The following is a 132466-nucleotide window of genomic DNA, read 5'->3' on the forward strand; positions in this document are numbered from 1 at the left end:
GATTGTTGAATAAATGAATGAATGAGCAGATGGCTCACTTTTAGTTCTTTTCATTTCCCCCAGAATGACTGCTGCTTAAACCCTCTGGCCATCTCCTTGGCTCATGGGCTTGCTATGAGTTCTCATGATCTTGTTTCCTGCCATACTTGAGTCCCTGTAACTGTTTCTGTCAGTTTAGGTTTGGGGTCAGAGGTCTCCCTCTGGGAAAAGGCACACTATGCTCCGTAGAGCCCATCTCTCTGACATCACAGGAAGTCCAGCCTCCAAAGCTGCCCACCCACCCCTGGCTCAGAATCAACTCCAGGCCATCCTCAAAGCCCAAGAAGGAAATCAATAAAATAAGGAACCAAGGCCTAGTCTCTGATGGACCACGAGGGACAAAATCTCAGTGCCCATCTGTTCGCGATTGTCCCCCAAACCCTCCTCTAAATTAATGTGCCTAATAAGTAGCTACCTGACCATTGCTTGGATCCTTCCAATGGTCAGGCTTTCTTTCTCTCCTTCCTTCCTCGTCTTCTGAGCTAGTTCATTGTATTTTAGAACAGTTTGGATTAGTAGGAGGGTTTTCCAGAATCCAATCTCAGTCTACCTGCCTGCAAGCTCCCCATTTCTCCTTATTCTGCCCTCTGGGCCTAGCAGAACAAGTCTGATCTCTTTTATATGATGCTAGTGGCCACAACCCCACCGGCCAGATCCCCTCCTTCTCCCACTGTATAAACATGTCCAATCCTCGTCACGTCATATTCCTCTTTACCTGCAGCTTTTCATTGTCTTTTCTCAGTGGACCCAGGACCACACGTGTGGCCCAACAACCGGGCTATCTCTTCTATGATGTACTGATGATTTTTTTGAAGATCCTTTGTTTTTATATTGCCTTCATCTCCGAATATATACCTTCCTGTCTCTCCTATGCAATAATAGCCGTGCCTTGTGATAAAGATTTCAAAAGAAAAAGGAAACAAAAACAACTCAGCCAAAATAATCCACATATCAACTGTCTTACAGTGGATGCAATATTCCAACCCACCCCTTTCCACCCCTTCCTGTGCCTCCCACTGCAGCCTTCGTTCTTGGGGAAAGGAAGAACTTCCAGCTCAAACCTAGTTCCTTACCATTTACTTGGCTCCTCACTTCTCCAGGAAGCCTCCTCTGAACATCTCATCAATTGCCTTCCTCTGTTCTCCCAGAGCCCCAAGTCTTAGCATCATACACTCTGATCCTTAGAAACACACCTATTACATAAAGGTTCTCAGTCTTGCCTCCTCCAAGCAGCCTCTAGGCTTCCTGTGGGCGTAGCTAGGCTGATACTTCTGCCTCTACTAGGCCCAGGAGGATTATTTGGACTCAACTCCCACTGGACTCATTCTTGCCCTCCCTGTTGGGTGGGAAGGCTGTCCAGTCTTCTCTGTGTGACTTGTATCTGGTGGGGGTGATGGAAAAAACATGGCGTCTGAAGTCCGAGAACTGGCTGTATAGTTTTGTGAGTCATTTACCCGTCCATTCCTCATGTGAAAACTGTGGGGTTAAGCTTCAGCCCATTTCTCAGACCTAGAAAGTCCTTTCTTTGCCCCAATCCACTGCCTGCTTCTTCCACCTTTGGAATTTTGCCCCCAGCCCGCCTCCAAGGCTCGCCCGGTCAATGCCAGCCAAGTCTTCATCTGTAGGTGTTCAAAGTTGGTAGAGGAAGTGGTTGTGTGTTTGTTAACCCATTTTGTGAGCCTGTCTCCTCCCCCCAGTTAAACTATAAGCTCACTGAGGGCAGAAAGCCTCCTATTCTGCCCTTCCGGAAAGCCAGCTTGGCTCTGTCCACAGGAGGAGTTATCGGTCTGACCCCGTCCTCTTGAGGAAACTTGTTTTCTCATCTAGAAATCACCCCAAATCCCCAAGTCATGGACCAGAAGATAACAAGTCCAAATCTCCCTCCCTCCAGAGGGGCGGACCAGGGTATGGTGGCTGTTCATTGGCTTAGCCTGTGTATGTTGCCATGGAAACAGGAGGTGGAGAAACCCTCCTGCAGAGAGATGCTGCTGAGCATCTCCCTGCGCCTCGGAAGGCCCTGGCCTGTACATGGTTTGTGAGGGGAGCACTGCATGAGAAGTGAAGGAGAGTAAGTTGTCACATCTGTTTATCTGGCCTTCCCATGGCTGCATCTTTCAGAGAGGTTTCGAGATGCCAGAGGAAGAAATAATTCTTCCTCAACCTGCCCTCAACCAGAGCAAGGAAGCTGAGAGAAAGTATGGCCTGGCAACAGCCAAAGCATCCACCGACAGATAATACCCTTCTATTTGTGGGGACGAGGAAGAGAGGGGAGATGTGATGAATTATACAGGACCACTCACACAACTTTCACACAGGAAAAGTCCTTAGAACTTAAAACATAAAATGCCAGAGTGGAAGGGACTTTACAAGACATAATGTAAAGTGGTAGAGCTGGGAAGGACCTCTAAACATAAAGTGTCGGACCCTAAGAACATTTTGTGTAGACTTTCAGATCTTAGAACATAGAACATAGGATGTTTGGGTAGGGACACACAATACAGAATGCTACAGAGCTGTGGGAGGGTCTTTATATCATAGAAGAGCAGAGCTGGAAGGAGCCTTAAAGGACAAAGTATGAGGCACCCTGGAACAAATAGCATAGAGCTGAAGGGATCTTGGAAATGATGTAGCCTAACATCCGTCATTTACAGAACAGGAAGTTGAAGACCCCAAGATCCATAACTCCTTCTTAAGGAACCATGGTAAGTTAATGGCTGGTAGGACCAAAATCCAGGTCTCCAGTACATCACTCTTTCCATTATTCTACAATTTCACTAAAAGGCAGCTGACCCATATCACCCCGGTGGCACCCTCTAGGCAGAGATGGCTAATCCCTTGGGTCATTGTATTTCCCTAGCTATCTTCATCTCTGTAGTTGGGTCAAATGGTCTTGAAAGCTACCCAGCCTCAGGAGCTCGCTCTCCCCCAGCACATCCTGGAGCGATGGAGCTGTCCAGTTGGCTATTTGTGGCCAGAGCTACAATATGACTCTCTGGGTTCCAGTCCAGGGTGATCCCATTTCTGTAGTGAGCCAAGACCAGGAGCAAAGCAGGGATTTCGAGCCATCAAAGCATTTGGCAGGAAAAGCTGAGCTCACACTTGAAAGTGATGTGGATTCAGTGGCTCCCTGCCAGCTTTGGTCTAGAGCTTTCTGGGTATTAGGGTTAGCTTTGGCCCTCTCTAGAGTTGTCACCTACATTCAGAGCTTCCCCGGGTCTTGAGGTGAGCCACTCGACCAGTAGTGGACTGACCTTCTAGCTCTGGCCCGGCCTCATTTGCAGTGAGTTCAAGGTATGGTGGCTCTTTCTGGAGCCTTCCAGTCTGCCATCTGACCCATCTCAAATCTCAGTCTGAGCTGGGCTTCTTGGACTTCTGTTCAATTTCTCTTGGATGCCAAAAGATGCCAGGAGGTTAACCCCCCCCCAGGATGGGCACAGCTAGCCAGGCTGACAGCTGAAGTATTCTAATACCTCCGCAGAGATGTTTTGACTCCTCAAGACTCTAGGAAACTTTAAGATTTCCATAGAGAGATCATCGCTCTCTGGAGAAGAAGACTACCGCCCTATCTCCATTTCTCTCTGGCAAGGGTCTGCCTAGCCAATGCCCCTGAGAGTGATTGGCCCCCATTCTTCCTCCCTTCCTGATAAGGTGGTCAGGGAGAAATGGGGAGGTCTTCCCCCAGGAACCTTCTAAAACCATTCAAGGCAGGAGCCAGGGACTGCATGGCCTGTTCTGGCTATAAAAAGCCCTTTTTGGGGAAAAAAATCATAAAGGAAGAAACCAGCCAATCCCTCCCCGATGCCATCACCTCTTCTTGGTGAATTTTCGGGGAAGGAGTGGGCGGGTTGCCATGGCAACAGATGCGAGCTCGGCTCCGTAAAGAAGGAACCTTGATTTTTTTTTTTTCTTTCTCTCTCTTGGTTTTGTGTATGTATGTGTGTGTATGTGTGTGCACACTCCGCGGATTTTTTTTAGATCTAAAGAAACCCCTCCTCTCCCTGCAGCACCCCAAATATGGAGTGGTGGAAAACCACTCACTCCTGCAGGCTCCAGGAGGGAGGGAAGCCCCCTTCCCTAGCATGGGGGACCCTCCCTCCCCCCAAAGGGGTACATGCACTGGGGAATGGGCGCTTCCCAGAGGCCTGAGTGTAGAAATGGGATGGGGGGGAGTGGAGCTGGGGAAGGGGCTGAAGGAAAGGCCTGGTGTGCAGGGGGGCAATCAAAGAACCCAGAAGACTGAGCCAGAGGGGGCGAGAGAAACCCGACCTGGAACTGCAAGGGCGCTTTACATAAACAGAGTCAGACCCACGGGCAGAGCCAGACAGACAGACAGACAGGCAGATCCATATGCAGATGCGGATAAGCACACACAGAGATTCCCAGACAGCTCCCCACACAGCTAGCTGCAGGTCTGCGGAGACAGGCCAGACCCCGGAAAAGAAATACAGAAGCACAGATAAGCCCACGGAAAATTACAGAGCCATGGACGTGGCAATATACACAGCCCCCCACAAAGAGAGACAGGCAGACCTGCACACAGAGATGGACACACATGGAGGCCCCAAAGTGAATGCAAGGAGACACATGTAAACAAACGCAGGAGCCCAAAATGGCTCCGTGCACGGCCAAGCACACATTCACATGGGTGCCCCCATAGCCCAGCTCCCACATCTCCATGGCATATATATGTTCCCCTATGTCAGCACTAAGAGGCCTCGGGGATACGTGCAAATGTGTTTGTTTGTTTTTGCTGTTTGTGTCCGCAGCTCAAGCACTGAGCCTTCCTTCCTTCTGGATCTTGTTTTTCCTGTCTCTTGTTCCCTTCTCCTAAGAGCTTCCTTTCCTATTGCTCTCCTAACCCCTCTTTTCCCAGAAAACCTGGGGTCCCTGCTTCTCCAGCTCGCCTAGACCCAAGGCTTCCATCCCTCAGTCCATCCAGTGCTCTCCCTCCCAGCCCAGGAGCGGGGGTGACTCAGCTGGGGCCAGGATGACTCACTGCGACAGTATTTTTAGCCCCGGCCAGGAGCTCTCTAGCAGTGCCAGCCGCCCCCCTCCTCCTGCTTGCTATTTCTGAACCGTCACTGGTGATATAAATAGCTCCTCTCCCACGGCCTGAAGCTGCTTCCAGGTTATTTTTGGTTCTCAGAAGTTAAAAATAACTCGATGAAGGTGGGAGGCCGAGGGGCTGGGGGGGCCAGGCTGGGAAGGAGGGAGCTTGGGGTAACTAGATCTTCTTGCCTTGAACTAAAGTTGACTAGGTTGATTCTACCTCTCCCCCCAACACACACACACACACACACACACACACACACACACACACACACACACACGGCTCTTTCAGGACCTCTTGCCCTCCCAGACTCGGACATCCCACTCTCCCAATCCCACTTCCTTACTTCCCTTCCAGAGTCTAAATATCCTGCCCCCCCCCCCAGTCCCCAAGTTTGACACGCTGCAGAGGGAGATTCCCTGAAGGTGGTGGATTTCCTAGTGTTTACAAGGTGCTGTGGGGGAAGGAGGCAGAGGCAGGAGACTTGGATGGGGGCAGCCAGGAGGGGGAGCTGCACAGACAGAAAGGCAAGTACCTAAATACAGAGAAATAGGTAGAAATGAGCAGGAAAGGTTAGCAGGTCCTGGAGCTGACTGGCTATTTAGGCTGGGTTCCTCAGAGAGAGCTAAGGGATCTTCAGCACCATGGAGAGTGGCAGTGAGTCTCCTTCAATGATCCTGCCAAATAACACTGATTGGGAATCTGGGGGTTGAGGAACATTTCCTTCCGCCATAAAACAAGTCCTAGACTGTCCCCCCACTTCTCCCATCGTGCTTCTATGCACATCTGGAAGGGAAAGTAGGACAAAAAGTTGAGAGGAGAGGCTGAAGCTGGCAGAGGTCATGCAGAAAGATGGAGATAAAGAGGGGGCAAAATTAGGTTGGGGTCACAGGGAGAGAGGTATAAAGACACCAAATTTGCAGCGAACTTCCCATCTTCCATCCAAACACCGAGATGTAAAGACAGAGACAAAAAGAAGTATCAACTCCCCCCCCCCCCATGGCCTTCCACCACTGACAGCCCCTGACAGCACCACTGGAGAAGAAAGAGGGACTGAGGGACCGATGCAGGCCCCAGAGAAAATGTAGACAAGGATAAGAAACTTTCATCTGAAGCTAGGATTCCTGAGGTGCACCCATAGATGGTCCCTGCTTCTTTGTACAGCCCCTTCCCCCCTCTCCCCGCATATACTCTCCCCCCAGGGCAGTACTGAGCAGGACTCTTGCCTCACTCCACTCCCCAAGTTCCTGTTTTCAGAATCGGTGTCCAGTTCACAGACTATTGGGTTTGCTCTTCATCAAACATCAGAGTTTACATCCCACCGTCCCCCCCCCCCCAGAGATCTGAAAGAGACCTGTCTCTAGACTCTTCCCCCACTTCCCAGGAAGAGGGTCCAGCATTCAGCATCCTGACCTCCTCTTCCTTTCCAGACCTAGGGGCCCAACACCTTCACCCTCCCAGGCCCCTGGGGACAGGACCAGTTTCACCTGGAGTGGGAGATACTGTGGTCTTCCTCATTCACCTCCACCTGGGACAGGGTCTTGCAGGGAGGGACAGAGATGGAGACAAAGCAAAGCTAAGACAGAGAGGTAGAAGAAGGGAGCCAGCCAAGAAAAGACAAGTACAATGTGACAGAGATACCAACTGACACAGAGAAACTGAGTGAGAAAGGCCAAAAGGAGAGACAGAATGATCTCTCCAGAAAGACAGAGACATTACTGGGTGGGGGGGTGGGTGGCTTGAGAAAGAGATGGAAGACAAGACAGAGCCAGGACTCAGGCCAAGGGGACGAGATCCGACGAGATTGGGAGGCTGAGAGAGCAGTGAGCTGGGAAAGGTTGAGGGTTGGGGGGGGCTCTCTGGAAGAGAGTCAGACAGACAGGCCGGGGAGTGGGACAAGCTGCGAGCAGGGAGAGCTCCCAGCGAGAACGGGGGCTCTTTTCTTTGCGCCTCGCCCCCAGAGGCCCAGCCGCCTGGGAAAGGGGGCGGGGGAGCCTTTAAAAGCAGAGAGCTGAAGCACCGAGGCCCCGCCCCGCCTGCCGCGCCAGGAGGTTTCCTGCCCTAATATGGAGTTGGGATTCCCCCAGCCCCGCCCCCGCCCCCCGCCCCCGGCCCAGAGAAGCAAGGGGAGGGTGAGGGAGGGGAGGAGAAGGGCGCAAAGACGCCAGGCTTGAAGCTGGGGGAAGGGGGGGATTCCTCGGGGGTGGGGAGGAGGGGCCGGCACGGACTGGGGGCAGAGATGCTTGGGTTCTAGTTCTGAACCTCGAGGGTTTCTTTCTTGTGCCTCAGTTCCCCTTTTTCCTCCATACCCCGGGAGCTTGTTTCACTCCGTCCACGGTCTGGGGACCCTCTGTATCCAGGGGGCCGGGGGAAAACGGGGGGAAGGGAAGTGCTAAAAGGAGCCGTCCCACCCGTCAATCAGCCCCTGGGCCCCTTGGGGCGGGGCCTAGGGAAGAGGGACAGGGGCTCAGAAAGCCGGCCTCCAGGGGGCACCAGAGAGCGGGAGGGAATTCCCTCTCTGGGCAACCGAGACCCCTGCATCCCCCCATCCCCTTCCCCTCCCGCGAGACTGCTTGAGGCTGGGCAGGGGCTTCGGGGCCGCGGCGCAGACTCTGGGATTTGGGAGACCCACAAGGCCGAGATCAGCCGAACCCTGCACCGGAGCACGGGGTCAGAATCGGCCTTGGTGTGTTTGGGGGGAGCAGGGGGCCGAGGGGGGCTCGCGCCACTGCCAGAATGGCCTTCTTCGGTTTCCCGCAGGCCCCTGCACCCCAGAGCCCCCAGTCTGGCTCCTGCACGGCGGCGCTGCGCCTTGGCTCGGTCCCCTCCAGGCTCGGCCCCCTCCTTTGCTTCTCTTCTCCCCCTGCGCCACCCCCCCGCAATCCCCCCTCCCTCTCTCGTTCTACGTCATGCGGATGACGTCGGAGGCCGGGGAGGGAGGAGGAGCGGGGGCCCCCCCAGCCGGCAGCTCCCCGTGCAGCCTGCTTGGCCCGGCCCCCCGCTCCTCCCGCCCCCCTCCCCGTCCCTGAATCGAGCCCCCCACGCCCGGCTGGGGCTATATAAAGCGAAGCGAGACGGGCGAGGGGGGCAGAGCTGCCAATCGGAGCGCGAGAGAGGGAGAGAGACAGACCGAGAGAGACGGGGGAGAGAGAGGAGCAAGAAGCCGAAGCAGGCGCGTCGGGGCGGGTACCCAGGTGGCCGAGGCGCCCGGGCGCGAGCTCCGCCGCCACCAGCCATGTACCGCTCCACCAAGGGCGCTTCCAAGGCGCGGCGGGACCAGATCAACGCCGAGATCCGGAGCCTCAAGGAGCTGCTGCCGCTGGCCGAGGCGGACAAGGTGCGGCTCTCCTACCTGCACATCATGTCGCTGGCCTGCATCTACACCCGCAAGGGAGTCTTCTTCGCCGGAGGTGAGCGAGCCCGGGCTTGCGGAGACGGGGGGAGTCGGGGCTAGAACTCCAGGGACCCCGGCTGGGAGACGAGGAGACCGAGCGGGAGGAAGCCGAACAGGGCAGGGACCCAGGGGCGCCGGACTTCTCTCCTTTGCTCCCCGAGACCTTCCGGAGCCTTCCTCGGAGTCAGCACCCTGGACAGGGAAGCGCCGCCGGGCGAACTCCCGGCACCGGGCGCATCCCTCAGGAGCTCCCTTTGACCGGGAAGCCCCAGCAGATAGAGCCGCTTGGGAGCCGGGGCTCTGTCCGAGGTCCTGACGCCGCGGACCGCGCTCCGGTCTTCGGGTCTGCGGAACCCGGAAGCCTGGCTGCGGGTGGCTGTCCGCGGTCCTTAAGCTCTCCCGGGCTGGGGCATCCCCGAATCCAGTCAACAGGTCCCTCGGCCAAGGGATCGGGGAGTGGGGTCAACAGGTGGGCGCGACTCCCGGTGCTGAACCCCTGGGATCCCCAAGGATTCCCGGAGCGCAGCAGCTCTCTATCCCTCCATCTCCCGGGTTCTCACCCTCTTTCTCTCTCCCACCAGGCGCCCCTCTGACCGGCCCAGCCGGGCTGCTCTCGGCGCAGGAGCTGGAAGACATCGTGGCGGCGCTGCCCGGGTTCCTGCTCATGTTTACTGCCGAGGGAAAGCTCCTCTATCTGTCCGACAGCGTGAGCGAGCACTTGGGCCATTCCATGGTGAGAGCCTCCCCGGACCGGGCGCAGGGGGGTCCCACGGGGATCCCGGGCCAGGGCAAGCTGAGGACAGCCGGGGCGGGGAAGCGAGGGAGCGTCCATTCGCCACGTTCAGAGACTGGGAAGTGGGATAATGTAGCTGAGAGAAGGGGCGCTTGAGTCAGACACCAGGCACTAGTGTGCGTGACTTCGGTAAATGCAGAACTCCCCCTCCCGGGGCCAGGGTATCCACGCCTTTGCCTGGAAGGAACCGGGCCTGCGGGTCCTTTTCAGGGGTGCGCTCCCGCTCCATTCGGAGTGGTGCCCGTGGTAATTACGTGCATCCATGGGACACGGGGTCGAGTGCCGGGGCTTGAGGAACTGGGAAGCCACAGCCGGCCCCTGGTCATCACTGAGGAGCTGAGGCACCGAGTGGCTGGGGGCCGTGCTTGGACTCTTTCTCCATTCGCTGATGGGCTTTCCTTCCCCTTCTCCCCTTCTCCACAGGTGGATCTGGTCGCCCAGGGGGACAGCATCTACGATATCATTGATCCCGCTGACCACCTCACTGTGCGCCAGCAGCTGACTCTGCCCTCCCTGCCTGACACCGGTGAGGACTTTGCTTCCTTCTTTTTCTTTGCCTTCTCTTTCTTTGGCTAAGACTTCTTCCTTGAGCTTTTCCTCTACAACATCACCCACTCACCCCTGCACGACTCCCTTCTCTCTCCACTCAGATCGCCTTTTCCGATGCCGATTCAATACTTCCAAGTCCCTGAGGCGTCAGAGCGCGGGCAACAAGCTCGTGCTCATCCGGGGCCGTTTCCATCCTCACCCCCCTGGAGCCTACTGGGCGGGGAACCCCGTCTTCACGGCCTTCTGTGCCCCTCTCGATCCCCGAGCCCGGCCCGGACCAGGGTGTGGCCCCGGGCTGGCCTCCATCTTCTTGGCCGTGTTTCAGAGCCGCCACGCCAAGGACCTTGCCCTGCTGGATGTCTCCGAGAGGTGAGTTTGCCTTGTCTGGGGCAGAAGTAAAACAGAGCTTCTGCTCTTGGGGATGGCCTTCCAAGGATCATGGGAGAAGCAGGGGCTCCAAGGAGTAGAAGGCTGGGCTGTAGCAAAAGGAGTTGGCGCCCGGGAGGGAGCAAGCCGGGGTTCAAGGGCTCAGGACGCTTGGGTGTCAGGATGGGGGAGCAGAAAGCTGACCTCCTGCCTTTGCCCTTCCTAGTGTCCTAGTCTACCTGGGCTTTGAGCGCAGCGAGCTGGTCTGTAAATCATGGTATGGACTTCTGCACCCCGAGGACCTGGCCCACGCTTCAGCCCAGCACTACCGCCTGTGTGAGTGTCCCAGTGCATCGTGGGGCAGGAGCAGACCCGAGGGAGGCAGGGCCAGGACCAATCAGGGGCGAGATAAGCGAGAGGGGGGAGGACCAGGTCAAGGTCCCAGAGAGCCTTGGCACAGGAGCCCTTGAGGAAAGGCAGTGAGGTGCAGCACAGGGATGGTTGGATTTGGAGTCAGAGGCTGGGACTTGAGGTCCACGGCCTACCACTTGTACCCACGTGACCTCGGCTTCCCTGCCTACAAAATGAGGCCTCTTTGGTGATTGCGAAGATCTCTTCTGACTCCAAATCTGTCATCCCGGGACCTCGTGTGGCAGGTCCCGGCAGCCCTGGGAGTGAGAATTCCAGGGATAGGGTGTGTATAGGGGAGAGAGTTGAGCACAACCCCCCGGAGAGGTAGGCGAGCACTAGGGTTAGAGCGGGCCCTTAGGGTGCTGGGCGGGCAGTGGCCAGCGGGCACTGGGCTAACCCTCGGGCTCCTCTTCCCCCAGTGGCCGATGGTGGTGATGTTCAGGCAGAAATGGTAGTGAGGCTGCAGGCCAAGGCCGGAGGCTGGGTATGGATCTACTCCCTGATGCACCCCGAGGGTTCCGATGGCCCCATCACTGCCAACAACTACCCCATCAGGTGAGCTGGAGTCCCAGATCCGGGGAGGGGGGGAGGAGAGTACCTGTTGTCAGCCCGGGCTCCTCACCCTGCTCCTCTCTGCCCCTGCAGTGACTCGGAAGCCTGGAGTCTTCGCCAGCAGCTCAGCTCCGAAGACGCCCATTTGGCGTACGTCCTGGGCACCACGGCTGCGCCGGCTGCGTTCTCGGGAAGCCTCCTTTCCCCGGCCCAGTGTGCGAGCCCCAACCTGACCTTCTCCCCGGCCTTTGGGGGTCCCCGAAGCACCATGTTCCCTGCTGGCTCAGAACTGGCGTCCATTCCTTCTGGAGAGCAGCTGTCGCAGCCCCCCAAGGAGATGGACTTCAATTACCTGGCCTTCCCCCCGCGCCCTGAGTCCACCTTCCAAGGGGACCTGTGCAAAGATTTTGTGTGCACCCCGCCGTACACACCTCACCAGCCCGGGGGCTGCGCCTTCCTCTTCGGCCTCCAGGAGCCCTTCCAGCCCCACCTCCCCACCCCTTCCAGCTCCGTCCCGGAGCAGCTGCCCCCCGGCACCGGCATCTTCCCTGAGCAGCTGACCCCCAGCAGCGCCACGTTCCCCGAGCTGGCCGGCCCCATTCAAGGCCCGTTGACGGATGCCCCGGCCCAGACCTACGAAGACCAGCTGCCTCCCTGTGCCCCGGCTTTCCAAGAGCAGTTGCTGCCCAGTGCCGCCACCTTCCAGGAGCAGCTGGCCAGCCCCATCCAAGCACAACTGACCCCGCCCAGCACGGCTTTCCCGGCTCACGCGGGCAGCCCCAGCCGGACCTTCCCGGACCAGCTGAGCCCGACCCCCACCAAGCCCTACTTCCCCCAAGAAGGCTGCAGTTTTCTCTATGAGAAGTTGCCTCCCAGTCCTAACAGTCCTGGTAATGGGGACTGCACTCTCCTGGCTCTGGCCCAGCTCCGGGGGCCGCTTTCCGTGGACGTGCCCCTGGTGCCTGACGGCCTGCTCACCCCAGAGGCCTCCCCGGTCAAACAGAGTTTCTTCCATTACTCAGAAAAGGAGAGGAATGAGCTCGACCGACTCATCCGGCAGATCAGCCAGCTGGCCCAGGGCCTGGACTGCCCCTTCCCGGCGGAGCCTGGGGCGGAGGGGCTCGAGCCACTGGGCCAGGGTCTCTCCTTCCCGGGGGCTGGTCCCCCTCTATTCGGCCTGGACCTGAAGTCCTGGAAGAGCCAGGACTTGGCTTTCCTGGATGCCCCCGAGGCCCAGTTCCTGGAAGAGAAGTCCCCGGAAGACATCTTCATGGGCCTCTCCGCCCCGACACCCCAGGAGGACTGGGGCCCTGGGGCTCCTGAGACCTCGGGCCCAGGGGGGGCTCCGTCGCCCTGCACCGACCTGTCCCCGGAAGACCACAGCTTCCTGGAGGACCTGGCCGCCTACGAACCCGACTTTGAGACAGGTGTCTCAGCGTTCCCCTGTGATGGATGTACCGATGAGTTGTATCAACTCCAGAGTCAAGTTCAAGACAGCTTCCATGATGGTGAGTGTGAGCGAGAGACCCCCAAACCTGGGCCCTGGGAATGGGAGGGGAGGGAAGATGGGAAGAAGATGGGGAAACCGAGGCTGGCGGCCCCATCCCAAACTAACAGGACCCTCTGTATGGGCCCTGGCAGGGGAACCTGGTGGGGAGGGATCTCCTGCCTTTCTCTGCCAGAGTTGTAACTTGCAGGCAGGATGGGGGAGCCCATCTCCCCCCAAGCCAGGCTCCAGGAGTCCTTTTCAGCTTCTCGGGGGCCCCCGCGTTCCCAGTGCGGCACTTGCAAGGGTGGGAGGGTACAGGCCGCAGCCTGAGCCCGAGCTCTCTGACCCCGTGTCTCATTTTCTCTTTCCCCAGATGGAAGTGGAGGGGAACCAACGTTCTGAATAAGTCTGTGACTTAACGTCGTCGAGTATGGCATATTGTCATCATGGAGTGGAGATGTTCTCCACCACCCCGGAACTTCCGTGCGCTCCTTGGGGGCTTGGAGGGGATGCGTCCGATCCCTCCCACCCTGAAGGCTGGGAAGGGGGGAGGAGGGGTGGTGGGAAGAAGGGGAAGGGGATTTATTTTTAGAATCAAGAGACTTTGAGCAATCCTAGTTTCCATCTCAATCTGTATTCACTCGTAGTGAGTTTCCTTGAATGGGATTCCATACAGAGAAAGGGGGAGTCACAGCTTCCCTTCCATGCTGCCCAAGGGGCCTGGGGGGACTTCTCCACCCCCGGGGCCATCGGCCCCGGCTTCCGTGGGGGAAAAGGCCGGCCCGGGCTAGCCAGCGCCCCGTGGGGGCTCTTGACACTCACGTAGAATTGTCTACACTCCAGTAACAGGATTTCAATTCCTCTGCACTCGGCCGCCTGCCGCGGCCTCTCCTGTGACTTTTGCGCCCTGCGCCTGGGGTGGGGGGCGTGAAGCGACTCTATCGTTTCTTTCCGATGCAGGAAGACAGATCTGCCATCACGCCGTGTGTGAATGCGTGTGCACGCGAGCATGCGTGTGTGTGTGCGCCCGAGCGCGCGTACCTGTGCGTACGGGCAGGCAGGGACCCCCTGGCTGCCGTGCCGGCCCCTGGGGCCTCCATGCAGTGAAACTCGTGGTGCTGTGTCGACTTTGTAACCAACTTTATAATAAAGTCCGGTTCGCCTTTTTTGTAGCCCAGTGTTGTTTGCTGATGGAGAAGAGGGCCGGGGGCCGGGGGGGGGGAGGCAGCAAGCTGACCGATCGGGCTCAGATCCGGGGCCCAGGGGTCCTTCCCCCAGGCTGTGGGGATGCTGGGCCGCTCTGCATCCAGCAGCCACGGATGATGAGAGCTAAAAAGCTGGGGGTGGCTTTTTCTCCCGGCTCACCAGGCTCGCTCCCCTGACCTCGAGGCCCCAAAGCCCCCCATTGGGGTCCCCAAATTGCCTCAGACACGTCCCCACCCTGAAGGACAGTCTAGGACGCACCAATGAGCTTTGAGGGGAGATCTAGCCGTGCCCTGGTCAAGAGCACTGAGCCCAGCACCGAGCCCACGAGGGGCAAAGGGCCGGAGGTGGGCCCTCTCTTGGGACCTTCAAGCAACCAAAGGCCGTTCGATGTCCACGGTCCAGGAGCTGAAACCTGGGGACCTTCCTCGTTCCGAGAACACTCAGGTTCTAACGCCCCTGGCCTTGGAGCAGGGGCCTTAATTCTCTGAGCACCGGGGGAGGAGGGGGGGCTGAGACTGTCCCAAAGGGAGGCTCTGGCGGCTCCAGTTATGACCCCAGGAGTACAAGGCCTCCCTCGGGCCCTGCCCAGAAGCCCATGTCCAAGCCCAAATGGACGGAGAGGACCCAGGGTCGCCCGCTGGCAACCCCGTCCTTTTTTCTACCTTCGGGAGGGGGAAGAACAATCACCGACTGAGCAGCAGGGAGAGACCCCAGGAGGGGAGGGGAGCAGGCCGCTCACCTTCCAGCACGAGGCAGTGCAGCTTGGCCCCCCCCTTCCTGATCTCTGGTGGGGGGCAGGGAGAAGCCCCTGATTCACAGCCCGCAGCCCAAGTCCCCTCAGTTCTAAACCCTTCTCAGGGGGAGAAGCCCCCAGACTCTCCTCTTCCCCCCATGGCCCTCCAGAACCACTCAGATTCCCAGGATCCAGTCCCCAAAGCCAGCGGGAATCTTAGGAGACCCCACCTGCACTGTCCACCCTGGCTCTGGGGCCTCCGCTGCCCCTCCCTCAGCTTTGCCCGGCCACGGTCCTGGCACTGAGACTCGAGGCCAGAGACCCCGCTGGGTCACCAGGAAGAAAGCATCGGAGAGATTTGAACCCGGGTCCGCCACCCAGGGCTAATATTCTTTCTCAATGGGTCTCAGAGAAGAAGGCAAATGAGCCCTGGAGATAGACCCAGTGAGGGGCAGGGGGAGGGGGAGGAGGAGGTGTGGGGGCCACAGCCAGTGCGGGGCAGCCACCAGGGATTTGCCCACACCTTCGTCCCATCATCCTCTGAGCAGCAGATGAACAAGAGGAAGAATGTGACAAACGATGCAATATTTATTGGGGTCTTCAGCCCTTTAAATTAGAGATGGACAAGACACAGACAGAACAAAGCGGGGTCCCGGGCGCCCACCGGCCCCGGGCGAGCAGGCGAGCCCGGGCTCACTTCTTGGCCGCCTCCGCCTTGGCAGCTTCGGCGTCGGCGAGGGCCTGCGCGGCCAGGAACTGGGCCCGCTCCTCCTGGAAGGCTGCCAGCTGCTCGGCGCTGAGGCTGCGGGGAGGAAGAGGAAGGTCGGCGCCCCGGGCCTGAGGATAGCCCAGCCCGCAGTTCCTGAAAGAACTGAGCACCCCGCCTGCACCCCCAGAGTCCTCCCAGACACGGTCCTGCGTGTGCGCTCACTCACTGTCACACGCGCAGGATCCAGGGCCCCTGCCCCTCCCCCCATCACTCACTCCTTCACCACGCGGATGCCCAGCGAGCGGGCGCTACCAAGGATGGAACGGACAACGGAGGACAGGGGGACGTCCTGCAGAGCGAAGGCCTTGTCCTGAGCCTTCACTCGGGCGATCTCGTACACGTGCTTCAAGGAGATCAGCCCGGCCACCTCATGTCCTGGAAGGGAGGAAGCTGCCTCAGCGGTGGCCCCCTCCCCACCCCTCAGGACTGCCCCCCCTCCCCTCGGGGACCTCTTCCCCCCAGGGGCCTATTCTCCTTCTCCCCCTCCACCTGTATGCCTGCCCCCCTCCCCACCCCCAGGGGCCTCTTTCCCCAACCTGTACGCCTGGCCCCCTTTTCTATGCCGGCGGCCGCCTTGAGAAAGTAGGAGATGGTGGGCTGACTGATCTTGAGCTCGAAGGTCCGATCGGGCTGGAGAGAAGAGAAGGAGCCAGAGTGGGGGTCACCCCTGCTGTGCAAAGCTGGGCGTGCCCAGGGACCCGGGGCCGGGGTGGGGGGTGGCAGGGACACAGGGTGGGGGCAGAGCCAGGGCTGGGGAAAGGGCTGTACGGAACACCCCTACGTGGGCCCCGGGCCCCCACCTTCACGATGATCTTGGTGGGCAGGGGGATCCCCTCTTTGATGTCCTTGGTCTTCTCGTTGAACTCCTTGCAGAACTGGCTGATGGCCAGGCCTTGCTGCGGGGAGAAGGGGCGCCTGAGTGTCACCGACTCCCCTCCCTCACCCCGGGCCTCTGGCCAGCACAGCCCCATCCCCAGCCACGCCGCCACAACCGCCGGGCCTTGGGGTCCACTGGCACCATGGGATCACCCCCAATCCCCGAGGGAGTAGACACCCTTCCAATCAGTACAAGGAGGGGCTGGAAAACCCCAGCGTGGGGTCCCTTCCAGCTCCAGACCTAGGAGCCTCAGGGGCTTTACCCTCCACAATCATACAGAGCAGGAGGCACCCTAGAGGCCAGGGGAGGGCCTTATGGTCGAGTTCCCTTCTAAAGAGTCCTGCTTCTTTGGGGGCTTCAGTTTGCCGATCTGCAAAGCGGGCGCAATGCCCGCCCCTGGGTGCGCAATGATAACTTATCATGTCATTGTCCTTAAATGTCACGCCAGAGTGCTGCAAGTTACAGGTCGGAGGTGATTCTCGAACCCACAACCTCAGACTCAGCCGGACCGCGAGGGGAGGGGGGGAAGAGGTGGTGCCTTCCACTAACAACACGCTCCCTCTGCGCATGCGCAGCCTCCCCTAACTTACAAACCCCCGCATTCCCCACTACGCATGCGCATCCTAGCCTGACTCCCCATCCTACCTGACCCAGGATGGGACCTAGAGGCGGCCCGGGCATCGCTTGGCCCGCGCGGACGATGGAGCGGATGACGCCGCTGCCCTCGAGCTTCCGAACGGAGCGCGTGGCGCGGCTGAGCTTCGACATGGCGCGGGCTGTGGGGTGTGATCTAGAGCAGAAGAAGAAGAGCGGGAGTCTGGCCCCAAGTCCGCCCGCTCTCACAGCATTCACGAGCCAAACATGGGCGCCGCCATATTGGGTTAAAGGTCACGGGTCCTCGCGGAGCTCTTTGCCTGCTTCCCTTTCCACCCAGTCGGAAGAAAGGAATATTGAAAGGGGGTAGCAGACACATATCCGTGAAAGGCTAGGAGTTGCCGTCTCTCGTCCGCCATTTACAGAGGAGGAAAGATTGCAAAAAGCTCTCTTTTCCACGGGCGATAATGAGGGCGGCTGTGAGAGGGAGGGGCCTGATGTTCCGTAGAGCATCTTGGAACATGTAGTTTTGAATCAGCCTCTTGCTCCTTGAGGCAGAAATTACGCCATACTTTGGCGCCATCCTGTGGTGTCGAGGCAGCAGAACACATTTTTGAACTCCCCTCAGAGTCTGATATTCTCCCCCAAAGAGCCACCACCTCCTAGAGGCCTTCCCAGATTGAAGGCATAAAATGGTCTTAATTAGTGTTAATCCCGCCCCGGTCCTGGAGTCAGGAGGACCTGAATTCAAATCTGCCCTCAGACATTTAACACGTCCTACCTGTGTGACCCTGGGCAAGTCACTTAACCCCAATTACTCAGAAAAAAGAAAAAAAGAAAGAAAAATTAGATCAGATCAAAAAGGGAAAAAATGAGAAATAAAACAAAAAGCAAGTAAACGACAAAAAAAAGTGAAAATACTATGTTGCAGTTAGATGGCTCTCTCCGTCACAAGTCTATTGTTATGCAGTTTTAAACAGTCAGAAAGTCATTAATAATAATCCAAGAATTTAGAGCCCCCAGTTAGGAAAATTCCTAACATTCAAACAGAAGTTTGACTCTTCCCCAATTTGGATTCGATATTTCCAGCTGACTTCTGATCTCCTTAGATTGGAGGCAAAATCAGTATATAGGAAGTGCTTAGGCGGTAGAATTAAGAAGAATAAGTAACAGAACTGATTACTGGCCAAGCACAGGGAGAGAACCTGGAGAAAGAGTGGACCTTTTAAAATATCCCTCAGTCCTTGAAGATGGTAACCAGGTGCTTCAGTCTGAATTTTCTACTTCCAATTGTCTGCTGGGTTCACAGGCCCACGTCTGCCACAGTTCAGCCCTCTTGTCGATTTTCTCCTGTGAGCTTTTGTTTCTGTAATGCTGATTCCAACTCTGTTCCTTAAGTTCTAAGTGAGGCAGAGGCTCATTGTTACTGATAACTTTGCACAGTCCTGGCTACTTCCTTTCAGTCGACTTTCTCTTGTAGACATCATGTGTCCTTTTAAAAAAAACTTCCAGGGGGCAGCTAGGTGGCAGCTAGGTGTCGCAGTGGATAGAGCACCAGCCCTGAATTCAGGAGGACCTGAGTTCAAATCTGGTCTCAGACACTTAACATTTCCTAGCTGTGTGACCCTGGGCAAGTCACTTAACCCCAGCCTCAGAAAAAAAAACAAAACCCAAAAAACTTCCAGTCTTGGGATGGTGCAGTGAATAGAGCACCAGCCCTGAAGTCAGGAGATTCTGAGTTCAAATCTGATCTCAGACACTTAAGACTCCTTAGCTGTATGACCCTGGGCAAGTCACTTAACCCCAATTGTGCTCAGAAACAAATATATATATATATATATGATAGATAAATCTTCTTTCACGGGATTGATTAATCTTAGCCCAATTCGAAGGAAACACATGGAAACTGAATTGAGGAAAGGTTAAATAGTCACTCAAAGTCACCCATCTGATAAGGGAGAATCACAAGCTGGTGTGACTCCGGAGATCAATCCCATGATCTTGGGAAAGTCCTTCATGGCCCCTTTCAAACCCTTGGTTTTTTTCATCTACAAAGTGGGAGGATTTGCTCAATTATGGAAAGTGATGCCATATGGGGAAGGAGTCAGCCCGACCATGTACTATACTGACTTTGACAAAGCAAATAATGTTTTCACCTGTGATTTCATTGGAAACCACATGTAGTTCTTGGGTGTGGAACACACACACACACACACACACACACACACACACACAGGGTTGTGGCTCTATATAGCAGCTGCTATAGGGTGTCCAAGCCACCAGGTGGTACCCAAAGCTCAGCAGTGCTCACCAAGGCTGTGCAAACAGTATATGGAGACAGCCACCTTCCCATTTCCCAGCTCTCCTCCATCTCTAGGTTCACATTTGAAATCTAATGATGTGAATAATTCCCTAAAAAGTCCTCACTTTCCACAGATCATCCTCCACCCCCCCATTCAGCTCAGCTCCCCCAAGTTTCTTTTCTTAGCACTTAGGTTACAAAATTTACCAAATAAATTATGGTATATGGAGGTTATGGAATACTATTGCTCTGTAAGAAATGACCAGCAGGAGGAATACAGAGAGGCTTGGACAGACTTACATCAACTGATGCTGAGTGAAATGAACAGAACCAGGAGATCGCTGTACACTTCAATGCTGTATGAAGATATATTCTTTTTTTTTTTTTTTTTTACTTTTTACTTTTTATTTTTTTTTAATAATTATAACAATTTTTTGACAATACATATGCATGGGTATTTTTTACAACATTATCCCTTGCACTTACTTCTATTCAGATTTTTTTATTCAGATTTTTTCCCTTCCTCCCCCAACCCCCTCCCCCAGATGGCAAGCAGTCTTATATATGTTAAATATATTACAGTATAATTTAGATACAATATATGTGTGTAGAACCGAATTTTTTGTTGCACAGGAAGAATTGGATTCAGAAGGTAAAAATAACAGTTTACATTCATTTCCCAGTGTTCCTTTTCTGGATGTAGCTGGTTCTGTCCATCATTAATCAATTGGAATTGGATTAGCTCTTCTCTATGTTGAAGATATCCACTTCCATCAGAATACATCCTCATACAGTATCATTGTTGAAGTGTATAATGATCTTCTGGTTCTGCTCGTTTCACTCAGCATCAGTTGATGTAAGTCTCTCCAAGCCTCTCTGTATTTCTCCTGTTGGTCATTTCTTACAGAGCAATAATGTTCCATAACCTTCATATACCATAGTTTACCCAACCATTCTCCAATTGATGGACATCCATTCATCTTCCAGCTTCTAGCCACTATGAAAAGGGCTGCCACTAACATTTTGGCACATACAGGTCCCTTTCCCTTCTTTAGTAGTTCCTTGGGGTATAAGCCCAGTAGTAGCACTGCTGGGTCAAAGGGTATGCACATTTTGATAACTTTTTGGGCATAATTCCAGATTGCTCTCCAAAATGGTTGGATTCTTTCACAACTCCACCAACAATGCATCAGTGTCCCAGTTTTCCCACAGCCCCTCCAACATTCATCTTTATTTGTTCCTGTCATCTTAGCCAATCTGACAGGTGTGTAATGATACCTCAGAGTTGTCTTAATTTGCATTTCTCTGATCAATAGTGATTTGGAACACTCTTTCATATGAGTGGAAATAGTTTTAATTTCATCATCTGAAAATTGTCTGTTCATATCCTTTGACCATTTATCAATTGGAGAATGGCTTGATTTCTTATAAATTAAAGTCAATTCTCTGTATATTTTGGAGATGAGGCCTTTATCAGAACCTTTAACTGTAAAAATGTTTTCCCAATTTGTTACTTCCCTTCTAATCTTGTTTGCATTAGTTTTATTTGTGCAGAAACTTTTTAATTTGGTGTAATCAAAATGTTCTATTTTGTGATCAATAATGGTCTCTAGTTCTCCCTTGGACACAAACTCCTTCCTCCTCCACAAGTCTGAGAGGTAAACCATCCCATGTTCCTCCAATTTATTTATGATTTCGTTCTTTATGCCTAAATCTTGGACCCATTTTGATCTAATCTTAGTATGTGGTGTTAAATGTGGGTCCATGCCTAGTTTCTGCCATACTAATTTCCAGTTTTCCCAGCAGTTTTTGTCAAATAATGAATTCCTATCCCAAAATTTGGGATCTTTGGGTTTGTCAAAGACTAGATTGCTATTTTTATTCACTATCTTGCCCTGTGAACCTAACCTATGCCACTGATCAACTAGTCTATTTCTTAGCCAATACCAAATAGTTTTGGTGACTGTTGCTTTATAATATAGCTTTAAATCAGGTACACTTAGACCACCTTCCTCTGACTTTTTTTTTTTTCATTAGTTCCCTTGCAATTCTCGACCTTTTATTCTTCCATATGAATTTTGTTGTTATTTTTTCTAGGTCATTAAAATAGTTTCTTGGGAGTCTGATTGGTATAGCACTAAATAAATAGATTAGTTTGGGGAGTATGAAGATATATTCTGATGGAAGTGGATATCTTCAACATAAAGAAGATCCAACTCACTTCCAGTTGATCAATGATGGACAGAAACAACTACACCCAGAGAAGGAACACTGGGAAGTGAATGTAAATTATTAGCACTACTGTCTATCTACCCAGGTTACTTATACCTTCGGAATCTAATACTTAATGTGCAACAATAAAATGGTATTTACACACATGTATTATATCTAGGTTTTATTGTAACACATGTAAAATGTATGGGATTGCCTGCCATCGGGGGGAGGGAGTGGAGGGAGGGGGGGATAATTTGGAAAAATGAATACAAGGGATAATGTTATAAAAAAAAATTACTCATGCATATATACTGTGAAAAAAAAATTCTAAAAAAAAACAAAACAAAACAAAAACCAATATTTACCCAAACTGGGGCAGCTAGGTGGCGCAGTGGATAGAGCACCAGCCTTGAATTCTGGAGGACCCGAGTTCAAATCTGATCTCAGACACTTAATACTTCCTAGCTGTGTGACCCTGGGCAAGTCACTTAACCCCAGCCTCAAAAAAAAAAAAAAAACTTACTCAAACAGAATCTAGTAACCTGGTCAGCAGCCCAGGCAGCTCCAATTAACCCAATACTTTCACAGAAGCTCTGGGTTCCTAATGTTTCCCATCATCTCTTCTATGTGGCTAGCAGATGCACAATGCACCGAGCGATGCATCTGGAAACCAGAAGACCTGAATTCAAATTCAGCCTCAGACACTTTTAGCTGTGTGACCCTGAGCAAGTCCCTTTATCCTGTGTGCCTCAGTTCCTCATCTGTAAAATGAGCTGGAGAAGGAAATGTCAAACTCATTCAGGATTTCTATCAAGGAAACCCCAAATGGGGTCACAAAGAATGAAACAGAACTACAGCAAAGAAGAATTCAGAGAAGGAGGAGAAGGTTTACATGTCAAATGAAGTTAGCATAATCAGGAAAGCAATATATAAATTATAACAATATAAATAGAAAGAGCCAAGAAAGAGAAACTGACCCAGTGAATCAGCATAATGACTCAATTTGGCCCTGGAGAAGAAATAATCAAATGTATCTCCCTCCTTTCTTTCTAGAGGACAGGGACCTTGGATGTGGAATATCAGAAAGGGTTGAATGATACTTTAAAAAAAAAAAAAGCTTTTTATAAGAGCTTTGCAGGTCATTGATTATCCTCTTTTTGTCTTTTACTTTATAGATGGAAATGCCCATTTTATTCAAGTCAACAAGCATTTAATAAGGGTTTATTATGTGCCAGACTCTAAGAGGCAAAAACAATCCCTGTTCTCAACAGCTGCCCTTGATAGCGGGCAGACCCACCCCCTATGGCTCCCCCAGCCCAGCTTCTCGTTTCTACTTTACTTTGTGATGCCAGATCCAGAAAATGAAGAGCAAGGAGCAGCTCCTGCCGGGAGTAACCGAAGGAGCCCCTTTTCCTTACTCTCATAGCACCAGATTGCTGGGCCTGGAGTCAGGCTGACTCATCTTCCCAACTTCAAATGTGTCCTCAGACACTTCCTAGCAAGTCACCTCACTCTGTTTGCCTCAGTTTCCCCAATGCGCTGGGGAAGGAAATGGCCAATCCTTGCAGCATCTTTGCCAAAAAACAAAAAACAAAAAAAACAAACAAACAAAAAAAAAAAAAAAAAACAAAGAGGGTCACGTACAGTCAGACACTACTCTACAAAGCTGATACATATTTCCTCCACAAAGTCTTAATTTTGGTTATTTACATTTTTATATAAAAACATTTCTGGTTCCCATTTGGAGAATTCTTTTCCTCTGTGTTATAGAATCCTCAGCTTCTTTGAAAGCCTTTGCCTAGGGGCCCAGAGCCAGAAGTACAACAAGACTTTATCCCTGTCTCTGGAGGGGCACTCCCTTCTGGGGGAGGATGTGCTTCTTCCCCATTAACCTCTGCTCCCTGGCCTTGACTCCTGGCTTATCCCAGAGCAAGCATTCCCTTCTGGGGGAGGACATGTTTCTTCCCCATCAACCTCTGCTCCCTGGCCTTGACTCCTGGCTTATCCCAGAGCAAGCATTCCCTTCTGGGGGAGGACATGTTTCTTCCCCATCAACCTCTGCTCCCTGGCCTTGACTCCTGGCTTATCCCAGAGCAAGCATTCCCTTCTGGGGGAGGACATGTTTCTTCCCCATCAACCTCTGCTCCCTGGCCTTGACTCCTGGCTTATCCCAGAGCAAGCATTCCCTTCTGGGGAGGACATGTTTCTTCCCCATCAACCTCTGCTCCCTGGCCTTGACTCCTGGCTTATCCCAGAGCAAGCATTCCCTTCTGGGGGAGGACATGTTTCTTCCCCATCAACCTCTGCTCCCTGGCCTTGACTCCTGGCTTATCCCAGAGCAACACAGTGTAACTGCCCAGAGATCACTGCCCCCAAGAGTTCTATCAACTCCCTGTCCTCCCCACTACAACTCCATCCTGTGTCTGGGGGACTCTTAGACCGGATTCTCTGGGGAAGTCCACCCTCTATCCAGACATGAATACATTTACTTTCAGAATGTGCTCCCTTCTACTTCCTGCTCTTGTATCTCAGCTCTTCTGGAGCCTCCCTCCCACAGCCACAGTAACTGAAGGCTTTCCTGATTTCCCTTTCCCTGATTAATATTCTCTTCTTCCTCAAATTTTCCTGTAGAATACATGACGGGAACATGAGAACTCATCTCATCAGAAAAATAAAAATAAAGAGAATGAGATCGGGTACCTGCCACCACTAAGGCAAGGGGAGAATCCTTAGCCAAGGAAGAGATAGGGGAGCTTATCAAAGCTCAAATGACTCTTTTGGCTAATAAGAGCTTTTCTCCAGTGTCCACTCCTGCTGCCATTTTCTTTGACACATCACATAAAATCATCTTCATTTTTCAAGCAATCAAGTGATCTCGGAGCAAGAAAATGACTAGAATAAAAGTAGGAAGAAAAAGCACGAGTACCAGGTTGTATGTAGGAAGAGAAAGAAGAAAGACTCCTAAGAAATTGTTCTATGTATTTTGTTGTTTGCTGATATAAAAGTTTTCTCTTCCCACCTTCCACCCCATGAAGGGCTTACCTATGAACTTTGACATATTAAGGACACAAGAATTAGCCCACTATGTCAGACTCATGATCTAAGTATTAACTACATGAAATTTCAAAGTATTTGCACAAAGAAAAATTAATAGATGACTAGAAGAAAAGTAATAGAGAGGAAAAATATGTCAAATATTACTGAGAAATTTACTGATGATCATCAATCGTTAATTTAACCATCAAAAATTATTAATCATTAAAATTATTGGTACTCAAATTTGTATGTCCAAAATAGTCAGGGAATGAATTCAAGTTTATGATCCCAAGTTCCATTTGCCAATATACAAATGGTCAAAGGCTACATATCCTTTTTTATTATTATTATAGCTTTTTAGTTACCAACTATATGTACAGATAATTTTTCAGCATTGACCCTTGCAAAATGTTCTGTTCCAACTTTTCCCCTCCTTCCCTCCACCCCTCCCCTAGATGGCAAGTAGTCCCATACATGTTAAATATATTAAAGTATATGCTAAATACAATATGCATATACTTTTAAAAACTTTTTATTTTTTAAAACATATGAATAAATAATTTTCAACATTCACTGTTGCAAAACCTTGTGCCCCCACCTACTTTTCTAAACAAGAATTGCACCCTGTAAATGTCTGCCTGAAAACATGCTGTAGTTGTCATTTGTCCTTCATTTTCGAAGAGGAGCCTGACATCAGGGAGGTGAAATGGTGACATGCATGTGTATTGGATTTAAGTGACTGAGGGCTGTGCAAGGTCACCTGCCTCCCTTTCCCCTCTGGAGCCATCTGGGTCCAGTAGTAAGATATAAATCAAGGGAGATGGCCCTCTCCAGATTACAAGACTGTAATAAACTCAAATTAAATAAATAGGTGACTGTGTGATCCTGGGCAAGTCACTTAACTCCACTTGCTTCAGCAAAATAAATAAACAAACAAATAAATAAGCGAGCAAGTAAATGAATGAATGAATGAATGAATATATAAATAAATAAATAGGTGATTAGCCTCACACCCAACAAACTGGCAAAGAGGGAGGAAGAGAGGTCATTGTTGGTAGGGCTATGGGAAGATGGTACATTGGTTCCCTGATGGAGCTATGGGGGGGGGGAGGGTTCTCATTTTTGGAATTATGCAAAAAAAAATGACTAAGTCTTTCCTTCCCTTTTACCCAGTCATTATGTCACTGGGCACCAAGTCCCGAGACGTAGGGCTGCCAAAACAGCCTCCAGAGTACTTTTTGTGCTAAAAAGCAATCAAAAAACAAAGCGAACGCCCCTGGGGTGGGAAATGGCAGCCGAACTGTGCTATGTAAAGATAATGCAGAAGCATTGTGCGGGAAGAAGTGATGAATGTCAGGAATTCCGGGGAGCTGGGGACCAACTGGAAGCAAAAATAACCGGAACCAGTAAGAACAATAGACACAGGGACTGCGAGAATGTAAATGAAAAGATTTCTTTAAAAAAGCGCAAGTTTCCAGAGAAAAGAGAAGGAGCTAAAGGACTTTCTCAGAAGAGAGCTGAGGGGAAGCAGCACCTAACGCTGGATACATTGCCAGAATCTTTCCGTTGGATACTTTTGTTTCATTGCTGTTGGTTTTTCATTGTTTACTCTTCTGAACCTGAAAGGTTCAATTTTGGAGGGGGGGAAATGGAGCTGGGAAACATTGTCATAGAAAGTGAAAGGACATCTGCAAAGTTACATTGTTACCTGTTTGCCCTTGAGTTTCATTGCTCCAAAATAGCAGCTCCTGGAAGGCAGGGATTAATGCACAGTGTTTGTTTTCAGTTCCCTCTAGTGGAACATGGTTCCTTAATAAGTGCTTTTTCTTCTTACATCTTTTGCTGGGAGCTTTCCCCAGCCCCCCAAATCTATGATTTCTTATTTATCCTGTCTATAGCTCGCTTTGTAGATCGGTTTGCTTGCTGTCTCCTCCCCCCCCCAACTTAGATTGCAATCTCCTATAAGGCTGGGACTTCTTGCATCCCCTCTTTCTCCTTGTTTAGCACATTGTAGGAGCTTAATAAATGTTAACTGATTAAGATCATCTCCAAGTACTTTCCATTTTCTGGCCAATTCCTACTGTTCTGCCTCTTCTACTCAGGTCTAGACTCTAGGCCCGGCCTCCGATAAGCTTCGAGCTTATCCTGCTCAGCAGCAAGCCTTTTCTCTACGTGCAGCACTGGGCAGAGCCCCTCTCCAGGCCTCTCCACCTCATCTTCCTCTCTGGGAAAGTGAGCTCCCTGAGGACAGGGACTGCCTTCCTTCCTCTCTGTCCTAGAGCCTGGCTCTTCGCAGACACTTCAGAAGTGGCTTTTATTTCAGTGCCTGTGAAATCTGGGCAACTCTAAAAATGGGCGCTGGAACATGGGGAGGAGGCTTTATAAGCCTTTAAGAGCTACAAGGATTACCCAGACCGTGAACTGATTGTCTGAACACAGACTGGAGATATTCTGAATCTCTCCCTCCCTCCCTCCATTCTTTTCTCTCTCTCTCTCTCTCTCTCTCTCTCTCTCTCTCTCTCTCTCTCTCTCTCTCTCTCTCTCTCTCTCTCTCTGTCTCTCTCTCTCTCTCTGTCTCTCTCTGTCTCTCTGTCTCTGTCTCTCTCTGTCTCTCTCTATCTCTGTCTCTCTCTCTCTGTCTGTCTCTCTGTCTCTCTCTCTGTCTGTCTCTCTGTCTCTGTCTCTGTCTCTCTTTCTCTCTCTCTCTCTCTCTCGCTCTCTCTCTCTCTCTCTCTCTCTCTCTCTCTCTCTCTCTCTCTCTCCTTCTGTCTCTCCAGGTCTCTGTCTCTCTCCTTTTGTCTCTCCAGGTCTCTATCTCTCTCTGTGTGTCTCTTTCTCTCCCCTGTCTCTTTGTCTCTCTGTCTCTCTCTCTCTCTCTGTCTCTGTCTCTCTGTCTGTCTGTCTGTCTCTCTCGCTCTCTGTCTCTGTCTCTCTGTCTGTCTGTATGTCTCTCTCGCTCTCTGTCTCTGTCTCTCTGTCTCTCTCTGTCTCTCTGTCTCTCTGTCTCTGTCTCTGTCTGTCTCTCTGTCTCTGTCTCTCTCTGTCTCTGTCTCTCCCTGTCTCTCTCTGTCTCTGTCAGTCTCTCTATCTGTCTCTCTGTCTCTCTCTGTCTCTCTGTCTCTCTGTCTCTCTCTCTCTCTCCTTTTGTCTCTCTAGGTCTCTGTCTCTCTCCGTGTGTCTCTCCAGGTCTCTGTCTCTCTCCTTTTGTCTCTCCCGGTCTTTGTCTCTCTCTTCCTGTCTCTCCAGGTCTCTATCTCTCTCCGTGTGTCTCTTTCTCTCCCCTGTCTCTCCAGGTCTCTGTCTCTCTCTGTCTCTCTCTTTCTCTGTCTCTCTCTGTCTTTCTCTCTCTGTCTCTCTGTCTCTCTGTGTCTCTCTCTCTCCTTCTGTCTCTCCAGGTCTCTGTCTCTCTCCTTTTGTCTCTCCAGGTCTCCGTCTCTCTCTGTCTCTCTGTCTCTCTGTCTCTCTGTCTCTCTGTCTCTCTCTGTCTCTCTCTCTCTCTCTCTCTCTCTCTCTCTCTCTCTCTCTCTCTCTCTCTCTCTCTCTTTCTCTCTCTTTTTCTCTCTGTCTCTGTCTCTATCTCTTTCTCTTTTACCAGCAAATGTGTATAAATATATGCATATGTGTACATACATAAACATAAACAAATCCAGGCTTGACTGGGAAGGTGAGAGGGAAGGAAAGGGGGGAAAGAATAAAGCAAAAAGTGCACAGCAGGGAACAAAAGAAAATCAACAAAGAGGCAAAGAAAAGATGGACGGTTCTGAATACAGAGTCTTTTATTGTTTCTATACTTTTTTGAACTAGAAATCTGTGGTTACATATTTTGAAGCCTTTTGTATATTCTGCTGTGCACATGACAACAGTTTCTTTTTCTGTTTTTTCTTTCTTTTTTCTATTTTCTATTTAAGTTTTAAAAGGAAAAAGGAACTGTTACCCCCCAAAAGCTACAAAGATGTTATTTACTATCATTTGCCTAATTCAGCCTAATTTGCATCTCTTTGAAATGGGTACAATAATTCTCAAATAGTTACATATTTTGAATCCTTTTATATATTCTGTTGCACACATGACAACGTTTTTTTTTCTATTTTCTATTTAGATTTTAAAATAAAGAAAAAACTATTATGAAAAAAAAGCTATGAAGATGTCATTTACTATCATTTGCCTGGTTCAGCCTCAATTTGCACCTCTATGAAATGGGTACAATAATTCCCAAACGTTTACATCTTTTGAATCCTTTTGTATATTCTGCTGTTTATTCATGACAACAGCTTTCCCCCCCATTTTTTCTTTCTTTTCTTTTCTATTTTCTATTTAAATTTTAAAATAAAGAAAGAAAAAAAGAACTCTTAGCCCCCAAAAGCTACAATGATGTCATTTGCTATCATTTGCCTGGTTCAGCCTCAATTTGCACCTCTATGAAATGGGTACAATAATTCCCAAACGTTTACATCTTTTGAATCCTTTTGTATATTCTGCTGTTTATTCATGACAACAGCTTTTCCCCCCATTTTTTCTTTCTTTTCTTTTCTATTTTCTATTTAAATTTTAAAATAAAGAAAGAAAAAAAGAACTCTTAGCCCCCAAAAGCTACAATGATGTCATTTGCTATCATTTGCCTGGTTCAGCCTCAATTTGCACCTCTATGAAATGGTATAATTCCCACACTTTATAAAAAGACAACTTTGTAGAATTAGAACATGGTTAGGAAGGCTATACTTAGCCTTCTTCCCCTCCCAGTGGGTAAGGAGCTACAGGACTCTTACTAAACTCATCCAATTGATTAGGTCAGTGAACAGTCTGGCCCCGATCAATTCAATGGGCATTTGCAAAGCCCTTACTACTTCTAGTATGTGCTGGGCGCTAAGGGAGGAGCTGAGAATACCTAGGTGTCCATAAAGCTGTGTACACCGGTTTGCATTCTAGCTGGTGCTTCCTACAGCATCTCCCATCCGCTGCTCTCCTCCATTTCTCCATCCTGCCCACAGGCCCCTGCCTCCCCCTACTTTTTCCAAGGGCATCTTCCCCCCTTTTCTTTCCAGTTCACTGTCTTCACTTCATCCATTCACTGCCATCCCTCTGGGCAGGGCTGGCTTTCTTTTCATGTTTATAAGTCCCCCTGCACTTAGCAAAATCCATACAGTAAGTGCTTAATAAATGCTGACTGACTGACTGACTACAGCACAAGGTCCTGAGCAGGGACTGGAAGGAGGGCAAAAGGGAGAGCCTGGGCTTCCAGGACTGAGCTTGCCCCAGCTGCAACATATGTCCTTCACTCATGGATACTTTGTGCCTTTGCTTGAGGCTTTGAGGCGAATCTGGGCCTCTGATGCAAAGTCACTTGGTCCCCGCCTGAGAGCTGGAAGGTGACATGGTGACATGGTGACATGGCGGGGCTATAGTGCAGAAAACCAAGTGTCACTCACTATGTGAGTTCAGCCTCAGGCCCTTCCTCAATGTGTGACCTTGGAGAAAGCAGGTGACCTTTCTGAGCCTCAGTTTGCTTATCTATAAAATGGAAGTGTGGGAGAACTCCCAAGATTCCTGGCAGCTCTAATCTAGGACTCCCGACTCCTGGACTTTAGGAACCTTAAGGAAGAAACCCTGGACTTTACACCTGAAAGCACAAAGGGTCACCTGGGAGTTTCAGAAGAGGCCGGACACAAAGGCAGGGCACGGGTTTTATTTCTTTTCAACTGTGTGTTTTCTTCTTTGCCTTTCCCTTCATACCTACAAGGCACCCTGCCCTTGAAGGCCATCCATCCAGAAACAGTAGCTAATGCGGGAATGTTCTGGTTCATTGTCCCTTAAATGTTTGGCATGCTCTTTGAGGGCAGGGACCCCAGTTTCCTTTCTCTGTGTGTCACCTCCCAGTGCCTGACATGGGCCGGGTGCACACACGGAACCTTGTGGGGATGGGCGCACAGGAGGCCCCCCTGGGGCCGGGTGCCCAGGAAGCCCCCAGAAAGGCCCCATGGAGCCAGGCACACAGGAGACACTGGGAGAGGCTTTGCTGGGGCCTTATGACCTGCAGAAAGTCAAGTCACGGGAGGAGTGGGAACAATAGCAGAGAGAACAGAGGAGGCGGGAACACAGCAATGAGCTGGGAACAGAAGCTGGGGGAGGCAGAGAATGCGTGAGAGCAGCCTCTGTACCCAGTGTGGGGCTTGCCAAGTGGAGGGGCTCCGGGCCTCTGGAGCCAACTTCACACCCAGGATGGGAATGGGACACTGGGGCCACTCTCAGGACACTGGGGCCCCTCTTCCAGGGACTGGGGTGGGGCAGGCTTTGGGCTTTGGCTCTTACATAGAGTTTTCTCCATTTTTAAACCTGCAAACCCAAGGCTGGCCGGCTCTCGCCTCACCCTCACTATGGCTCCACCCTGGATGGACCCTGAAAGGCCTGTGGGAGGCAGAGATTCTGCTTAGACATCAGCTGGGACCGCTAGTGATAGCTCCGGCTCCCAAGCCCAAAGCATCCATAGGCTTCCCTCCCCTGCAGGCCTCCTGGGATGCCTCCTTCCCCAAAGGGTAACCCCTAAAAATTATCATCAAATTACAATGAATCTCCTGGATTCTAAAAGATGCAATCCCATCAGGCTTTCCAGTCCTTCCCCTCCCCCCACCTGTTGCTGCTTCGGTCGCAGGCCTGACTGGCCAGCTCTAGAAAGCTTTTGTGGGTCTCCAGGCAGACTCGAGAGTGGCTGCTGCCTTTCCCGCCCAGAGCATTAGGGTCCAGCCATTAGAATGGGGGAGCCCCCAAGTCCCTTCTGCCTCTCCTTGCTCCCTCAGCTCAACGTCTTGCCCTTCCTGGGCCAGCTTGATTCTGACAGTCCCTCTTATCACCAGAGTCTTCCTTTGGGGACATCTGAAGCATTATCCTGCCTGAGCATTGTGGGAAATGAAGTCCTAAAGGCATACCCACTAACTCTAGGTTATCCTACAGGAGCTCCTGATGGAAATGCCCAAAGCATTCTTCACTTTTACAGATGGGGAAACTGAGTCTCAGAGGGTTATCTCAGCCACATAGGGTCACACAGCCAGAATGAAGACCTAAGCTTTCAAGCTCCAAATCTTATGTTCCTCCTGCCACAGTTCATTGCCTCCCTGGCATCTTGGGAAATAATTTATGAAAATGGTGGTGTCCCGGGGCACATTCCCCAGGAGAACAGAAGAGAGCTCGGCATTATTCAATCAATCAATCAGCAAGTCTCGATAGTGTTTGCTTTGTTCTGGGCATCAGGCTTCATGCTCCAGTGTGTGGTCTGCGTCATAGGAGGGAGAGGTGGTTATCGAGGAAGTAGAGTCAGCAAGGGCTTCAGGTGGAAGGGCACGGGAGGATGGGTGCATTTGGGACAGGGAAGGTGGGAGCCATGGGAGGATGGGTGCATTTGGGACAGGGGAGGTGGGAGGAAGAAGACAGGAACAAAAATGAGATTGTCCTTCAATGTTTCCTTCCCTTCTCTGCTCTCAGGGACCCAAGGATAAGGAAGCCGTGCTCTCAGGGGCCCAAGGATGAGGGAGCCATGCTCTGGGGGCCCAAGGAGTTTACAGATTAGAGGCCATAAGTCACACACAAAGAGAGACCTTACTGGACCAGGATCCTTAACTGGGGGTCTGTAGAGATTTCATTAAAAAATGACACTCTCTGCTTCTTGATTGATTGTGTTTCCTTTGTGACTGTGTACATTATGCATTTTAAGAATCAGTGGGAGAAGAGGGGAGCTACAGCAGACTGCCTGGACACAAAAAAAGCCTGAGAAAGCTTGGATTTGCCCAGGGCTGGGAAAGAGCTCTGTGCTAGGATCAGCTGGCAGCTGGAGAGCAGGGAGCTTCCTCCTGGATCTGCTGTGTTTGCTGCTCCTGGCCTGTTTCTGCCTCCTCTCCTGGGTCCCCAAGGGTTTCAGCTTAATTACTTCGCTATTTGCCCTCTGGTTCAGCTGTGGGAAGGGGGCGGCCTGCCTGATCTTTCCTAGAAGTCATATTCTCCCCAGATTCACTTTCTCTGGAGCTAGGGGAAGGGGCAGAGTGAGGGAGCAATGGGTGCCCTGCAAAGGAGTGAATCCATCTCCAGAGAGATGCTGGCCCCTGCTCCGGCCACACTTGCGGGGCCTCCTGGGGTCAAGGGTGTGTTGGAAACTGAAGGCCATGGAGGCCATCCAACAGGTTGCTCAAGGGCCCAGCTAGTGGGTCTTCTCCCCCCGGGACTGCAAGCTCCAGGGACTCTCAGACCACCAGGGAGAATGGGGCCACATGAGGAGAGGTGGGCAGAGCCTGGAATCGTGTCAAGGATCTGAAAGGCTGGCCTGTGATGGGGGGGTTGCCTTGCTTCTGCTTGCTCCCTAGAACCAGAACTGAGCCCGTGGCCCCAGGGCCCGGGAAGGAAGCTGCTTTTCCGGGTGATGCTCAGATCTAGAGGACCCCCAGAACTCACCTTCTGCTCTCCCATTCTGTGATTCTCTGTGACCTTAGCTTAGGAATACGTGACGCAACAAGGGGAGCTTGAGCCGACTGTGTTTGTGTCCAATGGTGCTGGGGACCTGCTTCGACCTTTGCCCTTCTCCAGCCTGGGACAAAAAAGGATTGCCATTGGGAATTCACTAAAGTGCTTCTTAACTCTACTGCGCAAATGTTTGCAGAGCACAGCCTGTGAGAGAACCGGTCCTGGTTCTGCGGCCCAAAGACCTGCAGTACCCTCCTAGCCGTGTGAACTTAGGCCGTTCACTTGACCTCCTGTTTCCATCTGTAAAATGGGGATAACAATAACTGCACCTCGTCCAGAGTGGTTGTGAGACTGGAAAAAATAGAACATTTTGGAAACCTTAAAACTCTACAAAAGTGCTAGTATTGTTATTTAATAAACAGCACTAAGTGAAAGAGTGGAAAAGCATTTATTAAACACCTACTGTGTGCCGAGCACTGAGTTAAGTGTTGAGGATCCAAACAGAAAAGCAAGAAAGGGACCACCCTCATATAATAACTCTTCTAGGGAGGATGGCCAAGGAGGGGGCTTCTGGTCTGAGAGGTTGCAGAGATGGTGAGTTACAGTACCAGGACTGGGGAGGACCCCCCCCCCCGTTTTCTCCCCCCCAGATTCCACCCCCTTCTTCCTCCTCCTCACTTTGCCTCTTACTTCTATACCTTCAACCAATCACAGCAGAGCTCTGGGCCTCGCTTTTCCCTTTCTGTAAAATGGGTGAAGTGGACACACACATAGATACACACACACACACACACACACACACACACACACACACACACACACACTCACACACACACCAAGGTTGTAAACAAGGAGTCTGGGGAAGGCTGGCTCCTAGATTCAGGGAAAGATGGGGTGGGGAGGAAGGAGGAGGGGTTTCTCCGTGGGGGCGGGGCTCCGAGGGAAGGAGGCGGGGCCTCGCCCGAAGTGCGAAGTTTCGCCGCAGCAGGCGGAGCTCGGGAGGCGGGGCTCCGGGCCCGGAGGGAGGGGCCTATGAAGGGGCGGGGCCTCCGGTGGTGCGCATCCCCCTCCCCTTCCTTGTCCTTCTCGCCCTCCCCCCAACTCCGGGTGTCCCCGTGACGAGGCAGCGCCGAGGTGCCGCCGGGCCGGCCCAGCCCAGCTCGGCCCGGAGCAGCCCAGCCCGGCGCAGCGCTGCGGTCCTGCCTGCGGCCAGGAGCGCCCCGGGGCTAGGTAAGGGGCAAACCCGGGGCGGCCAGAAGGGTGGGCGGGGCTGGCGGGCCGCAGGGGGGGCGGGGGAGGGAGGGGGCGGCGGGGGGCGGCGGGCTCCCGCGGGGAGCTGCGTAGCTGCGCGGCTCTCCCGCGGCCGTCCCCGCTCGGCTCCCGCCTCCCCCGCCAGTCTCGGGGTGCGCGGCTCGGGCCGCCCCCCCTCCCTCCCGCGCGCGTCCCCTGCGTGGCCGTGTTTCCCAAACAGGTTCCCTGCAGGAGGGCGAGTCTGCTGCAGCCTCAGCTCAGGGCGCACCGGGAGGGTCAGAGGAGGAGAGATGAGGGTAAGAGCGGCCCCCAGCCCGCCCGGACGCCCCCGCGCACGGGGGCACCTGGGCAGGGGACCCCGGGCCGGGCTCTGGAGGGCGGGAGGCCCGTGGAGGGGAGGCGGGAGGGAGCCGCCAGCCAGAGGCAGAGATAAATGAGGGGAGACGGAGGGAGAGACAGAGAGACACAGAGAGACGGGGAGAAAGGGGCAGAGATAGGGAGAAATGGGGAGAGACAGGGAGACACAGGGAGAGATAGGGGGAGAGGGGAGGAGGCAGAGAGATGGGAGCACGGAGGAGTCCTGCAAGGCCGGGGGCAGACGCTATTCCCCAAGTGCTTTGGCCAGGAGAAGGCCGAGGGCCGCTGGGGGGGGCCCAGATCGTCCCCCGCGAGGCCCCCGTCCCCAGCCAGGCCAGGCCACATGTAGCCCCACAGCTGCACTCCCTCTGTCCAGGCATCCCCTTCCCTCTCTCCCCCTCCCCCATTACCATGGTAACTAGGCAGCTGGGGGAGGCAAAGGCGGCAGTGTTGTCATGGTGATGGGGGAGGTGAAAGGGCCCCCTTTCAGAAGGGGGAGGCCGGGGGCCGGGCCCCAGATGGTGGCCAACCGTCTGAGCAGCTTTCTCTCCTCCTTGGATCTGTGGTAGGATGGTGTTGGAAGGCAGCACTGACGTGGGGACCCCAGGCTCCCTGGGCCTCCGGCAGACCAGCGTCAAAGCCCCCCGAATCCTTCCCGCTCCTCCTTCGGACACTTTACTGCTGGGCAAGGAGCCTGTCAAATATGGGGAACTCATCGTGCTGGGGTGAGGGCCCGGAGCTAGAGGCCTGGGATGGGGAGTGGGAGATGAGGGGTCGGTACCCACAAAGACCCCGGGGGCCCCATGGAGAACAGGAACTTTCTACCCTTCCTCAGGCTGAGGCTAAGAACTTACTTTAGAAAACGTTCAAGGCAGGAAAGGAATTCGGTTCATCCCATTCACTTTACAGAAGGGTAAACTGAGGCCCAAAGAGAGGGAGTGATGCTCAAGCTCATGTACTCCACGGGTGGCAGAGCAAAGTCTAGAACCCATGCCTCCTGGCTCCTGGTTCCTTCCTCTCTCCCATGCTGCTGCTTTTTTGGTTGAGTTCTGGAACCTCCTGACCCCTGTTTGGGGGCCAGTTTCAGAGAACAATGGGAAATGATCGGGCGGGAGGGGGGGCTCTGAGGGAGAAGGTCCACCTTGATGGGTGAGCAGGGAAGGATCTCGAGGGGGGAAGTGTTGGAGTCGGGCCACCAAGGAGGGATGGGAGGGCCTCTCCTACCAAGGGACCAGCTTGGGTCAAAGGCAAGGGCGGGACAGAGCAGAGGCTCCGAGTGCCCAGAGGGATTTGGGAGGAAGTGATGCTTGAAGGGAAGAATGAATCAAATGGCAAAGGATCTTAGAACCCAGAAGTCGACTTTAGTCACTAGGCAATGGGGAGCCACAGAAGACTTGAGCAGAGACATACCAGGTCTGTGAGGACTGGTTGGTGCCCACGTTCTCACTATGCTAGACTCGAGTTGCGGCGTGTGTGACTGTGGCCGATCAGACCACATGAGCTCCGAGTGCCCGCCACGGGTCAGACACAGATACGGATAAGGAAGATTATTCTGGTAGTGGGCTGAAGGATGGAAAGGCCGGGGGGAGGGGTGCTGGCCAGGAGGCCATCACAGGAGTCCAGGAGGGAGGCAAAGCGAGGCTGAGCTGGAGAAGAGGCCGTGGGAAGAAAGTGGAGGCCACCGGTGAAGGATTTTGTGGAGGTGAGAATGGTAGGACCTGTAGCTGACTGGGGAGGGTGAGGGTAGGGGAAGACAGCTGAGAGGGAAAGCAATGGGTGCTGGCGCCCCAGGCGGAAGTCGGCCCTCGAGACAAGCAGAGGAGGGGGAACAGGCCGAGTCTCTTCCTAGCTTCTCCTCCTGCTGCCTCCACAGCTCACTGAGGGCCTTCCCAGTGCGGGAGTTAAACCAGCGGGCTAGCCCAGGCTCACTCTGCCTTTGTCTCCCCACAGCTACAACGGGTCCCTGGCCAGCGGAGACAAGGGTCGCCGTCGCAGCCGCCTGGCGCTGAGCCGCAGGCCCCAGGCCAACGGGGTGAAGCCCGACGTGGTCCACCACATCTCCACCCCCCTCGTGTCCAAAGTAAGGCTCGGCCTCCTCTCCTTGGCCCCTCGCCCTGCTCTTCTCTCCCCAGAGGTCCTGCCCCCTCGCTAGGGAAGCTGGAGGGACTGGCTGGGCCCGGGGCAGTGACCAGGGCTTCTCATCCCCAGGCGCTGAGTAACCGGGGCCAGCACAGCATCTCCTACACGCTGTCCCGGAGCCACTCGGTCATCGTGGAGTATACCCACGACAATGACACAGACATGTTCCAGGTATGGCTCTTCCCCTTCCCTCCTTCCCTCCCTTCTTCCCTCCCTTCTTTCCTTTTTTCCTTCCTTCCTTTTCTCTCTCCTTTCTTCACTCTCTTCTTCCTTTCCTTCCTCCCTCCCCTTCTCTTTTCCTTTCTCCCTCCCTTCTTCCCTCACTCCCTCCCTCCCTTCCTTCTTTCCTTTCTTCCTTCCTTCCTTTTCTCTCTCCTTTCTTTACTCTCTTCTTCCTTTCCTTCCTCCCTCCCCTTCTCTTTTCCTTTCTCCCTCCCTTCTTCCCTCACTCCCTCCCTCCCTTCCTTCCTTCCTGTCTTCCTTCTTCCCTCCCTCCCTTTCTTCCTTCCTTCCTCTTTTCCTCTCTTCTTCCCTCCACCCTTTACTTACTTCCTTCTTCCCTCCATCCCTTTCTTCTTTTCTTCTTTCTCCCTCCCTTATTTCCTTCCTCACTCCTTCCTTCCTTCTTTCCTTCCTTCCTTCCTTCCTTCCTTCCTTCCTTCCTTCCTTCCTTCCTTCCTTCCTTCCTTCCTTCCTTCCTAAGTGGCCCATAGATTAGAGAAGACACAACTCTTGCTTTCCTGAAGTTGACGATTTCATAAAGAACAGTAGGGGAGGGGCAGCTAGGTATCACAGTGAATAGAGCACCAGCCTTGAATTCAGGAGGATGCAAGTTCAAATCTGGTCTCAGATACTTAACACTTCCTAGCTGTGTGACCCTGGGCAAGTCACTTAACCCCAGCCTCAGGAAAAAAAAAAAAAGAATGGTAGGGGTTAAGACCAATGCTCAGCAGGTCCAGGTGTGGGATGATGGGAGTAACTTAGGAGGACTTAGTCATGAGTGTGTCTGAAGCAACAAGTCTTTATCCAGGGCTGATTCTCCTCAGTCTAGTGCTAAATGTTATGGGAGAGATAAACAATTTAAATTCAGTTCACATTCAGAAGCTGCCCTGTGCTAAGCACTAGGGAGGGTGAAAGCGGTCCTGCCCTCCCTGGGTTTTGAGTCTAATCAGGCCGGAAGTTGTGAAGAAGAGCACACCAGCCGAGGAGAGTAGGGAGGACTTCCTGGAGGAGGACTTTGAGAGACAGCCAGCTGGTGGCTTAGTTGGAGCTCTATACTTCAAAGCAAGAAAACCTGAATTCAAATCTTGCCTCAGACACTTACGTGGGCTAGTCACTTAGCCTCTGCTTCCTCATTTGTAAAATGGGATCATAATTGTACCCATCCCACGGGGGGGGGGGGGGGTTCTTGTGAGGCTCAAATGAAATAACACAAGTCAAGTACTTCACAAATGTTAGATTATGAAGGAAGGGAGTAGGAGGAGAATCTTTCTGTTGTCAAGGGAGTCGACTGCTTCCCTAAGTATCACTTTCTTTCTCTGAGCCTCGATTTTTGTATCTGTCATATGGGGATAATAACAATCTCGCTGCCTCTCTCCTAGGGTTGGTTGGAGGAAAGCACTCCATAAATCATACCTCATTTGAAAAAGAGGAGTCATTCTAGGCAGAGTAGTTAGTGGAAAGGAAAAGAGCCTGGGAGTCAACACATGGGTCCAAAAGCTTGACTTTGTCACAAAAGATGAAACAAATGATTTCTATAAAATTAAAAAGCTTTTGCATAAATAAAATCAATGCAACTAGTAAAAGACAGGAAGCAGTTGGACTGGGAAAAAGTCTTTTCCTCCAATATCTCTGGGAAAGGTTTGATACAAGGGCTATAAAAAACCAAGAGCTATTCCTCAGTAGCTGAGTAATCCAAGGCGGTAAGCCAACAGCCCTGGAGTCCAAGCCCTACTTCTCACTACTTGTGTGACTTTGGGTAAGAAGCTTTAGCTTCCTGGGCCTGATTTCCTCAATGAGGGGAAATCCTAGCCCTAAAACTCTGACCCTCCAATATAGCTCCAAGTCCCCGTGACCTTGGGTCCCCTCCATCCCTCTTTAGAGGAACCCTGCCACATCCTGGTGGGGAGAAAATTGCTGAATGGCTCCCGGTAGAAGGTGGGAGATCCTGAGGGAGAAGGGAGGCAATGCTGGACTTGGAGAGGAGGGACCTGGCTGGTCCTCTGGGCCCCGGTCTTGGTCCTGTCTTCCCTCCCTGTTGGGAGGAAAGACTTTCGAATCCTTCCCATCGAGTAGAAGTGGGTACTGGACTGGGTCAGTGTTGTTGGTCTGTGAGCCTCCTCCATAGTCACCGATGTTCTCTATCCCCCCCCCCACCTGCTTCCCTGGTGGACGGGGCGGGGGGGAGTGGGGACTCACAGATCGGCCGCTCTACGGAGAACATGATCGACTTTGTGGTCACTGACACGACCCCGGGGGGAGTAGCCGGGGAGGGCCCCGCTGCCCAGAGCACCATCTCAAGGTATGCCTGCCGGGTCATCTGTGAGCGCTGGCCCCCCTACACTGCACGGATCTATGCCGCTGGATTTGATGCTTCCAGCAACATCTTCCTTGGAGTGAGTGAGTCCCACAGGGACGGACTCGGGGCTGGAGGGGGGGGTGATACGAGGGTTGGGGGACGGCCTTGGAGAATTATGGCACCCACAGAGCAGACAGGGGCAGGGCCTGCTTAGGCTTGGGGGGGATGTGGTTCCTGGGATCCAGACGGGACCAGTCGATTCCCCCTTGGAATCAATACATTTCAGGGACTTCCTATTACCTCGAGGGCCAAATACAGACTTCTTCCTGGCCTTCAACACCCATGAGATCCTGATGGAACCTTCCTTTCCTCCTAAATTCCCCTATTCACCCTCTAAGATTTCTTCACAGCACCCATAGCAGCCTATTTCTCACCTCTTTTTCTTTGTACGAATTGTCCCTCATGTTTAGCTAGTCCTCCCCCCTCCCCTCTGCCTTTTACCCAGAAGCCTTTTCTGATCCTCCTCCACCACCAGCACTTTGTTTTGCTTCTACCAACATATATGTGCCCCCTCCATAAAACTTCCCTGAGTATCATCTCCATGAAAGTGGGGACTATTTCATTGATCACCAGAGTCTAGTGCTGGGCCTGGAACATAGTAGGTGCTTAATAAAGTCAATGATCATTCAACAAACGGTAAGCTTCTACTGTATGCAGAACACTATGATAGATTTTGAGAGAAAGGGTTCACATGCAAATGTGAAATTGAGACAAGATATCCCTGCCCTTGGGAGTATGGAACTGAGGAGGGGGGGTCAAATGCAAATAAAGAAGTCATTTAGCCCTGGATAGAGCACCAGCCTTAAATTCAAGAGGACCCAAGTTCAAATCTGGTCTCAGACACTTAATACTTCCTAGCTGTGTGACCCTGGGCAAGTCACTTTACCCCAGCCTCAAAAAAAAAAAAAAAAAAAAAAGAAAAAGAAAAAAAAGAAGTCATATAGCCAACATTTCATGCTCAGTGTACCAGGCAGGTACAGAGTGCTCTGTGAGTAGGAAGGGGGAGGTTGTTACTGACCAAATAGGGATCCCATCTTCCTTTGGGAGGAGGCCCTGAACAACAATGAGACTTCAGCAATTCAGTTTGACATTTATTACATACCTACTGTGTGTAAAGTACTTACTGGGGTCTAGGAAGGCAGGAACAAAACCCCTGGCCTCAAGGGGAATATCACAAAGTCAGGAAATATATGATGGGGATGGCTATCATAATAGAGAGACGCAGTAGAGGAACTCTAGGTAAATTTGAGGAGGGGCCTTCCTCAAGGAAGGCTTCTTAGTGAAGCCTGAGCTCAACCTGAAGGGAAAAAAGGATTACTAAAGGTAATCAGGACAATCAATCAATCCATAAACATTTATTAAACACTTACTGTATGCCAGGCCCTGTGCTAAGTGCTGAGGATGCAAAAAGTAGCAAAAGGCAGTCCCCTCACTCTAATGGGAGCAGGGGATCAGTCTGGAGCCTGGATTCATGAATCCCTGGCCCAAAAGGGAGGGAGAACGTTCCAGACAGGGACCAGGCTGCCCAGAATTGGCACCTCAGAGAGTGTGACTGCTTCTCCCCGGTACCAGGAGCGGGCAGCTAAGTGGCGGACTCCCGATGGGCTGATGGACGGCCTGACCACCAATGGTGTTCTGGTGATGCACCCTGCCGGCGGCTTCTCCGAGGGCTCCATGCCTGGTGTCTGGAGGGAAATCTCTGTTTGCGGAAACGTGTATACTCTGCGGGATAGCCGCTCTGCCCAGCAGCGGGGGAAGCTGGTAGGGGTCTGCACCCTCTCTCCTGCAGCTGGGGATGGGTTCGGTCACCCTGGGCCCCCTAGGGACTCCTGGGACTTCAGGGACTTCAGGGATGGCTGCCCTCTGACCCTTGTGTCCATCCAGAATCTCAGTCCATGGCAGGCAGGAGACAGCTCCGCGCGGGTTGGGGGCAGAGGAGCAAGGAGGCAGTCTTTATGAGAAATCTCTTTCCTAAGTCAGAAAGCCAGGCTCAGAACCCAGGGAACTCGGGCAGGTGCTAAATACCCTATTGTATCATTTCACAAAAAGGAATAGAATATCAAACTGGGAGGGACCTTAGAACTTGGAACATGTGAACTAGGAAAGACTTTAGAACCTGGAATTTTAGAGCTGGGAGAACATGGAATATCTGACCTACAGGGAGTTTAGAACATGGAATGTCAGAGATTGGAGAGGGATCTTAGAACATGCAATGTAGAATTTGGAATGTTAGAGTCGGGAGAGTTCTTGGAACATGGCATATCTGTCCTATAGAGAGCTTAGAACATGGAATAACAAGAAGTAGGAGAGGAACCTTAGAATTTGGAATGTTAGAGCCAGAAAGGTCCTAGAACATGGAATGTCATGGAGCTTAGAATATCAGCACATGAAAATGTCAGAGTGTGGGGAGAGCGAGCCTTAGAACGATTTCCTCCCTTGTAAAAATGCAGTTTCTAATGTCAGTGCCATCAGCAGAGGGTCAGGGGAGATCACGGGCATGAAGGCCTGCAGGACTGAGATAAATAGATGAGGCTCCTCTGTCAGCAGTTCGACGTGCAGCCCGAACAGGCAGGCTTGGCAGGGACAAAGCCCAGAAGGAATTGGGGCTACAGGCCTGCTGGTTTCCTGGGCTTTAGAGCAGGATTATACTTGGAGAGCCCTCTAGGCCAATACATTTTCCAAATGGAGAAACTGAGACCCTGAGAGAGGAAAGTCAAAGAATCAAGAAGTGGTAAGGGACCTCAGCTGAAGGGTGAAGGAAATCCCCACCATGGGGTCATATCCTTTGCTCCAACTTTATTTGCATAATTGCTTTCCAAATGGTTGTACCATTTCATAGGTCCACCAACAATATATTAGTATGCCTATCTTTCCACAACCTTTCCATTGTGTTTTATTTCCAGAATAACCCAATGATTGCAGGTGTCAGAGAGGACTCTGTCCTATGTAGGGCCTCTCTTTCACCAGGTCCCTGATTATGTAGTCCATATTGATCTATACCTGCTGGCCTAGAAAACTCCATTCTCCATACTGCCAGATACTAGCTGCCCCCAGGGATTCCTTCCTCTCTGGACAAGTAGAATTTTCAAGCACCAACCCTGCCTCAGACCTCATCTGGTGTATTCCTTTTCATTGATCATCTCTTTTCACCCAAAGAAGCAGTCATCAGTGGAACCCCTACCATCTCCACAATAAGGCTGCTTCCTTTCCCTCGGTCTTTCAATGTTTTCCCCTCCTCTTCACCCACTCCCTATAGACTCCTCTCTTTCTGAGACCACAGAGGTCCCCTTCCCCTTATTGCCAATCTTTGATTTGACCTGGTCCATCACTCCCTTCTCTTTATCCCCCTGCTCTCCTCCCCCTTTATGAACCCTCCCATGTTGTAATGTAGTCCCTCAAAAGCAGCATTCTCCCGGAGCGAGAGGTGTCTTCAGGTTCTGTCCATATTATGTCACTTCACTGATGCTCTATCAGATTTCTGTCCTCACCCGTGTCTCTTTGTGAACTTTTAGGAAGAAATCACTTTCTGGTCTCCCTATTATCACTATTGCTATTGTTTCCCTTGTCTGCTGTATTTATTCACCTTTTCTGCATTTCTATTTTTTGGGGCATTTGAGAACTCTCTTCAATTCTGTTTTTCTTTTCCTATAAATGTTTCAAGCTCTTCTTTATTAGTGAACTTTCATTTTTGGTTCTACATGGTTAAGCTCAAGATTTGCAGGATAAGTCACTCTGGACTGCATCTTGAGCTCCTGTTCTTCAGAAAATGTTATTCCATTCTCTCCTTCTTTTCTAGTGGACGCAGAATAGTCTTGCTTTGTCCAAATACTTTTCCCTTTGTATTTGAAGTTTATACCCTTGTTTTTGTTTTTGTTTTTGTTTTTTTCTGGAGGCAATCTAAATTCTTTCATTTGGAATTTTATTTTCTATGTTTAGAAGTTCTAGTGATTTTTTCAATTATTTATTTCATTATGGTGTTGAATTTTTATTGTCATGTTCTTCTGAGAAACTTATAATCCTTAGATTGCACATTCTATCTCTAAGATCCATAATTGTGTTTGCATGGTAAGCATTTTTTTCTTTTATTGTTCTTGGTTGTTTTTTTTTTTTTCTAGATTGACTTTTACTTTTATGTGTTTGCATTCCCATTCTGTTCTCTTTTGTTTCTTTGGTGAGGTTTGCCATTACGGGTCTAATTTTCCTACTCTGTTCATTATTTTTGTTGGGCAGGCTCATAATTCTCATTTCTCTTTTAAACCACCTAAGAATAGCATGGTGTGGTTCCATGTTTTCAGCTTCCACAGTATCCATTGTTAAACCTTTTTTTCTTAATTTGGCAGTAGTTATTCACAGATGTCTGAACCCATTTATCTAGAGGCTGTTACTGTTTTTCTATTTATCCGTTTATGTTCAAGGTCTTTGAGTTTTCTTCTTTCTGAGCTTTAGTACTTAGTGCTTTTCCCCCTTAATTTTCCTTATCACTTACTTCCTGACTCCTGCCCCTCTGATTATGTCCTTGGATCTCCTAGCCTTACTGACAGCTAGTGGGAGGTGACAGAGGGAAATTGAGCAAATTTAGTTCCTCAGTGATTGAAGGGTTTTTTTTTTTTTTTTTTAACATTCTTTTGAATTCTGGATGTCCCAGACCATGAAGACCCTTGATGTTGCTTCATCTTTGGTGCATAATTTCTATTTGTAGAGGTTTGAGAGATCCTGGGGATCCAAGAAAATATTTACCATCTTGTTGCTAATGTGACCCAGAATTAATGCTCACTGAATTTCCTTGGTTTTCTGGACCAGGTTAGGTAAGAGTTTAGTAGACTAAGGGAAAGGAGATCATTTCAAGCATCAGGAGCAATTGTAGGCATTGAAGGCAGGGCCCTATACAAGGGCCATGTAATGGGTAGAATGGAAGATTAGACAGGAAATATGGCAAATAGTGACTTGGAAGCAGCCTTGGGTTTACGAGTCAGGTACTGAGCTTCCGGCTTGGTGGCTTATTAGCCAAATGCCTTTCCTCCTAGTCCAGGGCTCTTTGCTAGTGCCCGGCACTGCCTGTAATGCTGCTAAGCTACATCCCGGAGCTCTTCCCTCTCTAACTGTGTCACTGCCTTCCCCAGGTGGAGAACGAGTCCAATGTGCTTCGGGATGGCTCCCTTATCGACCTGTGTGGGGCCACCCTCTTATGGCGCACTCCAGCTGGCCTCCTTCGGGCGCCCACCCTGAAGCAGCTGGAGGCCCAGAGGCAGGAAGCTAATGCGGCCCGTCCCCAGTGCCCCGTGGGGCTCAGCACCCTGGCTTTTCCCAGTCCAGCCCGAGGCCGAGATGTTCCCGACAAGCAGCAGCCATGGGTGTATGTACGCTGTGGTCACGTCCACGGCTACCACAGCTGGGGCTGCCGGCGGGAGCGGGGTCCACAGGAGCGTGAGTGCCCTCTGTGCCGCCTGGTGGGGCCCTATGTGCCCTTGTGGCTGGGCCAAGAGGCAGGGCTGTGTCTGGACCCTGGGCCCCCAAGCCATGCCTTTGCACCCTGTGGCCATGTTTGCTCCGAGAAGACGGCCCGCTATTGGGCCCAGACCCCGCTGCCCCACGGCACCCATGCCTTCCATGCCGCCTGTCCCTTCTGTGGGGCCTGGCTTACAGGGGAGAATGGCTGTGTCCGCCTTATCTTCCAGGGCCCGCTGGACTAAGGCAGGAGTGAGACTCTCCTGGCCCCAGACTGAGGTCCCCCAGCTCTGGGACCCAGGTCTCTTACCTCCTGCTGTATCAGATTGGAGAGAGGGGATGGCCGTCTGGGGCTGTCGTGCTGGGACTGAAAGACGTCTCTAGCTCTGGCTGCACTGACTGGTGATGTCTGTGAGATGAAGTGGTTCCCCCCGAGGACGTCTGCCTGGATAGGCATTTAGACTGAGGGGGGTCCAGGTGGGGGAGGGACACAGATCCGATTCCCTGATCTGCATCAGCCTCCAGCAATGGCTCCCCTGGACTGGCCAAGGGGAGAGGTCTCTGTGGCTTCCCCCGCATTCACCATCTGGTGGACAAAGTCCCTGGCGCCCGGATTTTCCCTCTTGCTTCATCAGATCCAACGTCCAGGCTGCTCCCGGGGACGCCTCCGCCCCGCACGTCTCCCATCATGCCGTGTAACACTGTGCTCTGGCAGAAGGGAAGGAGGGAATCTGGGAGGGTGGCATCCCCTCCCCCCCGCCCTACCGTGCTGCTCACCCCTGGCAGAAGAGTCATCCTAGGCCTGAGCCCTTTGCCAGCTCCAGCTGCTCAGATTTCCTGCTGCTATTCCCCGGGTCTCTTTATAAACCTCACTGCTCGGCTGTCCTTCTCTGGTGTCCTTTGCTGATCATGGGGGGAGGGAGGGACCCAGAGAATGAAGCCAAATGAACCTCTCCCTGACCACCAGGAGGAGTGCTGGGAGATGGCGAATGAGAGCCATTTGAAAGGGAAGAATCATGGGGAAAGCCCAACCGGATAAGCCCTGAGCTCTAGAGCTGATCAGGAGTGGAAAGCCCCCCTTCTCTGCCCTCCCAGCATGCAGGGGCCCAGCCTGTCCTAGGTTACATGGTATGCACAAGGTCCACAATCAGCTCTGACACCTCTGGGTCCTTGATAGCTTCCCCAGGTATGTCTAAGTTGTGTGCCTGCATCTGGGGCTGTGACCTGGAAGAGACTCAAATTGCTAATCAAGAAAGAGAAAGACACGGGTCATCTCCCTACCAAGAGGAGAGTGATGGAGGCTTGGCTGAGAGATTTGAGTATCACGTGCAAGTTGTCTCTATGGGGCAATAAGAAGCCTCTGCCCTGGTCCCTATCTTTGTGGAGCCCCCAGTGGAGGGAGGGAGCTGTGTTCAATACACACATAATCAGATAATCCCAACAGGCAACAGCAACACTGTTGCTGCTGATGTTTGTGCCTGTGCTGAGCAGCCCTAAAGATGTCCTTGTGGAACCGGGGGCAAGGTTGGTGAGGTGAGACTGGTGGGGAAGAGCTCAGAACATGGCCTCACAGTAGTAACAAAGGCCTCAGGATTCAACAAGTCTGCTGCTGGAGCTGAAGCACAATGGGGTTCAATAGGATCAGTGAGCTCATTGGCGAGCAGCTTCTGAGAGCAGTAAGCATGCCAGATGCCCACGTTTATTCTTGCTAAACCAGTTTCTAGTCTATTGTTGTTGTCCAGTCATTTAAGTTTTGTCTGGCCATGACCCCATTTGGGATTTTCTTGGCAAAGATACTGGAGTGCTTTGCCTTTTCCTTCTCTAGCTCATTTTACAAATGAGGAAACTGAGGCAAGTAGGATGAGTGACTTGCCCGGAGTCACACAGCTAGAAAGTATATGATGTCAGATGATTCTTTTTGACTCTGTATCCGCTGCAGCACCACCTAGCTGCCCATCTATGCTGAGAATATATTCATAGTTCTCTAATCTTTCAGGTTTGAAAAGTTCCTTCCTCAGAACAGCTCTGTGAAACCGTGCAAATATGATTGCCCCATTTTATCAATAAACAGGCAGAGATACTTTCCCACAGTCTCCCAGCTGAGCATGTCAACATCAGGTCTTTCAACTCTGTCCTTTGCCCTTTCCACTACGCAGTCCGCTTTGTTCTGTATAGGGCTAAACTGAGTTTCTTTTGCCTAATGCTACGAGGTCTGTCTTTTCATCTTATCCCCTGTGAGAGGCGGAAGAGTATGATCACCCACATTTTTCAGATGGGCTATGAGCCAGGAAAGCTGAACCAAGGTCAGAACTAGAATCTGCCTCAGATGCGGATGGTGGGAGATTGTAGAGAGAGCTGGAGAGACTGGCCACGTGGGTGATGAGATCCAGAGAGATGCTGGGTTGCCTCTTAAGAAGATGGAGTGTAACAAGCATAAATGTAAGATCTGCTACATGGGTTCAAATAATCAGCAACATAAGGACATGGAAGAAGAGGTATGACTAGAAAACAGTCCCCTGTAGGAAAGGTCTGGAGATTTTAGTGTCCTGAAAGCAGGAGAGCGTAACACTACCCTTCTCTGGACTGGCTGGAGCATTGTGGGGAAACATTGATGAGTGTGTCCAAGGGAGCCAGATGGGGAAAGGACCAAAAGTCATGCAGAAAACATGAGGAGCTGCATAAAGGGCTGGGGATGGGGTGGGTGGAGTGATTGGACTTGCTCTGACTGACCCAAGAGCTGAAAGAAGAATGAGGCAAAAAAAAAATTATGCAGAGGCAGGTTCCAGCTCAAAGATTCCTAATAATTCCAATGCTCCCAGAGAGGGAGGGGCTGCTTCTGTGGCCAGAAGATTCTTCTTCCCTGGAAGACGTCAGGCAGAATGGAGATCATTCTTAGATGTTCACCCAAATGCTTCTCAGGTCCTTTCCAGATCTATGATGTGATTGTATCCCTATTCCTGGTGCCTAGCACAGTTATTGCTACACAATAGGCACTTAATAAATGCTTGTCATATGAATGAATGTCTGAATAATGGCAATGACATTGGCTTCAGGTGGGTTAATTGATTGAGGGCAGTTTTTTTCTTCTATATATAGAAGTAAGAGCACAGAATTTGGAGTCAAAGATTCTGGGTTTACACTTTAGTTCTGCTGTGTATTTATGTAATCCTGGAGTAGTGACTGAACTTTCTGGAAGTCTCAGTTTGGTCATCTGTAAAATGGATAGTTAGGTTGCTATAGACAAGAATTTATCAGTTCATGGCCAGCATCCTAGAGATGAACTTCTCCATTCTTATTTAGAAAGTAACCTCTAGCCTTTGACAGATTCATCTTCCAAAACCCCTCCAAGATAATCCAATTTCCTGTGCTTGCACCCCATGGGCAGTGCAGGGTCACTCCCACATCATACATAATTTCATGAGCTTGCATTCTACACGCAGTGCAGCATTGCTCCTGCATCACACATAAGCATCAGAGGAAAATTGGGGGTCTGGATTTGAGTAGGAGGAGAGTGGGCCAGGTGCCATTGGAGTCTTGCAAAGTTCTTTTAATGACCACAAACATCTTCCTGAAAGGAAGGCCTGTCTTTTTATTGGCAATATCTTTTGGAGGGGCAGTCCAGCTGCAAATCGTGAAGTGCCATGGTCTCTGAAGAGGTGAGATGTCAAAATCCCCCAAAGGTAATGGAGAGAGCTGGGCAGGGCACAAGCAGTGGCACTTGATAATACTGAAGCATAGAAGGAAGAGTAGTAGGTATGCTTTAAAACATGTAAGTGGCAAGAATAAGAGAGCCCCTGGACAGAGAGCACTCTACTGGTGTCTTCAAGACCTCAAGAGAACTCCTCGGCATTTTGAATGTGACACGGACACAAGCTGTATAGGATTGTAAGGCTCATTAGTGATGGAGTTAGAGCCAGAAGGGATCTTAGGGGTCATCTGGTCCAAACTCCCTCATTTATAGATGAGGAAAAAGAGAACCTAAAAAGTAGAGTGGAGCACGAGCCTCAGTTTAGGGCAGTCATGAATTGTAGGAAGTATCCAAGAGAATGCTCAATTGGAAAATGAGATCCAAAGAAGACTAATGTAAAAAGATGAAATGTAATTAGAATAAATATAAAGCTTGAAACTTGAGTCCAAAAAATCAACCATACAACTATGTGAGCTGGGATGTATGGCTGGATAACAGTTCCCCATGACCGAGATCTGATTTGCCCAAGCAAGTCATACCAGAACAGTGAAGAAGGAAATCATAGGGGTAATGCTCTAGGGAGAAGAGAAGAGAATTGAAAGTCCAGTTGTTATTTTGATGATTTAAAAAAAAACAAGGGTGGGTTTAACAAAAGCAGCCTGGTAGAGTGAGTGGTAAGAGTCTGGGCCTGGAGTCAGGGTACTGAGTGTGAATCTTGCCTTTGCTACAGTGACCTTTGCTACTTTGGGTGAACTTGAGCCAAACTCTTCTCTTCCCTAGGGGTTGGTTTTTCTTCTGCAGAATGAGGGGGCTGGACCAGAAGGTCCTCAGCTCCCATATTCATACTCCCATATTCAAATCCTACCACCGGAATGGAATATTGTTCTACCAAAAAATGACAAACACACTGGTTTTAGAAAGGCCTGGGAAGATTTACCTGAACTGATGCTGAGAGAAACATGTAGAACCCAGAGTACATTGTACACAGTAACAGGAAGAATGTGCGATGATCAACTAGGAAAGGTTCAGATTGCAAAGGCAAGGATTGCTTGATCCAAAGCAATCCCAAAAGGCTTTGGACAGAAAATGCCATCTGCATTCAGAAAAAGAACCATGGAGATTGAATGTAAATCAAATATGCTATGTTTACATCTTTTTTCTGGTTTTTTTTTTCCTCGTTTGTGGGTTTTTTTCCCCTTTTTTCTGAATTTCCTCTTCCAACATAACTCGTAAAGAAATGTGTATTTAAAAAAAATTAATGTATAACCAAAAAAATAAAAATAATACAATTAAACAACAAAAATAAATAAACCACGCCACAAGGGAGGGAGAGGAGGCCAAGGCTTCAAGGGAAAGGAATGAAAAGATGAGGGCCAGTCTCCTAGACCAAAACCCCAGAACAGGAATCTGGGCAGAAGTTGGGCTCTCTCAGCTCCTGGGCTGGTATCCTGTCCCCATTTCTGCATTGGACAATCATTTATTAAGCACTTACTGTTTAATACTTTAAAACCCCAATCCCTTCTGCTGGGATGCTCTCCCCCCTCATCTCTCCCATTGGCTTCCCTGGCTGCCTACAAATCCCAGCCAAATTCCCACGTTGTCCAGGAAACCTCTGGTGAGCCTCCTCACCGCCAGCACTTCCCTTAGAGTGTCTCGTTCGTGCATAGTTTGCAGGCTGTCTCCCCTCATGAGATTGTGAGCTCCTCAAGAGCTACTTTTGGGTTTTCTTTATAATCTCAGGACTTAGCTCAGGGCCTGGCACACAGTAGTTGCTTAATAAATGCTTACTGACCGACTGGGGACAGTGAGATAACTAGAACTCTTCTGTGAGGCAGATGCGTGGTACGTAGATAAACTGGATGCAACTTTAAATCAAAGGACACCTGTTGTAGTAAAATAACGTCCAGTGACGGCTGAGGGAGAAAAGCGTGAGGACTTCCTGGGTGGGGAGTGGGGGGGATGATAGTGTAAGACACGGCCCCCTCCCCAATTCCCAGGGCTTGGATTCAGATCCCGCATCGGGCCCCTAGCCGTGCCACTGCCCTGAACCTCTTTCTCTAAAATATCGGAGGAGGGCGTGGACTCATGATCCCCGAGTCCCTTTAAGGCTCTGCGAGTTTCCTTCGGTTCTGGCTTGTTAGGTCCTGACTGGAAGCGTGAGTCGGCTCACTTAGCAGGCTGGCTCGGTCCGCCTGCTGCCCCCTGGTGGCCATGGGAGCAGAGTGCAGGCTGCAGGGGCCGGGTCCAGCAGGTCTCCCCCACCCTGGCTGCCGTCTGTTTACAGAGGGCACTGAGCTCTGGGGAGAGCATGCTAATTAATTAATTAGCTCGAGATGCACCTTTGCATCTGCATCCTATTTTACAGACGAGGACACTGAGGAGATTCACAAGAAATATAAGCAAGAAGCTCCCAGGGCCAGAGCCACAGAGGCCCACAAGCCCGGGACTCTCTGGGAGGCGGAGAAGATTCACTGCCACGTCCACCTCGGCGCCGGCTGGAGACCCTGGGAGGGAGCTCTGGGAACCAAGGAGAGAGAGGCCTCTGGGAAAGCTCCGGGGCCCAGGAAAGGAGACAATAAAGGACCCGGACTCCTGGCTGCCTTGGGGGGGTTATACTGAAGCGAAGCCAAGGCTGCCTCCAGAAGCTCCCAGAGAATGTATAATTTAGAGCAGAGAGCGTTACCCCGGACCATCTCTCAGGTCCTTCTGCCCACCTCGGGTGGGGGCTGGGATAAGTCTGCAGGGTCACCCCCTGCCCAGGATACCCTCCTGGCTCCTTTCAGCGCTCAGCTCCAGGCCCGCCTCCTACAAGAAGCCTTTCCTGATTGCCTCGGCTCCCCATTTAACCCCCCCCTTAAGTTTGTCTTATGGGGTCACCGAGCTGAACGGATGCGGCTGAAGGCAAGGGCCCTCTGGGGCCCGTAATAGGCGTTCAGCAGAGCAGACCCGCGGTGCGGGGGCAGAGCGCAGGGCTCAGGAAGCCCTGAGTTCGAATCCAGCTTCAGACACTCACTAGGTGTGTCCCGGCAAGGGGGTCACGGAGGGGCGCACGGACTGAAAATTGCTCCACACTTGTCTCCCCGTATTAGGTTCCTCTCTAGCCGCAAGTATTAATTATGGCTCCAGCAGGGTCCATGACCCCGGAGAAGGTGAAGGGCCAACGGCTCATTTCTGGGAGCAGAAAGGCTTGCCCCACAAAGGTCCGAGCTCGGGTACCCCAGGAGACCAGGCTGGGAGCTCCCAGCGGGGCGCCGGCCTCGCGGGCCAATCCCCGGCAGCCCTGGCAGCACGTGCGGGAGGAGGCGGAGGGAGGAAAGAGGAGGGTGGGGCCTGGGGAAGGATCCGCGCGCTCATTGGTCTCTGGCCAAGCCGGTCATGACGAAGGCGGACGATGATTGGGCGGGAGGGGCGGGCGTCGCGCGGCCCCAATGAATGGGTACCGGAAGCAGGAAGTGAGTGAGGGAGTGAGGGAGAGAAGCAGCTGGTGCAGGTGAGGGCACCCTGGCGGGGTGCTGCGGGCGCGGCGGGAGGGACAGCGCGGAGCGGGGAGAGGGCGGGTGCCGGGGACCCCCTGCGCTCCCCGGCCAGGATCCCCTAGCGCAGGAGGGGCTCCGATCGGAGCGGAGACAGGGAATGCCAAAAAACGCAGCCGCCCCGGGCCCCAGGGGACCCGCCCCCTGCCGGGGAAACTGAGGCCCGGAGGCGGCGCCGGGGCGGGAGCTGGGGGGCCCTTCCGCGTCCCCGTACGTGCTAGGGCACCGGGGAAGAAGGAACCTCGAAGGAGAGGCACGGATTCAGTCGGGGATCATTTATTAAGCGCCAACTGTGTGCCCGGCCTGCCTACTGTGCGATGTATGGAACAGCCCAGGCTTCCGGGTGCAGAGGGCGCGGGAGTGAGGAGGAGGAGCCTAAAGGAGCGCCCCTTCCTCCACCAGCCCTGCTCGGGGCTGCGATGCAGCCCTTGGTGCTGTCCCCTTGGGTGGCCCCCATCAGACAGGGGAATCCCAGAGAATTAAGGGGGCGGGCCAGTGGTCTGCGGCTGCAGCCCGTATCCCCAAAGACCCACAGCTAGACCCACTTAGTAACAGCCCCCCCCAGGCACTATGATCCCCTTTTACAGGTGAGGAAACTGAGGCAGAGTTTACAGTGGCTTGCCAAGAGTCACACTGCATTTCTGACAAGGGGCCCCCGGCCGGCCCCTTCTGCTCCTTCTTAGGCCGTTTTTCCTTGTGTCCAACCAAACTTCCCATCCTTGCAGCTTTCCTGCACAGACATGTTCCTGTGTGTAACGTTCCCCCCACGTGGGCCCTGCTCGCCCCTCCTCTGGTTCCCTTCAAGGCCCGGCTCCAGGGTCACCTCCCAGGGGAGGCCTTCCTGAGCCCCCTCCTCCTTCCCCTCCCCGTCAGGCCGTGTGTGCGGGCGCGCTCCCGTGCGGGCTCCCAGAGTCCGACACTTGGAGCGCTTTCATGACTGACTTCTGCCCCCCCCCCCCCAGGCAGACAGGATGGCGGACCCCCAGTACATCCTCCCCAATGACATCGGCGTGGCCAGCCTCGACTGCCGGGAGGCCTTTGGCCTGCTGTCCCCCACGGAGCGGCTCTACGCGCACCACCTGTCGCGGGCCGCCTGGTACGGGGGCCTGGTCGTGTTACTGCAGACGTCCCCCGAGGCCCCCCACATCTACGCTCTCCTAAGCCGCCTCTTCCGGGCTCAGGACCCTGAGCAGCTCAAAGAGTGCGCCCTGAAGGAGGGGCTCACGGAAGACGAATACCAGGTCTGCCCCCCGGCCTCTCTCCCCTGACCCTGGGGCCCTGCCAGCGGCTGCCTCCCCCGGCGGGCGCGTGTGCCCGGAGACACGGTCACTCGCGTGCCCGAGGGTACACCCGGGCACACACTGCAGAGCCACGTATGCTTACACACACCACACACAGAGTGAGAACGTGTACATTCACCCATGTATGCACACATGTGCACACAGGTACTCTCCCACTCCTCCCCTCCCCCATGGCCCTGGCTCTCCTAAAGTGCCCGCAGCCTGGACCAGCCCTGGGCAGACCACGGAGGGCTGGGGGCCCCGCCCCCCGGCCCCTCCCTGACCTGCTTCCCTGCTCCCAGGCTTTCCTGGTCTATGCCGCGGGGATCTACGCCAACATGGGGAACTACAAGTCTTTCGGAGACACCAAGTTTGTTCCCAACTTGCCCAAGGTGAGCCGGGAAGGGTGAGGGCCCATGGGGCTGATGGGAGCGGCTGGAGGCTCACGGGTGCCCAGGGATGCATTGGGGGAGTCCCGCTTAGGCTTCTGGAGAGCGAGCCCTCTTCAGCTGGGGGAGAGGAGTCTGGGAAATGCCCTACCCTCTTGGTTCCTCCCTCCCTCCCCGTGCAGGAGAAGCTGGAACGGTTAGTGCTGGGGAGCCGGGCTGCGCAGGAGCACCCTGAAGAGGTGGGGGGACTCTGGCAGGTCTGTGGGGATCTCATGTTCTCCCTGGAGCCCCAGCAGCGCCACCTGGGCCTGGGAAACGAGGTGAGAGCCTGAAAGGGGGAGAGATGCCCTTAGGGGGTACATGGTGCCATGGGAGGGCCCTAGCCTCCTTGCTGTCACAAGGGGGTGACTGGATCCCATGGTGTGGGGTGAGGGTCTGTGGAGCCCAGGGTCCAGAGCTCCAGAAGCCGAGCCTTCTATGGGACGGTGGGGCTGGGGGTGCCCTCTGAGCTCCAGAAGCTCCCGGAGGGGAGCTGGTGTTTGAGCCGAGCTCTGAAGGAGAGCAGGAGCCCGCAGGCCCAGCGGACAAAGGCGCAGAGGTGGGAGCTGAGGGCAGGACGGGCAGGGCTGGGAGGAGTTGATATTTGCCCTCCACACCCGCTTTCCGTAATCCTGCCAGCCTGGACTCCGGCCCCATCCTCACATCCGTTCCACCCTTCCACCCCCGCTCCCATGGGGCCCGGAATGTCCCTGGGGCTGGGGCCTTGCCCATGTGAGGAGCATCTGAGGGGCTTGTTGGGGCTCCCCGAGGCCCTTGGTGATCATGACATTCTCTTTGGGGTTTTAAATGCTCCCAAGGCCTTTCCTTGCATTTTCTGCTCTGGGTTCACCCCCACCTTCCAAGGTTTGGCCTGACCCAAGAGCAACAGGGAGCCACTGCAGCTTTTTGAATAGAGGGAAGAGCGTGGTCAGACTCGTACTCCAGGAAGTTGGGGATCCCGGGTTCTCTGAGGGGGCCATCGCGTGTCTGGTCTATTCCCCTTCCTCCCTAGGATCCTTTGGTGCTCAGCTGACAGGCTCCCCCCCACGGGCTGCCTTTTCTGCTCCCCCCATGAGGTCCGCCCTCCCCCACAGGATGCCCTTTCTGCTCCCAATGTCCTTGGCCCTCACTCTCACCTGTGCCTGTGGTGCCCCCTGCAGCGTGCTAGCTCCTTTGGGGCAGGGACATTTTCTCGTCCCTTCACCTCACATGGCGTCGAGGGCCCCTCGCGGACGTCAGCGCTGATGGTGGCCTTTCCCCTAACAGGGCACCACCACATATTTCTCCGAGAACTGTACCTTGGAAGATGCCAAGCTGGCACAGAGCTTCTTGGATTCACAGGTAGGAGGCCGGGTGCCAGGCTGTGGGGGCAGGGGGGGCAGCCTCTTTCCCGCAGATGCCCACCTCCTGTTCTCTTCCAGAACCTCAGTGCCTACAACACCAGGCTGTTCAAGGGGGCGGACGCAGACGGGAAGCCGTGCTTTGAGGTGCGCCTGGCCTCTATCCTCCGAGGTGAGCCCCGAGCCTGTGGCAGGCTAACCTTGAGCCTGCGATGGGCTAGCCTGTAAGGAAGGGGCTGCTTGGACATGCCCTCCCCCAGCTCTTCAAGCGCGGGCCTGCCCCCAAGATTATATGTCCAGGCTCACTTATGTGCATGTGCTCCCCACTTCCCCCAGAATGGCCTGCTTCACTTTGGCCTTCGTGTGCTGAACATGAAAGAGTGGAAAAGCACTTAGCAGTCCTAAGCACCGCACAGAGTAGGTGCTTGCTGATGATTGCCCTTCCATCCAGCTTCATGCACTTACTATGTTCCAAGTGTGGCACACAGTAGGTGCTTGCTGATGATTGCCTCTCCATCCAGCTTCTTGCCTCTGGGTTCTTGCTTCTCACCTCACTCTGTGTCTCTCCAGTTGTCCTAGGAAGCGGGGTGTCCCTGGGTTCCGTCCCTTGAGCTCCAAGAGGGCAAGGTCCGGGTGCTGGCTCTTTAAGCATTTCCCCTGTTTTCCTGTCCCTGTAGAGACCACCCCGGACTCCGACATGACGCCGAAACTGAAGAGCTACGAGTTTGAGGGCTGCCAGTTCCAGGTGACCCGGGGAGACTACTCCCCCCTCCTCCAGAAAGTGGTACAGCACCTGGAGAAAGCCAAGGTAGTGTCCTGCAAGGATAGAAGGGGGTGGGCCCGGGGGGACCAAGGCAGCTTCCAGGAGACCGGCAGCGCCCCCTGGCCTCCCTCCCCCACAGGCCTACGCAGCCAATGGCCTCCAGGAGCACATGCTGAGCCAGTACATCGAGAGCTTCACTCAGGGCTCCATCGACGCCCACAAGAAGGGCTCCAGATACTGGATTCAGGACAAGGGCCCCATCGTGGAGAGGTGAGAGGGCCATGGGTCCCTGGGGTCCCCGGCCCACACCCTGCCCGCCCCACGGGCTCCATCGTCGCCCTTCTCTCCCCAGCTACATTGGCTTCATCGAGAGCTACCGAGACCCCTTCGGCTCCCGCGGAGAGTTTGAAGGTATCTTCTTGGGGACCAGGGGGCCTCTGGGTACAGGGATTGGGGTCCTAGAGTGGGGGGAACCTTTGGGCCACAGGGGCAGGGGGGTCCACTTCCGTTCCCCCTAGCTCAGGGCCCACTGGGCCCTAAGCACCGGGGATCCACGAGATGGTCGAGATCGCTCCTGCCCTCGGCGAGCCCCCTCTAACAGGGGAGCCCGTCTGCAGCTCACTCTGCACATCTGCGTGGTGGGGGCACCCTTCCCGCTTCCCCCATTACTGTGCCCCTGGGGTCCCCTGAGCCCACCCCCCCAGCCCTGCACTTCCTGCCTCAGGGTTTGTAGCCGTGGTGAACAAGTCCATGAGCGCCAAGTTCGAGCGGCTGGTGGAGAGCGCGGAGCAGCTGCTGAAGGAGCTGCCCTGGCCCCCGGCCTTCGAGAAAGACAAATTCCTGACCCCGGACTTCACCTCGCTGGACGTGCTCACCTTCGCGGGCTCCGGGATCCCTGCTGGCATCAACATCCCCAACTGTGAGCGGCATTGCCAGCCTAGGGGAGGGGACACCAGGGCACTGGGCACAAGCATAGGGGGAGGGAGCACAGATGCTCCCTTGCTCCCCTCCCCCTTCACGTCCCTTCCCCCGCCCCTCCAGATGACGACCTTCGCCAGAAGGACGGCTTCAAGAATGTGTCTCTGGGCAACGTGCTCGCCGTGGCCTACGCCACCCAGCGTGAGAAGCTCACCTTCCTGGAAGAAGAGGACAAGGTGAGGGAGGGCTGCTGTGGGGGCCGGGCAGGAGGGAGGGTGGGGGCGGCCGGGTGGCCCTGACCCTCCCCCTCTGCAGGACCTCTACATCCGCTGGAAGGGGCCGTCCTTCGAAGTCCAGGTGGGGCTGCATGAGCTGCTGGGCCATGGCAGCGGGAAGCTCTTTGTGCAGGTGAGGTCCCGGACGCCCCTCCCTGTGGCCTCGCCCTGTAAACCTGCCCCATATGAGTGCAAACCCCATATGAGTGGCCGAGGGCCGGCGTCCGGGGTTCAGCCCCAGTAACCCCGACTGTGAGGGTTTGCGCCTTGGGGGTGCAGCAGGAGCAGGGGCCACGGGGGCCTAGGAAAAGGGCAGCAGAGGTTACAGCGGAGAGACAGAGGTGGGGGGTGCAGGGTAGGAGTGTCATGTACCAGCTGAATCTGTTGGCACTGCTGACCCGGTTTTGTTAGTTCAGGGGAGGGGTACGTGGAGCATGGGAACGAAGAGCTAAGAAAAGGGAAGGGAGTAGAGGGCCCCCTCCTCTGGGTTTTTTGAGCCAGAGCCTGGCCCGCAGGCCCTGGTTCACTGGGAATCTCTGGGACACTGGGCAGCCCTGGGGCGGGCATCCCACCCTTCCGTTCTGGTTCTTCCTGCAGGATGAGAAGGGAGCTTTCAACTTTGACCAGAACACTGTGATCAACCCAGAAACGGGGGAGCAGGTGAGGGGAGCATAGAGAAGGGTTACCCTATGACCCAAGGGAAGAGCACATAGGGCAGTCCTGGGGAGCCCCCCACCAACTGGAGGGGAATAGGCGAGGGGGGAGCAGCTGGGCAAGCCCCAGGGCAAGGAGGCCGGGGAACCAGCAGCCCGTCTCCTCCCCCCTGCCTCACCTCGCCCCCAGATCAGGAGCTGGTACCGGAGTGGCGAGACCTGGGACAGCAAATTCAGCACTATCGCCTCCAGTTATGAGGAGTGCCGGGCTGAGAGCGTGGGGCTCTACCTCTGCCTCCACCCCCGAGTCCTGGAGTAAGAATGGGCTGGGCTGGGGCAGGGCCAGGGGGCTCTGGGACCCAGGATGGGCCTGTGAGGGGGCTGGGCAGGGCCGGGGGGCTCTGGGACCCAGGATGGGCCTGTGAGGGGGCTGGGCAGGGCCGGGGGGCTCTGGGACCCAGGATGGGCCTGTGAGGGGGCTGGGCAGGGCCGGGGGGCTCTGGGACCCAGGATGGGCCTGTGAGGGGGCTGGGCAGGGCCGGGGGGTTCTGGGACCCAGGACAGCCCTATGAGGAGGATGGGCCTGGGCGCCCCTGATTACCAGCCTGGCTTCCTCCAGGATCTTTGGGCTGGACGGCCCTGAGGCGGAGGACGTGGTCTATGTGAACTGGCTGAACATGGTGCGGGCCGGGCTGCTGGGCCTGGAATTCTACACCCCCGAGACATCCAGCTGGAGACAGGTAGGGGCCCACCGGGTGATGAGGGTGGGTGTGGGAATGGGGGTGGAAGCGGGGGGTGAGTATGAGGGGTGAGGGGGCTGGGCACGGCCCGGGCCCCTCAGAGGTCTTTTGGCTGTTCCCTTCTCCTCTCCCTGCTTTGGGGAGGGGTCAGAAGAGTGAGGGTCCCTTGGGCTGAGACCTGACCTGGTCGCCACAGGCGCATATGCAGGCCCGCTTCGTGATCCTGAGGGTCCTGCTGGAGGCCGGGGAGGGCCTGGTCACGGTGGTCCCCACCACCGGCTCCGACGGGCGGCCAGATGCCCGGGTCCGCTTGGATCGGCACAAGATCCGCTCGGTTGGCAAGCCTGCCCTGGAACGGTTCCTGCGGCGACTCCAGGTGAGCAGAGGCTCCTCTGCCCTTTGCCCTTCACTCGGGCCTTAAGGGAAGGGCCGGGGGGCCCTGAGCAGAAGGCCCCACTGAGGCCGTCCCATTGGCTGGAGAAGCCCCCATCCTTGCTGACTGTCCAGCAGGTCCTTTCCAGCATGTTGCACCCCCCCACCATGTTTGCCCAGGCTGTGCCCCTGGCCTGGGATGCCTTCCCTCAACCCCAGGCCCTCCCCCCCAATCACCCGGCACTTCACAGGACACCTGGCACTAGCTGGGGCTTAGTCAATGCTCGTTGCTTGATTGACGGGAGAACTAAAAGGCCTTGACTTGGAGGCTTGCTCCCTAACCCGTACCTCAATTTCCCCATTTGTAAGGGGCCAGGTGACACCTGATACCTCCTCCCCCCAGGTGCTGAAATCGACAGGTGACGTGGCCGCTGGGCGGGCGCTCTACCAGGGCTACTCCGCGGTCACCGACGCTCCCCCCGAAAACTTCCTCGCCCTCCGCGAGACAGTGCTGCTGCGCAAGGAGGCCCGCAAGCTCATCGTGCAGCCCAACACCTGCCTGGAAGGTAGCAGCTCACGCCCCCTGGGGTTCAGGCCCTGCCTCTGGCTCAGGCTCCATTTGTAGCAGGAGCAGGCGGGAAATGGGCTGGGGAGTGCCCTGGGCTTGTTGGGGGCTGGGTAAGGGATCGGGAGAGCCACAGGGGCCAGGTACTGCCCATGCTGGGGATGGGCCCAGGGTGACCCAATGGGCCAGCCAGGGAGACTTTGGTCCTGCCGTCCAGGCGCCCATCCCACAGGCACCCCCTCCTCTGCCACTGCCATCCTCCTTCCTTAAGCTGTTGCTGAAGGGTGCACAGAGGGTTTGGGGCCAGGGAGCACTGCCCCCCCCCCCAGGTGTTCATGCGCTCAGAGGCCTGGTGGGCCCAGAGTGGGAACCTGCTGAGGACCCTCTGCTCCCCTCCCCAGGCTCCCAGGTGCAGCTCCTGGAGTACGACGCCTCGGCCGCTGGCCTCATCCGCTCCTTCTCGGAGCGCTTCCCCGAGGACGGGCCCTTGCTGGAGGACGTGCTCACGGGGCTGGCCAAGGCCGATGCCCACTTTTGGAGGGGCCCCACCGTGGTCGCAGCCCCCCGGGCCTGAAGAAGCTCAGCTTCACCCACCCTGTGCCCTCCTCCCTCGGGGCCCTCCCTCGCTCTGCCGGAGTTGACGGGGCCTTTGTGCCTGGGCCTGGCCTTTGCCTCCTTCCACCTCCTCCTGAGGTCAGCCAGAAGGGCCTGCGGGAGCCCGTTTCAGATGTGCCACCTGTCCAGGACCCCGGGCCCAGCCTCTCCTTTCAGAGCCAGCTTCCTCTTCTGCCTACCTCTCACAGGGTTGTTGTGAGGAAAGTGGTTTCTAACCTTTAAAGAGCTAGCCAAACAGGAGTGCTGACCACTGAGCTTCCTTTCCCCCACATGTGCCCTGGGGTCTGGGGGGGGGCCTCTGCCTCCAACTTGGAGGAGGGTGGGGAGACACAGGCCTTAGAGCTGGGACTTTGGGATGTAGCATATGGAATGTCAGAACTGGAAGGCTAAGTCATTGAGCATTTATTAAGCAGGTACTGCATGCCAGGCTACAAGTAAGGGCAGAGGACAGCACACCTGCCCTCAAAGCTCCCTGTCTGGCGGGGGACACAGTGGGCAGACGGGCACAGGCAGAACCAGGACAAATGGGAGGCAGCCGAGGGAAGGCTCTGGGCTTGGGAAGCAGGATGGCTTCTTGTAGCTGAGACTTAGAGGCCACGAGGCAGATGCCCACGAGGAGGCCGACAATTCCAGGCTCAGGGAGTAGCCGGAGCCCCCTAGGGACAGCAAGGTGGCCCTTGTGACTGTACAGGAAGGGGCCGGCCCCGAAAAGGGTTAACTGGGACCCGGAGGGGCTGGGGAGCCCGGGGAGAGGCGGGATTAGGGGGTGACACGGCCAGCTGACAGCTCAGGGCAGGAAGGCTGCAGTGAGGGCACCCTGGAGGCGGGACCATCCAGGACTGCAGGGCAACTTGGAACAAACCCCGAAACTGGCAGCGGGGAGGGACCCAGAACCCAGGGTGTGGGAGCCCATGACCGGGAGGGAAGGCACAGGACGGGCCATGCGGCAGCAACTGGAGAACTCGGAACATGGGACGTCCGAGCTGTGGAAAACCTTAAAACGGAACCTAGAATGATGGGGGAAGGGCCTTGAAACGCTAGAACGGCCCGGAGTAAGGGGGGCGCCACGTGCACGGTCAGGGGTGGAAGGCCAGCGCCGAGATCCGCCTTCCGAAGAGGAGAGCCGGGCGGAGCAGCCCCAGACTATTTCACTGCTAACGTGCAGCAGAGTAGGGAGCCGCAGACGGCTGGCGCAGGCGCGTTGCTGTCGGGTTCTGCGGCTGCGCAGTACGCTCTCCAGAGTTCTTCCTGGAACCTAGGCGCGCTGCTCCCAGAGCCGACGGACTGCCGGGAGGAGGGCGCCGGGGCGGAGCCGCTGGGAGGATGCGTCCGTTGTCCGGGGTGATGGAGAATAAGATGGCGGCGAGCGGGGATTCGGCGGGCTGCCGCCCCAATAGGTGACCCCCCCTGACCCCGACGGCGCCTGCCCCTCTGGCTGGCGGGGGGAGCGGCGGCGCCCCCCTCCCCGGCCCCATCCCTCATACCGTTAGTTAGCGGGCGGGGCCCAGGAGGGGGGAGGGGGTTCGGAGTCCGGATTCGGAGAGTACGTCACTCCAGCGCTGCCAGACAACGGACTCAGTTTCCTCATCTGTCCTATGAGCTGGGGATCGGAGGGGCACCTGCACCGCGGGGGGTGTTGGGATTAAATGACAGAGGTTGCGGAGGAGCTCCCGGACGCTCCGTGGTCCTGGTGACAGCAGCAAAGGGGAGGGGGGCACGTGGGCGCTCCCAACGTGAACGTGTAGTCTCGTGCACCCCGGGAAATGCAACAGGGCGCTCAGAAGTAATCAGTGTAGCGGAACCCGAGTGCTTACAAGTAAACAGTGTAGCCTCGTGGCCCCCCGGGCCGCGGAACCTGGGCATTTAGAATGGCAACAATGTAGCCTCCTCTCCCCCCTCCCCCCAGGTGGAATCTAGGAACTCACAGGTAAACAGTGTAGCCTCGTGCACCCTGGGAGGTGGAACCTGGGCGCTTAGAATGGGAACAATGTAGCCTCGTGTCCCCCCTCCCCCCATCTGGGCGTTTAGAAGTAAACAATGTAGCCTCTTGCACCCCAGGCAGTGGAACCTGTGTGCTTTCAAGTAAACAGTGTAGCCTGTGCACCCTGGGAGGTGGGACCTGGGCGCTTTGAAAGGGAACAGTGTAGCCTCCTGCCCCCTGGGAGGTGGGACCTGGGCGCTCAGAGGGGGAACAGTGTAGCCCCGAGCACCCTGGGAGGTGGGACCTGGGAGCTCAGAGGGGGAACTGTGTAGCCCTGAGCACCCAGAGTGCTGGAGGCAGGGTGGGGGTACTTGGAGCATCAAGTGCTCAATGTGTAGCATCTCTATTGAACACCACAGGCCCCTTGTTGGTGTCTCAGAACAGAGCGTGGTGAGTTCTGGGGAGTTCTCCTGAACTGTCCCCAGCTGCCTGGTTGGCCTAGGTGAAGGAAGCTCCTGACCCTTGGCCCTGCCCTTCACTCCCAGCATCTCACCCCTCAGCCTGACCCACACCCCACTGCCCTCGCCCAGAGCTGCTCCCAGCCCCCCACCCACACCCACGCGTCCTTTCCCTCCCTCCCTGACGGCCCTTCCACCTTCCCTCTCTAGTACCGAAGCCAATTCCAAATGGCTGGACGCCCATTATGATCCCATGGCCAACATCCACACCTTCTCGGCGTGCCTGGGTGAGTGCGTCTCTCTCCCTATGTGTCTCTGTCACTCCCTCTGTCTGTCTCCCTGTCTCTGTATATCTCTCTCTACGTCTGTCTCTGTCTCCCTTTATCTCTCCTTTTCCATCTGCCCGAGGAGCTCCAGCTGGGCCCTGGGGCTTTGCCCTCCTGCCCCAGCTCTGCCCTCCCCATCCTCATGAGCCATTCTGTTTTCCAGCGCTTGCGGATCTCCACGGGGATGGCGAGTACAAGGTGAGCGGCTGTTGGGCTTAGACAGGAAACGGGGGAGGAGAGGCTGGTGCCCAGCCTGGAGCTTCCTGGTCGCTCCCCGAGCCTGCCAGGCGCGGGCTCTGCCTGTAGCTCCGCAGTTGATGGGCCAAGCCGGCTGAATCCCCAGGGCCAGGGGGGCTCTGGCGCTGGAAGCTTAGGGACAATGGGCACATCCAGGCCGTCCGTTTATAGCAGCGGAAAGGAGGCTTAGAGGGAGCTTAAGGGATTGGCCCCATGTCTCGGCTTGGGCCCTGACCCCGCGGGGTCACTTACGCTGAAGGTCGTTGAATTAAGAGCATCCAGGGCTTCTGCCTGGCCTGGCCCACCCCCTGTGCTCAAGGATGGGAGGGGGTTCCCTCCCCTTGTGGGTACAAAGTCCATTATGCTCTAAACTCTTGTCCCCCGTCTGCCCCCAGCCCATGGTGCCTGGGGGAGGCCTGGGTCCGAGCAGACCCCTTCTGAGTGACAGAGCATTGAGTAAGCTCCGTGCCAAGGACCCGGGGGACCGTCCGCCCCCCTGCCAGGAAGCTGCTGAGCAGAAGGAAGGGCCTGGGGCCCAGTGGCGAGCATCTTTCTCACTCCAGCCTTTCTCTCGTAGCTGGTGGTGGGGGACCTGGGTGCGAACGGTCGGCACCCACGCCTAAAGGTGCTCAAGGGACCGTCGGTGCTGACTGAGAGCCCCCTGCCCACCCTGCCATCCGCCGCCGCGGCGTTTCTCATGGAGCCCCACGAGCCTCGGACCCCGGCACTGGCGCTGGCCTCCGGGCCCTGCGTGTACGTCTACAAGAACCTTCGCCCTTACTTCAAATTCAGCTTGCCTCCCCTGCCTCCCAACCCCCTGGAGCAGGACCTCTGGAATCAAGCCAAGGAGGTGGGGGGCCAGAGGTGGAGGGGACGGTGGGAGAGAAGAGACCAGAAGGAAATGAGAGGAAAAAAATGGTGGTTTGGGGGAAAGGGGATCCCAGCTTGGATCCCCTGGTCATCAGGTTACCTCGTCATGCTGAACCGCCCCCCATGGAGCTGGTGGGTGTCCGTGTGTGTGGTGTGGGTGTGTAGGGGGCATGACGAGGATGGGGGCTCTTTGGAGCAGAGGCCCCAGTATTCTTTTCCATCTTTGTCCCAAAAGCAGATTTCCTCTTGCTCCCCTCTGCCAGGGGCCTCAGGTCTCCCCCTCAGGCCAGTTCTTTGCCTCAGTTTCACCTGGCTCACACAGCCCCTTGTCCTGCAGCATAGCTGTTGGGGGCTTGGCAGGGGCTCAGAAGTGCCCCTTGGGGGTCTCATGGAGACCCCAGCTAGCCTTGGCCCCGTTATGAGGGAGATGGTAGGAAAGAGGAGAAAGCTTTCTCATCTTGGGGAAAGCGAGTGCTTTGGAGCAAACAGGAGCATTTGTAGAGAGGGAAGGGGGCGTGGAAGGAGGGGTGCAGGGCCGCAGGGCCTTGTGGGACCTGTGAGCGCAGGCCTGAGCCGAGGAGTCTCCCCTTTGGTGCAGGACCGGATTGACCCTTTGACCCTAAAGGAGATGCTGGAGGGGATCAGGTGAGAAGGCTCTCCCTGCTGCTCTTTGTGCCCTCTGGCCTTTGCTCTTCCCCCGGTGACCTGAGTCTCCTCTCCTTCCAGGGAGAAGGCCGAGGTGCCTCTGTCGGTGCAGTCCCTCAGGTGAGCTCCTCTGCTGTGGGGTCAGCCTGGCCGCAGGCATGACAGGGACCTGTCCTGCCCATGCTCGGACACAACTAAGGGCTCCCTCGTGGCCCAGATGACTTCTCTGTGAGTGTCGTGGGGGGCCTGGGGTCCGCCCACATAATCTCACCTCAGGGGACCCCAGCTCTTTCTCCATAAAGTCAGCGCTGCTCGGCCCCTGTGACAAGGTGACTTCCGGGCCTGGGCCAGCTCCAGCACCCGGGGCTTAGTATGTTCCATAAACCTGGGTCTAGAATGGCCGAGATGGAGCATAAAATCCGGATGAGGGCCCTTGGAGGGGGAGGGGGTTGCCGAGCCCCAGATCCAGAAGGGCCCGAGGAGGAGGGGTCCCTCATCCAGGTCCCAGCCCGGAGGGAGGCCCCGAAGGTCGCCCAAGGGGGGTACCGGGGCCTCGGAGCCGGAGCGATCTGAGAGGCGCCTGCTCTGTAGGTTCCTGCACCTGGAGCTGGGAGAAATGGAGGCCTTTGTTGCTCAGCACAAGAATCAGCCCATCAAGAGACAGGTATAAGGCGTCCCCCTCCCCTCTTCCAACTTCCTCCCCTCCTCACCCTGCTCTGGGCTGAGGCCTCTTGGCTCCTTGGCCACCAGACAGTCATCACATCCATGACCATCCTGAAGAAGAACCTGGCCGACGAGGACGCCGTGTCCTGCCTGGTGCTGGGGACCGAGAACCGCGAGCTCCTGGTGCTGGACCCCGAGGCCTTCACCGTCCTGACCAAGGTTAGCCGGGGGCCGAGTGGGGAGCAGGGCTTGGGGGGGCCACCCGCAGCCAGGCCCAACGTTGCCTTTCCCCCCAGATGAGCCTGCCCAGCGTGCCCGTCTTCCTGGAGGTGTCGGGGCAGTTTGATGTGGAGTTCTGGCTCACGGCCGCCTGCCGCGACGGCAACATCTACATCCTGCGCAGGTGCCGGGCTCTGGGAGGGAGTCGGGCGGCGGCCCGAGTGCGCTAGTCTGCAGGGGGGAGCCCGGGAATGAGGGCTGGGCGGAGGGAGGGAGGCACCTTCTCATGGGCCTTGTCCACAGGGACTCCAAGCGGCCCAGGTACTGCATCGAGCTGAGCTCCCAGCCCGTGGGGCTGGTCCGCATCCACAAGACGCTGGTGGTGGGCAGCACCCAGGATATGCTGCACAGCTTCACCCACAAGGTGCTGCTCTGCCCTCGGCTTCCCCCCTCCCCTCCGCCTGGCCCAACCTCCCCCTCCCCTGGGCCCAGCCCCTGGCCCCCCCCCTCCAGAGGGCTCCCACCCAGGGCCGCCTGACCCCCTGGCTCTCCCACAGGGGAAGAAGCTGTGGACGGTGCCCATGCCGGCGCCCATCCTGACCATGAGCCTCCTGGAGCAGCGCTCGCGGGGCCTGCAGGCCGTCATGGCCGGCCTGGCCAACGGGGAGATGCGCATTTACCGAGACAAGGCCCTGCTCAACATCATCCGGACTCCGGTGAGCCTGGGTTCCGGGGGCCCCCACCCTAAACTAGGATTTTCTCTCCCTGTCTCACATGCACCCGCCCACGTCTTCCCCCAGGACGCAGTGACCAGCATCTGCTTCGGCCGCTATGGGCGAGAGGACAACACCCTCATCATGACGACTCGAGGTCAGAGGGGGCATGACCTGGGGCTCGGAGCAGGGAGGCCGGAGCGGAGACCCTCCTATCTGGGCTTAGGGGGAGAGCCCCCAGGCAGTTCTGGGCTCTCCCCCTCCACTAGGTGGTGGCCTGGTCATCAAGATCCTGAAGCGAACGGCAGTATTTGGGGAAGGGGCTGGAGAGGCAGGGCCCCCCCCAGCCCAAGCCCTCCGGCTCAATGTGCCCCGAAAGACCAGACTGTACGTGGACCAAACCTTGCGGGAGCGGGAGGCCGGCACTGGTGAGCTCGAGCAGACACTGTAGCTGATGGTTAGGGGGTTACCTTGTGGGCTCCCACTTCGCTCTGCCTTCTTCCCGCGACCCCCCCCTTTTCTTCCTCTGCCACCCTCTGGGTCCCATCTATACTCCTCCCAGAATCCCCCTGGGCAGCAGCCTTGGGCATCTTGGGCCTCCCCCACCCCTCATGCCTTCTGCAGCCATGCACCGAGCCTTCCAGATGGACCTCTACCTGCTCCGGCTGCGGGCCGCTCGAGCCTACGTGCAGGCCCTGGAGTCCAGCCTGAACCCTGTGTCCGCCACCCTCCGGGAGCCCCTCAAGCTGCACGCCGTGGTGAGCGTGGGGGCCTGGGGAGGAAGCTTAGGGGGGAAGCGGAGCAGGCTGAGGGGGCTCCATCCTAAGGGGCCTGGGGAAGCCCCAGCAGCAGCAGAGGAGGCTCCCTCCTCGGCCAAGAAGTAGGAGAAAGGCTGGGTGAGCCTGTCTGCACAAGGGAGATCACTGGATCTGCCCCGCCGGCCCTTCTAGGGCCCAAGGGCCAGATGGGAGAACCAGGGTGGGGAGGTCTGAAGTCTGGAAGCCCGCCTTGAACCTCTCCTGGCCGAAGTGCACATGGACCCTCATGGCAGAGGGAGGCCTAGAAAGCCCCCATTCACGGATGGGGGTCAGAGCAGGGCACTAGCAGGGGTGCAGGGGCAGCCACCATCCCAGAGAGGGGCCAGGGGTCCCAGGACTCGGGGAGAACTCAGAAATCCCTTTGGGTTTTGTTCAAGCATTTTGCAGTGACCAGAGCTCCCCAGGAGGTAAGGAGCTCCCTATCCAGTCCCTGGATGTCTGGATGGGGCACACGAAGGCTGGTTGAGGACATGGGGGATGCAGCTCGATGCCCCCTCAGGAAGGGCACCCCGGGTGTGTTTGGGTCCCCGCGGCAGCTCTAAGAGCTTTGTTCTTCTCCAGGTTCAGGGCCTGGGGCCCACCTTCAGGCTGACCCTTCACCTCCAGAACACATCTGCCGTCCGCCCGGCCATCGGCCTGCTGGTCTCCTTCCTGTACAATGAGTCCCTCTACGCTCTGCCCCGGGCCTTCTTCAAGGTGGGCCCCCCCTGCACCAAGCACTCCCCTGCCCCCGCTGGAGGCCCCTCCCCACTAGCCCCCTCTCATCCGCCTCCGTGAGCCCCCATCCTCTGTCCCCACCGCAGGTTCCCATGTTGGTACCAGGCCTCAGCTACCCTATGGAGACCTTCGTGGAGTGTCTCAGTGACAAGGGCATCTCGGACATCATCAAGGTGGGTCACCAGAGGCAGGCTGACCGAGCTGGGGCGGGGAAGTCCCTGACAGCGGAGGCCCCTCCCCAGCTACACTCGCGGCCTCTGCCTTCCTCCACAGGTGCTGGTTCTGCGTGAGGGCCAGAGTGCGCCCCTGCTGAGTGCCCACATCAACATGCCTGTGAGCGAGGGGCTGGTGGCTGCCTGAGCCCAGCACTGGCCAGGAGTGAGCAGCAGCCAGGCGGCAGCCTCCATGTGGAGGCTGCCATGGAGGCCAGCCCTGGAAGGAGCTGTGGAGGCAGCTCCTCCCTGGCACCTGGGGCAGCCTGAGGATCCTGTCTCTCTGAGCAGCTGGCACTTCTGCTTTCCCCTCCCCCTTCACTGCCATCCACTGTTATTAAAGGGGTGAGGAGCCTCCGACACTCTGGCCTCTTTCTCATTAAGGACAGGGCCCCCCCTGCCCTCAGTTCCCGGGCGCTGAGCCCCACACCCCTTCCACTGTGGCTCAGGACCTCTGGCGTTTGACAGGGCCTCCAGTTTGTGCCAGCCAAGCCACGTTGGGGGGAGAGCGCCACAGTATCACACGGCAAACATTTATTAAGCCCTTTCTGTGTGCCAGGCACAGTGCTCTGGGATGGAGCCGCCAATCCTCAGGGACAACCTGAGGCGGAGTCCCACGGACAGAGGAGAGGGGGCAGGGCCTCTCCAGAAATGGAGAACGGCAGTCCAGGCAGCCACTGATGAACCCAATAAAACCCTGGTACCGGAACTCCAGAGAAGTGCTGGGCTTTGTGAGGGTGGTGGGCAGCCAAGGGCACCACAGGGCAGGAAGCCGCACGACCCTAGGAAAGGCATTCAACCCATCTGCCCCTCAGTTTCCCCATTTGTAAAATGGGGACAAAACCACCCCTAGCCCCCTAGGATTGTGAGGATCAACTGAGAGCAATTCTCAAATGGCAAAGCTTCCCTCAAAGCCTCCCCCAGCCCCCCATGATGCTGCATGTTCCAGAGCCAGAGGTCAAGGAACAAGAGGCGGCAGAGTGCCAAGTAAAGGGCCTGGCCCTGGGCCTGTGACCCCAGGGCGGCACCTCGCCAGCCCGTTTCCTCAACTGTCAGTCAGAGGCCTCGGCCTCGGTCAGGTCTACCTCAGGCGGGAAAAAGCTCGGCCAAGCAGGGCTCCCCCAGGGAAGAAATGTCCCCCAGCAGAGTGACGCTGCCCACCTTGGGGAGCCACCTGGGAAGGCAGCAGGTGGGGGCCCCTTGGCCCTGCCACCACACTGATGGGGAATTGCACAGAAGCCAGGCGAGGGAGGCAGCTGTACACAAAAGAAGCCTGAGGATGGGCGCCCCCTACCAGAAGGAGCTGCAGTCCCCAGACTTCTGTGACCCCATTTGCTCACTAGCAAATGGGTAGTGAGGAAAGGCCTCCCCTCCCCTGGCACTCTGGGCACTCCCCTCCACCCAAAACCCTGGCCATGCCCACTGTGGCCGACCCTGGCGCAAAACCTCCGCTCCCCCAAAGACAGCCCCCACGCAGCAGCAGGAGTAACTTCAAGGCTTTATTGTAGCGGGGACTGGGGCCGACAGCCCGCCCCTGTCCTGGCCGTGGGGGCAGGAGTAGTGCCAGGGAGGACAGAACACGGGGCTTGAGGGCCAGGCAGGAAGGGGGAAGGGAGGGCCCTGCTGGGTGGGGGCGCAAACCTGGAGAGCTCAGGCGGGCGGGGAGCAGCCCAGGACACTCCTCAGCCCCCAGTCCGTAATCCCCAAGGGCAACGCTCCTCACTCGGCGGTCTGGAAAGTGATGCCGTCCCCGGGCAGCGGGGAGGACAGGAAGGGCCAGAGCCATACCAGGAGCCAGCGGGAGCCCAGGGCAGCCTCCATGTTCCGCCGGGGGCCCAGATCGTAGAGGCGCTGGCCGTGGGCCCACTCGCGGGTGGTCTGGCCGCGCAGCAGCAGCATCCCGTGGAAGAGGAGCCCTGCCCCGCAGAGCAGGGCGCCCGCCACGCACGTGTCGGCTATGAAGGCCAAGGCGAACTGGGCTGGGGACACGCCACCTGCAGGGAGCACACAGCAGGGGGCCGCTGGGGCTAGGCCGGGGGGGTGCCTCCTTGCAGCCCCGGCCCGGCCCCCTGCCCCCCCCACGGCCCTCACCGGTGAGCAGCATGAGCCAGGGCAGCAGCAGCAGCGTCACAGCGTGCAGCTGGGAATGGGCCCGCAGCAGGAGCCCCAGGGCCGGGCCCAGCAGGGCCGTGACGTGCAGCAGCAGGCCGGCCCCGTGGAACAGCAGGCACAGGAAGGGCCGGTAGTTGCTGAAGCCCACGCAGCGGCCCAGCAGCAGGCAGTGGTGGTCCCGGCGCAGGACGCAGACCCTGCAGGCCGGGCAATGGCCGCTGCGTGGGGGCACCTGGCTCTGGCACTGGTAGCAATAGCTGCAAGGCAAGGGAGGCCCCATGAGCCCCAGCCCCCCAAGCCACGCCCCCGCTGGCCTGTCCTCCAGGGTGCCTCTTCTGCTCCCATTCCCAGGGACTCTACAAAGCCCTTCTCCGCGGCGGGGACTCCCTGTGTGGAAGCTCCCTCCCCCAGAGCAATCTGCTGCCAGCGTGGATTGTGGGCAGAACTTCCTGACTCCAAGGCTGAACCACTCTCCTCTCCGAGACAGCTAATGTAGTCCTCAGTCCCATTTCCCAGATGAGCAAACTGGAGCTCTGAGGGGTCGGGGAATCTGCCAGGATCAGACTCCCAGCGCTTCGCCCCAGAGCCCCCCATTCCCAAAGCCAGGCAGCCTCCCACTGGGACCCTCCCAAAGGCTCCTGGGGGACAGAAGGCTCCCCTACTCTGCCCTGAGCTGGTCCTGGGTCGGTCACTTTTTGATGGCATCGACTCCATTTTCAGGTGAGGATTTAGACCCAGTTAAGGTCAACAAGCGAGCAGAAAGAAAGGTGGCTCGCCCCCCCCTGCACCTGTCCCCCTCCCGGGACCCCTCAGCACCCACAGACCGCACTCCCATCACCTCTCAGGCGGCGGCCCGAGGCTGTACAGAACCGACATGCTCCGGCTCTCGGGGTCTCTACAGAACTGAATAAATGTTCCCTCGAGTTCCCCATTCCCCATCGCCAGCACGTCATTTGTCTAGTGCCTCGGTGGAACAGGCCCCAGACCGCACTGCACAGGGGGCTCAGAAAGCCCCAGGACCCTTCCCCCACAACCAAACCCAGAGGGGCGGAACCTCTCGGTACTCAGGCCACGTCCAGAAGGAGCTGGCAGCTGCCACCAGCCTGGGGACTCCCACCCTGCTCCCCCTCATTCCCTGGACTCCCAAGGCCAATTACAGCATCATGGAGCTGAACCTCCGCTCTCTGTGCCCAACGAATGGCCACCCCAGCACCCTCAGCTTCGGGGTCCCCTCAGCCAGTGGTCCCTGGGCGGCATTTTAGGGGAGACCCCCCCTCCCCTTGGGGGAGCAGTGTCACTCCAGGCCTGACCCAATGTAAGCTCCTCCAGGGCAGGGGCTGTGGCGCTTGTGCCCCCCCTAGGCCACGAGGAAACTCCCCTGAAACGTCATCGATCCTGCTTAAACCTTGCTGCCAGTGACGGCCGGCCTCTGGCCCCAAACCGTGACCCCGAGGGCTGGGGCTCCCAGCAGCACTAGCGGGACTCCCCAAATCTTGCACAACTCCCGTGCCACCTGCATCCCTAATCAAGACTGAAAAAGAGGCAGAGCACTCAGCAGGGCCCGGGAGCACCAACGCAAACCAGTGCCTGTCTGTTCTGAGGACTGGCCCACGGGGAGCCTCCACCTGGGCGAGTGTGGGCCGCCCCCAACTTCTAGAGGCAGGCCCCTCCCATGCCAAGTGACCACAGCCTCTGGTGGGCCTTTGGGGCGGCCCCGAGCAGTGCCCGCCCTTAGGAGACTTCTGTCCCAACAAAGGCCAAAAGGGAGGTTCAGAGAGGCAGGACTCCACCCCGAGGCCCCCCTTTCCTCTCCCAGAGTCTGTCTGACTTTTCTCCTCACCCACCAGGAGGCAGCAGAGGTCACTCGGGGCGCTCCTGCATGCCCACCTTGGGTGCCAGCCCCCGATGCTCCCTGGCACCCAGGGGAAAGAGGGCAAGGATGGCTATTTGGATACCCAGGCCTTAGCATACATTAGGCGATTAATAAATGTTCATCATCACCATCCCAGTGACCTTCCTATGGGGATGAATCTGAAAATCCCTTTCCATTCCTGATCTCTTCGGGGTCCTGGGATAAGGTCATTATCTCCTCCATCATAGGCGGGGAAACAGGGGTTGTCCCAGGCATGGTCTGCACCCTACTTCATGGTGGGGGGGGGAAATACGGGGTGAGGCTGCCCTTGGCCCAAGGAGAAGGCCCTCCCAGGGAGGCTGGATTGGAACCCGGGGCGGAAATGGGCCGCAGGGTGGGCACAGAGGGGGGGAAAGGGGGTGTACACGCACCCTGGGAGGGGGCGCCCCTCCCCCCTTCCGGCGCATGCGCACTCACTCCCAGCCGCGGCCCAGCGCCCGGCCCGCCAGCACCACTCCGCCGATGCCCGGGTCCCGGAGCAGGAAGAGGGCCGCGTTGCCCAGCACGTTGAGCAGCTGGAAGGCGGCCAGCAGCAGGTGCAGCGCCCGCGCCAGAGGCCCGGCGGCCGGCAGCCCCGGCCCGTGCTGCAGCACGTAGCCCAGCTCCAGCGCTACGGCGGCCGCCCACAGCGCCGTCAGCAGCAGCGGCAGCCGCTGGCCCCGGCCGCCGCCCGCGGCCCACACCGCGCCCATGGCCCGCCGCCCGTCGTCGCCCGAGGGGCCTCCCGCGGCCTCCGCCGCCGCCAGCGCCGCCGCCCCGCCCGACCCCGGCCGCGCAGGAGCCGCCGCCCCCGCCGGGGCCTCGCGCCTATCAGAGCCCGCGGGCCGCCGCCCAGCCCAATGCGCAGCGAGCGCCTGCCGACGCCGTGGTCTGATTGGACGGTGGGATGAGCCAATGAGAACGTGCGCGAGCGGAGCCCGCGAGCCCAAGCTTCGGCCCCTCGAACCTCCCCGAGGCCCCGCCCCCTCTCCTGGGCCCCGCCCTCCGAGAGCACAGCTTCTCGGGGCCAGGAGCCAGCCCCACAGATCTGGTCCAGCCTCTGCCAGGGGTGGAGGCTAGGTCCTGGGTTCAAATCTCATCCTTGCCACTCGTGGGGGCCTTGTCTCCTCCCCGAGCCTCAGATGGTCCTGGGTTCAAATCTCATCCTTGCCACTCGTGGGGGCCTTGTCTCCTCCCCGAGCCTCAGATTTCTTTCAGTGCCTTTGCTCCCCCTTGATGCCTGTCCTGCCCATCGCGGGTTTGTCCACGTGTCTGAGGTCCTCCTGGGCAGGAACCGGCCTTTGCCCTTTTGGGTAGCACGAGGCACACAGCAGGCGCCTGATAAATGTTCAGTGATTCGCCTGTAAGATGAGCCTCCCTTTAAGCAGCAGGAGATCTCCGACCGGTCCAGCTTCCACCTGCAGAGCTCGGGGGCCAGGGAGGTCGCTGCTGCCCTGGGGAGCCTCTCTGTTCCACTTTTAGACAATTTGGGATAATTACCAGGAAGTTTTTTCCTGTCACAGCATTTCTAAAGATCTTCGATCTCATTCTCCTCAAACATGCAGATGCAAGCCGGCCTGCCTGCCCATGCTCCCACAGACGCGGAATGCTGGGGTGAGGGTAGGGCAAGGAATCTGCCCCGATCCCTTCATGCTGCCTGGACACGAGTGAATCATGCCATCTGCTGTCCCATGATCCCTTGTAAAACGGAGATAATACCAGCACCTGCCTGGTTGTTGTGAGCATCAAATGAGTTACATGTGAATGCTTCGCAAATTGCAAAATGTCAGATGAATTTGAGCTATTATGAGCTCACCGAAGGAGCAACTCAACTTCTTTCCACTCCACACATGTTTCTCCTGGAGTCCCTCAGGCCCGAGGCAGCAGCACAGGCCCCGGGACATTGCTGAGTGCAGCCCAGACCAGATTCAGCTGGAAATAGTGAACGAAATAAATTTAAACGCCCCGAAACATAGATAAGGCCGTGTGTGATTTTCTACATCAATATGTAGCCCACAGAGATTCTTAGGTCCTATCTAGGGGCCCCGTTTCTGAATCGGAAACGGCTGCCCTGGCCTGGTCTCAGTCAGTGGGGCAAGAACCATCTCCTGTTCCTTCCTGAGTAATATGCTGAATCCTCCTGAAAACCACCTCACCTCCGCCCTTCGGACGCCACTCAGCCTTAGTCTTCACAGCCCTTGAGAGCCATTCCACAGCATCACTGGAAGACAGTTCTCTGGTACGCAGCTCAGTGCGGGTTCTTGCCCCCTCCAGCCAAGTAGAACAAATCCAAGAGGTTTCTCCATGCGGGTCCTTCAACTAAAGGAAGACATCTCCCTCAGTGGCTCGTGCTAAAACGTTTCTCCTCGCTGCAGCTGATCCACACAGGACACGGCCTTCAGAGGGTCTCCAACGTGTCAACGTCCTCCCTAAAACACGGACCCCGAACTGAGCAAAATACTCTAGAGTTGTTCTCACTGGAGCAATGACCATCTGTGAAGCACCTGCTGTGTACCACAAGCACTTGCTTCCCTGACTGAATGAAATGAAATAGAGTGTATGCTCCTTAGGAGTAAAGAATATTACATTTCTGTACCTTGGGCTTAGCGCAGGGCAGGCATCTGGGACAGACCAGCTCCCTCACTTTACAGATGAGGAGACACATTAAGTGACTTGCCTAAAGTCACTCAGCTAACACTTCCTGAGGAAAAAGACAGCGTCATGTGTTCCTGGCTTGGAGGCCAATCTTTTAGGCTGTATTTCTTAGTGTAAATTCCCTCTTTGGGTTCCCCTGTTATGTTGTTGACTTGGTTCCAGTTCTTAACTCACTAAAACACTCCACTATTCTCCATCTTGTACTTGTTAGACTCCAATTCTATTACACTTCAGTGCATGGTCCAAGCCCGTAAGAGTCTGGACACCCCCTTCTTTTTTTTTTTTTTTCCTGAGGCTAGGTTAAGTGACTTGCCCAGGGTCACACAGCTAGGAAGTGTTAAGTGTCTGAGACTAGATTTGAACTCGGATCCTCCTGAATTCAGGGCTGGTGCTCTATCCACTGCGCCACCTAGCTGCCCCTGGACACCCCCTTCTTGGTCATTCTTTCTTGTTTTCTGTCATCAGCAAACCCGGTGTGTCATCGAAGCCTTCATCCAGGTCACAGATTTTTAAAAGTTCTCAGATCCCTGTGGGATTCCCCTGGAGAACTCGACACTGCACTGACCACCAAGGGGTCTTTGGGAGGCTTCAACAGTCTTAGGCCACCAATCCGTTTCAGTTCCACCCAACTGGGCTTTGCTGCAGCTGAGAGCTCTCCAGCCATCTCGTCCTGGAACCATCTCTGGAAACTTTTACCAGGTGTTTTACTCCAGATTACCCCCAACAAGTCTTCCCCTGATCTGCTGGAGGGACAATCCTGGCAAAAAAGAAAACGGGTAAATCTGGCCCATCTGGGTCTGGGGCGGTGACTCTTGGTGATCACTGCTTCCTTTCCCGGATTCCACCCGTCCCCTCTCCTATGGCTTTGCCAGGAAAGGACCCGGAACTCAGGGTCCCCGGGATGGAGACTCTACCTCTCTGCAAACATGGGCGTCATTTGTGCATTTCCAATCCCTCTGCCCTCTCCCTTGGGGGCGTGTGTCAGAGGTCACTCCGCAGTCCCACCTGCAGGCTTGTGGCCATGGCGGTGCATTGAGGGCAGCTCGGGCGCCGTCTCCAGGGTCCTTGATCCGAGAGCTGAGCCCACCCTGGCTCCCTGGAGCGCAGAGGGGATGGAATTGCACCCGAGCGGGGCCTGCCCTGCCTCAGCACATTCCCGGCCAGCCAGCTCCAGGCCAGCAGTATTAATAGCCTCGGCCACATCCAACTGGCTCCGCTGGCCCCCCCAGGATTAGCGCCCAGCCTCCAGCTTCCCACACCTTCCCAGACATTCGCCCCCTCCCCCTTCCAGGAAAAAAGCAAAACCCACTCAGCGCGTTCCTTAGGCCTCGATTTCTCCGTCCGAGAAACGGGTGGATGGGTGGGCTCCCCTCCTCTCCCCGTGCGCCCCCACCCCCACTCTCCCACAGCTCGGATGTGTGAAGGAAAGGGAATTCAACCAAGTGAGAGAGCCCCGCCCCAGGGCTTTCTGGGACAAACGACCTCAAAACGCTTCGGAGGGCACTGGATGCCCAGATTTCCGCAGTTTTTCTGGGCTGGGAGGGGGCCAGCAGGGGATCATCCCTCCCGGTTTTTCCCTCCCCCCCCCCCCCCCCGCCCCTGAGTCCTCGCCCCCTCCCTTCCCCTCCTCTTGTTGCCCCTCCCTCATTTCCAAATTTAGCGGGAACCCGATCCGAGTCCCGGGAGTATTTATGGGTGCTGCCGTCGGGGCCGGGGGCCGGGCCGAGCCGGGGCAGAACCACGGGAGGCGGGCATGATGATGGTGCTTCAGCCCGAGGGCCTGGGCGAGGGCCAGGGTCTCTACGGGGGCGGGGAGTACATGGAACAGGAGGAGGACTGGGACCGGGACCTGCTCCTGGACCCCGCCTGGGAGAAGCAGCAGCGGAAGGTGAGGGGTCCGGCGCGGGCGGGGGCTCGGGGCTCCGGGTTCCGGCCAGAGAATGGGGGGCCGTGAGCGGGGCGTTCCAAACCTGCCTCGGCCCCCCTTTCTGCACAATGGCACAGACCTGGTCGCGTCCCCTCTTCCGAGGCGCCAGGTCTCTGGTGGGGGGGCTGGGGAGGGAGAAGGCTAGAGCGTGTGGAGACTGCCCCCTCCCCCTGACTGAAATCAGCCCGGAATGGGAAGGGTGGGAGGAAGAGCTCAGCTTCAGAACCCCTGGTGGCCCCCAAGACTTTTTCCCAATCTTAGTCAGAGGCGCCCCTCCCCCGTGTCATCGAAGCCTCATCTCCTGACTAGGACTGGGATGGCCCATAGAAGAAGGGCAGAGAGAAGGACGCTGGATATGAGTCCTTAATCCAAAACCCTCCTTTTACAGATGGGGAAACTGAGGCTTAAGAGAGGCATGTTCTAGGTCTCGTGTGGAGCCAGTGGCAGAGCCAAAACTAGTAGCCAGATGCCCCCGATTCAGGAATCCAGTCCTCTTCCCAGCACCTCCCTTGCCCCAATCTGGGGCACCCAGCTTCTGACTCTCAGTCCTCCCTATCCCGGGCTGGGAGGTGGGGTGGGGGGATCGGGGGCAGAGGCTGAGGGGGAGGGGTTGCCCGGGTCTCCTTACCAGTAATCTGACCCTCTGGCCAGATGGACACTTTCTGCTGAGGCAGCGACTTGGGGGAGCCTCCAGAAGGGGGGCAGCTGCTGTCTGCTGAATCCTGACCTTTTAGGGTAGTTAGGAGGGTGTCCCCGACCCCCCCCAGCCAACTCTCCTTGCAAAGCAGTCTGAGGTTTGAGGCGGGGATTCCCCGGCTCCATGTTTCCCCTCGAGGAGCTTCCCAGGAAGTGACCAGACCAGGGATTCTGCTCAAGCCCAAGTTGATTCCTGGCTCCGGCCAAACCTGGGGGAGGGGGGGAAGTGAGTGGGTTAGCCCTGAAACCGTTACTCTGCACTGAGGCGGGGGTCAGCCTCCCTGCCTCTGCTCCTCCCTGACTCTGGGGGCTTCCCTCAGAGGCCAGACCTGCCTGGGCCCGTCCGCCATTCCACTTGTGTCCCTGAGCCAGTTCTCCGCATCTGATCCTCCCCGAGTCCTAAGGCCAGCAGATTCCTCCCTGGCTCCTCTAATCCCCACAAATCAGGGCTGGTGGCCTGCCCCAAATCCCTCCCCCAGCCAACTTAGCTCTAACCTTCTGCAGCCCAGCTCGCCAACTGCTGAGCCCCTTCCTGATGAGCAAAGTCCCCTTCAGCTTTCTGTGTCTGGGGCTCACAGAAACCTCAGTTTCCCCTGCAGGCCCCTGGGCCCCCAGCCCCCTCTTCTCCAGGCCAGCTCTCCCTTCTCCACCCCTGACCCGAAGTCCAGGAGGACACTGCGGCCCCCTGTTCTCACCGCCATGTTCTTATGAATGGCGTTCACCACGGCTCCCTCTTCTCGCCAGCACCGCCATGACCTGGCCCGGCCTCTACCCCAAAGCCAGCCTCCTGTGAAAAGTCTGGCCCCCACTTCCATGACCAGTTCCACTCTCCTACTTGCCTGACTCTGCTCTAGGGCCTGGAGCTCCTTGTTTTGGCCGTGGGGTCCAGATGCCAAAAAGAAAGACCTCTTGGGCTTCTGGGAGGAGCCCTCCCTTCCCATCCGTCGCCTCTTCAGGGCTCGGGCCCGAGCAGGACGGATGAGTTGGTCCCTCTGCTCCAGTCTCCAGTCTCTTGCCTCCTTGTCCTGCCACTTTAATCCGAGGCCAGCCCAGGACCGCTGCCCCCCCCTCCCAGGCAGAAGCTCAAGCTCCTTCCATTTCCCCCTAAGCGATTCCATGCCCTGTCCCCCCTGCAACGAGGCAGAAGCTGCTCTTCTTTCCCCTGCAGCTCAGGATCTGGCTTGGACATTACTAAGACAAGATTTCCCCCCCCCCAATCCCCTTTTCCCCTTCTCTTCAGCCCTGACTGTTCCCTACCCCCCTTCTTTAGAGCAGCCCCTGACTGGTGGGTTTTTTCACTACCATGGTCAGCTCCTTTTCTCCTGCCCCAGATCCAGCCTTTCCACCTTCTCCAGGAAACCGGGAACCTCCACCATCCCCTCCATCTTCAGTGTCTTCTTTCCAACTGCTTGAGAAGAGCCCAAATCTTCTTCATCCTTAAAAAAAAAAAAAAAAAAAAAAAACCTTCCCAAGACTCCTCTGTTCCCTCAAGCCTCTCCTCCCTGTCAGCCAAACTCCTTGGAAAAACAGTCTCCCGCTCCTGCTTCCACTTCGCTTCTCCTTGCACTTTCTGCAAAGGGGCTCCTGAGCTCATCACCCCAATGGCACCGGTACCTCTTTACCAGCGATTCCGTTCCCCCTTTCTTATTAAAGCTTTTTATTTACAGAACATATAAAAACACCGACCCTTGCAAAACCTTCTGTTCCAAATTTCCCTCCTTCTCCCACCCCCTCTGGGTAATCCAATCTATGTTCAAACATGTTAAGATACATGTGAAATCCAATATGGGTATACGTGTTTATACAATGATCTTGCTACACAACAAAAATCAGATCAAAAAGGAAAAAAAAATGAGAAAGAAAATAAAATTCAAGCAACCAAACAAACAAAAAAAGTGGGAAACACTATGTTGTGATCCACCCTTAGTTCCCACAGTCCTCTCTGGGTGCAGATGGCTCCCTTCATCACAAGATCATTGAATTCAATCATCTTGTTACCTCATCAGCGCCCCCCTGTTTAATTATCAACCCCCTGAAGAGGACCATGGCAGTGTCGAGTGGAGGCTAGGATACTGGACTAAGAAAATCTGGGTTCAGACTTTACCTCCCACACTTACTAGCTGAACGACCCCCCAGATAAGTCCTTAATCTCTCTATGCTTTCCTCTTCTTACCTGTAAAATGAAGGGGTTCGACTCAATGGCCTGTAAGGGTCTTTCTAGATCTAGGAACCACCAGGTGATGCAGTCAATGGAGCTCCAGGTCTGGACTTGGGAAGACCCTTCTTCCTGGTTTCAAATATAGCTATACGTCTCTAGACAAGTCATTTTGTCCTCTTTGCCTCAGTTCCCCTCTCTGTAAAATAGTCTGGAGAAGGAAATGGCTATTCCCTCCGGTGTCTCTACCAAGAGAACCCCCAATGGCTCAATGTCCTCTAGATTTCTCAAATTCATCATGTAAAAAATACAGCTCATTATCTTTTTTTTTTCCCCCCTGAGGCTGGGGTTAAGTGACTTGCCCAGGGTCACACAGCTAGGAAGTGTTAAATGTCTGAGATCAGATTTGAACTTGGGTCCTCCTGAATTCAAGGCTGGTGCTCTATCCACTGCATACAGCTCATTATCTTGACCCCCAAAGCCACCCTCTTCTGAATTTCCTACTTACGTTGAGGATGGATTCCCAGGTCCTCCATTTTGGAGTCGTCCTTGACTACCCCGTCCCCTTAGCGCCAGCCTTGCCATTTGTAGGGGCCTGCAGAGACTTTCTCCTTTCTAGTCTGTTATGAGCAGCTGCCGAAGTGATTTCCCTCCATCTGGCCTGTTCCCCACAAAGCCCACTGACTCCCATTGTCTCTAGGACCCCATTGGACATCTACAACCTGCTGCTTCTCCCTGGGGTTCTCCCCACCCATGATGCCCCATTTTCTGTCTCCTTCCCTATACTCTGGACGTCCCCAATGCCAAGGATGCTCTTCTTCCTCGCCCTCCTTTGGAATCCCTGGTTTCCAGGCTCAGCCCGAGTCCCACCTTCCTCAGAGACTTCCCCAGGCCCTCCTGCTGCTGCTGCCCTGCCCTCCCCAAGCTGCTTTACTCTGCCTTGTATGGGGACATTTCTTATGGTTTCCTCTACTTGTTCTCCTCTGCTGATGTGGGAGCCTCAGTCTCCTGATCTGTCCAATGGGTGCACACAAACTACTTCCAAGGGCCATTGTAAGGCAAGTGGGCCTGGCCTGAGGCCTCCCAGGGAACAGCTCCTAGCGCTTCTCTTCCTTGTGCTCCCAGACCTTCACAGCCTGGTGTAACTCCCACCTGCGCAAGGCCGGGACCCAAATTGAGAACATCGAGGAGGACTTCCGCAATGGCCTTAAACTCATGCTGCTCCTGGAGGTCATATCAGGTGAGGGCCAAGAGCTGGGGGCCATAGAGTTCTCAGAGCCAGGAGGTCATCAGGAGGCAGGGGGCTGGGGGCGTGCTCTGTGATGGTGGGGAAGGAACCAGGGCATGCAGAAGCAGCTGCTGGAGGTGGCCAGAGGGATGGCTGGGGCCGAGGCTGCCCTGGGGGAGAGTCAGGGGTCCACCACAGGAGTGAGGGCTGGGGAGACACAGAGCACCAGGTGGCAGCTTTACCCATGCCCCAACCAGATGGGCAGCACATCCTATCTCTGGGGTTTTACTAAGCTTCCCTGAGTGACATCTTCTGTCCAGCTACTGGGGTTAGAAGATCTGCCTCAGACATATGCCAGCAAGGTGACCCTGAACAGGAGCCTCCCAGAGCCCCCACGCAGCCCCTGAGACGCTCAACTGCAGAATAGTCGCTAATCTGCACAAGTAGAGGGAATTTCCACACTGGGAGCTCCTCACAATGAGGAGCAAATCCTAGCTCTGTGACTTCTGAATTCCAACCCAGAAATACAAAAGAAAACAGTAATTTTCTTATTTTTCCTCCACTTAGTTATTTTCAAACTTGTCTCATACTTATTTATGCAATTTTAATAGTTTAGATTTTTTAATTGTTAATGAGTATCTACCTTCTCTCTCTCCTACCTCTTACCAAATCCTATTAAAAAAGAAAGCAAAACATAACCCTTTGTAACAAGCACAAATATCAAATCAAAGGATTTCTTGAATTGTCGGTTCAGTTGTATTCCATTGGATGGTGTTTTCAAGGACTTATTTCCCATAGCTCCTCCAGTATTTATTTTCTTTTTGGGTCAACTTTGACAATTTGATTAACGTGAGATTCTGTGTTGTTTTAATTTGCATTTCTTTAATTATTGCATATTCTTTTAAAATTATTTGTTAATTATCGCATATTCATGAATTATTAATTATTTAGAGCATTTAAGATGGCTATTATGGCTAATTATTAATAAGATAATAATATTATTGTGTATTATATTATTATATCAATATATACTATATATTATATTAATATATAATGTTACGTTATTATATATTATCATTAATAATGAATTATTATTATTATTCATGGCTATTGATAGTTTGCCTTTCTCTGAAAATTGCCTAGTGATATACTTTGATTATTTGTCAATTAGGGAATGGCTTTTTGTTTCCTTATATGTTTGAATCAACTCCCTCTCTTAGAAGTGAGACACTTATTGAAGAACTGAAGCAACTCAAAGCAAAAATTGTTTCTTATTTATCTGTTTCTCTTCTAATTTTAGATGAATTGGTTTTGTACAAAAAATATTTAAAAAATATTTATATCCTCAAAATTATTTTAATTTTTTTTGATTCTTTCTTACCATTTTGGTCATGAAGCTTTGATCTGAAGCATAATTTTTTCCTTGCTCTTCTAATTTGCATAAATAAATATCACACTTTGCATCTCGAAATCACATACTCACTTATAGCTTATCTTGAGGTATATAGTGGGAGATGTTAATCTGTACCAAGTTTTGCCAGATCACGTTCTAGTTTTCCCAATAATTTATGTCTAATGTGTTCATTTGCATCTGTATGTTTTGTAACTAATTGATTCTATTGACCAACTTCTATTTCCTACCTAGTACCAAATTATTCTGATAATTGCAGCTTTATAGTGTAGTTTGAAATCAGATACTTCTAAGGCTTCCTTCCTTCTAATTTTTTCTCTCAATAATTTCTTACCTTTTGTTCCTCTGGATGAATTTCATTATTATTTTTTCTTGCTCTATAAAGTAATTCTTTAGTAGTTCAGTTGGCATGGAGCCAAATTAATTTCATAATTTTTTCATTTTTATCAGACTACCCACAAGCAATTAATATTTCTCTAGTTGTTTAGATCCATGTTTATAGAGAGTGTTTTATGATTGGGCTCATACAGTGCCTGTGTGTCTCTTAGCAAGCCTCCCATATATTTTATGTATTATCTAACTATTTATATCATTTCTTCCCCTCCCCCTTTGAAAAGCAGCATGGTGTAATGGATACTCTCATCCTTGCCACATTCTGCTTGTGTGACCCTGGACAAATGGCTCAACCCCTCATCATTGCTCAAACTCAAGTAGAAATGGGGGCCACTAAACCATATGAGTGTCACATTTGTTTTATTGTGTTTTTATTTTTGTTGCTCAGTATGTCCCTGCCAGTTTTTGGTCCCAGCCACACTGAGGCGGGCTGTGGGCCACATGTTTGACCCCTCTACTCTAGACCACCCTCCAAAACAAGGAGTTAAAGAGAAGACACTGCCCTGAACCTTTGTTGCCACTTTCTTATTTGGGGAGCTCCAGTCTCTGTCTCTATTAGATTGTAAGCTTTCTGAGGACAGGGAATGTATTTTTTTCTTTCCCATCCTTCTATCCTTAGTGCCAAGCATACAATAGGTGCTTAATAACATTTCTGAGTTGAACTCTTGGGGGCCTCCCACCATCTTGGCTCTCTCCCATCTCCTAGGTGAGAGGCTGCCCAGGCCAGATAAGGGCAAGATGCGCTTCCACAAGATTGCCAATGTCAACAAGGCCCTGGACTTCATTGCCAGCAAAGGGGTCAAACTCGTGTCCATTGGGGCTGAAGGTGAGGTGCCTGTGCTAGTGGGGGGGTGGGCAGGGAGGGGAGGCCCTGGTTCAATCTCCTCTCTCCTCGGCCCGACTCTCCCCCCCAGAAATTGTGGACGGGAACCTGAAGATGACTTTGGGCATGATCTGGACCATCATCCTCCGCTTTGCCATCCAGGACATCTCTGTGGAGGGTAAGAGCCAGGCAGAATGGGCGGGACTGGCCCCACTGGCCCCTCTGTTCTCCTCACAGCCCCTTTCCTCTGCTCCCTTCCAGAGACCTCGGCCAAAGAAGGTTTGCTCCTATGGTGTCAACGGAAGACCGCACCTTACCGGAACGTGAATGTGCAAAACTTCCACACGAGGTCTCTGCTAGGGGCCCCCAAACACCACCTTACCTGGATCACTCTCCCCAGAGTGCCCCTATGTGGGAGCTGCTAGAACTGGGGGTGGCAGAGCTGGGGGGCCTCTTAGAACTAAAATGTCAGAGGTGGGGGCCCTTAGAACCTGAGGTGTCAGATGTGGGAGACCCTTAGAACTCAGATGTCAGAGGTGGGGGCCCTTAGAACTAAAATGTCAGAGGTGGGGGGCCCTTAGAACCTGAGGTGTCAGATGTGGGAGACCCTTAGAACTGAGATGTCAGAGGTGGGGGAGGGACCCTTAGAACCTGAGGTGTCAGATGTGGGAGACCCTTAGAACTCAGATGTCAGAGGTGGGGGCCCTTAGAACTAAAATGTCAGAGGTGGGGGAGGGACCCTTAGAACATGGAATGTCCAAGTTGAGGGGGAAGAACTTAGAGATCATTAAGTTCAACCATGTCATATTATAGATGAGAGGGGGAAGGGGCAGTGAACGCTTGTGGGAACCAGATCCTCCGGCCCCCTGGGTCTCCTGCCCTGGATGGCACAAGATTCTGGGCAGAACCAGCCCAGAGCTCAATGGCCCCTCAGCTTGGGAGGGACTCACAGACCACGGTCTAATGTGGGGGGAGGGCTCCAACCTCACTTCTCTCCCCCCAGCTGGAAGGACGGCCTGGCCCTCTGTGCTCTCATCCACCGGCATCGCCCCGACCTCATCGACTACGCCAAACTGCGCAAGGTGGGGGCCCTGACCGGCCAGCATCTGGCCCCTGACTATTTCGCTGATACTGCTGCCCCTCCCCTTGAGCTTGACCTCTGACCTGGCTCTGACAATTGCTCCCTCCCAGGATGACCCCATTGGCAACCTGAACACCGCCTTTGAGGTAGCTGAGAAGTACCTGGACATCCCCAAAATGTTGGATGCAGAAGGTGAGCGTGACCAGGAACTAGTTAACGTCCACAGACTAAGGGGCTTGGCCTTCCTGGGTGGGGGGGCTGTGCTGGGCAGGCAGTGATGGGCCGGCGGCTCAGCTTTCACAGGGGACAAGATGCAGGGGAAGGAGCCCGAGGGTCTGGGTTCCAATCTCACTCCAACCACCTCGGGAGCTGCTCGGGCTCCCTGGGCCTCTGCTTCCACTTCTGTAAGGTAAAGAGACTCAAAGCAGGTGGCCCTGAGGCCCCACCCACTTCTTAGCCTTTGCAAACACAGAAATGTTAAACATAAAAGAAAAACACCTAAAATCACACCTGGAGTCTCTGCCCGCCATTGTGGTCATAGGATGAGAAGGGACAGGGTAGTTTTTACATGAAAAGACCTAGGAAATTTAAGCGGCTTGCCCAGCGTCACACAGCTGGTAACCTCCAGAGCCAGGATTTGACAGAAAGAGACAGAGACAGAGAGACAGAGACAGAGACAAAGAGAAAGAAAAGGGGGTGGAGAGAGAGAGAGAGACAGACAGACAGACAGACAGACAGAGACAGAGAGACAGAGACAGAGAGACAGAGAAAGAGACAGAGACAGACAGACAGACAAACAGACAGAGACAGAGAGACAGAGAAAGAGAGAGAGACAGAGAGAGACAGAGAGAGAGAGAGAGAGAGAGAGAGAGAGACAGAGAGAGAGACAGAGAGAGAGAGAGAGAGAGAGAGAGAGAGAGAGAGAGAGAGAGACAGAGACAGAGACAGAGACAGAGAGAGAGAGGAGGGAGAGAGACAGAGAGAGAGAGAGAGAGAGAGAAAGAGAGAGAGAGAGAGAGACAGAGAGAGACAGAGAGAGAGAGAGAGAGAGAGAGAGAGAGAGAGAGAGAGAGAGAGAGAGAGAGAGAGAGAGAGAGAGATCACAGAAACAGAGGGGGAGAGACAGCACTTCTAAGGCCTGTTTCCCGCTCCCCAGATATTGTGAACACCCCCAAGCCGGATGAGAAGGCCGTCATGACCTACGTATCCTGCTTCTATCACGCCTTTGCTGGGGCGGAGCAGGTGCAGGGAGCAGGGCTACCTTGGGATGAGGAAGGAGGGAGCTCCGGGGTGGCCGACTAGGATGAGGGCGTGGAACAGGTGTTGTTCCCAAGGCCTTGGGTTAAATCCCGGATTCTGGAAAGCCATGACTTTATCCTTTTTGGGCCTCCATTCCCTGATTGGTCAAATGAGGAGGATTTGCCTTTCCGTGCCCACTTGGCAAGGTGCTGGGCTACTGCCAACTACTCTTGGCTAAGCCACTCTACTGCAGGAGAAGCACATGGGATCAGTTTCACTGAGGGGGGCGGGACTAGGTGGTCACATCACAAGTCTGCTGGAACCATGTCGTGGAAAGCCCTGGGTTCAAATCTCAAGCAGAGTCACTGAGGTTTTGGGATGTCACTTGCCCTTGCCCCTGTGGAATGACCCTGGGTGCCTGAGGGCCGTTCCAGCTCTACGATTCCCTGAGTTTCTAAAAGGGGCCGTGGGAGGGCTGCTCTGGCCCCCGAACCTTTCCTGGAAAAGAATCCCTGCTCTGGGCTGTTCCTGTGTCCCCCAGAATTCCACGGGTCAGGGGCCTGTGTGGCAGGCCCTTCTCCTCCTCCTCCATCCTGATTGCTTCCAGCCTGGTCCCCCCAAGGCAACTGGGGCCATGCACTGTTCCTGCATTGGGTAGTGATGCTCCTTTAACTCCTTAGGGGACCCTATAGTTCCAAGACTCAGGTTGGGGAATGACCCCCTTTCCTCCTCTATTCTTTCACTCGCTCATTTGACCAACATTTATTAAGTCCCTGCTGTACGCAGAGCACTATGGGGGATTTGTGGCCTGGGAGTTAGGATACAAGGACAGTGAGGAGACACAATATTTGACAAGATTTCCTGGACCCTAGTGGAGATCCAGATCTAGGGGCCTTGTGGGGGAATCCAGGCCGCTGCACGTGGGGGAGGCCGGGGCCCTGTAGCCGTTGGAGGGAGAGCCCGCCTGTGAGGGGACAGAGCCCCTGGGGAAGAAGCCTGAGGGAGTCTTGCCTTGGGACCCTCTCCCCACAGGCCGAGACGGCTGCTAACAGGATCTGCAAGGTGCTGGCAGTGAACCAGGAGAACGAGAAGCTGATGGAGGAGTATGAGAAGCTGGCCAGCGAGGTGGGTGTCTCTGGGGCCCCGGTGACCTTGACACCTTTGGTCCTGGGGACATAAGGGCCAGAACTGGATGGCCTTGCTCTGGAGAAGCTCCCGGGCTGCCCGGGGGAGCCCAAGCTGCCGGGCGGGATGGGAAAAGCTGGGGGCAAGGTGGGAACCTTCTCTTGGCCAGTTGCTGGAGTGGATCCGCCGCACGGTGCCCTGGCTGGAGAACCGGACCAGTGAGCCCAGCATGAGCGCCATGCAGCGGAAGCTGGAGGACTTCCGGGAATACCGGCGTCTGCACAAGCCGCCCCGCGTGCAGGAGAAGTGCCAGCTGGAGATTAACTTCAACACGCTGCAAACCAAGCTTCGGCTCAGCCACCGGCCTGCCTTCATGCCCTCGGAAGGCAAGCTGGTCTCGGTGAGCACAGAGGCCCAGGGCTGGGGGGGGGGGGGCGAAAGGGCCCGGCCGCCAGGGACACAGAAGAGCCCCTCTCCTCCTCCTCAGGACATCGCCAACGCCTGGCGGGGCCTGGAACAGGCTGAGAAGGGCTACGAGGACTGGCTGCTGGCAGAGATCAGGAGGCTTCAGCGCCTGCAGCATCTAGCGGAGAAGTTCAGACAGAAAGCTTCCCTGCACGAGACGTGGACCCGGGGTAAGGGTCGGACCAGCACCTGCTCCATTGCTTTCTGCAGTCAGGGGGCCGTCGCCCTGGAAGATGAAGGAGGATGTCCAAGGGAGAGCAATTTCTCTGCCTTCTGGGCAGTCTGCATTTGGTCACAAGGAGCAATCAGCCCTCACTTGGGCCACGCCCTTTGATCCTCACAACCCTATGAGGTGCAGAGGGGTGACAGGTATTACTGTCCCCATTTTGCAGAGGAGAAAGTTGAGGCTGAGACTTTCCGCAGCCATACAACCAATAAGAATCAGAGGTGGGGAGTGTCCCTACTGGGTCTTCCCAGTCCCTCCAGCTCAGCTCTTTCCAGGGCTCTGTGGCCCTGTCCATTGAGGATGTCATCTAAGTCATTAATAAAGATGGCCGACACCAGCGGTCACCGTCAGGGCCCAGAGCCTCCCTCAGCGGGCCTGCTCTCCTCTGACTGGGACCACCCTCTCTGGGGGCCCGGATGCCATCAGCAGGACAGTGTCCAGAGCAGGACAACCAGGACCGGGGAGAGGCTGGGGGTGTTCAGATCGAAGGAGGGGAGACTCCGGGATGGGAGAGGAGACTGTGAAGGCCGTCTCTGAGCATCTGAAATGCTCCCTGCAGAAGGGGGCCCAGGGGGCAGAGCCAGAAGGGGGGGGCGGGATGGACAGATGACATCATATTGATATCAAGAGATGCTTCCTAGCACTTAGAGCCATTCCAAAGTGGAAGGGGTGAGCTCTCCATTCCCGGGAGTATTCAAGCAGAGGTGCTATGGCCTCCCCTCAGGGAAAAGATTGTGGGTATTTTTTCCTGGGTGTGGGATGGGCAGTGAGGGCCTTCCACCTAAACACATCTGTGAACATCAGCTGCTGGTTCTGATAAAAATAACTTGGGCAATGAATAAGAGGGGTCCGGACGCAGAGTGGGCATCGGGAAGCTTGGGCCGGGGTCCCACCACGCGGCTGTGGGTGCAGGGTCCCTTCCCTGGGCAGGGCCAGAGTGTCTTGCTTTAAAATGGCAGGATTGGCCGCCCTGTGGGTTAAAGTCCGCTCTAGCACCATGCCCTCTGACTGTGGCACCCTGTGGACTGTGGGGGCCCGGGGCCACCTGCCTCTCCCTCCTCCAGGAAAGGAAGATCTGCTGAGCCAGAGAGATTATGAATCGGCCTCCCTGCAGGAGGTGCGGGCCCTGCTGAGGCGGCACGAGGCCTTTGAGAGTGACCTGGCCGCCCACCAGGACCGGGTGGAGCAGATTGCTGCCATAGCCCAGGAGCTCAAGTACAGCTGCCCTGCCCCTCCCTCCTGCCCCCTCCCCTGGTCTCCCTCCCATTCTCCAGGGACTCCTGCCTCTAGCTTCAGCTTGGGGAGCTCCCCTGGCACCCCTCCCCACCTTGCATTCCCTGTATCCCCAAAGATTTCGGGGGGATTACAGGGACCCAGCTACACCTGCTCTCAGGCCCTCACACATAAGGGATGAAGCTTCAGACACAGAACTCGAACTCAGACCCAGCTCTGCTACTTGCAGCTTCCGGGAGAATACCATCTCCCTGAGGAGATCAGTTTTGATCTTCAAAGCCGGCCCAGTATCTTATACCTGTAAATTGAAGCTGAAGGCACGGGGTCTGGCCCCAGCTCTGCCAGGGGCCCAGCCCCGGGATTTCATGGGGATCGGGAACTCCCACTGAGGAAATTCCCTCCACCTGCTCTGCAAGAACCTGCTCGGAGGAAGTGGTTTGGGACCCTGGCTAGTCAAGGGATGTGCTCAGTGTCACCCATCCAGGAAACGGCAGAGGCTGCCCTTGAACCCATGACTTCCTGACTCAGGCTGGCCACCCACAAAACTCCTTGCCCCCACGACCTGAGTGTCAGCTATTTTTATCATCATTATCTGCACTTTACAAATGAGTAAACTGAGGACTCTAGAGGTGAACGGATTGAGTAGCCAAACATCTTTAAAGTGTCCACTATGTGCCAGACACTTCTCCTATTCATGGGTATAGAAGTCAAGTAGCATGTATTAAGCACCTACTATGTGCTAGGTACTCTTTTTGCCCATGAGTGGTCAAGTAGCATGTGTTAAGCACCTACTATGTGCTAAGTACTGTTTTTGCCCATGAGTGTAGAAGTCAAGTAGTATGTGTTAAGCACCTACTATGTGCTAAGTACTGTTTTTGCCCATGAGTGTAGAAGTCAAGTAGCATATGTTAAGCACCTACTATGTGCTAAGTACTGTTTTTGCCCATGAGTGTAGAAGTCAAGTAGCATGTATTAAGCACCTACTATGTGCTAGGTACTCTTTTTGCCCATGAGTGGTCAAGTAGCATGTGTTAAGCACCTACTATGTGCTAAGTACTGTTTTTGCCCATGAGTGTAGAAGTCAAGTAGCATGTATTAAGCATCTACTGGATGTTAGGTTCCTTTCTCCACCATGGATATAGAAGTCAATTAGTAGATATTAAGCACCTACTACGTGCTGGTGCTGGAATCATGTCCAGGGCAGGGCAGGAGTGGAGGGTGGGCCTCCCGACTGCAAGGCCTTTGCCTCTCCATCCGCGTATAATAAATCTCTGAGGGAGGTGGGGGCCCTCAGGGCCGGGCTGCCCCCCCAGCCACCCCGAAGGATCAGCGGAGCCTTGCCCCTTTCAGTGAGCTGGACTATCACGACGCAGCCTCAGTGAACAGCCGCTGCCAGGCCATCTGCGACCAGTGGGACTCCCTGGGAACCCTGACTCAGAAAAGGAGGGATGCCCTGGAGGTGACGGAGGGGCTGGGCGCGGGCGGCCGAGGGGGGGCCCGGCGGGCCGGGCCGGCTGTGGGCAACCTCTCGCGCCCCTCCCCCCCCAGAGGATGGAGAAGCTCCTGGAAACCATAGACCAGCTGCAGCTGGAGTTTGCCCGCCGGGCAGCCCCTTTCAACAACTGGCTGGACGGGGCCGTGGAGGACCTGCAGGACGTGTGGCTGGTGCACTCGGTGGATGAGACCCAGGTGGGTTACAAAAGGCAATGGGAGAAGGCCCCGCCCGCTTCCTTCTCCCGCCGACGTCATTGGCTGGCCGAGCTTTCCGTCAGCAACAGAGGACCCGTGCCTGTACTTGGTTGCTCTTCAATCATTGGCTGGCCTAAGAGGATGGACAGCTCAGCCAGCCTGTGGGGACGGCGCTTGCTAGTTCCCCCCTCCTTTGCTCTGTACAGTGAGCCAGCGGTCGGGGCAGCCACGGGAGGGATATAGTGTATCTGTCGGGTTGCCGCGGCCCCGCCCCCTCAGCATCTCCCCGGGGGCAGCGGGCTGCGGGGACTTGCCCTCGGGCTGAGGCTGCTCCGGGTCTGAGGGTCCTGGGCCTGAATGGGGCTGAGATGGAGAAAGGGAGACGGGCCGACCAGGAGGGAGGCGGCCCAGCACCGCCCCATGCCCCCCCCAGGGCTCACCCTCCCCATGGGGGGGGGCCCTAAGCCTGGGCCCTCGCTGCTGTTCCCCAGAGCCTCATCACCGCCCACGAGCAGTTCAAGGCCACTCTGCCTGAGGCGGACCGGGAGCGGGGCGCCATCCTGGGCATTCAGGGGGAGATCCAGAAGATCTGTCAGACGTACGGGCTGCGCCCGAGCTCCTCCAACCCCTACATCAGCCTCTCGGCCCAGGACATCACTGGCAAGTGGGACATGGTAAGTGCCGGGCGCCTGTTCCCGCCCCTGGGGGGCACCCTCCCCCAACCCCTCCCCCGGGCACGGCCCTCTTCACAGGAAACCTTTGAGGTTCTACGAGCCTCACCCTCACTTAACCCACACTCTGTGGGCCCTGCCCCCACCCAGCTGACCCAGCCTCCCTTGCGGTCAGGTGCGGAAGCTGGTACCCAGCCGGGACCAGACGCTGCAGGAGGAGCTGGCCCGCCAGCAGGCCAACGAGCGGGTCCGCAGGCAGTTTGCGGCCCAGGCCAATGCCATCGGCCCTTGGATTCAGGGAAAGGTGGAGGTGAGAAAAGCTGGGCCCGAAGGGTGGGGGAGGGGCGCAGGGCCCAAGCCTGGGGTGGGCTTCCCCCCCTATGAGGGCAGACCTAGCACAGGGTGGGCTTGCCCCCTAGCGAGCAGGGATCTGGTCTGGGGACACAGCAGGAACGTCAGGAGGAAGTTGGTGGCCCAGGAAAGTCCAATTGGAGAACACCTGAAGAGAAACCTCAGGCCTCAGAACCCAAAGTCCTTTGCAGGGAGACTTCAGGGGCAGAAAGCAGAGACCGCCCTGGACAGAGAGCAGGGCCAGGCTGGCTTGGGAGAGCCCCCCACCCAAGCACGCAAGCCCTCCCCTCCCTATTCCTGGCAGTCCACAAAAGACCTGGCGCAGGGCTCGGGGCCTGGCGTTGTGACGTGGGTAGAGAGACCCCAGGAGTCCCTCATGTGATTCATTGACATGAGGGCAGGTGAAGGACGAGCAACAGGTGGAGAGCAGGATAGAACAGGCATTTGCATGGGAAGAAGTGTCCTCCAAAGTTGGCACCTGAAGGCAAAGCTCTAGTTGCCCTACCCTAGGTATCACTCTGACCAGGCTGTCTTTGACCCTGCAGGAAGTTGGCCGTCTGGCCGTGGGCCTGGCTGGCTCCCTCGAGGAACAGATGGCGGGACTGAGGCAGCAAGAACAAAATATCATCAACTACAAGAGCAACGTGGACCGGCTCGAGGGTGACCACCAGCTGCTCCAGGAGAGCCTGGTGTTTGACAACAAACACACCGTCTACAGCATGGAGGTTGGTGTGGAAGCAAAAGGAGGGGGGGGCCTGCAGAAGGAGGAGGAAAAGGCGGGGGCTAAAGTGGCCAGTGTCATTCAGCACTCATGGACCCTACCTGCCTGGGGAGAAGAGAGACCCGGTGCCATCTTCTGTCCCTGGGGCGGACATCGGTCCTGCCATTTACCCAGAATTTCAGGGTTGCTCTCTGTGGTTACAGTAATAATCTCCTCCTTAGCTCTGAGTCAGTCTTCCCATGATTCTCTAGTTTCTTCCGGTACGTTCCCATTCTGTCACCTCTTGGTCAGCTATTCCTGCCCAGTGCACAGGGATCTGCTTTGCCTCTGCCACTGGGAGCACAATGGGTACTTGAGGGTTTGCTGCCTGAGGGACTGGTTGCTGCCCCAAGCCCATGACCCAGATGGGACCTTTCTCTTGCTCTCTTTGAGCTCCTTAGAATACAAGCCCAGATCGCAAGAGGCAAAGGTTGCAAGAAGACTTTTCTCCAGCCTCAATAGCAGGAATTGTCAGTTGGGAGGGCCCTTAGAACACGGAACGTCAGAGCTGGGAGGGCCCTTAGAACACAGAACATCAGAGCTGGGAGGGCCCTTAGAACACGGAACATCAGAGCTGGGAGGGCCCTTAGAACACGGAACGTCAGAGCTGGGAGGGCCCTTAGAACACAACATCAGAGCTGGGAGGGCCCTTAGAACACGGAACATCAGAGCTGGGAGGGCCCTTAGAACACGGAGCGTCAGAGCTGGGAGGGCCCTTAGAACACGGAACATCAGAGCTGGGAGGGCCCTTAGAACATGGAACGTCAGAGCTGGGAGGGCCCTTAGAACAAGGAACGTCAGAGCTGGGAGGGCCCTTAGAACACGGAACGTCAGAGCTGGGAGGGCCCTTAGAACACAGAACGTCAGAGCTGGGAGGGCCCTTAGAACACGGAACGTCAGAGCTGGGAGGGCCCTTAGAACACAGAACTTCAGAGCTGGGAGGGCCCTTAGAACACAGAATGTTTTAAGCGGGTGGGGGGGGGGGTTAGAAAACTAAGGCCCCAGAAAAAATTGACTTGCTCAAGAGGAGGAAAGTTGCTCAGAACTTGAATCCAGATCTTCTGCCTCCAGGGATTTTAGAGCTGGAAGGGACCTGGGACATCTGCTCTCCCCATTCTGCCTTGGCTGCTGAAGATCAGGGTGTCTTAATGCCCCCTTCCTGTCTCCTTCTAGCATATCCGCGTGGGCTGGGAACAGCTGCTCACCTCCATCGCCCGGACCATCAATGAGGTGGAGAACCAGGTGCTGACCCGGGATGCCAAAGGCCTGAGCCAGGAGCAGCTGAACGAGTTCCGGGCCTCCTTCAACCACTTTGATCGGGTCAGTAAACAGTCCTGGGGAGAGCTGGGGGCAGGTGGGAGAGCCCGGGAGGGCAGCAGAATTGTGCCCGTGGTGGAGGCAGGAGAGGCCAGATGCTGGAGGCTTGACATTCTCTTTGACTATCCCAGAAACGGAACGGGATGATGGAACCGGATGACTTCCGAGCCTGTCTCATCTCCATGGGCTACGACTTGGTGAGTAGTCCCTCTGCACACTCTGTTCTCCCGGCCGGCCATAGCGGGGGCCCGAAGGGCTTATCCCATATCCCTCCTCTTCCGGCCAGCTCTGCCTGGGCCCCTCCTTGCTCTAGGAGGGCCTCCCTTCTAGCATCAACTTTGAAGCCTTCTCAGTCTGGCTTGTCACGTTACTCTCCGTGCCAGCCAAACCACCCCTTCTGCTGCTCCCCGTGACAGTCCATTTCCCAGCCCCAAGCTTTGGCAAGGGCCGCACCCCGGTGAAAGTCATTTCCTTTGGACCCAGACTCCATTCCAGTCAGCACTAACCAATCTGACAGAATCGCATCAAAGCTCTGAGTATAAGACCCCAGAGCTGCAGATTCACCCCCTTGATAGGAAGCTAAAGGCCCTCCTCCCTCGTTTCTCCCAGTCATGGTGGCCAAGCCCACGGTTGTGAAGTTGACTCAACTATAGGGAAAGTTCCCCCGAACATTTTTGTACCTCCGGCCCAACCTCTTGTCCAGTGGGGGCAGGTGACCCTCTCATGACCACTTACTGTGAGAGCGTGCCCCATTTCCTCCTGCCCAACCTCAGGAGAAGCCCGTCCATCTCATGTGGAGACACTCCTTGCTTCCCCGACTCGGGACCCTACTGCCCTACCATTTTGCTTATTTTAGCTGATGCAGCACATAGCAATCAATGGAACTATTGTCTGGGGTATAGCTGTTCTTGAGTATTTGGACCTTAGCCCCGAAACAATGGGGTCCTCTGAGGAAGAGGGACCTCAGACCCCTAACTCTGTAACACTGGGGCCTTGTGAGGGAGAGGGACCTCGGACCCTTTAAGTACCACTGGCTCGGAGTGCTTTTCTTGTCTGGGGGATAATTTTAGTCGCCGCACCCCCATGCCCAGACCAGCCATCCTCACCCCTTTGAGCCCGCTCAGGTCTCCAGTTTGGCCCCCAGGAAGCCTTCCCAAGCCCCTTCCAAAGCTTCCTCCCTATTCCTGTCCACGTTCCCTTCTCAAGGACAGGGCGCCAGCTCTGTACCTCCACTGCTCTGGGTCCCCTTTCCTAGCGTCTGGTCTGCAACCGACCTGCTGCTTTGTCAGAGGAAGGAACAAACGCCTGGGGCTTTGCCTCCTAGGGGGAAGTTGAGTTTGCCCGCATCATGACCATGGTGGACCCCAACGCGGCCGGGGTCGTCACCTTCCAAGCCTTCATCGACTTTATGACCCGAGAGACGGCCGAGACGGACACGGCAGAGCAGGTGGTGGCCTCCTTCAAGATCCTGGCGGGAGACAAGGTACGTGTCTGGGGCTGGACCCGCCCCGGGGTCCCGAGAGCCCTCTCCTGCTGGGAGCGAGGGTGGTCTCTGAGCATGGGCCGGGGGTGGTGGGCTCTGACCCTGCCCCTTCTGTCCCACAGAATTACATCACAAGCGAGGAGCTGCGGCGGGAGCTGCCGCCCGAGCAGGCCGAGTACTGCATCCGCCGGATGGTCCCCTACACCGGGCCCGGGGCCCCCTCGGGGGCTCTGGACTATGTTGCCTTCTCGAGCGCCCTCTATGGGGAGAGCGACCTCTGACCGCCAGCCCTTTCCCTCGCATCCCCCCCCCCTCCAAGCATCCGGCCTCCTCCTTTCTTGGGCAGCACCTAAGCTGCCTCCCCGACCCCCTGACCCCAGTTCTCACCATAAGGTCCCTTCCTCCTCCCAAACATCTGTGAGCTCAGAGTCACCTCCCTCCCCACCGGCTGCACTCAATAAAGCTCCCTCTCCCCTGGCTGGGACCCCGTCTCTCCTCTACTGGGGGCAGTGAGCAGACTGGAAGCCCTGGGGGGGGGCTAATCCCACTGTGCCCCCTCCACGATGGGCGGGGAATGGCTGGTGATGAGACCTGGGGCCAGCGACCCTCGGTGGCCCATTGGCCATCCACTAAGCACCTACTGTGTGTCAGTCCCAGTGCTAAACACAGGGGCTGCAGGCAAAATGGCCCTGCCTCAGGGAGCCCACACTGTTAGTGAGACAAATGTCCAGGGGCTGGAGGGAAGGGGAAGGGGCTGAGATCAGGAGAGGCCTAGGGAGAGTCAGCTGCCTCTGGTCTGGGAGTGGTAGGGAGCCACTGGAGGTTGTAGAGCAGGGGAGTGCCACAGTCAGGTCGCCAGCTGACCGCTGTGTAGGAACAAATGAAAGAGGCCTGAGACCCAAGCTGAGGCAAGCTCCCCTCCCCTGAACTGCTGCACCGGGGTCTGACTGTGCGCCCTGCAGAGAAGTCACTGCACCCAAACATAGGGAGGGAACTATCTTTATTGATGCTGGAAGGGCTCCGGCGCCAGCCTGAACCGTACCGCCGGGGAAGGAGAATGAACACCATCATCCAGACAGGGAAACTGAGGCTCAGAGAAGGGCTTGCAGCAGCTGGGCTTGCGGTCCTGCTTCACTTGAGGGGACCCCATCCTTCCTGCTCCGGCTGGACCCCCAGCTGCTCTTAGCTGGTGCTGAAACCCCCCTAACCTGCCTCCCCCACACCTCAGATGGCCCGGGGCAGGGGCTGGAGACAGCCTCACCAGGGCTTAGGGTGCCCCCAGTGCCAGGGGTGCATGTGGCCAAGGCAGGTCTGGGGTCAGAGGTCAGGAGCCAGGCCAAGCCAAGGCTAGTCTAGGGGTCAGAGATCAAGAGCTAGACCAGCCAAGGTTAGTCTAAGGGTTGGAGGTCAGGAGTCAGGCCAGGCTAAGGCTAGTCTAGAGGTCAGAGGTCAGGAGCCAGGCCAGGCAGCTGCTGAGACGTCCTGCCCGCAGGGGGTACTGCTTTTACCGCTTCCAGGCCGGAGCGGCTCTCTAGTCCACGACGGCAGAGCTGGCCATGGCATTCACCCCACAGGCCCGGGCCCCTCGGTATAAGTAGTAATACCCCTGGAAGGAAGGAAGGGTGGGAACAAAGCTTGGTAAGTGAATGGAAGGGACAGGACGGGGGAGCAGCTTGGGGGGGGGCAGCTACCACTTACCTCCTCGCCCCAGTCAGGGCCCCAGCTGTTCTTGATGGCCCAGAAGGGGATGCCTGAGCCTGTGAAGAGAAGCCGGGAGGCTCAGAGGGGCCTGGGAGAGGCCGGCCGTGGCCCCAGGAGCCCCGTGAGGCACGTTTCAGGGTGCAGGGGGCTGGCACAGCGCGCCCTTCGGACATGAAGGGCTTGAGAAACATGGCCTGAGGCTCAGGGCCTGAGGCTGATGGAAAGGATGGACACAGGGCCCAAGCCCTCCCACTGCCCAGAAGACACTGGGTGACTTACGGTGGCCATAGCCCACAAGCAACACGGCGTGGTCGATGAACCAGGGGCTGCAGAGGGGCCGGAATGGGTGGGAGACTCCCCGGCGGTAGAACTGGAGAGACAGAAGGAAGATGGAGTGGGGGCCGGGGGGGGGGGGTTGTGTGTCTGCGGGGGAGGGTTGAGGGTCTGGGGGGTCTGCGGGGGGGGAGGGGGGGAAGGCCGGAGTACCCTCACCTGCATGGCGAAGGCATTGAGAGCGATGGAGACGGGGCCGTTCTCTGCCAGCCACGCAGCAAGCTCTGGGGTGAGAGAGAAATAAACGGGGTGACTCGCATGGGGCCCCCCCAGGCAGCTGGGACAGCCCAGAGCTTCCCGAAAACCCTTCCCCTTGCAGCGTCCCCCGCCACCTTCTTCATCGCGGCTCAGATCCACGGAGCTGTTGATGTAGACTTGCGCCTTGTCGGGAGAAAAGCTGCAGCGCTCCTTGCGGCCCTCGTAGCTGTAATCCTTCTCTGTCTCCAGGCCACCTGGGGAGGCAGGCGAGGAGACCCTCACTGGGGAGAATGGGGGAGGGCCAGGAGAGCAGAGCCGGCACCCCCTGGGGACTCCCCCTCCCCTCAGCGGGGTCCCCCGCTCCCTACCGAGCTTCTCGATGGCCGTGTAGGCGTTGGAGGGCAGGCCTCCGCCACAGGCTTGGTCCAGAGTATCACAGTCCACCAGCTCTACAAGGAGAGAGCAGGAAAAGGTCTGAGGGGCCCGAGGGTCAGGGCAGGGCCAGGAAAGGGGCTGGGGCCGGAGCCGTCCCTACCCTGCTCGGAAAGGGCCAGCAGGGCCCCTCGGCGGAGAAACCACTGCCCCTCCACGTTGCCGGTGACGGAGAAGGCCCAGCAGGACCCACAGGCGCCCTGGGGAGAAAAGGAGGAAACGGGGTTGGCTCAGAGCCCCCACCCCCTCCCCCCTCGTGGGGTCCCTGTGGCCAAGCGCCCACCTGATTCTTGACGTCAGTGACAGCCCCGTGGTCTCTCCAGTCCCAGGAGGCCGGGGCCGGGCCCTGAGCGGCTGGACCAGGCTTCAGGGCCCGGCCTGGAAGGCTGCTCAGCAGGGGGTTCAGATACAAAGTCCGAAACTCCTCCTCTGTGGAATGAAATGGGAATCAGGTGGGGTGGAGGCCGGGCAGGGGAGGCCCTCGGCAGGGCCTGCCATTGGGACGCGGCTGACCCGCCCCCTCCCCCCGCCTCCCCCCCTACCTGTGAGGTCACTGAACTTGGTGACTCCGTACTCGGCGGAGCCTCGGTCCAACTCCTGCATCTTGCGGGCCAGCTCCAGGTTGTGGGCGAAGATCCCCAGGCGCCGCTGCGTCTCTGCGGACGAGGAGGGGCTCACCGGGCGGGAAGGCGCCTCTCGTCTCCCCCCACTCGAGGGCCGGAGGGGAAGCTCTCCAGGAGGGCGGCTGCCCGGGGTTAGCACCGGGCTCTGTGGCCAGCAGGCTCTCTTTGAATGCCGCAATTACCCAGTGAGGGCTCAGGGACGGGAATGAGCATTTAGGAAGCACCTTCTGTGTGCCAGGCCGAGGCTGCACACGTTACCCATGTGATCTGGGTACCCCCTCTTCCGGCCTCTCCAGCCCCTGCCCCCACACAGGGGGTGCCCTCCCCCATTCACTGAGATGGCATTTATCTGTATGTCCTGGAAGCTGTCCCTGGCATGGGTCCTGGCACACAGCAAGTGCTTAATAAGTGCTTGTTGACTAGTTGACCACTCTACTGTGGCCTCACAGCCAAAAGTGGTGGCCCCTGTCCTGCAGGACATCACTTCTATGGGAAGAGGAAATGCAGAGACAGTGAAACAGCCGTCAGGGAAAGGGGGGAGCAGGGCGGGCCTCCTGGAGGAGGTGGCCCCGGGAAAAACGGGAGGAAGGAGACAGGGGGCACAGCCTGGGTAAAGCTACTAAGGGAAAGGCAGGACAGAAAGCTGGGGGAGGAGAAGGGTTTTGACCCCACCAACGAGAGCGTTTGTAATGTCCTTGGTACAGAGGCGGCGCTTAATAAGTGCCCATTCTCTTCCCTTTCCCTCACAAAGTCCCATGGGGAGCGGTGCAAGCTTGCTGAGGGAGGGAGGGGCCGCACACATCAGCGGGGCCGAGCCGCCTGCGAGGGGACAGGGCAGAGGCGGGACACGGGGGCCTCCAGGACACCCCCCTCTCCCCTCCCCGAACCCCACCTGTGGCATTGGCGTAACTCTTGTTGTAGGTGGTCAGGAAGTCCTTGAAGAGCGAGATCAGCTGCACTGAGTCGCCCTGAAACAGAAGGAGGGGCTGCCCACACAGGCCCGGGCTCGGGGAGGGCCCGGCCCGCACCGGGACTGCTTCTCACCTGCAATGCGGGGGTGGGAGCCTGGCGGCCGGAAGTCCAGAGGAGACGCTGGTCCCCTAGCGGGGGTGAAAGCGAAGGAGGCCATTGAGGGAAGCCCGGGCCAGCCCCCTCCCACGAGCCCCCCGCCCCGCGCTGCCACCCTCTGGCCCGCACCCCCTCCGCTCACCCGGCTGGCCACAGTCTTGCTTCAGCAGCGTCTGCTTGGCCCCCATCTGGTCCAGGACTTCAAAGTGACAAAGCTGAGGGGGAGGAAGAAGCCCGTGTTGGGGTGGGGGAGGGGGGGCAGGCAGGGCAGCCCACGGTAAGAACCCTGCTTCAGACGCTCCTCCCAGGGGGCCCTAAGCAAGGCCTGCTCCGTCTGAGACTCTGGGAGCCGAGAGTAAGTCAGGGCCGGGCCGGGCTGGAGGGTCTCAGAGGCCCCTTCCAGGCGGAAGCTGGGATCCCGTGGTCCTCCTGGGACAAAGCGCCCTTTGCTTCTCCTTTGTACACTGTCCCACCAGCACCATCATCTCCTTTAGGGCAGGGACAGTTTCATTTTTACCTTTGTCTCACTGTATAATTCCTGGCACATAGTAGGTGCTTAATAAATGCTCACTCCTTGATGACACTGGTCAGAAGCGCACCAGGCCGGTGTCAGGAAGACCTGACTTCCAATTTTGCCTTCCTAGCTGCGTGATCCTGGGCAGGGCACTTAGCCCTTTCTGCCTCAGTTTTCTCATCTATAAAACGGGGATAATAATGGCACCTCCCTCCCAGGATTGTTGTGAGAGTCAAATGAGAAGGGCAAGATGCTTAGCATAGTGCCTGGCACACAGCGGGCGCTCCATAAATGTTGGCTGCCGTCGCTCTAGAGTCTGAGCAGGCCCCGGTGGGGGGCGTGGGGAGGCTTCTCCTGGCTGGGAAGCCGGACCCCAAGCTGCCCTTCGGGGGTCCGCACGGCGGGAGGCAGGGGCTGGCTCCCTCACAGCTGGGGGGGGGGGCTCTGCTCCAGACTCTTCTGCATCCATGTCTGTGGATGGAAAGGAGCAGGGGCGGGGCCCAAGCCCAGGGGCTGCGGGGGATCCAGACAGCCTGAGGCTCTTGGGGAAACAGGCCTAGAGCAGGATTCCCCAGTCCCCTCCCCCCCCCAGGCGGGTTCCTGGCTGTGACTCAGGGTGAGCTTGTTGTGGGGGGGAGGGGGCGGCTCCCTCGTGACACTCACTCACTCCGCTGAGTCAGCCCCACTGTGGGCATGTTGGGGCTAATGGGGCAGAAGGAGTCACGGCCGGGGCAGGCTCAGGGTGTGAGGTCGGGGCTTACCAGGGTCCCCGAAGGCTGCGCGTCCCTGCAGGCCGTGGGGGGGCCGCACGGCGGCTCCTGCACCGTCACTTCTAGGGAGTACAGCGCCCCCTGGGCCATCTGAGGAAAGGGGAGGCAGGGTCAGAAGGGGGATGGGAGCTCGGGCCCTCCGCGGCCCCAGGCCCAGCACAGACGGCAGCCTGAGGCCCCTCCCCCCACCGAGGGGTCCAGGGGTGCTGCACAGGGGCAGAATGTGGGGGCGGTGCCGCCGAAGTGGGGAAAATCTAACCGACAAGATAACAAAGTAAATTACTGTATGATCACACGGGATATTGTTTTAAAACTAGGTCAATGGGTGATCCATTGGATCCTTGGGAACAGTTTAATGACCTCGCTTTTGGAGAGGTAGCCCCTCCAGGGAGGGGGGCATGATCTCGGGGACCCACCGGGATAATCAGCACCTGCAGGATCCGCCCCCGGGATCCGACTCCACCCCTGAAGCTAAATCCCCCAAATCTCCTCTTACTCAAGGTCCTGCCCCTGAATAACAAAACCAGCTGGGTGGCGGTCCCTCAACTGCAAGCTCCACCCATCGCTCTCAGGCCCCGCCCCGAAGCCAATCCCCCCTCGTTTCGGCCTTTTACACAAGGCTCCGCCCCATCCTTCAGGTCCCGCCCCTCACCTTTAGGCTCCGCCCCCGAACGCTCAGCAGTTCAGCCGCAGCCCCCAGATCGCGGCCTCGGTTGTAAACCTCCATCGCAAACCGAGCCGGGGCTTCCAGCGCGGGCTCAGAGGCTAGAGGGAGGCGCCAGGCCTCCCCGCCCCGGAGCAGAGACAACAGTATCGGGAGGAGCAGCCGCCAGACCTCCATGACCGGTGCGGGTCAGGCTCCGAATCTCTAGCAGCTGCCGAACCCAGCTCTCGACTGCTCGGGAGGACCGGCGCAGCCACTAGTGAGGAGGGGCGGGAACTCCTCCGGCCAATGAGCGTGGAGGTCGCGCCGCGCCTGCGCCTTTGCCTGTTTATAGGCGCACGTGGGGCGGGGCGGGACGTGCCGGGCTGCCCCGGAGCCCCGGCCCCCCCTGCCTCCCCCCTCCTTGGTTAAAGATAGAACCCGGAGGGGTGCGTGTCCGGGCCGGGGTCATTCCATCCGTGGCCGGGCGAGCCGAGCGTTCTCTGAGAGGAACCGCGCCTTAGAGACGATGGCTGCTTCGCGCCGGCCCCGAGTGCAAATCCTACCTCAGGCGCTTACTAGCCGCGTGATCCTAAACCCCTCCGGGCCTCGTTTTCTGTAACCTGTACAATGGGGATAAGGACGGCTGGGGAATGGCTCGTGAGACCAAATAAGTGTTGTCGCTGTCACTACCGCCCCGAGAGTTGGGCCAGGGCCGTCTCCAACCTTCACCTCCGTTGATATCCCCGAATTAGTCCGTCTGACTTTGGACCTCGTGCCCCCTCCCACCATTCGGCTCCGACCTCCCGGGGGTCAGGGACGCGTTTTGCCTTTCTCCGCGTGCCCCGAGCCCGGCACACCCCCGGGCCGTCCCTGCTTTCTCACCCGCTCCCTGGGGACCAAACGAACTGCGAGAAATGGATGAACTTTTTATTTTCCACAATTGTGAGAAAGGAAACAAACTAGAAAACTGAACCCCCCCCCCCACAGCGAACCATAATCCGGGGTGGAGTTTGGCTTCCCCGCCTCGAGCTGAAGCTCCCTGGGGCGGGGCCGGCGGGGTGAGCGGCAGAGCCGCGCTGTCACTCAGTGGGGAATCCGGGCGAACTCGTGCTTCTGGACCCGAGGCGGCCCGTCCCGGCAAGAACGGAAACAAATCTAGCCTGCATTCGTGGGGACTTCCAAGCCCAAAGCCTGAGAGGGGCGAGTCCGCCCCCCGCCCCCCGCGGGGCCGCCTCAGGGGCTCTCGCCTGCTTTCTGTCCTAAGCTAGCGTGGGGCGGCTGCGGGGGAGGCCCGGGCGGGGGATGCGGCCCTAGGGCCGAGGCTGTAAGAGGTGCTAATGAGGGGGGTTGAGGTCCCTTTCGGATTCCCTTCTGATTCCCAGCCCCCAAGGCTGAAGAAGCCCGGATCTTCCATTCCCAAATCCTGGTCACCACGCACCTTTTTGAATTCCAATGAACTTGGGCTTTCCCAGCCCCCACTATCAGCTCAGGCTTCCCCAATCCCCACAGCTTCTTCCTTATCTAAAATCCCATCGAATTATTCCGAGCTAACCCAGGCCGAAAGCCGCGGAAGCCCGGGACTCCACCCACCTTCCAGATCATAAAAAGGAAACTCTGGAGTCCACTTGTGGCAGGAGCCCCCCCCCCCCCCATGGTATCTTCCGGGCCATGTAAGGGTTCCTAACCGTGCGGCGACCACCTCTGGCCCTGGCCTCGTCCACCTTTACCCTTCCTTCCAAACCCCAAATAAACCTTTTTTTTTTTTTTTTTTAATCAATCTAGGTTTTCGGGCCTACAGGAGACTGCGCCCTCACAGATTATCCTTGCGCCCCAAAAGGGCTCCCCTTCCCTAACTCATCACTAGGGCTCCTCCCGAGCGGCCGCAGGGTCTGGGGGTGACGGAATCCGCTCACTCCCCAACATTAGCGGCAAAAAGAAAGTTTCTTGTCGGCTAGAAGGCGGTTTAGCCAGAGGCTGACTGGAGAGCGGCGGATCTCGGGGAAATGGCAGGGAGAGCAACGCTAGGAAGGGCGGCTTTCTGACCAGGCTTCCCAACGGCATCAGAGGCCCCGCGTCCCGGACAGGGGACGTCTCTAGGAGGACTTGCCCTCCCCAGGAGGGGCTGAGACCCTGAAAGGGATCCCACAGCAGTAGGAAGTTTTTTTTTCTTTTTTCTTTTTATAGCTTTTTATTTACCAGACATATGCCTGGGTAATTTTCCAGCATTGACAATTGCCAAACCTTTTTTTCGTTTTTCCCCTCCCCCCCAGATGGCTGGTAGACTTACAGGGCCGAGTCCCTCTCAGGATTTAGCCGCTAAGGGCAGCCCCCCCCATGGGGTAATTGAGATCTCACTGAGGAGCTGGGCTTCCCCCCCCCAATATTTCACATTTACCCTTCCTGTGTCCGTGTATCCCTTCAGTTCGTGGATAATCTCTTCCCTAAATAAATCTACTTTTTGCCAAAGAGAATGGCCACTGGGAATGCTTCACACGACTGAACCCCAACTTTGGGAGCTGCTGGCATCACAGATCCTATCAATGGAGAGCAGCGGGCACGGGATGGCCCATAAGCACATTTTTGTCTTTTTTTTTTTTCCCCTGAGGAAGTTGGGGTTAAGTGACTTGCCCAGGGTCACACAGCCAGGAGGTGTTAAGTGTCTGAGATCAAATTTGAACTCGGGTCCTCCTGGCTGGTGTTCCCACTGTACCACCTAGCTGCCCCCCCCCATAGGTACATTTTATAGGGAAACATGATGGATTTCTGACATGGCCAAAGAGAGATCCCTCCAGACCTCTGCAGGGGGTGGGCCGCAAGGCTTTGACATAAGCTGGATTTCAGAGTGGACCTCCCCGAGGGTGGGAGCCCGATCTCTCTCAGAGCCTCTGCCTTCAGGTCTCAGAGATTAATTTTGGTCAATTCCTGTGTTCACCTGAAGATCCCATCAGTGTGAAAGACAGTGGGGGGAAGGGGGTTTATGAAAAACAAGCTTTGGGTGGACTCACAATTACCCAGTGGAAAGGGGGTCCCCTCGAGGTGGGCCCTTAGCTGGCAGCCTAAATCCTGACTCCACTCCCTGAAAGTTAGCTCTAAGGGGGAGATTTGGGTTCGGTTAGTACAGCGGGGTTAGGGGAAGGGGGAAACACCACAGTAGGGGGGGCGCCCCAAAGGAAGGTTGCAGCCACAGATGGCCCATAAGTAGGATTTATAGGGAAAATGCAACCTCAGAGACGAGACAGATTTGGGACCCGGCCCCAAGGTGGGACTGCTCCAGCCCTTTCTAGAGGGGCGGTCTCCGTGGTCTGACATCAGTGGATTTCAGAGTGGACCACCTCCCCGAGGGTGGGACCCTGGATGGATATAAGAGCTTGATCCCTGGTAGACTCAGGATCAGTTTTCCTCCTCCATCAGAAAGGAAGGAGCTTTGTCCCATTAGCAGCAGGAAGCGGCTGTGGTGAGTGAGGACGGGTGGGGGGTGGGGGGCCGCTCCGGAAAGGCACCCACAGACCCTTTTGGGGAAGGGGGCTTGTGGGGGAGGGGCACAGCAGCGCAGCCCTGACATGGACACCCACTAGCAGGCCAGAGGGAGAATCAAACCCCATCATGTATGTCCCCAGAATTCCATAAATTCTAGAGGCTTTCTGGAAACAGCGCGGGGATCTACCGAGTCAAGACGCTCTCGTGGGAATGCTAAACTATGTCTTACTTATGACTTAAGGCTTTGTAATAAGTAGGGCTAGAGCTGAAAAAATTGCAGCTGTTCCTCCTCTCCCGTTTCCCAGCACCTCTTAAATAGCATTTAAGGACCTCTTTTAAAAGCGATTTGTTTTATTTTGGGAGTAGCTTTCTTCGATTAGAATATAAGCCCGGATTCTCCCAAATACTGGGAGAAAAGGGAGGGACCCTCTGTGTTCAGGCTTTTTAATTTTGTTTTACAGTTTTTCTATTGCACTCTTGACTGACAAACTTGGAATTTGAGTTTGTTTTTGTGGTCTATACTGACCCTTCTCTGGATTTTTTTCCCCTGAGGCAATTGGTTAAGTGACTTACCTAGAGTCGACAGCCTTAAGTATTAAGTGACTGAGTTTAGATTTGAACTCAGGCCTTCCTGACTTGAGAGCTGGTTCTCTATCCCCAGTGCCATCTAGCTGCCCCTCCCTCCTTCATTCTCATGGATTCCCGGGACTCTGCAGCCTCTGCTTTCTGCTGGCTGCTTCTGCTCGGATAAATGGGTTTGTTCGGATTCATGAGTTGTGGGGGTCTCTTATGGAGGCAGCCTTGGCTAGGAAGCCTAAGCTCACCCTTAGACCACCAGAAGGGCTCCTGGGTTACAATGAAGGCCCACTCAGAGGCAGGCCAGAACGCAGAGCTGATCTATCCTTGGCATCGGCTAGCCGTGTTTATAGATGCTAATTATCTGTGTGGGCTTAATTATTAGGTTTAAATGAGGGAGTCAGACTGGGTGACTATAGTGTCACTCCCATCCCAACATGGGCCAGTGGAGAGGATGCTGGAGTTCCCACTGGGGAAGTGGCCTTCAAAAAGAGGACTTGCACCCGCCTCTTCTGCTTCTAAATAGTTGATTCTTTGGCCCAGTTATCAGGCCAGGAAATACCCTGCCATGGGATGTAGTTCTGAGAATGGGGAAGCTGTGGACTGAAGTCTAGCCCCAGTCACAAATTACATAAGACAATTAATTCCTGGCCCCGGGCGACTTCTAAGCCTGGGAGTGACCTGCACATTGTTGGGATGTTTTGGTGGAGGAAGTTTTTGGACCAGAATTTCACTACAAAGATGGAATTAGTTGTCTAGATTTAAAAAAAAAAAAAAAAAAAAAAACCCAAAAGGCAAAACAAGAATGGTTTTCAGGTACATTTTGTCTATTATTGTAAAATATTTAAAAAAAAAAAAGACAATTTTAAACATCAAAAAAGAAAAATTTAGAACTCAACTTCCTAATTCCTTCCCTGGTAAGGCGTGGTAATTTGATATAGGTTATATATGTGCAAGCTTGTAAAATGTTTCCATATTAGTCATGTTGCGAAACAAACAGATGAAAAGAAAAAGCTCACAAAAAATATTAAAGTGAAAATAGTCTGCTTTGATCTGTATTCAGACTCCATAGGTGGAGAGCATTTTCCTTTGTGATTTCTTTGGAACTGTCATTATGTTGATGGAATTAGATCCAGGATTTCACCACCAAGATGGAATTACTTATCTAGAATGGGATTGATTGGATTTTGTCTTAGTTTGAGGCAATCACATGATCCCTGTTCCCAGGTCTTGAACTCTGGGTTACAGTCAGTCCTGTGGTCTCTAAAAATCAGACTCACGGGAAGTGACTTGACTACAGGAAGCAGACAACATAGGTCAAGCATGGTTCATTCCATGAAAAGCCTTTTTAAATCCCGGACAAGCCGGGGAACTGGTCAGGTTCCCCGAGAACATGGTGGGAGCTGGGATGGTTCTCAGGTGTGTGTCTAAGCCTCTCCCTGCAGGGACCCGTCCCACACAAGACCAAAAAAACATTTTCCATTATTTCTTTGGAATTGTCATTATGTTGATGGAATTGGCTCTTTTTGTGAAAAGAGCTGTTTTCTGTGAACTGCTAGAAGTGAGCAGAACCAAGAAAACCTTGTAAACGTCAAAGACCTGTGATCAATTCTGGTGGTGATTCAAGGCAATTCCAATAGACTTGTGAAGAGCCTTCTGTATCCAGAGAGAGCTCTAAGGGGACTGAAGGCGCATTATGGAGTATTTTCACCTTTTTGTTGTTTGCTTGGGTTGTTTTCTTTTGCTCCGATTTTTCACCCTTAGCACGATTAATGTGGAAATTTGTGTAGAAGACTTGCACGTGTTTAACCTAGATTGGATTATTTGCTGACTAGAGAAGATAGAGGGAAAAATTTAAATAAGCTTTTACAACAGTGAATGTTGAAAGCTCTTTGAAAAATATTTTAAGGGGCAGCTAGGTGGCGCAATGGATAGAGCACCAGCCTTGAAGTCAGGAGGATCTGGGTTCAAATATGATCTCAGACACTTAACCCTTCCTAGCTGTGGGACCCTAAGCAAGTCACTTAGCCCCCATTGTCTCAGCCAAAAAAAAAAAAAAAAAAAATTAAAAAGAGGAAAAGGAAAAGAGCTTTCACAGTTGATCATTGCAGAGTTGCTATTGCAAGGATCATGTTCTCCTGGTTCTGCTCACTTCACTTTATCAGTTCACGGAAGTTTTTCTAGCTTTTTTGAAATGAACCTGCTCATTTTTCATAGCACAGTCATATTCCACTACATTCAAATACAGCTTATTCAGCCATTCCCCAATTAATGGGGATCCCCTCATTTTGCAAGTCTAACACTACAAAAAGAGCTGCTATATTTGGGCACATGTGGGCCCTTTTCCCTTTTAGCATCTCTTTGGGATACAGAAATGGTATTGCTGGATCAAAGGGTACACAGAGTTTGCATTGACAGTCATATTCCACTACAGTCAAATACAGCTTGTTCAGCCATTCCCCAATTAATGGGGATCCCCTCATTTTGCAAGCCTTTCATCACAAAAAGAGCTGCTATATTTTGGCACATGTGGGTCCTTTTCCCTTTTAGCATCTCTTTGGGATACAGAAATGGTATTGCTGGATCAAATGGTACACAGAGTTTGCATTGGCTGGAAGTTCTTTCTATTAAGACCATTTAATGTTGAACTAAGATTAAGATATTGGATGTGCTGCATTTTCTTGGTTGCAAGGACACGAGGCTAGGAGCACCCTCTAGAGGGTATTGTTGGTATGGCAGCATTTCTATCAGCTCTCTTGACAATGGGATATCTGACTCTAAGAGCAGTGTTTTTTCATTGGTGAGGTGGCTCCTCTCTATCGTGGAGGTGGCCACCTCTGGGACTCACAATCCCTCACCTGGTCACCTCCACCCTCCGCTCAGACAGCATGGCTCAGGGGATAGAATATGAGCTACGGGGTGAGCCGAGGGCCATGATGGAAGAGCTGTGTGATCCTGAGTCTTCTGAATCTCTGTGTTATTTGTAAAATAGACTACGCAGGGCTTACATTAAGATCAAAGCTGCAGAGGAGGAAGCAATCCGCATTGGTGAAGGGAGTTTGTTTGCACACCTGGCTCCGGGGCTGTGGTAAAATGTGTCAACTGAGGTATGGATCAGTTGTGTTTGGTTCTTTGTGATTCTATTTGGAGTTTCTTGGTAAAAATACTGGAGTGGTTTACCACTTCCTTTCCCAGATAAGGAAACTGAGGGCTAGCTTGTCTTGCCCAGGGTCACACAGCTAATGTCTAAGGCTGGATTTGAACTTCTGATTTCCAGTGCTTTGCCCATTGTGGCACCTAGCTGCCCTGAATTTTGACCCTAAGCTTCATTTAAGCTAGGATAAAACTGGCAGCTTTCCAAGGTTGCTCTGATATTGATGGGGGGATGTTTTCAATGAATCTCTTAAATGATTGCACCAATCACATCTTCTCCCCCAAATAACAGATGTGCATGTGCATCTGAGCACATAAGTATGGAATAGATGACTCTACATATGTACATGGAAACACATTTGTGCACGTGCATCTCTATCTCCATGTGAATCTAGGAGGCCTCCTGGGGAAGTGGACTTGAAAAGCTAGGGCAGAGAAAGGGCTTGGACTACATGATAAGGTCCCTTTTAGCTCAAAAGGGCTTCTCTGCCCCCAAGCAAGTGAGACTTGGTGGCAGAGGAGGCTTAAATCTTCATGGCTAGAGAAAGTTCCTCATTAGGAGGAAATCGTAGGCTGTGAGAGATATACATCCATATCTGTACATATAAATGTATATATACCTGCATGCATTACATATCTATTTACATATAGACACGTATATTTTACATTTTCAAGTATCTTTGTACATGCACTTTTGACTAGAAATTAAAAATTTCACCATATCAGAAAATCAAACCTCAGACTGTCTAGTTGTGAGATTGCATCATTTTGTCTTGTTTTAAGTAATCAAGAAAACTTCAATCTTTCCATTTGTTCATTTGCTCCTATGAGTCCCAACCAAGCTGATTGCAAGGTAGCCTGTACTGGGGAGACTGGATTATATTTAAAGTAACATCTCAAGCAGAGAAATCACAGGGCTCGGGGGAAAGAAGCCATAGTTCTTTGGCCCTTTCCAAATTCTGGCTAAGATGGTCAGTGTCTCTTTCCTCATTACCTATTCTGTTTGGATGCTGTGTCCTCTTTGGTTAAACAAAACAAAACAAAACAAACCCAATTCCCTGCAGCTGAGGCACAGGGTCCCTAGTAGATGTGTATTTGAGTATCATAACCTGGCTTGTAGAATGCTCTCTATACTTGGCCACGGGACAGAAGTGGGAGAACCGTGGGATCTGCATCTGGGAAAGATTCTCTCAGACCTGAGTAGTCCACAGAAGACTGGATGGATTCCTCTACTAGACTTTAGCCTTTGAGGACCAAGTTCAGGATCTTAGACAAAACTGTAAAAGCCGGCGAGGTACAATGTTAGCCTTTCCATCCCATCGTCCTACTCGGGACCTTCATGCTGCCTGCCTCATGATGACCAGGACAATGCACGCATTCTCTTTCTCCAGATTCTCCCCTTTTAAAACCTAACTCCGGCAAAGGGTCGAAAATGGCCTTTGGGTATCTTTGGGTTCACTGATGGTGAAGCCCAGGGAAAGAAATACAGCTCCATCGGGGGTTTCAGCTGTCAACAACAGTTGTGGCAGTGGGAGGAGGCAAGCCTCTGCCTTCTGTAACTGCTGATTAAGCCAGACCTGAGAGACACCCTTATTCCTTTAAACTTCTTCAGCGACTAGATTCGAACCAAGCTTCCCTCAGAACTGGAGTAGAATGAGATGCTCAAGCGTTCTACCTGGCCAATCCTGTTTCATTCACTCAAACGTTCAGACCCAGTTTTCTTGACATACCAGAGCTTGGCTATATCGATTGAACAGGACTTGAAATTAGCTGGCCAACCTGGGGCAATTTCCATCCTATAGCTATACTATATTATAATAAAATATGAACTCAACTAAGATCTCTTCCTAATCCACCCCAGTGGGCCTGGATTTCTGAGATGTTCTATCACCTGGCTGACCCTGGGGACTGGAGAAGGGTGTAATGTTTGCTGTTTAGTCATTTGTGTGAGAGGAAATGAGGCCGTTTTCTGGGTTTCCTGTGATTTTGGGGAGAAGGGAAGGCAGTCGGGAGCTCTTTTGGACATGGACCAGGTTCTTGGCCCGCCTTTCCTGCTGCAGCCAGTACAGCATCTCCACTTTGTCCTTCTTCATCTTCTCGAGATAGCACCGCCCCTTGTAGGTCACCGAGTCCCCAAAGGTGATCTGGATATTGTGCAGGAGCTTGGCCAGCAAGGTCTCCCCTGCTTTAATCCTCTGATGTAAGCTGCTACGAATCTGGGACTCCTCTTTCAAGCGCCAAAGGTCATAATTGACCTTCAGGAAGAAGCGGTTGGGGTCAGAGGCTTCTCGCTCAAAGCGTTCCAGCTGTGCTAACAAGATCTCCCGCTCCTGGATGGGCTGCAAGGCCTTCTCCCAGGCACTCACCAGGGCGGGGAGCTGCCCCAACCGGGCATTGGTGCTGTACTTGATGGCCATGTCCAGCCGGTCTTTGTCCGGCACCTGCAGGATTGCCCAGATCCTCTCGAGTCTCCTCTGAAGTTGCTTCGCTTGCCTGTAGTCCCCTAGGGATTTGCTGCCCTCGGCTCCCAGGCCGTACTCTAGGACCGAGTTGGCATCCCACAAACCTGGCACAAACTCCCCGACGTCCTCCTCCTGCCCCAGCGGAGGCACAGGTGGGAGCCGTAGGGTGTCTTTGGCGGTGACAGGAGCCAGCACAGGTTCATCTTCTGGGTACATGTGGAAGATCACATGGAGAAAGTCACACTCCTGGGTGGCCAGGTACAAAAAGTAGTCGTCTGTGGTCAGGGTGGTTCTCCACCAGCGCAGCCAGGAAGACTTGTTTCTGAACCACCGCTTGGGTACCTTGGAACCCAGCAGCGGGGCAAACCTATCGTAGCCTAAAGAAGGTAATCTGTGCTTCCCGATGCCGTCCAGGGCAGGGTTGATGATTCGCATGTTGGGATCTGTGTTCAGGTAGCCTGACATCACATATTTGGTCCAGTCCCGGTCGGATGTGGCCTCCACAAGGGGCCCCCGGTCAAAGTGCAGGTAGTCGGCAGAGACACGGCTCAAAAGCTCGGTGTAGATCTCCTGGATTTTGGCCCCAGCAAAGAGGATGTGGTCCAGGTCTTCCACGGTTTTGTTGTCCAGTTCGTCAGACAGGTGGTTATAGAGAACGGGCTCCTCCTTCAAGTAGAAGCTGTCACGGAAGGCCCGATCTGATACTCTGGCCGCTGCGGCCTTCAGAATGATCTGATCCTTCCACCTCAGGGCCACGGTGACTGGCTGTGGGTGCTCAGTAGCTGGGAGTTTTTTGGTGGGCTTGAAGTCCCATTTTCCAGAGTCGTCTTCTTCCTGGAGAGTCTTTAGGATTCTCTGCAGCTCTTCCATTCGGAGGTAGCTGTTGGGGAGCCGGGTCAGGGCCCCGAGCAGAGGGGGGAGGGCCGAGCTCTGCAGGGGTTTCTTGGACCGCTCCATTATGAGGTTTTTGGTCATGTGCTTGAGGTCCTCATAAGGGGTGCCGATGAAGGCCTCTGTTCCGGTCTCCAGGCCGAGGATCAGCGGGGTTAGAGTTCGAACGGGAAAGGTACATATGCCCAGTTCGTCCGAAAGCCTCCGCCCTTCTCTCATGTCCGGCAAAGAGTAGCACTTCCTGGGGATGTGCAGCTGCAGGAAAGTCCCCATCTGCAGGCCTTCCTCCAGGGTCAGAGCCTCTGAGGGGCGAATCTTATGGGCAAAGGCCTCCTCGAACCTGGAGGTCCTGGGGGTCCGGGGGGGCAGCCAGCGCAGGTACTTCCTCTGGTCCAGGTCCGGGATCGAGCGCAGCCCCTTTAAGGCGTCGGGGCAGGGCCTCACCGAGAGGTAAGCGGGGCGGCTCAGGGACACCAAGTAGCTCATGTTGAGGGCGGAGCAGGGGATCTGGGAGAAGCCGGTGCTGTGTGGCCAGGGCAGCGGGCACAGGCGGGACGCCTGGAAGGTGCCGATGGTCTGCTGGGGAATGAGAGCCTGCTTGCGGAAGTCCTCGGGCTTGGCCGGCCCCATGTGGAAGGGCCGCAGGCCCTGCAGGTCGAGGAAGTCGTTCACCAGGCTGCGGTAGGCCTGGGGGCTGGTGAGGAAGCGGGAGCTGTCCACGGCCAGGTAGGCCGCCAGGCGGGTGAGCGTGGCCGACTCGGTGAGCACGGACTGGGACTGGGGCAGGGACAGCGTGATGAGCAGGTGCAGGTAGTGCACGAAGAGCTGCTCGGCCGCCAGCACCACGTGCGTCTCCACGCGCTGGCGCAGCTTCTGCTGGTCGCGCGGGCTCAGGCTGGGCTCGGGCGGCGGCATCTGCCAGCCGTAGCGCAGCTCCGACAGGATGACGTCTAGCAGCCACTGCCGGTGCTCCTGGGGCACTTCGTGCGTGACGCCCACGCGGGACAGCCGGTCCGACACCAGCATGCACAGAGAGCCCGGGGACAGCTGCTCCAGGAAGTAGGCGTCTCGCCCCACTCGCGGCTCTCTCTTCTCCTGCGAGGAGGGCAGCGGCTCGGGGGTCGTCGGGAGTTGTATCTCCTCCTCCGGGAACAGCGACAGCGGCCGCAAGAGCTGCTCGTACACCTTCTGGATCTCCGGGTCCGCCGTCCTGTCCATCGGCGGCTGCTTGCGCTTCCTCGGCTCCATCTCAGGTGGCTCAGTCCCCCTGGAGCCTCTCAGCTCACCCACCTGACGCTGTCGCCACCGCGGATCTGTTGGTGCCTCTAGGCGCCGGGACGCGTCGCTATGGAGACAACACCGGAAAAGGAAGGGGTCGAGCCCATGGGCTCTCGTCCCTGGCCAATGGCCGGGCGCGGCGGGGAGGATGGGCGCGAGAGGGCTGAACCTATGAGCCCGGAGGGGAAGACCGTGAGGTCCGGCCCCTTCTGGGCTCCTCTGACTGGTGAGTGGCTGGCCGCGCTCCCCAGGAGGAAGGGGGCGGAGCCTGCGGGTGCCCAGCCTATGCGAGGTCTTGAGGCCTGGCTTCCTTTCTGCGGCTCTGAGTGGCTAACTGAAGTCCTGGGGGCCGGGGGAAAAGCACGTGAGAGGGGCCAAAGGTCTCGAGGCTCCGCCCCTGCCGGACTGCTGGACTTCTGGCGTCTTTGGGAGAGTATCCCTGGCTCCGGGAGGTGGAAGATGGCTTCCGTGGCGGCGGCGGCGGCGGCCCCCGCACGGGTGGGAGACAGTAAGACAGCGTGCACGGTGAGCGGGCACACGACCCACGGGAGGGACGGCGGGCGGGCCGGTGGCACTGGCTGGGGAGCTCCGGAAAGCGGGGCTCCGGCTACGCAAGTAGGGGAGCGCCCCTCACTCTTGTCCCCGCCCCTGGCCAGCATGGCTCCACCCCTCCGCTCTCGGCCCCTTCGGCAAGTCCCGCCCCCTGGCCAGAGCCCCGCCCCCTGACACAACCTGCCTCCCACAGCTGGAGTTCGCGGTGCAAATGAGCTGCCAAAGCTGCGTGGACAGGGTGCAGGCGTCCCTGCGCGGCGTGGCAGGTGAGAGCGCGAGCCTTCCCTCCTCCTGCCTCTGAGCCTCCCTTTCCTCGGTCAGCCCCGGGGCTGAGGTCCGGGGGTCTTGTTTTTCTGGAGCTTCCGTTCCTCACCTTGACCTTTCTGCAGACCCGACGCTGCCCTCGCCGCCCGCCTTCGGACCGCGCCGCCCCTCTTTCATTGCGGGTCCGCCCGCGGGTGGTCCTGCCCCTCTCCAACAACCGCCCTTCTTGCTGAGCGCCCCCAGCCCCCTCCCCAATAGCACCTCCGGGTCTGTGCTTAGGCCCCCCCCATCTGCGGCTTCTCCCCCCCCCCAGATCTTTCAGGGCCCCCAGGCCCTTGGGGATTTCTGGCCCAAATGGGCATCCCCTCCTGTTTGCTCCCAGAATCCCCCGCTGCAAGCAGGCCTCTCTGCAGTCCAGCCTCCCTGTGGCTGGCAAGGCCATCTTGTTCTCTTACCAACCCTAACACCCCCTCACTGAAAGCTTTCTGCCAGCCCTAGGGCATTGACCTCCTTGCTGCTCCTCCCGCTCCCCACCTCCATACTTTTGCTCAGGCTCTTCCCCCTGCCAGGAGAGCCTTCCCTTCTCATTTCTGGCTCCTCCTTTCTGTGCCTTCTACAGCCACACTGTGTATTGGGGGGGGGCCTGTCTTGGAGCCCCGCCCCCGTGTTCCCTGAGTTCATACATTGCTCTTGTACCCAGGTCTGTGGATAAGAGGGCAGGACTGAGTCCAGTAGGTGCTTGGCCAAGTGCCAAGGCCTCAGGCTTGTGGCTCCCAGAGGTGAAGCTGGGAGGGCCTGACCTGGTCACGGAGGAGTGCAGGGAGGACGGGGGCAGCCCGGAGACCCCCAGTGGTGTCTGCATCTGGCCCGGAATCCTTCCCTTCCTATCTCGGGCAAACGCTCACCGGGAGGGGCCAAGCCTTGAGGCCCGTGCTGGTCCGGCCTGAGCTGCAGGCAGACAAAGCGCGTGGAAGGACAGCGGGGACCATCGTCCGGGCCTCGGGGGACCTCCCCGGGCGGCTTGCCGCGCTTCCAACTTCAAGCAGCCTCGGCCGGCTTTTCCCTCCCCTTTGGGCATTTTAAAAATTCTCACTTCGCTTGGGTCTGGACGTCACTATAACGTTTTTAATCCCTCCCAGTGACTGGTCAGTGGAATCGGATACTGCCTCAGAAAGCAGGCCGTAGCCCCCGTCCTCAGCTGGCCGGACGCTGCCCGGCGCCCCGCCGGGGTGAGCCCAGTCTGCCCGCGGGTCCGTGTGCCCCGGCTCGGGGCGCTGAGCTTCCCTAGGCTCGGCTGTGACCCCTTGGGGCACTCCTGAGCTCCGGGAGAGGCTGCTCTGGAGTCTGACGGGCCCCAGGCTGGGGCATCCGGCCTTCTTCCCTTCCTTGCATCTTCCTCCTTCCCCCTTGTTCTCGCAGGCATCCAGGGAATGGAGGTGCAGCTGGAGAATCAGAGCGTCCTCGTGACCACCACCCTGCCCAGCCAGGAGGTGCAGGATCTCCTGGAGAGTACAGGCTGCCAGGCAGTGCTCAAGGGCATGGGCAGCCACATGCTCCGTGAGAACCTGGGCTGAGGGCGGGGGAGGGCCGGGGAAAGGGGGCAGAAGTGGGTGGTAAGAGGGCAGACTCAGGGGCTGGGAAAGCGGCCTTGGAACCCGAAGGGAGCCTGGGACAAGGCCGGGAGAGCTTTCCTATCCAGCTTCTTGGCTTCTGGCACGGAAGAGATCTTCAGGTGCCAGAGTCGTTACATCCTGGAAGGCTCATCCTGGTTAGAAAAGGGACCCTCGGGTCAGGGGGGGCTGGGGAGCAGCCACGGCCATGATCCCAGAGCCAGCTGTGGCCATATCGGGTAGCCTGGGGCCAGCCGTGGCCATGGTGGGGGGTCGGTGTGGGCCGGGGAAGGCAGCTCACCCGTCTTACCTGCTCTTGCAGAGAACCTGGGGGCAGCCGTGGCCATGATAGGGCAGCCTGGGGCCATTCAGGGAGTCGTGCGTTTCTTACAAGTGTCCCCCAAATGCTGCCTCATCGAGGGGACGATCGATGGCCTAGAGCCTGGGCCCCACGGCCTCCACGTCCATCAGTATGGGGACTTGACCCAGAACTGTGCCAGGTGGGTAGGAGCCCTTGGTACTGCCTCGTATCCCCCTGTTTTCTAGGCACTCGTGCCAGTTAGCTCCCAAAGGAGGGCAGGACACAGAATCCCAAACTCTTACCCCCTTACGGAACCTCCTTGGCCCCCTCCTGCTGCTAGGTGACCTCCCAGATTTCGGGCCCAGCCCCCCTCCCAGACTGGTCCCGAGTGGGGCCCCCCACCAGGACTGCCCGTGGAGCACTCCTCAGGGCCCTTTCCTCATTCCCCTGCTGTCAGTGTCCTGCCTCTCCAGGCAGTCACCTTGGGTTCATTTGGGAACATATCCATTTATGAATAGGCTGCCTCTTTGGGTCCTACGCAGGGCCTGGTATCCCATAGGAGCTTAATAAATGCTTGTTGATGGCTTGCTATATGGGAGTGCTTATGAGCTGTAGAAGTTTTGTGGGGGAGGGGAGCAGGCCCTGCTTGCTGAGCTCCTCCAGGCCCATAAAATACTTTTGGCTTGTAGTTGTGGGGACCACTTCAACCCTGATGGGATGCCTCATGGCGGGCCCCAGGACGCCCAGCGGGTAAGTGTTGGCACCAGGAAGGGCTCGAATAAAGGTCTGATCTGGGGGGGGGTGCGGGGCTCCCAGGGGCTGCAGCAGTGGGTAGGAGGGTGGGGGCCCCAGGGAAGTCTGCCCTTCTGCCCTGGCTGCTCTGGCCCAGGGCCAGGGCGGCCTCCGCAGCTCTTGTGCCCTTCCCAGCACCGTGGAGATCTGGGAAACGTCTACGCTGGGCCCGACGGGAGAGCCACCTTCAGACTGGAGGATGAGCAGCTCCAGGTAAGGGACTGAGTGGGGGCTGTGGGAAGGCAAGGTAGGAAATATGTATTAACCATTTATTATAGTTCAGGCAGTGGGAAAGGTCAGGGACATTATAGTGGGGGTTGGTCCCTCCTCAGAGCTGCCTCCTCCACAGGTATGGGACATCATTGGCCGAAGCGTGGTCATCGATGCAGGCGAGGACGACCTGGGGCGGGGAGGGCACCCACTCTCCAAGGTCACAGGGAACTCTGGAGAAAGGTAAGGGCACTGCCTCCCCCCCTCAGGCGTGCTGGGACGGGGTCTTTTTCTGGACTTGCCCCCTGACCACATGGCATCTGGACTGTCCCATAGGCTCGCCTGCGGGATCATCGCTCGCTCCGCCGGCCTCTTCCAGAACCCCAAGCAGATCTGCTCCTGTGACGGCCTCACCCTCTGGGACGAGAGGGGCCGACCCATCGCCGGTGAGGGCCGAAAGAAGCCCCCGAAGACCCCCGCTCACCTTTGACCTGCTGCCACTGGGACGCCCCCGAAGGCTCGGTTGACCTCCCCCATCAAATCAAGTGGAATCAGAAAATCTCCCTCCTGTGGACCAGCCCCCGCCCCTTCCTGCCCCATGGCCAAGCTGCTCCTGTATCTCTTATAATTAAAGGTTTATTTTCCTAGCAGAAGTCAGTGCTGCGTCTTTGCACCTTGGGCAGGGTCTCGCTTCTTTCTCATCCCCCTTGGGACTGGCAGCCTCGGCTTCTAGGATGCCTTCATTTCTGAGCAGAGCCCCTTCTCTCTGCACTCCCCCTCCGCAGTGGGCACACTGCCATGTCCTCTAGCCAGGGAGCAGCTGGCTCCTTTCTGAAAAAGGTAAAAAGCCTTTTCCTGGACCTGGGTGGAACATCACGCCCTCCCCTCAGCACCCCAGGGCCCTGCTAACATGCAAGGGACCGTCCCATGCTCGAGACCAGCACTGTCCCTGCCCTCGCCTCTGCCCGACCCGACCCCTCTGCTGCCCGCATCCTCCTCACGTCACCCAGCCACCCCACTGGCTCCCAGCCTCTGCCTTAGCTGAACTCCCTGAAAAACTCACTCATTCTAATTGACCCGGGCTCCGAGTCCCTCGCTCGCTCTAAGCCACTGGTGTTCTTAATTGCCAAATATCATGGCTTCCCAGTCCTGTCCCAGCCTCTACGGCCCTGATCACCCCTGGCCGTGCTCTCTGGGTGCGCTCGCCTCCCAGCCTCCTTCCCCAGAGCTTGGTCTCCAGCCTCCTTGGTCTCATCAGCTCCTGTGGCTCCAAAGCAGATGGTCTCCTGAGCTTTAAAGGCAGCCCTCATCTCTGCCGGCCTTCAGCCTCTAATCACAAACCTCAAACATTTATCGTCCCCACCATCCCTGCTCAGATTTCCTGAGTTTTGTTGAGGGAGCCGCCATCCCTCCCAGGGTCACCCTCGGCTCCCTACAATCTGATGTCATCTTCCCAGGGCCAGGCCATTTCCGCTGTGCGCCCCTTTCTCCCACCCCATCACCTCAAGGTTAGGTCCCCGTGCTCCCTGTTCCGGAGCCCTTCAGTCAGGACGATGACCTCCCTTAGGTCACATGTGACTGACCGACCAATGTCCGCTTATCCCATGTTCTTCCTGCTCTCGCAGAGTGTCCCTCATAATACAGTAGTCATCCCTTCCATATCTGGGATAGAGGGGATATCTGGACAACCGGGCAGGTTTTTTGGCCTTCCCTTTGTCCCACAGAAAAAAATTGTCTACATTTATGGTACTAGAAAATAATTGATATTATATAATAATATCCTTACGTTTGGGGCATTTCTGAGTTTTTAAACTTTCTGTGTCATCTACAGTTTTCACAAAACTCCCCCCCCCCCATTCTCATTTAATTTTTTAGTCCAACCTGCAATCTATTGATGGAGGTGTAGAAAGTTGCAGTGTGGATAACTATGCAAAAAAAGAGAAATTGCACAAAACTGAGTAACAGAAAACAAAGCCTGACAGTAAACATCCTGCACCCGTGGGCCCCTTTCTAGTCATTTATCATGTCTCAAAGCACACTAATAGTCCATTGTTCACGTGCCACAGTTTCCAGAGCCTCTCTAACTATTGTCATTTCCCCTTTGGGGCATCTTTTCCAATAAATTACTTTTCTCCCTTTGAGAACTATCTGTTTACATCCCTTGCATTTATCTCATTTGATTTCTGAACCAGTTCTCTCCATATTTTGGATATTATACAATTATCAAGAAAGTTGCTCCAAAGATATTTCCTCCCCCAGTTAACTTTGCCTTCTGAGTGAACTCGGAGGGCAGAAGGAGACATTTTTTCCTGTTTTTTTTTCCTCATTTTTTTTTTTAATGGCTAATGCAGAAATTTGTTTTGCATGATTATACTTATTTGCAATGGGATCGTTCTTCCCTGCCTTCTCAGTGGGTGCAGAGGGAGAGATTGTGGAACTGAAAATAAAAATTAAATAGAATTTAATGCTTTATAGAATACAATTCTTCCTCTGCTCGTAGACGTGAAAGGTTTCGCTTGCCCCTTATGTTTATTTCTCAGCCAATCATCCCTCTGAAAATTACTGGGGTACATGGTGAGAGATGATAACATGGGCTTGATTTCCTCCAGATTTGCTTTCTAGTTTTCCCAGCAGTTTCATTTGTTTTTTAATCAAATTTGGGGCTTCTTCCTTTGGAGCGGGCCTGTGTTTCCCTCTAGCTTTACAAACCAAGATCCCTTTGTGGTCACTGCTCCCCTATTCGTGTTATCTCCGGTTTCACATGCAAGTTCCTCATTTTGGAATTATTCAAGTAAAGAGGCTTTTAAAAAAACCTTTTCACACAAAGTCTCCCTTATTTAGGAATATATTGAAGACCATCGACCCCAGGAGACCACTGATGGGAAGAAAGGCTCTTCATAGGCCAAAACATTCACAGGAACACCTTTCTCTGGCAACAAAAACATCAGAAAAAAACCTCTGTTAGGGGCTGACTGTGCAGTTCCCCTGGAAGGACGTGAGACCCAGAGCAAATGAGGGTCACGGGTCATTCCTGGGAACTGCACAGTCAGCCCCCAACAAACCTGGAGGCTCATGGACTGGGAGATGGCTAAAGCAGTTGGGGCACATGGATGGGATGGAGTGTGACTGCTGTGAGATACAACCCAGAGGAATCCAGATAAGGATGGAAGGATACGGAGGGCTAGAAGCAGTAGTTTCTGCCAATGGTTGCAATCTCTCCTCCCTCCCTCCCCCAGAAGACAGCACAAAGCTTCTATTCTGGGTAACTGGGAAGGTCTTCCTTTGGATTTACCCAATTGAGAGAAAGAGAAACCTCCCTTGCTCTCCTTCCTTACTTGATGAAACTTTTCAACTATTCAGTACTATGCATGCAAATTAAAACAACTATTTTTGCAATCAATTTAAAAGTCAGCTCCCTTGTATGTCATTTTTTTTTTTTGTTTTGTTTTGTTTTTTTGTTTGTTTGTTTTGTTTTTTACTGAAGTACTTGGGGTTAAATGACTTCCCCAGGGTCACACAGCCAGGATGTGTCTGAGATCAGATTTGAACTCAGGTCCTCCAAGCATAATGCTCTATCCACAATTTGGGTATTTATAATAGAATGACTTAGTTGTTCAAAATTTTCTTAAAACAATATTGCTGGAACCAGGAGATCATTATACACTTCAACGATACAGTATGAGGATGTATTCTGATGGAAGTGTATATCTCTGAGAAAGAGAAGATCTAATTCAGTTCCAATTGATCAATGATGGACAGAATCAGCTACACCCAGAGAAGGAACACTGGGAAATGAGTGTAAACTGTTTGCATTTTTTGTTTTTCTTCCCAGGTTATTTTTACCTTCTGAATCCAATTCTTCCTATGCAACAAAAAAATTCCATTCTGCACACATATATTGTATCTAGGATATACTATAACACATTTAACATGTATGGGACTTCCTGCCATCTAGGGAAGGGGGTGGAGGGAAGGAAGGGAAAATCGGAACAGAAGTGAATGCAAGGGATAATGTAAAAAATTACCCATGCATATGTACTGCCAATAAAAAGTTGTATTAAAAAAAAAAGAAAATTAACAAAAAAATAAAACAAAACAATATTGCTGTTACCATATACAATGTTCTCTTGGTTCTGCTCATTTCACTTCATTATTTTGTGAAGATCTCTACATGCTTTTCTAAAATCATCATTTTTCTAGAGCAGAGTAATATTCCATCATGAACTTATACCACAAGCCCTTGTTTAGCCATTCCCCAATTTACAAATACCTGCAATTTCCAATTCTTTGCTTGCATACAGAGAGCTGCTATAAATATTTTAGGACATGTAGGTTCTTTTCTATTTTCCCTAACTATCTCTAGAAACCTACCTGATAGTTGTGTTGTTGTATCAAAGGCAGTTTAATAACTCTTTGGACATAATTCCAAATGTCTCTCCAGCATGGTAGGATAAGCTCACAAATCCACCAGCACTGAATTAAAGTCCCAATTTTTCCACATCCTTGCTAAGATTTGTCACTTTTCCCCTTCTATCATTACAGTTAATCTGGTAGATATAAATTGATATGATAAATAGTGAATTCTTCCCTCAAAAGCTGCTGTTGTTAGGTTTATTGCACACTAGCTATTTTGTTTATTGGTTTCTGTACCTTATTTATATAGCACTTCAAAGTTTGCAAAATGCTTTACCAATATTAGCCAATCTTCACAACAATCCTGGGAAGTAAATACAATTATCTCCATTTTACAGATGAAGAAATTGAGACTGGAGAAATTTTTAAGCTACTTGCTCTGGGACACACAGTTACTATGAGTCTAAGTCTGGATTTGAATTCAAGTTTTCCTGACTCCAGATTCCAGCACTATTTTTATTTAATCCCTTCCCTTGATCTACCTCTCCATTTTGTTTAACTAGCACCACATTATTTTAATGATTACTCCTTCATCATACAATTTGTTAACTGCTCCTAATAGAAGCCCTTCCAATTTTTTTCATAATTTTTTCTCCTTCATGTGACTATTTTTTAAGTTTCCTAAAACATCCCCTTGGTACTTTGGTACTTGATTGTTTTAGCATTGAATAAGCACCTTAAATAATATTGTCATTTTAATTATAGTGGCTTGATCTACTTAGAACAATTCATGCTTCTCAGTTATTTGTTTTTATTGCTACCAAAAAATGTTTTGTAGTCAGATTCAGATTATCCCTTGAGTGAATCTTGGTAGATACATGCTAAAATATTTTATAGTGTCTGTGGGCATTTTTAGTGGGTTTTCTTTTTCTAGCTCTTCCTGATGAGTTTTGTTGGTTATATGCAGGAATAGTGATGATTTGTATGGATTTATTTTATATCCTACAACTTTGCTGAAATGCTTTCAATGAATTTTGGCTTAACTTTCTAGGGTATTTGAGCATATTACCTGGGCCATTTGCAAAAAGGGGTAATTGTGTTTACTTGTGATTATTCCACTTTCATGGGGACAAGTCCTCAGAAAGCATGCCCCAAGATTCTGACCTTTCCATTGGGCTACTTGTGTTTTAAATTTGTCTTAAGATAATCAAGCTCTTCCAACAGAGCAGTAATGAACTGAACCAGTTACACCCAGTGAAAGAACTCTGGGAGATGACTATGAACCACCACACTGAATTTCCAATCCCTCTAATTGTGTCTGCCTGCATTTTGGATTTCCTTCACAGGCTAATTGTACATTATTTCAAAGTCCAATTCTTTTTGTACAGGAAAATAACTATGGACATGTATACATATATTGTATTTAATTTATATTTTAACATATGTAACATGTATTGGTCAACCTGCCATCTAGGGGAAGGGGTGGGGAGAAGGAGGAGAAAACTGGAACAAAAGGTTTGGCAATTGTCAATGCTAGAAAATTTCTCATGCATATATCTTGTAAATAAAAAGCTATAATAAATTTTTAAAAAACATAATCAAGCTCTGTAGTCACAGAAGGTAACCCAGGAAAATATTAGTCTACAGAAATGGATGAGTTTTTGCAGCAGTGGGTAGCAAAGGATCCTTGAAAGTTGTGGAGTTTTGTTTTCTTTTGCCATAGCATCTTGGAAATATTCTTGGAAAGAACTGTTAACAGCAGGGGTCACTGTGGAGCAAAGTTCTCTGGGAATTTTTTTTTTTTTTTTTTTTACTCTTTTCTCCCAGCAGGAAAGGGTGAGGGTAAAATCCCAGACTCTGCTTAAAACAATAGCTACTTCTTTAGCTTAGAGGCACATTGATCCCATCCGCTTAAAAGTCCCTTCCTTTCCTCTCCCCTTCCTTCCCCTTCTTCCTCTTTTCCCCTCCCCTTTCCCCTTCCTCCTTTCCTCTCCTTTCTCCTCTGCAAAAATCATCATTGTCCAGCAAGCTCTGGAACTTCTAGCTGGAGAAACCCAACTATTTGCTCACATTTTGAGGATTTCCAGCCAGGCCCTGGCATCCTGCCCCCAGTTCACAGGCAGAGAGCTCTCATTCAGCACAGAAATGAACTCCCAGCTGTAAGCAGGCTTGATGAGCAGAACAGACAGGAGGAGCAGCAGGTGCGGGGAGAACAAGAGGGAGAAGGAGAACCTGAAGTTCTTCGCTGTTTGCTGGGGGCTCTGGGAGATCAGGATAGTCAGCCATGGAGCTGTCCATGCAGCTGCCCCACCCCGAGCCCTCAGTGCGGTAGCAGAACTATAGAAGGAGAGGGGGTCTAGAGGAGCCAGAAGAGCAGTGGGCCATTCTGCCCCTTTGGGCCTGGACGTCCCATTTGGGATGCAGGAGAAAAAAGTGCGATGGATGGATGGAGAAACAGGAGATGCTACTGTGGCTTGGTACTGACTTGGGCCCTGGGCTTTTCCTGCTTGAATGGGGGAATTCAGGTTATTCTACCCATGCTGTCCTTCTAAAACAGCTTTCTGCAACTAAAATAGGGCCACAGGAAGGAAGGAGCAGCAAGCAGACAAGAAGAATGGAGTTGTCCTTGGGAAGGGATCTCAAACAAAATCAAGTGAGGTCTGTGGCCAGACAAATCCCATTTCCTTTTTGGAAAAGGAGCTCAAGAAAGTCAGAGAAAATGAGTGTGCTCAAGGGTTCACATATTTAATAGTCATATTGGGAAGTGGTTTTCAGAAACTGACCATGTAGGAGTTTAAATGTATTTTTATATTTGAAATGTAAATACCTTCTTTAATTTAAAAAACCCCATACTCGATGAATCATTTAACACTCAAAAGCAATAAAAGAATTTGGAGTCTTAAAAATTAACTATGTGGCTAGAAACTTAATGGATGCCCATCAATTAGAGAATGGTTGGGTAAATTATGGTATATGAATATGATGGAATATTATTGTTCTGTAAGAAATGACAGTAGGATGAATACAGAGAGGCCTGGAGAGACTGACAGGAACTGATGCTGAGGGAAGTGAGCAGAACCAGGAGATCATTATACACTTCAACAACAAGACTGTATGAGGATGTATTCTTATGGAAGTGGATATCTTCAACAGAGAGATCTAATCCAGTTCTAATTGATCCATGATGGACAAAATCAGCTACACCCAGAGAAGGAACACTGGGAAATGAGTGTAAGCTGTTTGCATTTTTTGTTTTTCTTCTCAGGTTATTTTTACCTTCTGAATCCAATTTTTCCTTTGCAACAACAAAAAACAACAACAAAATTCGGTTCTGCATATATATATTGTATCTAGGATATACTATAACATATTTAATATGTATGGGACTGCCTGCCATCTAGGGGAGGGGGTGGAGGGAAGGAGGGGAAAAATTCGGAACAGAAGGGAGTACAAGGGATAATGCTGTAAAAAATTACCTATGCATATGTACTGTCAAAAATGTTATAATTATAAAATTAATTAAAAAATAAAAAATTAACTATGATTATGTTATATATTATATGATATAATTATGGGAATCCGATTATAAACTAGGTTCTTCTTGTTCCTTGTTTCCATAGCACTCTCTGCCCATCTCATCCTCTTTTCCTTTTGCCTTCAATCTTTCCTAACATAAAAGGATTTTCCAATAAATTCCATCTTGTCATTATGTGACCAAAATAATTAAAATTTAGCTTCAGGATTTATTCTTTGAGTGAATAATGAGTTCATTTCTTTAAATCTCATTTATTTATTTGTTTGTTTGTTTTGAGACAATGGGGTTAAGTGACTTGGCCAGGTTCACACAAATCATTAAAATTTAGCTTCAGGATTTATTCTTTGAGTGAATAATGAGTTCATTTCTTCTTTAAGTCTCATTTATTTATTTGTTTGTTTTTCTCAGGCAATTGGGGTTAAGTGACATGGCCTGGTTCACAAGTTAGGAAGTGTTAAGTGTCTGAAACCAGAATTGAACTCAGCTCTTCCTGACTTCAGGGCCTGTACTCTATCCACTGTGCCACCTAGCTGCCCAATCTCTTTAAGTCTTGATTAATTTAATCTCCCTACTATCCAAGGGACTTTCAAAATTCTTCTTAAGTACCACAGTTAGCAAATTTAATTTTACTTATAGCCCAACTCTCCCAGCCATATATTTCTCTGGAAAAAAAAAAAAAAAACAACACACTTTTGACTTTATGGACCTTTGTCAGCAAAGTGATGTGTCTGCTGGCCAGATTGGCCACAGTTTTCCTTCCAAGGAGAAGCATCTTTTAATTTTAGGGCTGTAGTCACCATCTGTCTGGATCTTTGGATCCCAAGAATAAAAAAATCTGACACTGCTTCCATTTCTTCTACCTTTATTTGCCAGAAAGTGATGGGAGCAGGTACCAAGATATTAGTATTTTCTAAGATTAGTTTCAAGCCAGTTTTTCTCCTCTGCTCTTTCTTTTTTATTTTAAAAATTTTTTATTAAAGCCTTTTATTTTAAGTAGATATGCATAGAAAGACTTACATGAACTGACACTGAGTGAAATGAGCAGGACCAGGAAATTGTTATATACTTCAGCAACAAAACTATGTGATGCTCAATTCTGATGGATCTTCCACAATGAGATGAACCAAATCAGTTCCAATAGAGCAATAATAAACTGAACCAGCTGCACCCAGCGAGAGAACTCTGGGAAATGACTATGAACCTCTACATAGAATTCCCAATCCCTCTATTTTTGTAAACCTGCATTTTTTATTTCCTTCACAGGTTAATTGTACACTATTTCAAAGTCAGATTTTTCTTGTGCAGCAAAATAACTGTATGGACATGTATACATATATTGTATTTAACATATATTTTAACATATTTAACATGTATTGGTCAACCTGCCATCTGGGGGAGGAGGTGGGGGGAAGGAGGGGAAAAGTTGGAACAAAAGGTTTTGCAACTGTCAATGCTGAAAAATTATCCATGCACATATCTTGTAAATAAAAAGCTAAAATAAAAAAGAATGAATGCATAGATAGTTTTCAACATTCATCTTTGCAAAACCTTGTGTTCCAATTTTTTTCTCCCTCCCTTCCCCCACTCTCTCCCCTAAATGATAAGTAATCCAATACATGTTAAATACATGCCGTTCACATTTAACATGCTGCACAAAATAAATCAGACCAAAAAGGGAAAAAATGAGAAAGAAAACAAAATGCAAGCAAACAACAACAGAAAGAGTGAGGATGCTGTGTTGTGATCCACGCTCAGTCCCCACAGAACTCTCTTTGGGTGCAGATGGCTCTCTGCATCACGAGGCCATTGGAACTGGCCAGAGAAACTTTGCTGTTGAAAAGGGCCACGTCCATAAGATCTTTTTGTTGCTGTGTACAATGTTCTCTTGGTTCTACTTACTTCATTTAGCTTCAGTTCATGTCTCTCCAGACTCTCTGAAATCTCCTGCTGATCTTTTTTTTTAAATTTAATTATAGTTTTTATTTACCAGATATATGCATGGGTTATTTTACAGCATTGACAATTGCCAAATCTTTTGTTCCAACTCCCCCCCCCCAAGATGGCAGGTTGACCAATACGTGTTAAATATGTTAAAGTATAAATTGAATACAATATATGTATACATGTCCAAACATGTGATTTGCTGCACAAAAAGAATCGGACTTTGAAATAGCATACAATTAGCCTGTGAAGGAAATCCAAAATGCAGGCGGACAAAATTAGAGGGACTGGGAATTCTATGGAGTGGTTCATAGTCATCTCCCAGAGTTCTTTCGCTGGGTGTAGCTGGTTCAGTTCATTACTGCTCTATTGGAGCTGATTTGGTTTATCTCATTGTTGAAGAGGGCCTCATTCATCAGAATCAATCCTTATATAATGTTGTTGATGTATATAATTGATCTCTTGCTCTGCTGATCATTTCTTAGAGAACAATAATATTCTAAAACATTCATATGCTGTAACTTATTCAGCCACTCTTCAATAAATGGGTGGTTTCTAATTTTTTGCCACCACAAGAAGGGCTGCCACAAACATTTTTGCACACGTCGGTCCCTTTCCCTCCTTTTAGGTCTCTTGGGGACACAGGCCCAGTAGAGACATTGCTGGATCAAACGAATGCACAGTTTGATGGCCCTTTGGCACAATTCTGCTTTCCAGAATCTGTTCACAACTCCACCAGTGTAATGGGACAGAACTCTGAAACAAGGATTCTTACAAGATGTTAACTCAGAGGAATTGATGAGACAATGGTTATCGTTTAGCATGCTGCTTAACAGTTCTCTAGTTCAGCACATGTGCTTAGTCCTTACTATAGTTCCACAAGATTCCCACCTATGAAGATGTAACTATAATAGACCATATAAGTTGGGACAAACTTAGCCAGAGACATTCTATCTCCCACTTTTGCGGGGGCTGGAAGCTGGAGCACAAGCCCTCGGACTCAGAGAGACATTCCATCTTTGATCAGCCTCCTGGTGGCTCTCCTTCATTTCTCCACTGAATCTAAGTCTTGTCTGAAGGCCCTCCGGAAAGCTAGCCAGGCCCCAAGTGAAGGAAACAATAAACAATTTGAACTTTATCCCTGGCTATTCTCCGAGTGATTACTCAGCTGAAACGAAGGCTGGTCCAGAGACCTCCAGAAAACCAAGCAGAACACCACACACCAACACCGCATTAGCGTCCCTGTTTTCCCATATTCCCTCCAATATTCATCATTACCTTTTCCTGTCCTCTTAACCAGGTGTGTACTCTCCTCTTTCACCCTCATCAAAAGGCTTCTGAATTCTTCTTCCCTTTCTACATTAGAGAGGTATCCTCTGCATATCTGAGACAGTTGACATTTCTCCCGGCTTTGTGATTCATCCAGCCTGGCATTGCACATGCTGTACTCTGCATATAAGCTAAATACATAAGGTGATGATACACAGCCTTGTTGTGCTCCCTTTTCCAGCTTTAAACCAATCAGTTCTTCTATGTTCAGTTCTCACTTTCATGCAGGTTCCTCAAGAGACGATCTGGTCCTCCCATGTCTTTGAGGGCTTGCCACATTTTGCTGTGATCCACACAATCAAAGGCTTTATTTAGTGTAGTCAGTGAAGCAGAAGTAGATCTTTTTCTGGAGCTCTCTTGCTTTCTCCATCATCCAGTGAATGTTGGCAGTTTGCTTTCTTGTTTCTCCGTCTCTTCAGAACCCAAGCCTGCTCTTCTAGTAATCCTTGGGTCTAGCTTGTGGTATCCTAAGGGTAAGCTTGCAGATGTGTGAGGGGAGCGAAGGTGATTGGTTCTTTGGACATTCGGCAGAGTTGCCCTTCTTTAGGATTCGGCTGTGAACAGATCTCTTCCGATCTAGTGGCCACTGGTGACTTTTCCAAATTTGCTGGGATATTGAGTGCAGCTCTGTAGCAATCATCTTTTAGAATTCTAAATAGTTTGGCTGGAATTCTGTCACCTCCCTTCGCCTTTTTGTTAGCCCTGCTTCCTAAGGCCCCCTCCACTTCTCCAGATCAGTGATCATACCATCGTTATCAGTGATGGTGGAAAGATCTTTCTCGTAGAGTTATTTTGTATATACTTGCTGTCTCTTTTGCCTCTATTAAATCTTTACCCTTTTTGTCTTTTCCTTATCATGTCCATTTTTGCACAAAACTTTCTCTTGTTATCTCTAATTTACTTGAAGAGATCTCTTGTCTTTTGGAATTCTAATATTTTCTTCTATTTCTTTGTATTGCTCATTTAAGAAAACCTTTATCTGTCCTTGTTATTCCCTGGAATTCTGCATTCTGTCAGAAAATCTTTCCCTTTCCTTTTTTCCTCAGGTCTTTGTAAAACCATTCTTGGCTCCTTTTTCCCCCCTCTGGAATAATTTTTGTTGCTATCTCTTGTCCAATGTTGTGAGCCTCTGTCCATAGTTCTTCGGGGACTCTATCTAAAAGACGTAATGCCTTGAATCTATTCATCACCTCCATTTTATATTTATAAAGGAAGCTATTTAGATCACACTTATATGGTCTGGTGGTTTCTTCAATTTAGGTCTGAATTTTGCAATAAGAAGCTCATGAATGGAACCACCCTGAGTGCCAGATCTTATTTTAATTGATTGTCTAGAGCTTCTCCACCTTTTAGTCAATCTGATTTCTATATTGACTATCTGGTGATGTCCATGTGAACAATCACATATTGGGTTGTTGAAAAGAAAGTGTTTGCTTTGACCAGTGAGTTATTTGAACAAAATTCTATTCGTCCTGTTTTATTTTGTACTCCACTGCCAAACGTGTCTGTTTTTGATTTCCTACTTTAGCACTTATTAGTACTAGAGCTCCTTGTCATTGTCCTCCATTCTTTCCCAGACCATATTGGGTACCTTCCAACCTGAGAGACTCATCTCCCAGTGTTCTCTTGCCTACTTTTGCACTGTCCATTGGCTTTTCTTGGAAGGTGTACTAGAGCGGTTTGTTACTTCCTTCTCTAATGGATCCTTTTTGTCGGAACTCTCCACTATGAGCTGTCCATCTTGGTTGGGTTACCCTAAATGGGACGGCTCACAGTTTACGCAAGCCCTTTCACCACTCCCTGAAAGCAGTATGTGTGATAATGGTAACTCTTGGAGGATAGTGTGGCCCAAAAGGGGAACACTGCTTACATGTAGTAAGCAAAGAGTACTTGCCCATTTCTTCTTTGAGGGGCCCTTAACCTTATTCTTGTCTCCCTGTTTTCTCCTCATTACTTCACTCCTGTTGCCCGCTAAGCTACGCCTCCAAGCACCAATCGGCCAGGGTTTGCTTCCTTCCTCCATTCTTGTCCTGGGGAGCAGAATCACATTAAATAAAATCACAGATGATAGTACTCTGCAGGTTATTTTCCTAAGAAATCTTTTGAACTGAAAGAATGGTTATTTCGATTGGGAATGGAAGGGATTTTTCTGGGAAAGGCAAACCTAGCAGAACTGGGGAAGGGTGTCTAGATACGTGAAGGCGGTAGGTTCCTGTCAAGTAAGAGATATATGTGAGAAAGTGACAAAGAGGGAAGGGAGAGGGGCCAAAGACAAAGTTGGCCAGTGGCTGAGTGGGGATAACTACTGATCTGCCCTGGGCCACTGTAGGTCACCTAGCTGGTGATGTTATGCTATATCTGGTGTGGGTGAGAGCCCACGTTAAAGACCCAGATCCACGGACCCCACAAACAGCATCTCAGTTCTTTGTTCCCTGTGCTGGTCTAACCAGCCTTGTGCCTGTGATCCATGGCTGATCTGAAAACCTCATTGGAGGAAATGATGGATGGATGGATTGATGGATGTTTGGATGATCCAGTGGAGGATGAGGATGATGATAAGGGCAATAACAACAATGGCAATCCCAGAATGGAGTCACTCCCTTTTAAATACCCACAAAGTCATCAGTTTGTCCTGCTTGTTGGTCAAGGAGGGCACTCTGTCTTGCCCAAAGAAGAATGGATCCTTCACACAAATTCCTGTGCTTTCCTAGAAATTGGAGAGTTTTCTACAAGCTTCCAGAGATGGCCCCTAAAAGGTCAAGAGCCAATTCATCGGCACTCCCCTTCTTATATATCTCTAATGCTTTGCACATAGGAAATACTTCACCAGGGACAATCGGGTGACTAATGCAGAAGTATGGTTTGCATGACTTCAGATGTAAAATGGATATCATATTTCTTGCCTTTTCAATGTGTGTGGGAAGAGCAGGAAGAAGGAAGAGAAGTTGGAATTGAAAATAAAAATAAAATTAAAAATAAACAAGCAAAAGAATTCCGCCCTTCAAATGATTGCTGAATTGAGGTACTCAGTCTTTGTGTCAAATGAGGAAGAAGGGCACTGAAGGAAATAAACCTGGGGAGAGGGAGGCTGCCTAGAGGTAACCTTTGCTGAGCGTTTATTGTTGTTTTTTAATCAAGGTTATTACAAAGTTTTTTATATAACTTTATATTTCTCCCCCAATTACATGTTAAAACAATTTTTAAAAAAAGTTTTAAGTTCCAAATTCTATCCCTCTTTCTCTCCCTTTTCTCCTTCTGAGAAAGTAAGCAATAACATATGGGTTAATTTATTTTATCAGTCATTTTGTATAAGAAGACATAAATAGAAAAAAGAAGGCAAGTGATAGAGAGGGTATTTCAATCTGTATTTAGATAGTACCTTTCTTTCCCTGGAAGTGGTTAGTATACTTTATCATTTGTCCTTTGGGATTGTCTTGGATCATTGTATTTCTGAGATAGCTAAATCATTCACAGTTTTTCGTTAAACAATATTGCTGTTGTTATGTACAATGTTCTCCTGGTTCTGTTCACTTAGACTTGCATCAGTTCAGGTGAATCTTTTCAAATTTTTCTGAAATCATCCTGCTTGTCATATATCACAGTAATATTCCATTACAAACACATACCACAGCTTGTTTAACCATTCTCCAATTAATGGGCATCCCTTGGATTTCCATTTCTTATACATCACAAAAATAACTGCTATATTTTTGTCCCCTCCTTTTTGTATGTCTTTGAGATATAAATCTACAGTGGTATTGCTGGATATGCACAGTTTTATAATCCCTATGTCTCCAATCTGCTGTTCAGGACCTTTGGATCAGTTCACAACTCCACCAACGATGTATTAATGTTCCAGTTTTCCCACATTTCCTCAAACATTTATCATTTTCCTTTTTTTAAAAAAACACATTAGCCAATCTGATAGAAACGAGGTGGTATTGTGCAGTCTCTAATCAACAGTGAATTAGAACATTTTTCATAGCTTTGATTTTTTTGTCTAATAATTACTTGTTCATATCCTTTGGCCATTTATCAATTGGCAAATAACTTGTATTTTTATAAATTTGACTCAGTTCTCTCTATATTTGAGAAATGAGGCCTTTCTCAGAGATACTTGTTGCAATTTTTTCCAGTTTTCATTCCATTGATTTTATTTGCAAAAATGTTTTCATCTTATATAATCAAAATTATCTTTTAAAAGCACTGAAGAGATAAGTTCCAACCTATCAAAGAAGGGAAGAAATTGAACAACTTAATAGGCAAGATTAGGGGAAAGAAAAGGGAACAAATTTTTTTTTTTCATTTTAAATATATTTTTATTTTGTTAAATTATTTTGTTAAATATGTATTTTGTTAAAGAGTTATTTTGTTTTATTTTGCACTCATTTGTAAAAATTGTGAGTTCTAAATTCTCTTTCTTGCTTGTCCCTTAACAAGGAAAAAGCAATAGGATATTGATTATATATGTGAAGGCATGCAAAACTTATTTCCATATTGGCAGGAAGAGCATTTAGTAAGCACCTACTATGTGCTATACATTGTGCTGAGTATTTCTTACAATCTCATTTGATCCTTGTTTGTCCTTTATTCTTTGCTATCTTCATTCACTCTGAGCAGTCAGGTCCCAAGTAATGACCAGATGGGGCCTGCCTTGGTATCTCGGCCCATCGAAGGGAGCCCAGTGATTTGGGTTTAAGACACAGTCCTTAAGAAATCTAGCTTGTAACTCCAAGATATCTTGCAGATCAAAATTGTCATTCCTTCAGGCAGAGTACCTGCAGACAAAGCTCTGATAGCAACTAGGTGGCCCAGTGGCTAGAACAGGCCCCGGAGTCACAAGGACCTGAGTTCAGATGTGATCACAGACACTAGCTGTGTGCTCCTGAAAAAGTCACTTAACCCTGATTGCCTCAAAAAAAAAAAAAAAAAAAAGATAAGTTGATTGTTACAGCAATCCTGGGAGAAAAC

At 53.8% G+C, this 132466-nt stretch overlaps 10 protein-coding genes across 15 annotated transcripts; 6 read left to right on the forward strand and 4 right to left on the reverse strand.

The window, feature by feature from the left end:
- Positions 1–8324: 8324 nt before the first annotated feature.
- Positions 8325–13121, forward strand: NPAS4 (neuronal PAS domain protein 4). Its single transcript, XM_074275387.1, has 8 exons — positions 8325–8499; positions 9065–9216; positions 9700–9802; positions 9927–10194; positions 10418–10527; positions 11022–11157; positions 11248–12662; positions 13017–13121. The coding sequence occupies exons 1-8, from the start codon at positions 8325–8327 to the stop codon at positions 13043–13045; spliced, it is 2388 nt and encodes a 795-aa protein (XP_074131488.1). The 3' UTR covers positions 13046–13121.
- Positions 13122–15152: 2031 nt separating this feature from the next.
- On the reverse strand, positions 15153–17180 carry MRPL11 (mitochondrial ribosomal protein L11). Its single transcript, XM_074273951.1, has 5 exons — positions 16874–17180; positions 16152–16247; positions 15888–15981; positions 15567–15726; positions 15153–15384 (listed from the first exon to the last, which is right to left on the reverse strand). The coding sequence occupies exons 1-5, from the start codon at positions 16994–16996 to the stop codon at positions 15276–15278; spliced, it is 582 nt and encodes a 193-aa protein (XP_074130052.1). The 5' UTR covers positions 16997–17180; the 3' UTR covers positions 15153–15275.
- Positions 17181–33850: 16670 nt separating this feature from the next.
- Positions 33851–45471, forward strand: PELI3 (pellino E3 ubiquitin protein ligase family member 3). 3 transcript variants are annotated; one of them, XM_074275697.1, is made up of 8 exons: positions 33851–34046; positions 34288–34363; positions 34994–35149; positions 36375–36504; positions 36633–36734; positions 38984–39178; positions 40714–40902; positions 44262–45471. In XM_074275697.1, exons 3-8 carry the CDS (start codon positions 34995–34997, stop codon positions 44829–44831), a joined length of 1341 nt encoding a protein of 446 aa, XP_074131798.1. In that variant the 5' UTR covers positions 33851–34046; positions 34288–34363; position 34994; the 3' UTR covers positions 44832–45471. The 3 variants fall into 3 exon arrangements, with proteins under 3 accessions (XP_074131798.1, XP_074131801.1, XP_074131799.1); XM_074275700.1 differs by having other exon boundaries at positions 33907–34046; positions 34299–34363; XM_074275698.1 differs by lacking the exon at positions 33851–34046 and having other exon boundaries at positions 34113–34363.
- A 6203-nt stretch (positions 45472–51674) lies between these two features.
- Positions 51675–59996, forward strand: DPP3 (dipeptidyl peptidase 3). Of its 2 annotated transcripts, none has more exons than XM_074273426.1 (18): positions 51675–51764; positions 52770–53048; positions 53390–53479; positions 53659–53796; positions 54782–54856; positions 54937–55027; positions 55533–55663; positions 55758–55888; positions 55971–56029; positions 56343–56537; positions 56660–56772; positions 56852–56944; positions 57409–57471; positions 57655–57779; positions 58084–58204; positions 58401–58580; positions 58980–59142; positions 59543–59996. In XM_074273426.1, exons 2-18 carry the CDS (start codon positions 52779–52781, stop codon positions 59713–59715), a joined length of 2211 nt encoding a protein of 736 aa, XP_074129527.1. In that variant the 5' UTR covers positions 51675–51764; positions 52770–52778; the 3' UTR covers positions 59716–59996. The 2 variants fall into 2 exon arrangements, with proteins under 2 accessions (XP_074129527.1, XP_074129528.1); XM_074273427.1 differs by having other exon boundaries at positions 51715–51764; positions 52774–53048.
- A 951-nt stretch (positions 59997–60947) lies between these two features.
- BBS1 (Bardet-Biedl syndrome 1) lies at positions 60948–67915 on the forward strand. Of its 2 annotated transcripts, none has more exons than XM_074273429.1 (17): positions 60948–61153; positions 62346–62422; positions 62625–62659; positions 63276–63548; positions 64167–64213; positions 64295–64333; positions 64805–64877; positions 64964–65095; positions 65173–65279; positions 65399–65519; positions 65653–65811; positions 65896–65965; positions 66078–66236; positions 66433–66566; positions 67188–67322; positions 67430–67516; positions 67617–67915. In XM_074273429.1, the coding sequence occupies exons 1-17, from the start codon at positions 61080–61082 to the stop codon at positions 67701–67703; spliced, it is 1809 nt and encodes a 602-aa protein (XP_074129530.1). In that variant the 5' UTR covers positions 60948–61079; the 3' UTR covers positions 67704–67915. The 2 variants fall into 2 exon arrangements, with proteins under 2 accessions (XP_074129530.1, XP_074129529.1); XM_074273428.1 differs by lacking the exon at positions 60948–61153 and adding an exon at positions 61585–61683.
- A 1126-nt stretch (positions 67916–69041) lies between these two features.
- Positions 69042–72328, reverse strand: ZDHHC24 (zDHHC palmitoyltransferase 24). The gene is made up of 3 exons (XM_074273433.1): positions 71997–72328; positions 69647–69924; positions 69042–69549 (listed from the first exon to the last, which is right to left on the reverse strand). Exons 1-3 carry the CDS (start codon positions 72269–72271, stop codon positions 69275–69277), a joined length of 828 nt encoding a protein of 275 aa, XP_074129534.1. The 5' UTR covers positions 72272–72328; the 3' UTR covers positions 69042–69274.
- A 3581-nt stretch (positions 72329–75909) lies between these two features.
- ACTN3 (actinin alpha 3) lies at positions 75910–94963 on the forward strand. The gene is made up of 21 exons (XM_074273425.1): positions 75910–76101; positions 80117–80231; positions 82730–82849; positions 82938–83024; positions 83108–83195; positions 83850–83928; positions 84038–84119; positions 85084–85169; positions 86199–86291; positions 86461–86691; positions 86779–86926; positions 88047–88197; positions 89566–89674; positions 89764–89904; positions 90396–90578; positions 90751–90885; positions 91472–91651; positions 92860–93006; positions 93135–93200; positions 94328–94486; positions 94609–94963. The coding sequence occupies exons 1-21, from the start codon at positions 75967–75969 to the stop codon at positions 94765–94767; spliced, it is 2694 nt and encodes an 897-aa protein (XP_074129526.1). The 5' UTR covers positions 75910–75966; the 3' UTR covers positions 94768–94963.
- A 506-nt stretch (positions 94964–95469) lies between these two features.
- Positions 95470–101052, reverse strand: CTSF (cathepsin F). Of its 2 annotated transcripts, XM_074273431.1 has the most exons (14): positions 100778–101049; positions 100117–100215; positions 98984–99056; positions 98818–98873; positions 98666–98741; positions 97693–97806; positions 97434–97579; positions 97254–97350; positions 97087–97167; positions 96853–96972; positions 96680–96744; positions 96467–96557; positions 96185–96243; positions 95470–96092 (listed from the first exon to the last, which is right to left on the reverse strand). In XM_074273431.1, the coding sequence occupies exons 1-14, from the start codon at positions 100964–100966 to the stop codon at positions 96018–96020; spliced, it is 1341 nt and encodes a 446-aa protein (XP_074129532.1). In that variant the 5' UTR covers positions 100967–101049; the 3' UTR covers positions 95470–96017. The 2 variants fall into 2 exon arrangements, with proteins under 2 accessions (XP_074129532.1, XP_074129531.1); XM_074273430.1 differs by lacking the exon at positions 96680–96744 and having other exon boundaries at positions 96467–96610; positions 96826–96972; positions 100778–101052.
- A 7585-nt stretch (positions 101053–108637) lies between these two features.
- On the reverse strand, positions 108638–112663 carry CCDC87 (coiled-coil domain containing 87). Its single transcript, XM_074273434.1, has one exon. The coding sequence runs from the start codon at positions 112576–112578 to the stop codon at positions 109912–109914; it is 2667 nt and encodes an 888-aa protein (XP_074129535.1). The 5' UTR covers positions 112579–112663; the 3' UTR covers positions 108638–109911.
- CCS (copper chaperone for superoxide dismutase) lies at positions 112663–116990 on the forward strand. The gene is made up of 8 exons (XM_074273435.1): positions 112663–113133; positions 113354–113426; positions 114844–114981; positions 115357–115534; positions 116025–116085; positions 116263–116340; positions 116477–116580; positions 116674–116990. Exons 1-8 carry the CDS (start codon positions 112678–112680, stop codon positions 116825–116827), a joined length of 1242 nt encoding a protein of 413 aa, XP_074129536.1. The 5' UTR covers positions 112663–112677; the 3' UTR covers positions 116828–116990.
- The last annotated feature ends 15476 nt before the right edge of the window (positions 116991–132466 follow it).

This window comes from Sminthopsis crassicaudata, chromosome 6 (assembly GCF_048593235.1).
Source record: "Sminthopsis crassicaudata isolate SCR6 chromosome 6, ASM4859323v1, whole genome shotgun sequence".
Taxonomy (NCBI): domain Eukaryota; kingdom Metazoa; phylum Chordata; class Mammalia; order Dasyuromorphia; family Dasyuridae; genus Sminthopsis; species Sminthopsis crassicaudata.

Excerpts from the sequence above, each read along its gene's own strand:
- ZDHHC24 (XM_074273433.1), bottom strand. The coding sequence starts at position 72,271 with ATGGGCGCGGTGTGGGCCGCGGGCGGCGGCCGGGGCCAGCGGCTGCCG. Across the intron at positions 69,925-71,996 it reads GCGCTGGGCCGCGGCTGGGA|CTATTGCTACCAGTGCCAGA; the intron begins GTGAGTGCGCAT and ends CTTGCCTTGCAG. Across the intron at positions 69,550-69,646 it reads CTGGCTCATGCTGCTCACCG|GTGGCGTGTCCCCAGCCCAG; the intron begins GTGAGGGCCGTG and ends TGCTCCCTGCAG.
- PELI3 (XM_074275697.1), top strand. The coding sequence starts at position 34,995 with ATGGTGTTGGAAGGCAGCACTGACGTGGGGACCCCAGGCTCCCTGGGC. Across the intron at positions 35,150-36,374 it reads GGGGAACTCATCGTGCTGGG|CTACAACGGGTCCCTGGCCA; the intron begins GTGAGGGCCCGG and ends GTCTCCCCACAG. Across the intron at positions 36,505-36,632 it reads CCACCCCCCTCGTGTCCAAA|GCGCTGAGTAACCGGGGCCA; the intron begins GTAAGGCTCGGC and ends TCTCATCCCCAG.
- DPP3 (XM_074273426.1), top strand. The coding sequence starts at position 52,779 with ATGGCGGACCCCCAGTACATCCTCCCCAATGACATCGGCGTGGCCAGC. Across the intron at positions 55,664-55,757 it reads AGCACCTGGAGAAAGCCAAG|GCCTACGCAGCCAATGGCCT; the intron begins GTAGTGTCCTGC and ends CCTCCCCCACAG. Across the intron at positions 55,889-55,970 it reads AAGGGCCCCATCGTGGAGAG|CTACATTGGCTTCATCGAGA; the intron begins GTGAGAGGGCCA and ends TTCTCTCCCCAG.
- MRPL11 (XM_074273951.1), bottom strand. The coding sequence starts at position 16,996 with ATGTCGAAGCTCAGCCGCGCCACGCGCTCCGTTCGGAAGCTCGAGGGC. Across the intron at positions 16,248-16,873 it reads TAGGTCCCATCCTGGGTCAG|CAAGGCCTGGCCATCAGCCA; the intron begins GTAGGATGGGGA and ends TTCTCCCCGCAG. Across the intron at positions 15,385-15,566 it reads GGCATCCGCGTGGTGAAGGA|CCTCAGCGCCGAGCAGCTGG; the intron begins GTGAGTGATGGG and ends TCCTCCCCGCAG.
- NPAS4 (XM_074275387.1), top strand. The coding sequence starts at position 8,325 with ATGTACCGCTCCACCAAGGGCGCTTCCAAGGCGCGGCGGGACCAGATC. Across the intron at positions 8,500-9,064 it reads GGGAGTCTTCTTCGCCGGAG|GCGCCCCTCTGACCGGCCCA; the intron begins GTGAGCGAGCCC and ends CTCTCCCACCAG. Across the intron at positions 11,158-11,247 it reads GCCAACAACTACCCCATCAG|TGACTCGGAAGCCTGGAGTC; the intron begins GTGAGCTGGAGT and ends CTGCCCCTGCAG.
- CTSF (XM_074273430.1), bottom strand. The coding sequence starts at position 100,966 with ATGGAGGTCTGGCGGCTGCTCCTCCCGATACTGTTGTCTCTGCTCCGG. Across the intron at positions 100,216-100,777 it reads TTCGGGGGCGGAGCCTAAAG|ATGGCCCAGGGGGCGCTGTA; the intron begins GTGAGGGGCGGG and ends CCCTTTCCTCAG. Across the intron at positions 96,244-96,466 it reads GCTTGTGGGCTATGGCCACC|GCTCAGGCATCCCCTTCTGG; the intron begins GTAAGTCACCCA and ends TTCTCTTCACAG.
- BBS1 (XM_074273429.1), top strand. The coding sequence starts at position 61,080 with ATGCGTCCGTTGTCCGGGGTGATGGAGAATAAGATGGCGGCGAGCGGG. Across the intron at positions 62,660-63,275 it reads ACGGGGATGGCGAGTACAAG|CTGGTGGTGGGGGACCTGGG; the intron begins GTGAGCGGCTGT and ends TTTCTCTCGTAG. Across the intron at positions 64,334-64,804 it reads CTGTCGGTGCAGTCCCTCAG|GTTCCTGCACCTGGAGCTGG; the intron begins GTGAGCTCCTCT and ends CCTGCTCTGTAG.
- CCDC87 (XM_074273434.1), bottom strand. The coding sequence starts at position 112,578 with ATGGAGCCGAGGAAGCGCAAGCAGCCGCCGATGGACAGGACGGCGGAC.
- CCS (XM_074273435.1), top strand. The coding sequence starts at position 112,678 with ATGGAGACAACACCGGAAAAGGAAGGGGTCGAGCCCATGGGCTCTCGT. Across the intron at positions 116,341-116,476 it reads TGGAGGATGAGCAGCTCCAG|GTATGGGACATCATTGGCCG; the intron begins GTAAGGGACTGA and ends CCTCCTCCACAG. Across the intron at positions 116,581-116,673 it reads ACAGGGAACTCTGGAGAAAG|GCTCGCCTGCGGGATCATCG; the intron begins GTAAGGGCACTG and ends ACTGTCCCATAG.
- ACTN3 (XM_074273425.1), top strand. The coding sequence starts at position 75,967 with ATGATGATGGTGCTTCAGCCCGAGGGCCTGGGCGAGGGCCAGGGTCTC. Across the intron at positions 80,232-82,729 it reads GCTCCTGGAGGTCATATCAG|GTGAGAGGCTGCCCAGGCCA; the intron begins GTGAGGGCCAAG and ends CCCATCTCCTAG. Across the intron at positions 90,886-91,471 it reads GGATTCAGGGAAAGGTGGAG|GAAGTTGGCCGTCTGGCCGT; the intron begins GTGAGAAAAGCT and ends TTGACCCTGCAG.